We start from the raw sequence: 121896 nt of genomic DNA on the forward strand, positions 1-121896 counted from the left end.
TTGTTGTGCAGACAGTGTTATAGACAGACACACTGGGATTGTAAATTGGATACAAACATTCATTAAAGAAACAGCTGTTCTTTATCACCAAAAAGTTAATTTTATATTGCCTTCATAGTTCTAATTTCCAGTTGCTACACTTTGGGTACCTCCTTTTCACATACCAAAAAATTTGTGAAGATATCTAGTGCACTAATTCCAGGAACAAAGAATCTGATATAGACCCTACAAATTGGTTACTTGTATGACAAGTAGCACTGAATAATTCTAGAGAGAAAATAATCAAAATCTGTTCCAGATAGCTTTGGAAAACAAAGGCCAATGATAAAAACATGTGGTGAGTTCTTTTGCCATTTGTTCACCAGTATCATAATTTCACAATTACAAACTCTCAGTTATAAACCCTTTTAAATAAATACATGTGCACACGTGTAAGCTAAACATAAGTTGCACTGTGAGACATGACATAGCATTACTAGTTGTGCAAACAAGTTGGCTGGTCAAGACAAAGGCAGTAAGTGTGTAAGATAGAAATGTGCGTAGAAAGCTAAAATAAATGTACAGTAATTCAAAAAGGTTCTGGTGTCTTAGCACCAATCTCAGCACCAAGGGAAATTCCCAATATTAAATAACAAAAAGTATTAAAAGCATAAAATGATGAGGTCTTAACATTTGAAGAGACCAAGAACAATGCTTGGCCCTATACTCTTACTTTCTGAAAACACCTGACTTGCATTGCATTCTTGCCAAGGAAGAGTATCCCAGGTACTGTAAATTAAAGTCAGAGGTCACTTAGTGGAGGGGGAAATACTGATCTGAAAAACACCAAGTCCTAAGAGGCCATAAGCTTTCTGAAAAACATCCAAAGTCGGTTTTTCCCCAAGCAAAGGCCATTCTCAAATGGAAGTCCATGATAGGTCCCTTAAAATTCATGATGCTACTAAAACTCATAATTGTATTTCATTATCAGCACGGACAATGTTTTGGAAATAAATAAGTTTTTATTTGCAACCCTCCCCCTTTCCAATCAGAAGCAATCCCAAAATATATACAGCCAAGTCTAGGTACTATCTACAGCAGTGTTTTTCAAACTGTGAGTAGCAAATCAGTTGTGAATCAGGAAATGAATTTAGTGTGTCTGAAGAGCATTTAAATGGGGGTGGGGGGTGTATTAAAGGGTATCACACATTAGTAAAAAGTATTATTTCACAAAACATTTAAAGATTCTATATTCAGACACACACACACATACACACACACACATACTCTAAGTCATAATGTAAAAAGTTATTTTTATTACGACTCAGTCAAAAAAAAGTTTGAAACACACTGGTCAATGCAGACCACCAAAAATAATAAACATGGAGTTTCCACCAAAAAGAATAAACACGGGGATTCTTGGCATTAATGTCAATAAGGGGTTAGTACTGAATGTAAACCAATCTTGTGCTCTGGAATCCAAGGTGAGCTACAGAGTTCTTAATTATAATTTATAAGTTATACTTGTTTTTCCCCTTGCCCTACACTTTTAGGCAGGGGCCTGAGCAGTAGAAGGAAGGGGCAAAATCTTGGGTGCAATTATTTACTTGGTGTGGTATGTTATTTTGAGAAAAGGCATTAAAAAAGTAATTCCCAGATGGTTAATTAAAAGGCTTTCCCTCTACCCTATAAAGTCATACTGTTAGCATAAAAGTGAGTACAAACTTTTAAATTTGTCATTACAATTTTGAGATTATACATGGTCAAAATCAAGGCAGTCCATGATTTTGTCATTGTTGTTTTTGGTTTTGCAAGATATGCAACCAGAGATACACAAGATACAGAAAGAATGAGTAATCTCGTCCTTAACTACTTCATCTTCCTGAAAAGAGTGACAGTCAGAATTATCATACGGAGACCGAATTCACCCTCCCAATCTGTAAAGATGCTAAACAATCATTTTTTAAAAATAAACTATTTAAACACATGACAATGTTCAGCTCTGACTTTCAAGAACCCAACAGTAAGGGCCACTTTAGTTCTGATAAAAGGACTATGTATGACACCCTAAATGTACTTCATCTTGGGTTAGCACTGATTTGGCAGCAGGTTGTTAAAATAAATAAATAAATGTATACTGGGCAGGACGTTAAACACTGGGGTTCTGATCTTTAGCAAAGGCCTATGTCATCTCAGAGCCTATTTCTTCAGGTGTAAAAGAAAAGGGTTAGACTATGATTTATGGGTCCCTTCCTGAAATAACTTTATTTAATTTGAATGCAGCTCTAAGATTCTTATACAGTTTGCTCTGCAACTTTGTCTAATAATTCCTTTAGTAACAACTTTAACTTTTAGTAACTATTTCTGCCAGTTTCATTTTCAACCACCTCTCAAACATTCAAGGTTCCATTAAGCTCACTCAGCCCAGATACTTTAAACACATCAAGTAAAATAAAGCTAATAAAAAACAAAAATTTAAGGCTTTTTTTTTTATTATTATTTCAGCCAAGGAATGATGCATGCTACAGATTAATCTTTACTTTCCCCCACTTGGTTTTTCAAAGAATACCACCATTTCAACCCCCAATGAACATGGCACTTGTTTGTTTCTTCCCCTTCTAATTTATTCCAGGTTTTCAAGTGTTTTCTTCAGTAATGATGCTTTCTCCTGCAGCTCAGGTCTGCTGTCTGTCTCCATAGTAGCTAAAGACTCAATCAGGAGCACTCTGCATTCAGATGTCAAACACTCCCACTGTTTAGATTCTGAATGAAAAAAGAAAGAAGGAAAAAACTCAGACAATCCTTATAGAACAAGCAAGGAAAAAAAGTTAAAACTATTTTTTCTCCATATACACTATCCCCAAAATAAATACAAAGCAACCACTTGATAACAGATCAGTTTATAGTGATCACAGATTCAGTAGGTGTGTCAAAACCTAATCATTGACAATAGCCTGAAAAGCACATCAGGTAGTTTCATCTCCTTTCCCCAGTAATAGTGAAATGAAGAAAAGTGAACTACACTGAAGCAAATTGTGAAGAAGGAAGTACCAAGGCAAGGCACACAGTAGCAAACAAGTCATTTCCACAACACCACAAGGCCACTTTATAAGATGCAGTCAGTAAAAAAAAAATCTTGAAACAAATTTCATAATTGCAAGGTCAGATTGATAAACATGATACTCTGTGACTCTTTTCTCCAAGGAAAGCATCAGAAAACTATACACATAATGAAAATTTTAGAAAATAAGAAAGTATATCAAATCTTAAATTTTGTTTATAAGGTTCTGCCCTTTTCTACCAATGTGGCTCCAAGCAAGTTACTTATTCATCTCTTAGTCTCATATTCCTCATCCAGACTGTATTAGTACGTATCTGGAAAATTGAGAATTTGGTAATATGACTAAGCGCCTTGCTCTTTTATTTCAACAAGGAAAAAAGAGATTATGAGATGTTTAGTGTAATTGAGCCTAAAAGGCCTATCCAATGGAGCCCTGAGAGGTGTTTTAATTGCTAAGCAAAGACAGAAACAGAAGTCAAAGAGCAAATACACAAAGCTGTGAAAAAAAACCACTCCATCTTCTTCATTCTTAATCCATGAAGTTAAAAAAATTAAGAGGAGGGGGCTCCTTTTGAATTAGTAGCAGATACACCCCTGAAGAAATGCTAGCAGTTTTCTTTATTCATTGACACAACAGAACATTAGAAGAAATGTGCTTCTTGATAAAGTTTAAGAAAAAGAAAACAGAAAAAAAAAAAGGTAAGATTAAGAAAACTACTGCTATCAAATTTGACGACTCAGGTAGGTAACTGTTAAAATGTTTTTCTGACTCTACTTTTCAGTGTGTCATTCTGCTGCTTTGTACACATACAGCAAATTCTCCCATGCCACTGTCAACTACTTCCTGTAACCAAGATTAAATTGGGATTCATGATGGAAACAAAAACTTGATTACTTTGGGATAACTATAGCTGAATAATACATTAAAAGTATATGAATTAAAAGATTACCAAATGTAAACATTAAATAAAATTTAATAGTTTTAGCTTTGTACATTATACTTGCATAATGCATGTATATTAATATGTACTTCAGAGTATAGGCTTAGAGTATAAGTAAAAACAGAAAACAAAAAATTTCTAAAAACATATGCCATAAAGTGTCCTGGCTTTCTGGTCCTTCAATCAGAACTAATGGGCACTCACCTTCAAGTTTTTTAAGCAGCAATTCTATCACAGATAAAGCTTCTGTTCTCACAGATGAGTAGGTCTTATTTTCTGAGAAGAAAATCACACAGTTCATAAGGTATGCCTTAAAAATTGAACCTCCCATATTAAATTAGTGTTATTAAAAGAAAGATATTCAGAAATTATAACTCTAGGAAAAGATACATCTGGTTTCTTTTTTTTTAGGAAGCTGAATTATCATCAAATACTTGAAATGTGCGACACGTCCACATTCCTTATTTTGAGAAAACAAAAAACAACAATTGTTGGCCAAATATATCAATCACCACAAAAAATGACAATATTTAAAAGATCCATTTTAGAAGTGGGAGGTTAAAAGACACTCTCTCAAACACACAGTCATCTTCACATCATACCTAAGAACAGTCTCTATGTTTCCATGACCCTCCCTTCATTTTACCAAAGGATACTGCAAGACCCATGTTTAGGCTAAGGCAGGGATGCCTGGAACACTGCAAAGACAAGTTTGTTAGCTGCCAGTTCTTTATTCATAAAAGCATGTTACCTCTAACAACTGCAACTGAAACATGTTTTCTTGGCGTCTACTCTTTGACATGCTATCTGCTTCACAGTAAAACTGTCTACCAAAAAAATTAACACACAACCAATCCCAGGGCAGGGAAGGCATGAGATAAACCTATGACATCTTGTTCTGCTACAAAGTGCAGAAGTGCTACAAAGAATGATGGTGACTTGTCAAAAAGACACAGGAGTCAGCTTGAAGGGACTTCCTGCTAGCCAAATCTGGGACAATTTGAGTAACAAATTAATTAAGAAAAATAACCATAAATCATTTGAAAGGGGAAGGAATCCACAAATCAATACTAATAGATAGCGATAAAGAGAGGAATCTTGCTTACACTAGAATTCCAACTACCAAATCGTGAATGTGGAGAAAGTGCTAGAGTTGGAAAATCATCTTCGTAAACACTGGTTCAGGAAAGAATTATCAATGCATGCTAAATCTACAGAAGAAATTTTGAAGATGAAAAGTATTTGCATGGTCTTCAAGTGTCTTCTCACAGATTGTTTATTAGACACAGTTTTGAAGAGCAACGGATTATCTGAATAGTCTTAAACAGTTTTTTTCCCCACAAGCTACCTTTAGACACAAGGGGAAAAAATATAATAGTAACTACAAAGTAGAGAAAACTGATGTACCTTGATCAGGTAATCAAAATTAACAAGACAAATGAGGACAGATGGACACTGTGAGCCTCTTAATGTGAGCAGGATACATCATTAATGTAGTATCCCAACTGAGAATTCATAACCTGTATCTAATTATCAGTAAACGTCAAACACCAAAAGAGAAACATTCTGTTTTTCAAAAAGGGGAGAGAGGGGAACTTTAGTCTTCAAAATTGTCAATATCATATAAGACAAAGAAAAGCTGAAGAATGTTCTAGATCAAAGGAAACGAAAAAGATAGAACAAAATTCAATAAATGATCCTAGACTGGATTCCCTAACAGAGGGGAGGAGAAAAAAATCCTATAAAGAACATTACTTAGTCAAGCGAACTAACTAGAATATGAACGATATAAAAAATACTGCATCCACATTATACTACCTAGAGCTGACAACTGTACTGTGGTTATGTAAAAGAGTGTACACAAAAGAATTTAGGAATAAAGGGAGTGATGTAAGCAATATACATATCAAGTGGTTCAGAAAAAAATCCACACGTATAGACACCAAATGGCAAAGCAAATGGGACCAAATGTTAACAGAGGATTCTAGGTAAAGCATACACAGCTGCAGTCCCCAAGCTGCATATCACCGCCTGACTCCGCTCCCCCCTACCCCATCCAGCACCTCCCAGTCTGTGGAAAAATTGTCTTCCATGAAACTTAGGAACCAGGCCTCACAGCAGGAGGCGAGCAGCCCCTATCTGTGAAAACTGCCCCCCATAAAACTGGTCGCTGGTGCCAAAAAGGCTGGGGACCGTTGGTATACAAGTATTATTATGTACTACTATTGCAGCTATTTTGTAAGCTTTAAACTATTTCCCAATAAAAAAATTTTGTAAATATTCGTCACAAAGGTTTTTCTGGTCTAAATGATAAAATCCTATTATAGTTCCAGATTAAAATATTCTAGTTTAGAGAAACATATAGATTATTTAAGTAGGAGATTTCTAGAAATTTAGTTCCAGACAAGGTAGGAAATATTTAAAGCTCAGCTCCTTAGCTTCATATAATAATTAGAGCCCAGAACAGCCTGAGCAACATAGCAAGACCCCATCTCTACAAAAAAAATTTTTAAATTTAGCTAGGCATGGTGGTGCACACCTATAATCTAAGCTAGGCCAGGAAGTCGAGGTTACAGTGAGCTATGACCATGCCACTGAACTCCAGCCTGGGAGACAGCAAGACCCTGTCTCTTAAAAAAATAAAAAAATTAGGACTCCTTATCAATTTCAGTTTACTACACTCACCTAAAGAATATGTGATTGATTTACAAGTTTCAAGGAGAATTTCAGCCAAAGCTTCAGGATCTGCATGTTCTTCTTCTAAAAGCATTAACCTATACAAATCAGAAAGCAAGATGCAAATGCTAGTTACTAAGGAAACATTCTAAAACCTTCCTGGTACAAACAATTTCTATCTGCATGTATCACTTTATCATGTCACTTTATCTACCAGATTTAAAATTTATAATAATTCCATTGTATATATAAAAGGCTAGGGGTGTAGACAAAATTTTAAAAACCTGAAAGATGAGCAAATTACCCCTGAAAAAAGGCATTCATTGACTGCAGGACTCCTAGCTGCACTTTCCACGTGCTGAGTTTTAGCCGTTCACACATCAATTTGCACAGCTCCTGACGATAACAACCTGGGAAAAAAGGACCAAGTAGGATAGAGCAGGAGAGAGAGTGTGAAGGAGCAAGAGACAGAGCAAATGAGGGACAGAGAGCAAGAGACAGAGGGACAGAGAGCCAGAGACAGAGGGACAGAGAAGGGAGGAGAAGGGAGAGAAAAGTAGGAAGGAGAGAGAAGAGAAAATAATAAATGCCTTTAATTAATGCCATGAATTTCCAAAAAAACCTTGAGTGTCACTTTTGTATCCAAATTCCCAAACACATTTCCTTGATCAGATACCAACCACCCCCACAAAGGTGCAACATAACTGTTTATAAAATGTTCATTTTCAAAACATCTCATCCTCCCTGGAACTGAGACAGCACTTTAACCACACTCCCCTTCCCCTTTAAAACTTCCTCAATGACAGCCAAAGAAAGCAGAACTCTGGAAGCCAGGAGCTCCTCTCTAGACACTGATAACCTTTTGCAAAGTGTAGGTTTAGCAAGAGTCAACAGTGCTTTATCACAAAACTATTATGCCAACTCAATTTTTATTATAATTATATAATTAATATTATACCAACAAATGAATCAGGAGTAGAAAACTCAACAAAGGAGTTATTTTTAAATGTTGTAGAATTTAGCAGAGCTCAAACAAATGTAAACATGGAGTGAGGAGGTAAAAAGCCAGAATTCTGCACTTGGATTGCTTCATAATAGCTTGAAATTTCCTTCTCTATTTTAGAGAAGCAAAAACCAGAAATTGTACATTGTACATTATAAGATAGCTATAAGAAGCTAATGTATAACAGTTAAATTCTCAAAAAGGCCTTGGCTCTGTGCTCAAAAACTGGCAAATAAATTTACGTTTCCATGTCTTATGTTATAAAATAAACTGCTTTGTATCTGTATCATCTTTTTGATATAATTCTCTTCCTTCTCTACCTAGTAAGAAAAAGTTAATAGTCTTAATGATGTCAAATAAGAGGAATTCCACTATAGCCTCACTTGCAAATTTGTACCTTTTGGGCAATCCTTCCTATAACATAACAAATACATCAATTCATACAAAGAATGACAGAACTCAAAGAAAACCTTAAGTTGGATTTTAGATATATCGAATCACCTATAATCAACAATACTTTTTGTAACATTCAAGAGTATTGAGATTTTCAGTAGGATACACTGTAGGATCAACACAAGGCAAACTTAAATAGCATCACCCCAAGGTTAAGACCCTGTAAAAGAACTCCAAATTAATTGCAACCTACTCCAACAAGGTTTACTGTTTGTATTTAATCCTTTAGAAATACATGTCCCATTATGAACATCTTCTAAACAGTCATGAGTTTCTCAGTGAAACAGAGATTTCACTTGCTTACTGAAGACTTGCTAGGAAGGCCATTAATTTGAGATGAAGAGACCCCACTAATAAATTCTGTATATTTCTCAGAATGGAGCTGTGATCATAAAGAAGAGTAACAGAAATCTATTTATCATCAAAATATCTGCATAAAATATACCATGATTGTTATGGGCTGAATCATGTCCCACAAAATTCATATGTTCAAATCCTAACCAACAGTACCTCAGACTATGTCAGAAGATACAGATTTAAAGAGGTCACATGGGTGGGCCCTAATCTGACAGGTGTCCTTATAAGAAGTGGTGATTAGGATCCAGAGACACAGAAAAAAGAACATGTAAAGACACAGGTTGAAGATGGCCATTCATAAGCTAAGGAAAAAAGTCTCAGAAGAAACCAACACTGCCAACACCTTGATCTTGGACTCCTACCCTCCAGAACTGAGAGAAATAAATTGGTTAAGCCACCCAACCTGTGATAGTGTTTTTACAGCAGTCCTAGTAAAGTAATACAATGATCAATGAGATTATATGCTCATGTAGAAGTAAAATTTCTGTTGGATAATTCTCACAATTAATGAGGCTCTACAAGGAACAATAACTATAATCTGTCATACAGAAAATCTGTTCTCATTAAGTAACTTCTGAGTAGCAGCACTTCTTCAAACGCGGTTTCTGGGGCTTACGTTGAGTCTCCACATTTCGGGGCCAGGCTTTGCCCAGGCTTTCAAAGGCACTCAGCAGAGATTCCAGCTGCAGCTCCTTTTCCTTATCATTCTCATCTTCATTTTTGGTTGCTCGGACCCCAGTGCTTTCAAATGAGTTCTAGGATATAGCAAGAAAAGGAAGGCAAACTTTAATATTTTATTCTTTAAAGTTACAGGTATACTATTAAAGCAATCGGTCATCAGAGCAGGAGATACTAAGCAAGAATTAAATGCTAAATTCTCTACCGTAAGTTTTCCCATTAGTAAGAAGAATTTGTAACAGGACTATTATACCTCTAAATACATTTGGGAAATACTTTAAAGAAAGCTGTAAAAAAAAAAAAGCAAAAAAATAAAAATAAAAAATACTGTATATGTAGTATTTTGAGCAGAACATAAGAAGAGTTGCATTAGAATCAGAGAATTAAAGATGGAAGGAACTTGGCAATAATCTAAATCCAAACTCTTTCTTGATAGACAGAGGCCAAAGGAAGTAACTAGTCCAGCTAGCTGGTGACAAAATCAACAGAAAACACAAGTCTCCTGAATCCATACACTATACCATTATGTGTATGACAGAAATTATATGAACAGTCTTTCTTTCTTACTGAAAGAAAACTGCACGTTAGCAGCAACACAAGAATGCTATTTAAAATAACTCATTTCACAAATAAATAGGTAAACCATACCCCTCTTTCTATGAACCAGAACTCAAACTTTAAAAATGAGCACTCCATTTTCCAAAACCAAATACCTTTTTTTTTTTTAGCCAAAGTCCCCCAGTATATGGCAGAAGCAATCGACATGGTACACTGAGCTCCTTCACCCTAGGACACAGGGGTGGCTTCTGCAGATGCTTGCAAGATAAAGCTTAGTACGACAGAAACTGCTCATTCACTACATAATCTGCTCTCCTCTTCTACCTACCATGGAGGGCAAATGGACATCCAGAATGAAGACTGCCTTTCCTAGCTTCATCTGCTGCCAGATATGGCTAATGTAAGTAAATACTCGCCAATGAGATGAATATAAGTGAAGTGCTGTGTAGCAGTTTCCAGGAACTCTCCATAAGAGAAAACTGACAGGCCCACTGTGACCTTTCATCCCTGCTTCATCTCCTCTGCTATGCCTGCCTGGAACACAAATACACTATGGACCCTGAGGACAATGACCACAGCCTACACATGGCAGTGCTGAGAGCTGTAAAGAGCCAAAATCCCTGAAATCTTCGTGAGGCTCCCAACTACTATGTGATAGACAAACCTCTATCGTGTTTGAGGCCGTGATATTTTGCAATTTTTCTGCTACCTGCAATAAAACTAATACATAAAACATGCAATTAGAGCAGAGGGGAAAAAAAAAAAAAACGCTTTTTTTTTAAAAGTATAAACTAGACCCAAGAGGATATAGGTGGTCATTACCTTCTTAATGAGAGGTATAACAATGTCAGAAAACTCCTGGAATCTGTCTTCTTTGGTGGCCTTCAAGACATCAGCTGCACAGCTGATGGCTATAATCTTGTATTTGAGATTCTCTTTGCAACACTCCTTCAGAACAGCTTGAAGAATCTCATTTGTGCTGGGTTGATTGGGGACAGACTTTTCCAGCTCTGCACTACAGGATCCATACAAAAGCATCAGAACAGTTAATAAAGGCTGCCGCTCAGATTCAGTTGAAGAAATGGCATCTTCATTGAAAGAACATTTACCTGCAAGCTGTCACCACACAGGCAATGGCTTTCAATAGTTCTTCCTAAGGGGTAGAAAGATGAGGGAATACTATTAAGCCCAAACACGCCATTTACACTCTCTACACTATGACTACAATTACCACAGGAATATATGATAACTATGACAACAAAAAGTAACAAGAGTCACCTTATCTTTAATGCACTGTCCTGTTTAATAAACACACCCACCAAGTTTCACTCCAAACCACAGACACAGGATAATTATCTTCATCTCCATTTCACAAAGGCCTAGAGAACCGATTTGATGACGGTCACACAGATAGGAGTGACAACCACAGAATTGGAACTAGGTCTGACTACTAGTCAGGTACTACACTTTACTAGCACTGCATGGGCCACTATTGAAATTTTATAATAATTTACATTGTTGAATATACAGTTGTTGCCACAATCTCATGTTCCCCACTGAGTGTTCATTGTAAGTACCCTACTATAGCCCTTGTGTAAATAATGACTGTTAGTAAACCCAAAAGAAATTGCATCTAAAGGACTTTGTTGAGCTTTTGTACCGAAGACTCTTCGAATTGAATGGCATAGATTCTGTGTATTATATTATTGGTTTTTCTATTTGTAAAAGATGATGACTGTATTAAATACATATTCCTAAACTGGAAAAAAAAATAATGACTGTTAGTAATTCACAGGCCCCACAGATGGGCATCTTCGGGGCCAGGTTTAGAAGCAGCTCATCTTGCTACTCAATTTCACATATGCCCAATCCTGATCTGTTCATGAGGTCAACAGGCATAAAATGGCAACAATGTGGTTTAAGACATTATAACTTGGAAGGCTGAATATGATAAATATATCAATTTCCAGCATTACTGTGCATTACAAGGACATAGGAGTTATACTTTGAGATGAAATATCACAGTAAATCAAGCAAAATTTACCCAAAGCTTCCCAACGGCTAGGAAATCTGGTTAGCAAAAACAATCCATCCAAAGTCATAAAAAAAAAAAAACCAGTTCCTTATTTTTATAGAAAATGAAAGATGAAATTGGAGTCCCTTAAGGAAACCTTAAATTTAACTGGGCATGAATGGTTTCTTTACCTTTCCTGCCCATGTTCTTCCAGCCAGGCCTTGTAACAATGCAGTCAGTATCATTCCCAGATATGGAGGGACTAGAGAACTTGTTTGTTTTGCAATTGATGCCATGGCAATTGCACCCTGGGCTTTCATTTTCCAGGACTGAGACTGTAAAGCCCTCTGGGTAATGGTAATCAACTCCTGCAGGTATAATCGAATGCCACCAAAGGAACCTAGGTTATAAAAAGCAAAATTAAAACAACCTTTAAGTGGAAAGAAAACTTAACTGACTTTTCTATGTCTGAAAAAAGTCAGTGTCCATCAGTCTAATGCAGTGGTTCTCAACTGTTAAAAGACTCCACTCTCTCAAAGTATATGGGGGTGAGGCTTATTCTACAATGGTAGGACTTTTTGAACTTTGATGTGCCTATGGGAGGGTGTCACACAAATGATCATCCATTAATATGTGTCAAGGTAAAAAACACTATTATAAAATAATACGCTAAGGCAACATAAAACCACAATTACACCCTCAACTAAAAATGTAAAGCTCTACTTTGCTTCAAATGAGTTTGTATTCTCTCACATGGGTAGCAGTAAATCAAGAGAAGAGCTCTGGGTGTCAACCTTGAGAACTTAGCAATTTGGACAGGCTTAAAATTAAGTGGGATGCATGCTGTTAAGGTTCTGGGAAAGTAACTACAGAGGAATTTATGAAGAAAGTAAAAAATTCTAGCTGTGGTTCCTAAGAAGCAGGTTTAATTCACAGGTACCATTTACTAACCAGGTACATTTTCCTGCCACACTTCAGTCCATAAGTTACATTCTTCTTTTTCAGATTTCTCCTCATCAGCAATTTCATGCATGCCTAAAAATGCCAAAGGCAAGACTTCTTTGGCATGGTTCTTTAATACATCAGGGCTGTAGCGTCCAATAGCATGAATAGTCAAAGCACAGGAGGTCTTGTAGATGGGCTCTGAAAATGCAGAAGAAATCCAAATCTTTATGATATTTATTTATTATTTTTAAGGGTAACCAATCTAAATAAACTATTACTCAACTTGTATCACAGCAAAACAAATAAATAGGTAAAATCAATTACAAGTATTTCTGACAAAGCACATAAAATCACGGAGGATAAGAATATTTGTTATTTTATTAGTTTGTTAACATTTACATTAAAAATGACAGAAAATAGAGGGGGAAGGTACCTTCTTTCTCCATATACCAGCCACTGAGCTTCTGCAGAAGTTTTTCAGTGCTACTGTCCCGTGAGGTCTGAAAAAGAAACAATCTTAGTCATTCTCTGTAATTATCAGAGTTTTACTTAACTAAATAACAAATTCAACTCACCCGAACTAAATGGCCCATGGCGAATGCACAGGATTTCTGAATCACACTGTTCCGATCTGTCAGGCCACTAAGCAAAGCACTCATAAGTTTACCTATCAGAAATAAAGGGAAAAAAATCTGATATTTGGTTGACTAAATATTCTGCTCTGTTCCCAAAATGAAAACAAACATAATCCTGTAATTAACATCTAATTTACTCCATAGTAGTTTAGATCCCTTGAATGTTGTATTTGTACTATCCATTTGCTTCCCTTTGCCTGATACCAAATTAAAAATTACACTGTGTCTAGAATACCATGGGAAAAGTTGCAAATTGAGAGCCAGGTGCATAAAGTTCATTAATCTGTTTCAGAAGCCAATCTAAGAATAGAAAAATGTAATTTTTCTATAGCTGATGTAAAATTAGCTATAAATGGTGAACAAGTCCTACAGAATGGCAGATACTTTTATTTCCTCATACCACGAAGAAATAAACAAATACTTACAAATAACAGTAAAAACTTGCTAAGCTTGATAAACCCTGCACTTCCTACAGAGAAGGCAATTGGGGGGGGGGGCTTTGAGGGGAGAAAAAGCATACAGCATCCCAAGCATGTCTGAATAATTATCTTACCTTTTAAAATTTTGTACACAAGACACAGCCATGCAAAAATGTCACCACACATCATCTGACAAACTCACCTGAGTAAGGTGTTAGGTCCTGAGGACACTGAGTAGTTAATGACACAATGACACTGGCACAGCCGCCCTATGAGTTACAAAGGCAAAAGTTTAAACTAGATGGTCACAATGTTCTACCAAACCATTTGCTTTAGGAATCAAAAATTTAACAACATAAAATATATGAAGCCTAACAGCCCCTCCAGGATTCAATCTAGGAAAAGGAAAACTCTTATTTCAAACTATAATGGTAATACAAAGATTTTTTTTACAAGACCTACAGTGGGAAGATGGGTGATCTTGAACACCATGAAAAAGAAGATTGGTACAATTTCCTGGGAGAGCAATTTATGTTGTCTTATCCATCACTGTGCTAACATTTCCATTTCTAGAAATTTAACCTAAGGAAATAGCTTCAGATGTGTCCAAAGATAGTCATCACAGCACTTTAATATTAAAAAAAAAAAGAAACTAACAGTAAGTCAGATATTCTTTGCATTAAAATAATGTTACATCCATATAATAGAGTGTCATATAGCCTTTAAAGAAGACATTGTAGGAGATACATGCACAGAAAAAAAACCAGAAGAAACACTCCAAAATATTAACACAGATTAACTCTGCATGCTGAAATTATGGACAATTTTTATTTTTAACTTTCTCCCAATCTATAAATGTTAAGATTTTAAAATACAAGCAAGTGTTAATTTTGTCACAAGAAAAAAAAACGTGAGTTATTTCTTTGAAAAAGGGTACTGGGTGGTATCTGATCCTTGAAAGATCTTGAAAAGGAAGGCATTTTTCAATCCAAATACCTGCTGGCCCACTGTGAGAAATGCTAATCACCACCTCAAACAATAATATCCTGATAACTGGATGAGCATTTCCATGAACTGATAACGAATAAGAACCCAGAAGGCATGTATATGGCAACCAGGGAACAGAAATGATTCCACTAAATAGGTAAGACAATATTTACTGGAACATGTTTAGTTTATTTCCTGAATCAGTAATATGTTTTCAGTTATCAGTGCAACCACAGAAATCAAATGGTTAACATATAATATTAATAATATTAGGTTTTGTGATAAAACATGAATTTTAAACATGACAGCTATTATGTTTTTGTGGCCCAACTAATGAAGATGCATCCTTCCTCTTATGAAAAATACACTACTTACCTTAGTTCCAAGACCTACACCACTTCTGATCAGTTCACACAATCTAGGAACTAGCTCACCCAGCACCGACACATCAAGATATTGCAGGCACTTTTGAAAAAGAATAAATATACAGGTAAAGCTTAGCAAGTAATTGAGTCAGTACCATATCCAATTAAAAAAACTGCCTATGTCAAATATGTAGCCACTGGATTTGACATGAAGTTGAAAACCTTCTGTTTGATTTTGCTCTCATTTCAATATTAAAACCATCATTGTACTACAAACAGAAAAATCATTCATCAGTGATTCAACAAGAAAAACCAAAACAAACAGGCCAAGCATGGAGGCTCATGCCTGTAATCCCAGCACTTTGGGAGGTTGAGGCAGAAGCATTTCTTGAGCCCAGGACTTCGAGACCAGCCTTAGCAACGTAGCCAGAACCCATCTCTACAAAAAATTAGCCAGGTGTAGTGGTGTGAACTTGTGGTCCTAGCTACTCAGGAGGCTGAAGGAGGAGAAGCACCTGAGCCTAGAAGTTCAAGTTTACAGTGAGCTGTGATTGTGCCACTGTAGTCCAGGCTAGGTGACAGAGTAAGACCCTGTCCCTTAAGAAAAAAAAGAAAAGAAAAGAAAAACATCAATTAACTAAAGCAAAAATAATAATTACCCAAGAATAAAGGACTTCTCTAGGCCTACTTTGTCTATCGATCCATGTTTGGAATAAAAAAACCTAGACTAAAATTAATATTCTTCAGTGAGCCTACCCTACCAAACCACCTCTAGTAAGTCAACTTCTTAGATGAATTCTCCTATAATTTGCTGGTCTTTATTTTTGAAAATGCAATGACATATATTCTATGATTAATGAACATAACTAAATGGTATTAATTAGCATTTCCCATTTCTTTCAACTTATTTCCCCCCCAAATAATCCAACTAAGATATAACATTCTTACACCAAATTTTGGTAATAGTCCTCCAGGAGGCATTACAAAATAGCTATTTTCTCCAGCTTTGTGATCAACTTAGTAAGTAGCTCACAATCTTAGTTAGCCACTACAGGGTATACACAGCATAGTGACTTTATCCAGATTCTAATAACTTCAGAAATCAAAACCTCAGAGTGCCAAGCAGGTCTTTACTGCAAATCCCCTCCTGGGACTGAAACAATGTATCAACGATGCTCAATACTCTTCACCTACCTTTTATGTTACCTACTTCATTAAATACCTCCAGCTTATACCTCCCTAATTCCTCCCAAAGATAACTCTCAGGCAGGGGTAAAACTCTGGACCTTTCTAAAAAGACACACCAAAGACATACAGATGTAAATTTATAGAAAGATCTTTTAATATGTTGTTATCCCTTGTAACAGAAATTTGGAATGATTCTAGTATCTGGAAAATTATTCCTTCTAGTATTACAGAAGAAAAAAGAACTAGACTAATAAAAAACTGGAGTCACAATAACTGCTTGACTCATCCCTTAAGTCTCTACTTCATTTAATGCAGCCTGAAGACTTTGAAGAATTACTCTTTTAGGTAAGTAAACAAACTTGCTCATTATTATTCAGACACTCACCATGTTGATTGTTTCCATCATGGGAGAGGATTTGGCAGCACTGAGTCGTGCACTGTCCATGGCAGCCTGAAGAACACAAATTCAAGTCACTTGGACATTCAATAATTAGGAATAACCCACTAATACTCCCATGAAAGGGCTTTACTTCCAAACTAAACAACTTTAAAAAAATAATCTGTAGATATAATGAAGGCAAACATAAGTTTAACTCTAATATCTTTTAATAATTTACTAGGAAAAGCAGCATCTCACTACAGGTAACACACTGAGATAATATAATAGAAATTAACATAGTACAGCTCTGAGCAAGTCATTCTGCCTTGCTGAGCTTCACGTTCTCCATCTACTAAATAAAGGAAAATTTATAAGGTTTTAAACAATTGTGTCTAAGTAGTAAAAAATTTTACATATTTAGTGCTTTACCTTTGTAATGAGCCTTCATATCTACCTACAATGATATCTGAGTCTAATAACTAACTATGCTAAAGTAGAGGTTAATTAAGTAGACGTAATAAAGGAGAAAAGTAAGGCATACAAGAGTGACTTGTCTATGACTACAAAGTTTGGACCAGAACTTATGTCTCCTAATTCTTAGTAAATATCCTATGAGCACCCAGGAAGGAGGCAAGTCTACTGCTAAAAGAGGAAAGCATGATGAATGGAGGAGAAACAGTAACATCAGAAGCAAAGAAAGAAAGTTATCAGAACAGTTTAGGCAAGTTAAAAATCAAACAGCGAACTGAGAAAAAACATTATATATGACAGAAGTTTAATAGTACTAAAAAAAATAACGACAAATGTAAAAAAATTAAAGAGCCAAATAGAAACACAAGCCTGGTATAGAAATACAATTCATAGAAAAAAACATAAATACAATATGAAAAGACAATAGACAACACTAGGAAAAGGAAAGTGCTAGTTAGAACAATGAAATTCTCGCTTATCAGACTGATGTTATTCAATGTTGGCAGAGATATAGACAAAAAAGAACACTCAAAATCTTTGCTATTGCAAAAACTCTCCTATGAAAATTCAAAATCATCTTACCGTAGAATACTATATATGCATTAAAAAGAATGAAATAAGTCTACTATAGACATGACATACTGTTAAAAAAACAAGTTGCAGAACAACATTCACAGTCTCACACTATTTTAAAATTAGTACGTTTGTTTGGTTTTGTAGCCTATGACTACAAAAGAATTTGAAAAAAAGGCACAGGAAACTACTGACTATGGGTACTTCTCAAGGAATGATACTGCGGTGATGGGGAGAGAGGACCCTCCCCAGGGCATGACCTTCTACCCTTCTGTTTTGGTTTAATTTTGCATAATAGATGTTTCATCTGCAATTTTTAAAAAATGACCAATCACAGACTAGGTAACTAGAGTATATCTGAAAAGCAGAAGAATTTTGGACTATGTCAAAATCTAGGTGCAAATTTTCTTTACCTGTAGGGCAGGGGAGTCCACAGAAGGACTCTGAAGGTGTAGACCCAACCCTGAAAAGAATAAACATGTACAAAAAACTGTGTTGAACTAATGTTAACACATTTTTTTGGAAGTGGCAGTTTTCATCTGATTCACAAGACAGTGTATGAGCTAACAACCTCCCTCCACAAAAAAATTAAATACCACATGTGGTCACGGAATGTTCTTGTAACAATATCATTCCAGCCGTGAACTTGGTCTAAGGACACTAGAAGGATTATTCAAATGGACCTCAGTATCTTAATGGGGTTCTTCCCTCATGACAGTTACCAATAAGTCTGTACTATCAACTCACCTTTTCTTGCTCTGTAGCCCGGAGGCTCAAGTAATTGAGAACTTGGGGCTCCAATACACTTAAGGACTCCAACAGAGCTGGGATGAGTTTCGGTGCATGTGGTTTTAACATGGCTCCCGCACTTTTGCTGATCTTCACAAGGGTGTTAATGCTACAAACACACAGAACACAACTCCTGAGTCCTTTTAATAAAACCAAAAAGCAAATCTAACAATGAAGATGTTCTATAGCTTATTACATTCAAGCATATACTCACATGCTTACAGAGCCTGGTCTTGGGCACTATTTTTTTTTTTTTTACTTTTTACTATAGACACTTCAAGCACATATGGAAGTAGAGAGAACCATAAATGAAATTCTATGTATTCTCCATCCAGTTCAACAATTAGCAACATTTGACCAATTCTGTTTCATTTATACCTACTCCATACATACAAGCACACTTTCCCCCCTGCCATTATATTACAGACATGTGCCACATAGCAACATTTTGGCCAAGAATAGACCACATGTACAATGGTGGTTCCCAAAGATATAGAGGCATACCTTAGAGATATTGTGGGTTTCACTTCAGCAAGTCACACAAATTTTTTGGTTTTTTAGCGCATATAATAGTTTTGTTTACACCACTGTGTAGTCTATTAAGTGTGTAATAGCATTATGTCTAAGAATAAAAAAAGGTACATACCTTAATTTAAAAATATTTTAGGCCAGGCATGATGGCTCACTCCTGTAATCCTAGCACTCTGGGAGGCTGAGGTGGGAGGATCGCCTGAACTCAGGAGTTTGAGACCAGCCTGAGCAAGAGGCTCAGGCTCTACTAAACCCCATCTCTACTAAAAATAGAAAAATAAGTTGGGCGTGGTGGCACACACCTGTAATCCCAGCTACTGGGGAGGCTGAAGTAGGAGGATCACTTGAGCCCAGGAGTTTGAGGTTGTAGTGAGCTATGATGATGCCACTGCACTCTAGCTGGGGTGACAGAAACTCTGACTAAAAATAGATACATTTTAATGTTAAAAAATGCTAATGATGATATGAACCTTCGGCAAGTCATAATCTTTTTGCTGGTGGAAGGTCTTGCCTCAGTGCTGATGGCTGCCGACTGATCAAGGTGGTGGATGCTGAAGGTTGGGATGTCTGTGGCAATTTCTTAAAATAAGAAAGGAATGATGTTTGCCACATCAATGGACCCTTCCTTTTACCAAAGATTCTCAGTAGCAAGTGATGCAGTTTGATACCATTTTAACACTATAGAACGTCTTTCAAACTTGGAGTCGATCCTCTCATACCCTTCTGCTGCTTTATCACTCTTTATGGAGTATTCCAAATGCTTTGTTGTCATTTTGAAAAAGTCACAACATCTTTGACAAAAGTAAATACCATCTCAAGAAATCACTTTCTTTGCCCATCCAAAAAAGCAACTCTTCATGCAATCAAGTTCTATCATGAGATTGCAGCAGTTCAGTCACATTTTTGGGCTCCCCTCACAATTCCAGTTCTTTTGCTATTTCCACCAAATCTGCAGTTATATACTTCTTCCACTAAAGTCTTGAGCTCCTCAAAGTCATCCAAGAGGGTTGGAATCAACTTCTTCCCAACTCCTGTTAATGTTGATATTTTGACCTCTTCCCATGAATCAAGAATGTTCTTAATGGCATCTAGAATGTTAAATCCTTTCCAGAAGGTTTTCAACTGACTTTGCACAGATCTGTCAGAGGAATCACTACCTATAGCAGCTCTAGCCTTACAAAATGTATTTCTTAAATAATAAGACTTGAAAGTTGAAATGACTCCTTGATCCATGGGCTGAAGAATTGATGTTGCATTAATGGGCATGAAAACAACATTCATCTTCTTGTACATCTCCAACAGAGCTCTTGCATGACCAGGAGTATTGTTAACAAGCATTAATATTCTGAAAGGAACCTTTTTTTCTTAGCAGTAGTTTTCGACAATGGGCTTAAAATACTCAGTAAACTATGATATAAACAGATGTGCTGTCATCCAGGCTTTGTTGTTCCATTTATAGAGCACAGGTAGAGTAGATTTAGCATAATTCTTAAAGGCCTTAGGATTTTCAGAATAGTAAATGAGCATTGGCTTCAACCTAAAATAACCAGCTGCTTTAGCCAGCTGCATTAACAAAAGAGGCTGGGCATGGTGGCTCACACCTGTAATCCTAGCACTCTAGAAGGCCGAGACGGGCGGACTGCTCGAGGTCAGGAGTTCAAAACCAGCCTGAGCGAGAGCGAGACCCCGTCTCTACTATAAATAGAAAGAAATTAATTGGCCAACTAATATATATAGAAAAAATTAGCCGGGCATGGTGGCACATGCCTGTAGTCCCAGCTACTCGAGAGGCTGAGGCAGCAGGACTGCTTGAGCCCAGGAGTTTGAGGTTGCTGTGAGCTAGGCTGATGCCACAGCACACACTGTAGCCTGGACAACAAAGCAAGACTCTGTCTCAAAAAAAAGAAAAAAAAAAAACACAAGAGAGTCAGCTTGTCCTTTGAAGATTTGAAGCTAGGCATTGACTTCTCTCTAGCTATGAAAGTCCTAGACAGCATCTTTTCCAATATAAGGCTGTTTCATCTACTTAGTGTAGCTATCTTCATCAATTATCTTGGCTAGACCTTCTAGATGACTTGCTATAGCTTCTACAATAGCACTTGCTGTTTCACCTTGCACTTTTATGTTATGGTGATGGTTTCATTCCTTAAACCTTCTAAAAAGATTCTTCCCCCATAAACTACCTAAGTACCACGAAATACTGTTAATATTACTTTGTTCTATTTTTAAGAGTGAAATAAAAATGGAACAGATAAAGTTCCTAGATAGCATTCTAGTTTAAAAACAAAAAAAAAACACAAACTAGAATGTGTGTTTTGATTTTAACTTAAAACAGCCACATATATCTAAAAGTATACATATATTTTTTTAATATTTCATTGTTGCAGATGGTATCTTATCTTAAATACAGTAATCTGTGGAACAGTATTACTAAGTGTTATAACCAGCCAGCAAGCTCCTAAGGACCTGTGGCATAAGAAAATGTGCTTGCTGGAATAAGCAGCTGATGACAATAGAGTAACACAATGTACTCAGAATGCTGGGCAAAAACAAGGTCACATGAGGATGTTTCTGCAAAAACATTCTGATTCACAACTTTTTACAAATGACCCAAGGTCACCTCAATGGATTCTCCTCAGCTTCCTTCTCTATATTTTCAAGAATCCAGCCTTGAAAGAAACACAATTTCTCCTAAATGGCTAGGAACTGAGCAAATTCAATACATTCATTTCATCAACTGATCCACACCTGAGGGCTCGAACTTCCGTCACAGGACTCATCATTCCTTTGTCCAGAAGGCAAGGCAGTAGGACAGCGATGGTTCTCTGGCCAGCTGCTCCTTTGGCAGGGTCACACATTTTGACACAAACCTCACATATAAAGAGCATGGACATTAGTGAAACTGACCTCTCATCCAGTAAGACACTCATCTGACAAAAGACTTTCTACTTCACGTATCCATACAAAAGAGTAAGTGAACCTACTTCCTATGACACTACAGGAAGAGACAGAGGAATGAGATCTGGGATTAAGTTCTAGGTCTGCCAATAACTAAATAGAAAATTTGGAGTAAAAATGCATTTTCCTCTCCAAGCTTTGGTCTTCTATTTTTGAAATGTGGGACAAAACAGTTGAAGATGAAATGTGAAAACATATAAGCACTTTGAAGAATATTTTAAAAATCATCATTATCATGATCAATAATTCGGGGTTGCAGCACAATATAGTAATCAAGAACAATCTGGAATGAGAAACATCTAGAACCTAGTTTTATTAGTTACTAACAAGGTGACCTATGGCAAGGTTTGTGCAACTAGAATGTAAAAGTCCTTGATATATTACAAAATCAAGTTCAACTGTGAGACTACTTAATTTTGAAAAGCTTGCCAACCTCATAGACAGGAAAGGCAGATTTATACAGAAACATAGCAATAGTAAGAGAAAAGGCAGACATTGCTTGATCTAAGTGAGGGGTTCTCAAACTTTTTAAACAGTGGACCAGTTCACTGTCCCTCAGACTGTTGGAGGGCCAAACTATAGTTTAAAAAGAACTACGAACAAATTCTTATGCATACTGCACATATCTTATTTTGAAGTAAAAAACAAACAGGCAAAAACACCCGCATGTGGCCCGTGGGCCATAGTTTGAGGACGCCTGATCTAAGTGAATAACGTGCTCCTCAGGGTCAAGTGAATGTATCATGTTAAGTTCACCATTTAAAGAGACAAGAGGTATACTCTGTTCAAGACACTAGCATTCCAGTGCTATATACAGCACCCACTTTCTCATTCATTATAAGAGTAGTGAACCATAACATGAAGGCAATTACACTGCAGCTAACTGTCATTTCATATGACAAAAAATAAATCATTATTGTCATACTCACATAGAACCCAGCCCCACTCCAGCCCCCAATGAAAGACAGGAGTTTTCACCTTGCTCAGAGTTTTCAGAGCTAGTTCTGCTGCTTTTCGGACAGATTCCTAAAAATGAGAAAAGTGTGACATCATACAAGTTAGAGAGTTTCATTATCAGCTATCCTACAATTTGTAATTTAAGAGCCTCACACCCTACAAAGAATATTGAAAAAAAAAAATCAACGGTTAATGTCAGCTTTAAAAAAAAATGTCTCATTAGGTTCTTTGCCCATCAAGGAACATATTACAATGCCATATTATTAATTTTTAAACATTAGGTGTGATCTATTTGACCTTATTATTCAGCTATTTATTTTCAAACAGCTTGCCAACCTCACAGACATGAAAGGTAGACTTACACATAAACGTAGGAACGGTATGAGAAAAGACAGATGTTGCTTGATAGGGTCAAGTGAAAGTTTTAATGTTAATAAGTTCATCACATTAAGTATAACACCTCGGTAACTAAATGTATTATAAAAGCAAATATATAAAGATGTGAGGATTATGAAAGACTTAAAAATCTCTAGTGGATAAAGAAAAAGGAAAGGCAAAAGTGATGTATCTAATATAATGGTAAGATATCAAAATGCCTTTGATGTAGATTGTCCAGGAAAAATACAGAAGAATTGGTCATATTTTGGGGGGAATGACTAATCTAATTTATGAAACTAATTAAAAGAGAAATACTATGTATTTTTTCAAAACCATTATTTGTCCCTAATCCTATAGCACCATGAGATCGCTACTAAAAAAAGTCAGGCTGTGGCCACTTTTTTTTTCTAATTCAATTCAATTTAGATCTAAGGATACTCAATCCTCACAGACACATTAACACTGAAACTTTGAAGGGAAACTCTTAAAATAGTCTGGATATGGAATTTTGATATATATAACATACATATTTTAACAATTCCAGTTTAAGTTATCCTATAAATAAATGCAGACTTATTTCTACAATACCTTGATATCATCTTGCACTCTAAAAAGTGTTTCCCAAATTTCTGGAAGTTTATTAATGATGTCATCTAAGGGTCTTCCTCTCAATAAATCATTCAAAGCTAAACAGCTGAAAATAAATAGTTTGGTTTCAAATGATCAAGAAAGCTCAATATTTTACTAAGAAACATTTACAGTAAACAAGAATACAGATTCCACCTATAATTTTAGTCCTAATCCCTCTCCTGGACCCTAAGACAGTAATGACTGTTCTCTTGGTGCCACAAATATACCACATATACATGGCATTTACAACTATCAAATGTTTGCTTCTCACAACTATAATACAATTCTTTTGAGATGATACATCATATTTTACTCAACAGTGCACTCCCAGGGCCTAGCACATTCCAATCACATATTAGGAACAGATTAAATATAATTTGTATATATAAATAAATGCTACACTACAAATTCATAACAGTATGTAAACATATCTTGGTGTCAACCAATTTAACAAGTAATCTTGAGCTTCTTTTATTTCATACTTATATAAACTAAGACAACTTAGGAAAACCACTGATCAGAGTTTAAACAATGAAAAATAACTGTCTAACTTAAGCAACTAGGAATATGCTATTTAGTAGTTTTAACTTATTCCTTTTGTACAAAGTATAAAACTTGCACATTTCAAGGAAAAAGATTCAATTTGATTTGATTAGTCTTATATTCCTAAAAATGGTACCTGGATTCTCGTACTCGCCACATATTACTTGTAAGGTTCTTCACCAAATCTTCAAGAATTTCCTTCAAATATTTATCCACCTAATGAAAGCAAAAGGATAAAATGAAAAATGCAAAATCGATTAATAATCAAATTATTCACTCTTAACCACAATAACAATGTTTCTGAATTTAACAATCTAAGTGTCTCTCCTAGGCCTCTCAGCCCACAAATCTCTCCCCACTTTGGTTGCCATAAGCTGCCAGAATGATCATTCTAAAATGCACATTCAATCCTCTTATTTTTCTCAGTGCATGAGAATAAAGCCCAATCACCTGGGCATCACACAAAGCCTGCTGTGACTCATCTGCCCCAAAGGTACCATGTTTGGTCTTACCTCCATTCCTTGGCACATACTATTAATACCTCTACCTACAATAGCCTTCTATGTCCTGCTTGGTTGGTAGTCCCGCAAGATTCAAATTAGCCATCCCTTTCTCAAAGAAGACTGGCCAAGGTTCTCTCCTCTGCGTTCCCATAGTGGGTGAACAGTGAGGAGAACAGAGGAGATAGCTGTTAAGTTCTGTTTTGGACATCTAAAGTTTATGGTATCTTAAAACAGCATCCAAATGAAGATGTCATGCAACACTGAAGCACAAGTCACATCTGGACCAAAAGTATAAGACTGGGAACTATCACAATGAAGATGACATTTATATGCCCTGGAACAGCTACAGTGACAGCTGAGAGAGCAAAAGGTACTCAGAGGCAAGCCCTGAGAAATCTTAATATCTACAAGTAGGACAGCGCATGATGAACAGCCAAATGATAGGGAACCAAGAGAGAAAAGAATACGGTAACTGCTTGCTTCCTTATCTCTCTCCCCAACTAAGTGAATTCCTTAGAGGTGGGACTATGACCCACTGTCCATTGCATCAATAGCACCTATCAGTATTTAGTATTCCATTTGTGTGAATGTGCTATCACTTCCTTAACCATTCACCCTATGGACATTCAGACTGTTTCCATTTTGGAGATTTCCATAAATGTTATCATAGCAGCTTTGATACTGTGAAAGAAGGAAAAAAAGCATGGAATAAAAGAAAGTTATTTGTTTACACAAATAAGTATACAATGTAGAAAGGAAGATGAACACTGGATTTAAATCCTGTGCATGACCTTAGACAAGCTACAGAATTTTCCTAACACGAGTCCACAGATACTTGCCGTGGATTTTTCAGTGACCAATGCATTCCAAATACTTGTCATGGCCTGTCGAATGCCAAGGTTGGGATCAAACTGATAACGATAAAGTCGAGGAACTATCTGAGGCAGAAAAGGAGCCAGCTGTTCTCCAGCTCTGGCAGCAATTACGTTAAAACCAAAAGCAGCACCCTAAAGATAATAATGAGAAGATGAAGTGACTCACATGCATCTGTTGTGGTAAAATATTAACATATTAAATATGTGAGGATCACAAAATTCTTCCTCCCAAACTTGTTCCTAAAGACAGACTGATTTTATTGGGTGTCCCAGCTTTACCGAGCAATAATAGTTGCTATGTGGTGGTTTGTCTCTCTCTAATCAGGCACAGACTTTTACAAAATGCACTGCATATCATTTGCCACTATCTGCCAATGTAGTATATTTGGTTTCTAGGGAAGTAAAAATTAAAAACTGTCCCGTGATAGTAACTTACCTTCCTAGAGTTCCACATTGCATGATGGTTAGCTAAATTCATAAATTTATATACCAAATCTGGCTGACTAAGATCACTTGCCAGAGAACAAAGCTCCTTGTACGTAGAAAGCCCCTGGCTTGGAAACAAAAAAAAAAAAAAAAAAAGAGGAGGCAATAATATATTTCTCTATCCCCAGCCTAATAAAAATTATATCATTAATATTACTAGGACATTTTAAATTACATTTTTCACTCAATTTCTAATACTGAGTTATCTCGTCACCATAAAGGCAGAAAACCAGGTTGGAAAAGAATATAAAAAGTCATCTAATTCAATTATCAACAATTCCTAAGCCCCTTTACACTGCTACTGGTAAACAACCTAAATGTACCTGCAATGCCCATGAAGTGGAGCCCTCACCACCCTGGAAGGCAACTCAATAATCCGTCACTGTGCACAAATCTCTCATAATCACAAAAGAGCCATCTGAAGACATCTGTCTCCCCTAAGTCTTTTCTAGGTTAGACCACCCTAATTCTGATAACTTCCTTGAGTCCTGTTAACTTTCCTCTGCACAAATAATATTTGCTCAAATATCATTTTATGTTACTCTGTGACATAAACCTCTATTTACCAGGTTTAAAATACATACATACAGGCTGGGCACGGTGGCTCACACCTATAATCCTAGCACTCTGGGAGGCTGAGGCGGGCGGATTGCTCAAGGTCAGGAGTTCAAAACCAGCCTGAGTGAGAGCGAGACCCCGTCTCTATTATACTGTAGAAAGAAATTAACTGGCCAACTAATATATACAGAAAAAAATCAGCCGAGCATGGTGGGGCATGCCTGTAGTCCCAGCTACTCGGGAGGCTGAGGCAGCAGGATTGCTTGAGCCCAGGAGTTTGAGGTTGCTGTGAGCTAGGCTGACGCCACGGCACTCACTGTAGCCTGGGCAACAAAGCAAGACTCTGTCTCTAAATAAATAATATAATATAATATAATATATAATATAATATAATATAATATAACATAACATAATATACATACACACACACGTTTAAAGATGTTTACAGTATCTGATTGATGGATTAGGCATACTTACCCGTCTGGTGTTTTGCCAAGGGTTCCCCCTTGAAATACCACCGTCTCTCCAGAAACTTCATGTTTAACTCTAAGCCAAGACAATAATAATTTAAATTAGCAAAGTTTTCATATCAGCATTCAACTAATGGATACAATTCATTTGCAATCTAATAAAACTGAATTCCCTATCAAATGTCTACTATGCAAGATATAAAAGTCAACTACTCCTTTCCATCAGGCTGGGAATTTTGTAAAGTGAGATCTAGAATGAACAAATAGATATAAAAGACATCCCATATAAAGTTACACTGAATTAAATGTCACACATTAAAAACTATCTTTCCTACAAGGAAGGCAACATAAAGCAGCAAACAACCAATTATAAGAATGATTTTCACATACTTTTCAGAGATTAGACTAGGATATGCAAGCTTCTTCTCCACATCTTAATTTTCATTTAGCCAACAGTATTTATGGAATACTTGTAATCCAATGCATTAACTGTCGTGGGACCATTCAAATTTCAAAGTGTGACCTATTGGCATCCTTCTAAAATGAACAGTATACACTGGGAGAATAAACTCCTATCCACAGCATAGCAATCACTGACTTGCAATTTTAAAAAGACATAATAAATAGAAAAATGGAAAGCTAAATTTTCCTTTTTCCATAGCATATTCTCAGTATATGCATATACTTGCCCTACGTGTTCAATTCTAAAATTTTCAAGTTCATTTCTCAAAAAGGAGTGCAGGATGTAACAAAAAAAAATTAAAATAAAAAAATAAAATTTTCAAGTTCACTATACCTTTTGCCAGTCATAAGTGTTTCAACAAGTGTTGAAACCAATTCTTGTTGATCTTGTTCATTGCCTAGTTCATAAACCAACCCAAGGCCTTTTGAGGCAACATCTTGGCTAAGCTCTACAAAAAAAGTCAGACAAAATTATAATACTTTAATAAAAATATGTCTACTGGCTACCAATTCAAAATTTTTTAAAAGTTGTGTTAATATTAACCTAAAATGATATATCAAAGATATAAAAAACAGAATCGATTTGCTTATTTTGTTAGAAACATACTAAATCATCTCAGTGAACACGACACCATACAAGTCACTGTAAATGAGAACTACATTCACAGAAGATCCAATTCACAAACCAAGACAACACTGACGGATCCACACAGTGTCCCTGAACAGTGCAGAATGACAGAATATCCATGGACTGTCAGTCATACACAGAGATAAATAGCCTCACAGGATTTTAATATACCCACATCTAATTTTTCAAAAATGAAAAGTCAATATAAGATGAGCTATGAAACAAAGCTACTATTTAAATGTCTAACATATATACATCCACTTTCTCCTAACTTAAATCAGAGAGGAAAAGTAATCAGACGTAGAAGAAAGCTATTACTTAGTAGAGATATTAATGTTAAAGAAGGCCTCAGCTCCATTTTAAATAGAATGGTGAAGAACATGTTCTAATTTATAAATAAATAAGAATTTGAGTTTCCTGTACCCTAACCAGAAATTATTTGTTTTTTAGCCACTAATGTAATGCTTACCCTTAACATTAATAAACAAGGTTTAATTTTTTTACCACATAGCTCAAAGAGTTTTATTTTCACAAATCCAGACTTTTTTGAAATTTAAAATACAAGTTTAATAAAGTTTAGAAATCTAATATTTGTCAACAACATACCATCATGTTCTGACAGAACTGAAACAAACGCACTTTGAATTTCTTTTAGATGAGACTGAAAGAAGAAAAGAGGCATTAGAATACTGAAACTTTCCCTCTTTGGCAAAGAATCTCGCTCTCAGGGTGTCAGACTCTTAAAGTCTTCTGATTCAAGGCAGTCACAAACAGTGTTGTGCTCTCAGCTGTACAAGTAGACCAAATTACCTGAAGTTGTACCACCAACAGGTACTCTTAACGCATGCAAGCTGACCTCTGCCCCAGTCTGAGCCTCCCCATCCTTAGCAATTCTGACTTTATACCTCCCAAGTTTGGAATCATCTTATAGCCAATATATATCAGGCCATCTTCCTTCACCCCTTCATGTTCAAAATATCTGCTATCGGTTAATGACTCTCACCTTCATATGCTTTCCTACCTACCTTTCACTTATAAAAAGTGTAGTTTCCAACAGAGCTGATCACATACATAGCATGGCTTACCTTCACCTCTTTGTGGGTACTTAGCTTCCTCACAAGGGAAAGGAGCCAGATGCAGGCCGCTTGCCTCACGTGTGGGTTGGGGCTGATGATATGTTTATTTAAAATTACATCCAACACCCATGGAACCACATCATTCACTTTAGCTCCTGGGGAAAAGCAAAGAAAAATAAGAAACAATAAAAATAATTCAATATAGTTTCCTGAAAAGACTAAATTTAAATCACCGTTGACTCAATACAACAATCCTATAACATGCTAAAATCCCAATGACTAAGATGTTTAAATAAGCTGCTGCAGGAATCAATAATGGTTCACTATAGAACCCAGCATAAGCTAAATAACCTGTCAAAGGTACTCAGGTAACTTTAGTTCCCCAGAATGAAAAATCATCCCCACTCTCTCTAGTCTCTGCAATCTTTTTTTCTCTACTAGATCCTTGTCATCTTCCATCTAGAAACTAACAAACAAACCTCTTTTGACTTCGCTTTCTTCAGCTACCATAGTTTTTTCTCCTTTCCTTTGATATTTCCAAGTTTCTCATCGTCAACGCTATGCCATTTTGGCTGGATGACTGTTTGTTGCGGAAAGCTGTCCTGTACACTGCAGGGTTGTCCGGCAGCACCCATCGCCTCTACCCACTAGAGACCTGTAGCACCCTCTCTCCCTGGTGTCCAGATGTTACCAAATGTCCCCTGTGGGGCAAATATCTCATTCCTCCAGTCAAGAAGCACGGTTTTACATTAAAACCCTTCAAAATAGTTGTCTATGTGCACGGTCAAACTCTTTTCTCCTAAGTTTTCTTGAGCCCACTCCAAATCATCCTTTTTCTTTTCTTTTCTTTTCTTCTCCACAAAAATTACTCAAGAAAGTCACCAATTACCTTCCGGTGGCTAAATCCAACTATCTCAACCCTCATCTTAAATGACCTGTTAGCAGGTATGACACAGCTGACTTCCCCACATCAGTCACCCCTTCACAGCTCCTCACTAATCCCATCACTCTAGTTCTCAGATAATCACACAGAACCCCTTTTTTATTTTCCCTTAACCACAACTCTAGCCGCCTAGAGTTCCGCTATCTGGGCGACTACAATTACCAAATTAACAAGACCTTATTTAGATTCCTACAGTGTGCCAGGCCTTACATGCTAGAGATATGAAGATGTCTAAGACCCAGGCCCTAACTGGCTTATAACAAACTAGAACAAATATGAACATAAAAAAGATGGGTAGCATTCAGATGAGAATGACATATAGAACACGTTATGATCAAAATTTAGGTCAAACATTCATCGATATTTTGTTTTCCTTTCCCTAAACAGACAAAAACAGGAGAACCTCATCATTTAATGGACAATTTGAGATTCTTTTGAATGAGTAAAACCACACAGAACCCAATCTTCCAAGAAGAGTCTGAGGCAACACAGAGAAGTCCAGAAGTATAAAGACTAGCACAGATACCTCTCTATTAACCTTTATTTGCATAAGTCACTATGTAAAAACCCACAGACTCAGAAACATGCCTCTCATAGAAGATCCACTCTTCTGTGTGAGCTCTCCCTCCATCGAGCCTCCATTATCACCTCTCACGTGAATCTGGCAGTTTCTACTGCAGGTTTGGTTGTCTTCTTGTTAACAATACCCTGCGCCTTGAGTGTCTTCTTCCTTCTATACAAATTTCTCCTTGCCTTGCTTCATAGGTGTTCAAAGAAAAGCCTCAAAGAGCTGACTCTAATTCAGCTTCCATCAATCCACAGTTCTCCTAATTAGAGTGCAAGCAAAAGTGTGTTTTTCTATTTCCTTTAAAGCTCTTTATGGTGGCTAATTAAATATGTGAACACATTACTGCAGAGTGAAATGTTAACTATAACACTAAGTGCAATAACTAAATTAATGTATTCACGATGGAATACAATTCACAATGGAATTGTTATACCATGAGAACACTAATTTCTTACTTCCCCAACCTCAAAAATACAATATAAAAACTTGGAGATTTTTTCTTTTAAAGATTTTTTTTAATTCTGGTTCAAATAGTGAAATATATTTTCAATTCCAAATTCAAATCAAAGCACAACATATTTGAAATGATAATATCTGTAACATATGGTCAGAAACTACATGCTGCTCCAACTATGTAGTCCTAAAAGCCAGTGCATCTGAACACTGGCAGAAGGCACTGAAGCTTAATTACGTACTAAAGGATTAGGGGACGCACAATTTGGAAACTGCTATACCTCCAATTCTGAAACTGGCTAAATACAACAATCCTCATGAGAAGAGCACAAGCTTGAGGGAAATCCAAAAGCTAACTCCTCTGCTTGCTTGCCAAAGGACAGAAAAAGTTCTCATTAATTTCACGTTCACTCTTCTTTAAGTCAGTTATTTTTCTTGACTGAACCAAATTGGTAGGACAGATGTAAATATTTGAAAAAGAGGAATGTTTGGTTTTGGGTTTTTTTTTTTTGCTTCAAGTGTGATAAAGAAAACAGAAAAAGGTTACTTGATAATTATAAATTAATTAGCCAAATATTTGGTACCAGCAGGAGGAGTGTATTCTTCTTCAGTCACTAGCCAGGCATCTCGGGCAGCCACAGAACTAGTTCCTATTGCAGCGCTGGTAATGGCTTCACCAATAGTGAACTGAAGTTCTATCTGCTTGGCCTGAAATGAAGAAAGCAAAAGGCACGAATAAGAAAACATTTCCCAAAAACATCCATTTCTACAGAAAGGCTGCTTAATATCTTGTTTCTGAGCACACTTTTGTTTCCACTCTTTCCCCAGCTTGCTTTCAGCTAACTTAATGGTTCAAAACTGGGGTAGGATGAGGGAATGGAGAAAGTAAGAATGACTTGAAGATCTTTTTCCAAGTCTGGGCTGCCCTTCTTACCCTCAGAAGAGAACCGCTAAGCAGTGATTTTTAATCTTTGGAAGCACAATATGGTTCTCCCAAGAAGGCATGGCAACCCGTCGTTAAAGACACACAGATCTCAGTGTAAATTCTAGCTCTGTCTCTCACCAGCTACATACCCTTATTTAAACTTCTCTGAACCTCAACAACTTCATAAAATCAACATAATATCATCACCCAAATCATCAGACTGAAGATTAAATGAGGTTAATGTATACAAAACTTATATACAGTACGCCTGATTGTAGTAACTGCACAATAGTAGCTATTATACTAAATAGTAGCTATTATACTACTAAAATTTATTTACACTTATTTAACTCTTCGCACTCGTAAATTATAGGATATCTCCAAGTTACTTGTAAATAGTTCAGGAAAAAATACAGAATAATAAAGCAAATGTAAAACGTTAAAATTTGAGAAATCTGGATAAAGGGTACATAGAAGTTTCTTATACTATTCTTACAACTTGACTATAAGTTTGAAATTGTCTCAAAAGTCAGACGTTAAAACATTTTATACAGTACAAACTCAAATATTTTAAAATTTGATTTAGAAATTTTGACATGCTTCACAAGTATGAGTCACTGATCCACCCTGAAACTGGACCTGCCTTAGTTTCCTTTGGTATTTTTCTGTTTACTATGAATTGAAAGAAATCTAAGAATAGGAGGAATGAGAAAATAATGAAAAACAGACAGCATATGGGGGATATGGGAACAGTGACTCTACAAAAGCATACACAGTTTGACATTCCTGTGCTCAATAAACTAAATGCTCTAGATTTGATGAGGTGTCAAGTGTTAATACCACATGCTTCCCAGTCTCAGGAAAAAAGGATTTAAAGGCTTTAGTCCTACAGCTTCCCAGGTCAAAAGCTTCTCCTGGCAACTTCAAGCTGAGAAAAGGTATTTCAACACAAAGGATCCTTATTAGGGATTCATGTTATGTGCCTGTTTTACCTATATTTCCTTATAGTTAATCACAACATAGTTGGCATTAAAAATAAAAACAAAACTCCACAACTACATTTATGGATGATATTTAGACTTTGCTGTAAATATTCCAGAAATAAAGAGGGTGGTCGGGGGTCAAATAAATAAGAACAGGCACACAGATTTTTTTTCCCCATAATAAAAAGTTAAAAGAGGGAGGAGGTGGAGCAAGATAGCCAAGCAGAACCCTCCCCATCACACCCCCTCCCCTATAGAAACATCAAACATATCCACAAAAGAAAGCATCCTCAGAAGAATGAAAAAATCAGGTGCGAGATCGCAGTACCTACTCTAACAAGAACATGGTTTGAGCATAATAACAAGAATGGAGTAAGAAAGATACATTGCCTACACCACCTCTCCCATAATCCCAGGCAGCACAGCCCAGAGAGAATCTGTGTGCTTGTGGGAGGGATAGGAAAGTGAATGTGGGACTTTGCATTGGAACTCAGTGCCACCCTGTCACAGTGGGACACAGCACAAGGCAAAATGTTACCACTGTCCAAAGAGGGAGCATTTATTTAGACCAGCCCTAGGCCAGAGGGGAATCCACTGCCACAAGCGGGATAAACCTGAGTCCCACCAGCTTTATCACGTGCTGACTAAAGTGGCCTCCGGCCTTGAATAAACATCAGTGGCAATCCAGCAGAAGCTGCTGCAAGCCCTCGGTGAACCACAGGCCTGTGCTGGCCTTGGCGGCCATAGGCTTTGGGTGCAACCAAGCAGCACAATACCAACTGTGGAAGCCACAGGAATGTCCACATCACCCCTCCCCTAACTCCAGGCAGCCCAGCACCGAGAGACTGTTTCCTCCTGGGGCAAAGAGAAGTAAGAGAGCAAGGGACTTTGCCTGGGAACCCAGAAAATTCTTCCTTATCTTCCCTAAGTCCACTGTTGGGAGGGTGTGGGGAATTAGTACCTAAAAGTCTGTAAGACTTGCAGCATGCCTAGGCTTAGGGTCCCTTCCAGTGCTGAGATGGCTGTAGTGACCACATGCTTAGGGAACTCAGTGAATTCCCCTTTGAATTCTTGAAAGGTCCTCTGAAGAAGGACAAGTACAAACAAGGCCAGACTGAAGACTGGAAGAAATACCTAACTCTTCAATACCCAGACATCAACGAAAACTCACAAGTATCAAGAACATTCAAGAAAATAAGACCTAACCAATCAGACTAAATTAGGCACCAGTGACCAACCCTGGAGTGATATAGATATGTAATCTCTCAGGGAATTAAAAATAGCCTTCTAAGGCAGCTCAATGAATTTCAAGAAATGGGATTACCTCAAGCTAAAAAGCTTCTGCACATCAAAGGAAACATTCAACAGAGCAAAGAGACAACTTGTAGAGCAGGAGAAAATATTTATAAACTATCCAAATGACAAGGGATCAATAACTAGAATAAAGAAGGAACGCAACTCAATAACAAAAAAAGCAAGTAATCCAATTTAAAATGGGCAAAAGATCCGAAGAGACATTTCTCAAAGAAGATATACAAATGGCCAATAGGTATATGAAAAATTGCTCAACATCACTAATCATCAGAGAAATGCAAATGAAAACTACAATGAGTGGCTGGGCGCGGTGGCTCACGCCTGTAATCCTAGCACTCTGGGAGGCCGAAGAGGGAGGATTGCTCGAGGTCAGGAGTTCGAAACCAGCCTGAGCAAGAGCGAGACCCCGTCTCTACTATAAATAGAAAGAAATTAATTGGCCAACTAAAAATATATAGAAAAAATTAGCCGGGCATGGTGGTGCATGCCTGTAGTCCTAGCTACTGGGGGGGGAGGGGGGGTCTGAGGCAGAAGGATTGCTTGAGCCCAGAAGTTTGAGGTTGCTGTGAGCTAGGCTGATGCCATGGCACTCACTCTAGCCTGGGCAACAAAGCGAGACTCTGTCTCAAAAAAAAACAAACTACAATGAGATATCATCTCACCCCAGTTAAAATGCCTATTATCAAAAAGACAGAAAATAACACATATTGGCAAGGATACAAAGCAACGGGAATGCTCGCATGCAGTTGCTGAGAATGTAAACTTGTAATGGAAAACAGTATGGAGGTTTCTCAAAAACTAAAAATATGACTACTATATAATCCAGCAATCCCAGTGCTGGGTATACACATCCAAAAGAAAGGAAATAAGTTTATCAAAGAGATATCTACACTCTCATGTTTATTACAGCACTATTCACAATATCTACATCAAAACATGGAATCAACCTAAGTATCCACCAACAGGTGAACAGATACAAATATGTGGTATACGACACAACGGAATAATATTCGACCACAGAAAGAATGAAATCCTGTCACTTACAACATGGATGGAACTGGAGGACATATGTTAACTGAAATAGGCCAGCCACAGAAAGACAAATATCACATGTTCTCACTAATATCTGGAAGCTAAAAAAACTGATCTCAATGAGATAGTGAATAGAACGTTAGTTACCAGAGGCTGAGAAGGGTAGGGGGAGAGGTGGAGGAGGAAAGGGATGAAGAAGATTGGTTAATGGGTACAAAAATACACTTAGATAAAAGGAATAAGTTCTAGTGTTTGGCAGCAGAATAGTGTGACTAATTTTGAAATAGCTAGAAGAGCATATTTGGAATGCTTCCAACATGAAGAAATGATAAATGTTTGAGGTAATGATATCCCCATTACCCTGATTTGATCATTATACACTATATGCTTGTACAGTGTCACATGTACCCTATAAATATGTACAACTATTATGCATCAATTAAAAAAATAAAAAGTTAAAAGAAAAAAAAAACTTTAGCAATTTGTTCTAGTTGACTGTGAAGACATTCCACTTCTATTCTCGCATTTTCATCCATTCTTATCATTTCATCTCTCCACCTTATTCCTGTTTCTAGCATTTTGTGTATTTCTGTATGTCTAAACTCTAAAAATAATGGCATCAAAAGCAAGTTAAGAATCCAGAGAAGCCTTCATTTATTTTTAAAAAACTAGAAGAAACTCACCTCTCTCATGGATTTAAAAAAGAAAAAAGATGAAAAAGTAGACATCATACATTTATCTCTAAGTGGTTACAATGTCAGTGACATCCTGATACAGGGAGAACGTGACATAGGTATAATTTATAATCCAAAATAATTCACTTTAAAAATACTGAATTAAACATCTAGAGGCCTGAATTTTAACATCATTTCTCTCATTCAGCTGCCTCAGCCCTTAGCTTCAACTCTCCTCTCTCCTCCCTCCCCGTCCTTCAAGGGCTAGCAGCAAACTCTGCTTCAAAAAACCTGCATCAACTCTCCCTGGCAAAAATGCACCTTCCCGGCCGGGCGCTGTGGCTCACGCCTGTAATCCTAGCTCTTGGGAGGCCGAGGCGGGCGGATTGCTCAAGGTCAGGAGTTCAAAACCAGCCTGAGCAAGAGCGAGACCCCGTCTCTACTATAAATAGAAAGAAATTAATTGGCCAACTGATATATATATAAAAAATTAGCCGGGCATGGTGGCGCATGCCTGTAGTCCCAGCTACCTGGGAGGCTGAGGCAGGAGGATCACTCGAGCCCAGGAGTTTGAGGTTGCTGTGAGCCAGGCTGACGCCACGGCACTCACTCTAGCCTGGGCAACAAAGTGAGACTCTGTCTCAAAAAAAAAAAAAAAAAAAAAAATGCACCTTCCCTTGTAATTCCACTGCCTTCTATGCAAATGTCCATTCAGTTACTTACTCTACCAATATTTACTAAGGTCCTACCATTACCAATCACACTGCTAGGCACTTGTTTTGTAACAGTGGGCTAAACAGACACTGCCCTCAGTCTAGTGGGCAGTTAGAAACCCATCAATGCTGTGAAAAATATGAGAGTCATGATAGCACAAATAACTAAAGAATCTACCCTAGAGTCTGAAGGGTCAGGGAAGGCTTCTCAAGGAGCACAGCAATCATCTGAGAAAGAAGGAAGTATGGGGCTTTCAAAAGCTCAATGCAATGAAGGCCAAAGAGACTGGTATACGAAAATGTGAGTGAATGTCAAGAATGAAGGCCAGATTAGGCAGGGGCCAAGGGTCAGATCAGGCCATGCTAAGACACTGACCACACTGTATTAGCACTGCCTACTTGCAGGTTTTCCCCACTATTCCAGATATCTAGAGGACAGAACTAAATCATCAGACTTGAGAGCAACTAGTATACCAGCACCCACTCCCCACATCTGGCTGATGGGGTAGGTTTCCCCTTTTACCCCTAATACACTGTGCTTTACTCAAAAATTATGAGAAAAGGTCTTTCCTTCATAGGTGATTTAGTCAATGCTATGCCTAGCACAGTGAAGAGCCCTAAGCTAGCACTCATAATTAAGTATATAGCGAATAAATGAGTAAAAGTTTAATCAAAAATCTTATAGCATGCAAAACTACACCTAAAAAATGCCTTTGCTTGAATAACTGACAATCAGATAGCAATATAAATACCTCCACAGAATCCATCAGACCTTGCAAGAGGAGTTTCTGGTGAGGAAAATCTCCATCCCCAACTGGAAAATATCCCAGTGTTTGGATTGCTCGTTCTTTCATCTGGAAGAAAACAGAATTTTTTTCTTTTAAACAAAGTATATAAGAGCTTTACCACAGAACATTGTTTCCAAAATGAGATGACAGGCAGGAGCACTCTAACTAATGCACCAATGCATAAGCCTTCATAAAAGCATCCAATTTCACAGAAGTATGTCTATAAGACACTGGAGGCAAAAAATACATAAAACTGAGTCCATTGAGGATCCATGGCTGCAAAGAAGAAACAAGAAAGCCTACACCTAGGCTTAACTTTGAAACTATAATGATTAAAAATATAGGTTTCTGGGTCCAGAGGATCTAGGACCACATCACACCTCAACTATTTCAGGAGCCTTTACAGGTGTGCAACCTTAGGCAAGTTCCTTCACTTCACTGTGACTCTATTTCCTCAGGTTATCTTATACGGAGATGACAACTGTGCCAACTTCACTAGCCCTTCCTTTTGCAAATTAATTAATGTATGAAAAGTGCTTAGTACACTCCCTGGCACATTACAAGTGTTTGCCAATGGTTGGCAATTATTAGTTAGTAATAACTAACAAAAATTAAACTATGTGATCTTCTCTCATCTTTATTAAACTTGTAGTAAACTGATATTTCTGCTCATTAAATCATCTTATACCTCCAACACTGAAGTGCTTTTATCATAAAGAATATATTTTAAAGTCTATGAATATACTTAACTAAAACTAAAAAACATAAATATCTTCTCCCTCAGATTACACACACTGCTTACTAATGCCCAGTCTTCTTAAAAACAAACTGCCTTTAGGAGATTAAGATTTAGATTTGGTCTAAAATTGTGAAGATTGTAAAAGTACTTAATATTTTATTATTCACCTTCTGCATGACAAAAAAAGATCTCTTGATGAATCTAATACTTCATTCAAAGTCTTAATAAAGGCCTAAATTAGAATACTGGTTCAAAAGATGTACACGAAGGCTGTACACAAATCATTCCTAACTCAAAAGTAAACATTGAGACTTTCTTCTTATATAATTTAATTGCTCTTTTTGACATTAAATCCTTCTTCCAACTGCAATGCCACCTATCCTCATTATAATTTGGTTTTGCTCATTTATGAACAGAAAGAAATCCAAAAGGAAAGGAAAAAAGAAAGAAACTTGCCTTATTTGTTTCTTTACTGGAGGGTATTCTATTTAGTAAGCTTTCTACAAGATGCAATTTGGTAAAGCCAGATCCCTCACTTGGGATTGGGAGAGGACCATTTCTCCCAATTTCACCCAGAGCTGTACAGGCAGCAATTGCCAGGAGGGGCGATGTACTATCCAAAAATGAGCCTGTAAGCACATTTAGATAAAACAGAGAATGATATACTGTTATCCTTGTGATCCAAAGCAACCAGCAATGTAGTCAAGATTTTTTTAAAAGAAAGCAAAATAAAATCAAAGTCTATAATATCTTCTAGTTGACAATTTGTTAACATTTATTCAGTAATGAGACACCATGGCAACAGAGGAGTATTCTTCTGAATGTATAAATTTTTTCCCATAACAGAATCATTCCTGTTATATGAAAGCATGTAGAAAAAAATATACACAAAAAATAGAGTACTTTCATTGTTATTAAAACTATAGAATTTATTCAGCATCAAGTAAGTTTTTATGGAAAAGCCTGTGCCTTTAAAGTGCAATGTTATAAAAAGAAATACCGTATTAAAATTTAACATAATTCAGAAATTGCAACATCTGAGTCAGCATAAAGATATTAATTACCTATTGTTTCTGTGGCACTCTGAATGAGTTCCTCTTGTTCAGGCAGGAAATCAGCATTTCTCTCTGGGTCTTGTTGCTTCTTTTTAGCCAAATATCTTCCCACTGTGAATCCCAATGCAAGCAAGGAACCGTGCTGTATCTCTGGGCTCTAAATTCAACAACACAATAGTGTATGTCTCTGGCTCTCTCGCACGTGTGCAAGAATATACTGAAATAATTGTTTATTAGAATCAGCTCTCCAATAAAACATAAAGCCAAAAAATCAAGTGAGCACTTGAGGTTCCACTGGATGTTAATGAACCAAGTTTAAGAAACAGCAGAAACCTTAAATTTCTAACACAGAGAATTTTGAGAAGTTAAGCTGAGTCTTGATCCACCTTCAAGATTTATGTTCCTTAATCCCACACCCACTCCAACTCTGGGTAAGGTGACTCACTTACATGCTCCTACAGCACCCACCCTTTCTTCCAGCTTAAAGCACTTATATAAGTACAGTATCATAATTTGCAAGCATAATTTCTCCTTACTGCCAATAAAATACAATGAACAGATCCTATTTCTAATTGCTAAAACCTCTAAATACAAGGCAGCCAATAAACTATTTGAAAGCAAAGTTTGTTTTTTCATGGGCACAATGGTAAGCAGCAATAATATGGAAGAAAAAAGGAAACATTTCTCCCCCCTTCAATACTAACCAGGCCTGACCCTCCCTAGCTTGCAAGATCAGACGAGACTGGGTTTGTTCTGGGTGTTATGGCTGTAGGTTCTAAGCGCCATGCAGTACTAGACATTCTCATGTATTTACTCACCACTGTATTCCCAGCACCTAAAACAGTGCTTAACAGGCACAGCACTCATATTTGTAAAATGAACTGACTGAAGCAATGTATTACCTACCTCATTTAATCTTTACCATAAAAAAAACGTATTTGTTATTTTACAAATGAGAACATAAAAACTAAAAATAGGCTACATTCTTTTGTAAAACCCTATCTCCCACAAAAAAGAACAAAGACAAAACTGATAACATACATGATTGTCCTTTGTAGTCTTTATAAGCTGTTCTATCATTGACTTTAACTCATTTCCCGAAACTGTTGATACCACCACAGAATAAAACAATGCTGCCAGTTCACGCATTTCTTCTTTACTGCTATTCATCAGACTCTGAGTGGTACAGAAAAATAAATATATACGTTATATATAACCATCTTCCTGTTGACAGTATCTAACATTTAAAATTAAAAGAATAAATTATATATTATAATGTTCAATCTATTGGCATCCATGACAAAAAACACAAGCTATTGTTTGAAAACAAAATGAAAGCAATTCAATATACCAAAATCTTAGGTACATTTTCAATTAAAGATACATAAGTAGAAAACACGACAAATTAATACACAGATGATCTAAAACAGAGGCCAGTAAACTTTTCCCATAAAGGGTCAAACAGGCATTGTGGGCCATTCGGTCTCTATTGCAACTACTACATCCTGCCACTGCCCTGCAAAAGCAGCCACAGACAATGTATGTGGAATGGGCGTGGCTATCTTCCAACAGAATGTCATGAATGCTATAATTTTCACATGCCATTAAATGTTAGTTGTCTTTTGATACTTTTTACAAACTTTTAAAAATATAAAAGCCATTCTTAGCTTGCAGGCCACTCAAAAACAGGAGGAGGCCATATATGGCCCTTGGACCACAGTATGACAGCCCTGATCTAAGAGATCAAAGCTCAAAAACTATAAAATCGGCCGGGTGCGGTGGCTCACGCCTGTAATCCTAGCACTCTGGGAGGCCGAGGCGGGCGGATTGCTCAAGGTCAGGAGTTTGAAACCAGCCTGAGCAAGAGCTAGACCCCGTCTCTACTATAAATAGAAACAAACTAATTGGCCAACTAATATATATAGAAAAAATTAGCCGGGCATGGTGGCACATGCCTGTAGTCCCAGCTACTCGGGAGGCTGAGGCAGGAGGATTGCTTTAGCCCAGGAGTTTGAGGTTTCTGTGAGCTAGGCTGATGCCACGGCACTCACTCTAGCCTGGGCAACAAAGCGAGACTCTGTCTCAAAAAAAAAAAACAAAACTATAAAATCATTTTAAAATCAGCAAATATTCATAAAGAATAAAAAGCATTTTTAAACTAGAAGCAATTTCATGAGATCGGATTTTCCAGAAAAGTGCAAAACTCTCACCTCTTGGCAAATTACATTCATATTTTCACACTTAAAGATAAAATCTGTACATTTTATCATAATTCAAGCTGCCATCTTCCAAAAAGAATTATATTACGTAGCAGAAGAGATACACAAAACTGAACAGGCTATACTTGTACTAAAAAAAGTATTCACTGCTTCTCTGAAGTTCAAATTTAACTGAGCATCTTGTATTTTTATTTGCTAATCCTGGCAACCCTTTTGATGTGACCAAGGGACAGAACACCCTCATACATGGCTGGTGGAAATGTAAACTAGTACCACCTGCATGGAGGGTATGGCATTATCTATCAAAACTATAAAAGCACATGTGCTCTGACCTAGTAATTCCACTTCTGAGGAATCCATCTAAAACACATACTCTTCCCCATATGCAAAATGACAGATTATTCATTGCAGCAGAATGGAAGTACTCTAATGACCATTAATAAAGATCTAGAGTAAATTATAGTACATTCATACAATGAAAAATGATGAAGCTGTTAAAGAGGATGCTCTCTCTATAGGTATAGAGGAATAGCTCCAAGTTCTACGGTTAAGTTAAAGGTACAAAATAGCGTGAATAGTATGCTTTTTGTGTAAAAGAAAGGAGAAAAATTAAAAATGCATATTTTTACATGTATATGCATAAGTAAACTCTAGAAAGTATGTCATAAGTCAGTGAAGTGATTCTTATATATGAGGGAGAAAGTTGGGGGGATTTGGATAGGTGGGAGATGGTTGTAGAGAGGAGACATTTTATACATTTTTTAATTTAAACTATAGAAATCTATTGCTTACTTTTTAAAAAAACTTTGGAAACAGAAAAGGAATTATTTTATACTCATATGACTCAATTCATCTCCCACTCTCACCCAGATGGGTCAATGAGATATTAATATATTGACATACATACTTCCTAGTAAGTGTTTGATAATGAGGTGGTTCTCAAAATGAGCTAAAGGCAGAAAAGGTCATAGGAACATTGGTAAGAAAAAGAAATCAAGGGGTTAAAGTATGAAATATACAGGATCAAAGAAAAATATACATGCACAGGACATACCTTTATCCATTCTGTTTTGTCTACAAATTTGGTAGCCAGTTTTTCTGGATACACTGACACAGCTTCCAACAGACAGTACATAACTGGCAAACCTAAGTAAGAATACAGTACCATTTTAAATTTCAAGAAAAGCAATGAACATACAGGGATCACGAAATTCCTTTAATGTATAAGGCTACTGCTTCAGCACACATTCCCTCACAGTTCTACCAAAAAAAACCCCAAATTACACAACCTAAATATAGTATGTACTTCAATACAGCAAATTTATGAATTAGTTATCTATAAAAAGGGAGATCTTGTTCTTCACACACACTTCCAAAGTAAAAATATATTAATATTATCTATTGTCAGTATTTCTTTCTGAAGACAGAATAATTGTATCAAGAATGAATCAGATAAGTTTAGAAAAGAAACACAGACTGATGTTCAGTTACAGAAGTGGAGAGAGAATAATTTTGCTATAAATTCTTAGCTGAGTTTAAAATTAGACTTTTGCTTAAATGCTTTAATGTCTTTCCTCAGTATCACGACTTCCTACCTCCAACTCCTGCTAACAACTGCTGAAGCAGGCCAATGTAAATCTGAACAGGGTTGGTTTCCCCACTCTTATTAGAGGATGATGAAGATGTCGCCTGGCTGCCTGACATTAAAGTCCGTATATAGCGTCCAATGGCTGGGGCGTGATCTTGCATATCAGCCAAACTCTGAGAGGTGGGCACCACCCCCGCGCTGTGAGCTAAGCACATGCGCAGGTATAAAACTATCTAAAAACAAAAGAAAGAGGAATACCAGTTAAGCTTCTCAAAAAGTCAGTGTAGGAGGATACTCTTCAAAGTGACATTTTCCAGTTTTGATTCACCCACCCTCCTTCATAAAGCTATTCCAATCCTCATGGAAGCCCAAAAATATGACTCAATATGTCAACTAAATTAACACAATGGAACAAAACTTATACAATAAGCTTTCACAAATCCAAAGAGTATTTTTAACGGAATTAAAATACAAACTTAACTTTTAAAGTCTGAAAATTACAATGAAACTTATTACTTTTTAAAAGCCATATATATGTGATTAGGCATAAATCTGGGGCAAATGGCCTATTGTTGTATTTCCAATTGCGTTTAATCTCCACTGACACAAGAATTGAGAAAACAGGTTCAAATCATCTACAAGAGAATATGACACTATAAAAACCTCTAATATAAACTGGCTACTAAGGAGTCCTCTGGAAGCTCTTTCCTTGATAGCTAAAATAAGACAGGCAGCAACTCACTGTGAATATTCTTACTCACTCCGAACAAGATTATCTCTTGTAATTTAATTAGTGCAAGTCAATGATCTAGAAAATAGAATTTCTCTTAATAACAGTTATAAATTAATCCTCTCCAATCTTCAAAACTAAATAACCCAAACAACCTCAACAATATGCTGGCTTTAAAACTCAAGTCTAACTTGCTGCAAAATCCCAACAGTAATCACTACAGAGCATCTAGTTCTTTCGCAAAAAGTATCTCACAGAGATAAATATATTTATGGATTCCACTATGAACTAAAATAATACCAATTACCAAATTAACATTTTTTAAATAAACAACCTAGTGAAGAACAATGACACCACAATATGGGTTTACCTAGAACACAAAAAATGACAGACATCTCCTTGGATGTAGCATAATCTTTTAAAACCTTAACAAAAAGCAAATAGAAATATATGAAAGTTCTACCTCTCCAAAAGCTGCCGGGTTAAATGGAAGGACAGTGGTCCCAGTCATGTACTTGACTGGAGTTTTCATTCGATGGGAAGCCTAAGTTAAGAGAGCCCAAAACAAACAATTACTGAAAAAGTGAGCACATGTGCTCCTCCTCAACTGAAAAACAACTGTATTTCTAGCACATGTCCAAGGTTTGCTTCTGTCTTTTTCTAATCAAAACATTTTCCTATTAATTATGCTGATTTTTCATGTCCCTCCCATCCTAAATAACAGTTTGTTGCTTTCCCTGCCCGCAATGTTTTCACTGGCTTGTTTAAAAAAAAATAAACCATTCCAGACATCTACTGACATGGTCGCCCTAGGCCACTACATGCCAGTTATTTTCATTAATAATGGAGGTAGGAGGAAAATAAGAGCACAGAGAATCTCCTGACCACAAACGACTGTGCTATGGAAAACAGAATCATGCTGCTCCATGCTGACCTCCAACTCCCTTAAGGTGCCTACCCAGCAAAAAGCCAGGGTCACCAGCAGAGGTGAAAGGCATGACAGTATCCTCCAGCATATTCAAGGAAAACACTGACGTAAAATGTGAGACAGAGTCAAGGCTGGGGAATCATTATGCCAATGTTCTAATCTACCAGCAAAACACACTCTGAAAAGCAGAGGCTTGCAAAAGCAGATGGGACGTTCTCTTATGATCACAGTGGAAAAAGCATAAACTGCTCCCTGAAGCATCCTTAAACTTATAGTACCCTGAAGAGTACCCTTAAAAATATAAAGAAAATGAATTTTTAAGCATGTCATACTAAGGGGAAAAATTTTTTAACACAGCCAAAATGTTGATAACCATGAAAAGAATTAGAAGTAACTCATATTTAGGCAAAACATACCAATTACATTGAGAATTATGGTTCTCCTTACTTTGTACCACCCTTATTATAAATATTAACATTAACATTGCTAGAAACTTTACTAATTCAACATTTAATGTTTACATTTTTTCACTTAAAAATGGATGTTTATTTTCATCATCCATTATATGATTCAAACAAATTATGTGAAGTTAAATGCCATACCTTTTCTTGGATATAATATACCATTTCTGGGAAAGAAGGCATCTGCTCAGAAGCACTTTCTTTTCTGTTTCGACCAGGAAGACACCGTAATACTCGTTGTGCTTCTCCATGAACTTCTTCTCGTCTTTTAGAAAGATAAATAAGAATAAAAATTAAACTTCACCAATTAAAAAACAATCATTTGAAGAATAAGAACAGTAATCTGGCAGATGGAATTCTGAGAAAATGTCTTAAATATATTCTTGGCTATCTAAAATATTGTCAATAAAACACATTTTAAGAAATTACTTCTTTTTGGAAATTTCATGAGATTTGGAGAGTCATCTGACTTGCATCTTTGAATTTTATCCACAGAAAAAAAACAAACAGGTATTGCAATTCATTATGTAAATATCTATATGTATGCTTTACCCTGCAAGAGGCAAATCATAAACAACTATAATACATACTTTAAAATTCAGTGACTTCCCAGTGTTCTATATACTCCACCCAAACTCTTATACTACTATGGTATTCAGCTACAGTTCTGTACAACTGGTAACTGATAAGTGACATTACTGTGTAAAATGTAAAACCCAACTAATTGCAGACTACCTAGAGATTGACCTCAGCAATAATCTTATTCAGATACTATAAAAAGGATCTTTTAAGTCCTTACTTGCCTCTGAACTATATCTAGTTTTCCTAACAACAAAGAGCTAACAAAACAGAATAAATAAAGCCTCAGAGAAGGGCACAGTGGCATGCACCTGTAGTACCAGCTACTCAGGAGTCTGAGGCAGGAGGATTGCTTATAGCCAGAGTTTGAGGCTGCAATATGCTATGATCATGCCTGTGAAAAGCCACTGCACTCCAGCCTGGGCAACATAGGGAAATCCATCTCTAAAAAATTAAAATAAATAAAGCCTCAAATTGCCAGAGGATTTTCATTTGACTGGGACAGTTTTAACTAAACTACAGAAGAAATTAGTTATGCTTTGAGTTAGTTGAATTAGTTATGCTTTGATTTTGGTTTTTTAAATAAAATTTTTAGCACTTAGAGACAGGCACAGTGGTTAAGGGCTCTGTTTAAAGTCCAACTTCCTGGACTTAAATTCTGGCTCTAACATGAATTGCCATCTTGACTGCCAAGCCACAGTACTGTGTGGCCTGTCATTGGGAAAATAATGCAAAAAAAAGCGAGAAGCACCAGAATCAAGACTAACAATCCAAAGTCACTTTAACCAAATCTAAATGCTCTATATGAGAAGCAACAGCCAAGATCAGAAGTCAAAAGTCAGAGCCTCTCAATAACCTGTGATATCCAATTAAAATACCAAACAAATCAATCAAAGCAAAATACATGCAATTTATAGGAAAGAAAATAAATGGCATCTGAGACATACAGTTGGGCATACAGTTCCAACTAGACTATGGAAACAGTTATCATGTAATTATCCATTTGTTTTTAATGGACCTTAAGTTTATGGGCAAGGCTATTCAAATCATCAAAGGATGTATAATTTTATTTAAACCATTCATCAGTACAGATAGGGCTTTTCACCCTCCAAGGTAAGGCTATCACTGATAACAAAAAAGAAAAGAATATTTAAGAATCTCAGTTATAGGATGCAAAAATTCTAAATATTAGATGTAATAATAGTTTAATATTATGAAATGTATTAGAGTGCTTCCAGGATTTCACAATGTCATTGACTATAAGATATATAACAGATTTGATAAGAGTCATTTTAATATGTATACATATATCTCATTGTAAGTATATGACTTTTAAAGGCATGTCCTAATTTCAGAACCACTTAAACATTTTTAAAAGCGCATTATATACTCTAGAAATGCAGTAATATAATTTATACAAAATTCAATATATATTTCACCTAAAAATCTTACTAGATAAAAAATGATACTCCATCAACATGTGTATGTATGTCACACCATCAACATTAACCTTTTTTCTCCTTACGTAAGACCTGTTTTTAGTGATATAATTATATTCCATATACAATCATGTAATTTACCTTATTTACACTTGACCACTTCATAAGCATTTTTCTATATCATATATTACATAAACATACATGTAAATCATATACATTATATATAGATATACATGTAATATCTATAGTATTATGTAATATATAAGTATATGACAATTCTCTGTCATAACAAAGGCCATACTTTTAACTATTTAATAAATTGCTTCAAAATTTCATAGACCTACATTGCAAACAGAAATTTTAGTAATTTTCAACTAAATTTAAAATGAACCCAAATTCAAATTAATATCCTCTGAAACTTACGGATCTCCTGCAGCCAGTAGGAGCAAATATCTGGAAGGTATATGATCCGAGGGAAACACTGTGCTGGCAAATTTCACAGCAACCTGTCGAACTTGAACCTCAGGCTATTTGACACATAAATACACAGAGACCCCATCAAAAAAAAAAAAAGAAAGAAAACTCAATAACCAGCCATTCATTCCAGTCAAGATGAGTCATTCTAATTATAAACAATTCAAAACTTTGGGTTGATATTTTAATATACATGTCTAAATCAATAAAATCAAGACAGATAATTTATTCAAAATCTTTATGTTGTTTAAAAATATTTTGGATAGTGACATTACTTAAAGAGTACTTTTATGATTTAAGAGGATCCTCCAAGTAAAACAGGAAGACCCACAAAGACCATAGCTAGAGAATGTCTCTGTACATGCCCATCCTCAGCCAAAACCCAGGGCCAGGGTTACTGTGACAGTTTCTGGGCACCACCTCTGCCTCTCTAACTCTCAAACTATCAGTCACATGAGTGAAATTCAGGTATTTTGCAGGGAACACAAACAGAGTTAGTTTACTTGGAATTCACATGAATTTGGAACAAAATACCTCCAATGTTCTCAGATTAGCTCTTCAGTTAAAACTGACTCCAAAGTTTCAACTATATAAATATATTCAATGAATTTAGATTAATAATCTATGAATACAAATTTCAACCAGCAACGAACATAGCTTTAGAATCCTAGTGATCCTGAAGCTTTATCATCATGTACCTTCCCTCAGGTCATTCTTCAAGCATATAACATACATAAGGTAAGAGAGACATTATATACTGTCCTACACATTCTGGTGTTCAGGCTATTTAGCATTCCCTGAGCTACATTAAAGAGTACCATATTAAGGACTAGTCTAAATTATATGATTAGCCTAGAGTTTGGCTGCTTTAAACATAGTCTCTGAAAAGAAATTAGCTTTGGCTTGGTAATATTGTTACATGATTTGATCTACACAAGTAGAACCAGTATCTACAAGCATTTATGTAAGCATCACACTTCCTCTTAAGGTTACCTAAGCAAAGTTTTAGGTATTCTATTCTAATGAGCTTCCAAGGAAGCCTAAACATTTTTGTCCATGACATATGACCATGAACCATGAGCAATGGACATCAGGAGCATCGACAATAAGACTCTCTATGTAGCAAGTTTTCTGAATATATATAATGGCACAATTTAATCATGTCCTATTTCAACAGAAACTAGACACCTTTCAGAACTTTAATAATTCCCTCAATATTAAATATTAAATCATGTCAGTTTAATTTAGGACACACTTTATCTTAATCTCACCCATACTTTTGATATCACTCCCTCTTCTAATCTCCCTCTCTTTCTACTTCCAAAAGAACTGACTAAAGCATATATGTATTTTATTTTGTATATCACATATTATACATACATACGTATATATCTATAAATATTCAAGTCTACAAACTCCCAAGAAACCCAAAGAAAGAGGACAAAAGGAAAAAGAGCAGGTACAATAATACAGGCTTACTTCCTACATACTCATTTTGACATATGGAATTTGTCTTTCATTCTTCTGCCTTTCTCTGACAGTGTTACCTACAGAACTACAGAGGACTACAGTAGACTACAGTCCACTACAGAACCCCAGTGGACTACAGAGCTCAGCTACCAGTTAAGACAAAACACTTCCTACTTAGAGAACATGGCATTAAGAACAGTTTTCCCACATAAAAAGCTTTAAACATAAATATCACTGCCACTACTTCTCTCCTAAAATCAAATTTTCACTTGGAAGAATTAAAAACAGATCATAAACCACAGTCCAAGTGAAAGCAAACAGTCCTCTCAATTATCGAAGACAGTTAAGGAGAAAGCAATTTAAATTTTGTTCTTAAAAATGTGAAATGTGGGCCGGGCGTGGTGGCTCACGCCTGTAATCCTAGCACTCTGGGAGGCCGAGGCAGGTGGATTGCTCGAGGTCAGGAGTTCGAAACCAGCCTGAGCAAGAGCGAGACCCCGTCTCTACTATAAATACAAAGAAATTAATTGGCCAACTAATACATATAGAAAAAATTAGCTGGGCATGGTGGCACATGCCTGTAGTCCCAGCTACTCGGGAGGCTGAGGCAGGAGGATCGCTTGAGCCCAGGAGTTTGAGGTTGCTGTGAGCTAGGCTGCCGCCATGGCACTCACTCTAGCCTGGGCAACAAAGTGAGACTCTGTCTCAAAAAAAAAAAAAAAAAAAAAATGTGAAATGTGTATACCACCAGGTATAATAGCTCACACAGACCTACCTTTATTAAGTACGAAGCAACAAGTGCCTCCATGAGAGTTCGCTGTGCTCCTTCCAAAGTGCTATAAGCTCCAACCATCATAGATAATGCTTCCTGAATAGCAAGTCGAGTCTCAGGCTCTTCCTATACAGATGATAAAAACAGTATTTCCCTCCTTGTTGGGTTTCCAGGAGAGCATCCAAAACAGAAAGCATACACCTCCCAGCTATTTTCCTACCTTACACAGGGCTTCAAAAAGCTGCTGCACAAGAGCTATATCCTTAGTGAATAAATGGGGCATTCGACTGCAAGAGAATATAAGAGTATCATTACTACTGTAATAATAAATTTTCATGAGATGAAAAGGGGAGAAAGTGAAACTAAGCACAAATTTTCTGAACTCACAGTGAGTTCTGAACACAACTGTCACCATCATTAGATTACCTCTCCCAAGAGCCAAATAGTTTTAAAAGTAAACATTTAATTCAATGGTCTAATCCAAAAAAACCCTTAATGTATATATTCTCTAGATATTCCCTCTATAGCATTCCATGCATTCAGTTAACATTTCTGATTTTAACGTGAAAAAAATAAACATTTCTGATTTTAACATGAAAAAAATAGCTAAGACCAAATTATAATTTCAATTAAAGCCTATTGTAATAAGGGACTTTGCTACTTCATGCCAACAGAAAAGGGACAATGTTTGCCAACAACCTTGCACTGACTGTATCAGTTGATCTGGGGTGGCTTTCTTCTGAACCCTGAAGCTTCTTCCCCTGCATGATACAGGACAGCAAGACCTAGTCTATACAGGCCAATACAAAACCTGTGCTGGGGCAGAAGCAACACATGGTGCCACTTAGGATGCTTCACATCTGTCTCCCTGCTTTAAAATATAATGAAGGAAGATGAAACCAGGAGAAACTGGAATGAGGAAATCATACTGAGTAGGAAAAAAAAATCTGTCTCTGGAAACAGGGCTACTCAGAAGTATAAACACTATCAGAAAAGAGAATCACTACAAAAACCTCAATTACTGGGATTATAAAGACTAGTAGAAGTAGCAACAAAAACACTTTAAGGTCAATCAAATGTTTCTAGGGTACCAAAAAAAGAGTAACCCACTATGATACAATATGGTTAAAAATCTCATCACAAGACTCCCATTTAATATGGTAACATACCTTCAAATGTAAATTAAAATGTCTCCTATCTTTTTCCTACTACAAAGAAGACATTTCTAAACAACCTATGACTACTAAATGCATTTCCTTTCAGAATCAAAACAAATGTATTCTCCATCCATTATTAAATGCCACATTAATTATTCTCAGTTTACCAACAGGATATCTCTCACTAAAAAAGAGTTTACTCACCTGGAGAGTTTTCCAACAGCTGAATATGCCATTGACAGTAGTTTAGGGTCCTTGAAATTAAAAAAAAAAAAAAAGGAAAAGGAAAAGAAAGAACAAAAAACAGACAAAACAAAAAATACAGTAAACAGCAAAACCTTTTCGCTGCAATTACATGCATTATTTTACTCCTGGTTAAAACCTAGGTCTCTGCCTAACTGCATGATATTAGCATCTGAACAACAACAACAATATCCAAACCCAGAATCCATCACATTACTAAAAGGGAAAACAAAACAAAACCTTGCATCCATAACTCATTCCAAAAGGGAAATGCAGTAGTCATACAGGAAAGGTTTCTGTTAGCTAGTGTTGAGTGACCTGCAAATGCCAATATTTACCTTCAAGGCATTAGGAAAATAGTTAAACTCAATGGAAAATTCATCACTATTCTAATAGACTAGGATCCTCCCTCTCTTACCAAAATCACAGTAAGTTGTAGTGTGATTTTCTAAAAATGTGCACTATAATAAACAACTTCCTCTCCTATCTTCCACCATAAAAAATTGAGGAGGTCATAGTTACCATGCAAATTATCGAGGTTCCCTCCTCAAGATACAGATAGAGTTTTACAAGGTTTTATGAAAACCCTCAGTCTAACTGATTACTCAGAATACAGTAACAAACTTCTGGCAATTGAAGTTTATACATTTAGCCTAGGATTCACCCTTCCATAGTAAAATGACCACTCTTACAGATTCATCTATTGAAAAGACATGCAGCTATCATCTGGAGGTAAAAGGATTGTGGCCCTGTGGTTATCTGGCCTTTCTAATCTATTTTTAAATATACAGTTTCTCTTCAAAAGCCGCAAGGCATTTTTATTTCTACCAATGACTCCAAAGCATCTATTCATGCCATAAAATAATCTGGAAGGTTCCCCTAGACCTTAACATGCAATCACTGTTCAACAGGAAAAAGAAGCTAGGAGAACAGGCCTACCTACCCCTGAAAACACAGCTGCACAATGAATAAACAGCTTTTCACTAATAATATCTACTAATGCACCTTGCCTGTGCTGAACAATTTATGGGTATTAACTCATTTAAAATTCACAATAATCCAATAAGGTGGCAGTATTATTTTCACTTTTATGATAAAAAACTAAGTTCCAAAGAATTTAAGTAACTCACCAAAGAACAAAACTAGGATTCAAACTCAATTCTCACTTGAAATGATAAGAACTAGGTCTCACTAAACTATTGCAAACATGCATTCATGTTTAACTAAGACTGAGGAAAATAATCCTAACTAAAGTTCTCAAAACCTTACCTTTTTTATTAGCAAATTCTCCTAAATACTGGAGATGCTGAGAGAAATACAGCAGGGAAAATAGGATTAAAAAATCTACAATCCAAGGAATCCTCATCCCACTTAGGTTTAGGAATCAAAAATTTACTGAATGCATGTTTTGACAGAATTTTGAATCAGCAAAATCTCAGCCCCTAAGAATTAGCACTGTTTCCCAATATAAACCAAATCCAAATAGTCTCATGTGGAAATAAATCACAAAATAAATTTCAACTAATTCCTCTAATTCCATTTTTTGCACAGTGCCTAGAAGTAGCATAAAATGCACTTAACTAGAAAAATACTGTTTAAAGAAGTGGTAAAGACCCTCAAGATTGACATCAATTTTTTAACACTTATTTCTAAGAAAAGCAAAAAATGACAGTAATTTCTGAAATTTGCACTACTTCAAGTAAAAATGTTAAGAAACAACGAATGGCAAACTTTAACTACATCAACAAGTAGATCAGAAAGATTTATGGTAGAAAATACTTTAAAATATAAAATGTTGACAAAATTTAAAAGACAAATCACTTACTTCTTTATATTCATTGATCAGCTTAGTGAGGCCATTCAAAAGCATTGGACCTAATGGTTTAATCTTGATTTCTGGACACCTTTTTAAAAAACACACACACACAAAGCAAGGTAAGACTCTTATAATTACGCTATCTTTTCAGATAACTACTTCAAATGATTAGAGACATAACTGAAATAAGGTAAATAATCTATTAAAATCTGAAATTTCTAAATATAAACAAGCATGATTTCTTTCTAGGTAAGATAAGTAAAAAGATATGTTTGAATTATTTGATCATTCTAGCAGCCTGAAAACCTTACAGTTAAAATAGTTTTAAAAAACTTACGTTAAACAAATGTGATGCACAAATTGCAGGGATAATGTTCTTAACTTTGAATTTGTATTTGTACCAAAAAGTCCATCATATACCACCTGTGGGAAAGGAACAAAGTCAAGAACATAAATTAATAAAATAACAATTTACTATTTTCAAATACCAGTCAGAATTCAACTTGTTCCAACTTGTTCTTCAAAATTAATGCAGTTCTTTTTAATACAGACAAACATTATTAGACCAACTTAGAAAGCTAATCAGTAGCTCCTATCAAGACTGTGGAGTAACAAACACAATGGTTCATCTCACAAACAAGTCTGCAAAACCTGTGAGTCTATCACTAGGAAGAAATAAAGAGTACACATTGTAGTGAGCCACCACTCTGGCATTCCATACCACACATGGGACACTAACAAATAAGACCTTTTGGGGAGAATTAAGTTTCTTAATTACATGTAGTCATTCAGAACAAATTATAATAAAAGGTTCAAAGAAAACAACAAAATCAGAACATTCTACAAGTGTGCAATCATGGTAGAGGTGCTCTGTATATTGTGAAATCATATCTAGAAGGCAAAAAGATCATGTAGATGAGTCCTGTGCAGCATCCAGCAAGTTCATATATTAAACATCAACATCAAAAATATCTAAACCCCTCAAATTGCTGCTTTTTATGAGAAAGACTACCCTTACACTTAAAAAAACAAAACAAAAAAATACTCTTGTTCCTAAAACTACCAGCAGTATTTAGATCTTCTTTAACAACAGCATGTGAGCTACAGACTAGTATTGAGTATCTGCTTTATAATCTATATGTCACTATACTAGATATCATGGAATATTAAAAAAAAAAGGCATCACCATTCGATCTTACTAAGATGTACATATATTAAAAATAGGTTGGTCCGAGTGCAGTGGTGTTTATAATTAATTGATCACAACCTATTACAGATTCCTTTGCTCCTTTTCCAGTCCCACTGCTTCACTTGACTAGCCTTAAAAAAAAAAAAAAAAAAAAGGATGTACATATATTAAAAATGATACAGGAGAAAATATAATCAAGTGTCATATTCTTTGAAACAGACTTTTTAGACCATTAATCTGATAGTCATACTACATAGTATAATATGATTAACATAATAGAAGCAGAATGATTAATTTAGAATGCTCATGTTCTCTGGGAAAAATAAAATTTATGGTATACATAAGCGAAGAATTGTTTTGGGTACTTTTATATGTTCAGAACTCAGGTAAGATAAGACATGTCTAGCTAAAGGCATAGGTATCAGGAAAGAAGAGACTCATCTGAATGACCCTTGAAAGATTCTGTGATGTACAAACAGGTAAAGAAAGGGGTAGGGCAAACTATGTAGGAGAATATAATGCCATCATTAGAAATGAGCATATTAAGAATATATGAAAGGAAGAATATTTATCGGGGGTGTTTACAGGGAGTGATGGACATTGAGTTTTATCTTTAAATGTGCTCAATTTTAGCTTCCCAAGTAGCTGGAACTACAGGCGTACATCACCTAATTTTTTTTTTTTTTTTTTTTGTAGAGATGGGAGTCTTGCTATATTGCCCAGGTTGATCTCAAACTCCTGGCGTTTAACTCCTGGCATCAAGCAGTGCTCCCACCTCGGCCTTCCAAAGTGCTGGGATTACAGGTGTGAGCCACTACGCCCAGCCTTAGCAGCATGTTGAAATTCTTATACACTATGTATATGCAGGTATACAAAAGATACAAAGATACAAAGTCAACACACAAAAATTTGTTGCATTTCTATTCTAACAATGAACAATCTGAAAAAAAATTACATATACAATTACATTTACAATAGCACCAAAAAGAATAAAATACTTAGGAATTAACTTAACCAAGGAGGTGAAAAACTTATAGAATGAAAACTATAAAACATTGCTGAAGGCAAATAAAAAAGATATACATAAACAAAAACACATACCATATTAGTAGATTGAAATATTTAATATTGTTAAGACAGCAATACTAAACAAAGCAATCTAAAAATTCAATGCAATTCCTACCAAAATTTCAACTTTTTTTTTTTTTTTTTGCAGAAATAGAAAGGCCCATTCTAAAACTCATATGGAAGCTCAAGGGATCCCAAATAGCCAGAACACTTTTGAAAAAGAAGAACAAAGTTGGAGGACTTACACTTCTTGATTTCAAAAGTTAGTACAAAGCTATTATCAAAACAATACGGTTCTGGCATAAAGACAGACATATAAACCAATGGAATAGAACACAGAGCCAAGATAAACCCTTGCATATATGGCCTTTCATGACTTTGAAAGTGATTACCAACATCATTTAGGGTAAATGGAAACCATATATAATATAGGTTGAAAGTCCCTTATTCAAAATGCCTGGGACCAAAAGTGTTCTGGGTTTCAGATTTTTTTTAGTTTTAGAATGTCTGCATATGCATAATGAGGTATCTTCAGGCTAGGACCCAACTCTAAACACAAAATTCATTTATGTTCCATATAGACCTTACACACATAGCCTCAATGTAATTTTATACAATATTTAATAATTTTGTGCATAAAACAAGGTTTTGAATGCATTTTAACTGCAACCTGTCACATGAAGTAAGGTCTGGAATTTTCCGATTGTGTTGGTTGTCATGTCAGTAAATAAAAAGTTTCAGATTTTGAAGCATTTTGGATTTTTGAATTAGGAGTGTTCACCTGTATATATTCTATGTTTTTTAAAAATCACTCTACAACCAACTTAAGATAGAAAAAAAGAATCTCATTGTAATATATATCAACCTACTTCCTGAGTACTGACATAAAAGTTACAGATAGGCCATTTCTCTCTGGAAAGAACAAATTACCTGAATGTTAGCTGGGAACGTTTCAGCAGCTTGTCTAGAACGCAGGAGATGAGGAACAATCTTTAACTTGACTCTTGTGCTGACAGGGTCTCTTTTCAGCTCTGGCTTCAGAACTGCTCCCTGTTAAAAATATGTTTGATTATAATACAGTATTTCAAAATTTTTCTGAACTGAAAAAGCCAGGAGAACTCATCTAATGTAGTATGGTCTCCCCTTTATACTCTTAAAAATTACTGAAAGACTCTAAAGAGCTTTGGTTTGTATAACATATAAATATTTCTATTAGAAATTAAAACTGAGAAATTTAAAAATATTTATTTATTCACTCAGAAATATTGATACACTCATCTATAAACACATATTTTCATAAAAAATAACTATTTTTCAAGGCAAAATATTGTATGAGGGACTGACACTGCTTTACATTTTTTGCAAATTTCTTCAATGTTCACCTTACTAGAAAAAAGTTGGATTCTTATTTATTCATCTGCATTCAATCTGCTGTAATATGTTCTTTTAGTTGAAGTAGGTAATAAAAACTCTGCTTGCACAGATACGTGGTTAAAAAAGTGAGGATGATTTTAGCTTTTTCAGGTAATTGTGGATGTTCTTTTTTGATACTGTATCAAAACTTAAGAAATGGGCCGGGCACGGTGGCACACGCCTGTAATCCTAGCACTCTGGGAGGCCGGGGCAGGCAAATCGTTCGAGGTCAGGAGTTTGAAACCAGCCTGAGCAAGAGCGAGACCCCGTCTCTACTATAAATAGAAAGAAATTAATTGGTCAACTAATATATATAGAAAAAATTAGCCGGGCATGGTGGCGCATGCCTGTAGTCCCAGCTACTTGAGAGGCTGAGGTAGGAGGATCGCTTGAGCACAGGAGATTGAGGTTGCTGTGAGCTAGGCTGATGCCACGGCACTCAGTCTAGCCTGGGCAACAAAGCGAGACTCTGTCTCAAAAAAACAAAAAAAACCTTAAGAAATGGCCAAGTGTGGTGGCTCACACCTATAATCCTAGCACTCTGGGAGGCCAAGGCAGGAGGATTGCTTGAGGTCAGGAGTTCGAGACCGGTCTGAGCAAGACTGAGACCCCATCTCTACTAAAAATAGAAAAATTAGTTGGGCGTGATGGTGCACACCTGTAGTTCTAGCTACTCAGGAGGCTGAGGCAGAAGGATTACTTAAGCCCAGGAGTTTGAGGTTGCTATGAACCAGGCTAATGCCACGGCACTCTAGCATAGGCAATAGAGTAGACTCTGTCTCTAAAAAAAACACTTGCGAAATAATAATTTCTTATAGGTTAGTTATTAAAAAAAAAAAAAAAAAAAGATTGGCTGCAATTTGGAGTTGAAATCCTATCAATGAACTTTTGCATGCCTGTTATACTAGGTTCCACTGGTCTGTCTTGCATTTTGAATGTGTCCCTTGCCCTTGTACGCTTTTGTAACATCACTGGTCATTTGAAAAATATTGGCTCACTGAGTTTAAGCAATGCGTCACTATACAACACCCAAAAAGAAAGAAAAGCATGTGCTCATATCACCACTAATATCAGAAAAATTCATTAAGTAGTGATGAGCTGGCAAGTCACTGTGGTGAATGAATACAAGCTTCCCAAAATTCTGATTTCTGCTTGAAAGCTCAACTTTTAACATTACCAATAAATCATTTTGATTGTTTTTCTTGCAGTGACAACATCATTTTTTCCCATTAGAGAAAATATCTGCCAGATACCCATTTCAATAACATATAGTCTGCCTGCCTACTCTTCAAGTAAAATCACTTTTACTGCTTCATCAAGGATGCTGTTAAGTAAAAGCTGAGTTTTCTTTTCTTTTCTTTTCTTTTTTACTATGAGTGTACAACAGTAAAGAATAGAATGACTGCTAGTCATCTGTTGACATGGCTTTTGTGGTAGGACCCAAGCATGTACACCATTGCTTCTGTACCATGAGTGCAAATATCAGCACAGTAAAAAAGGCCAACAATCTCTTGCCTTTGCAGACCTCCTAAAAGGTTCTCTCTGGGACCCCAAAAAGATCCCCCACACCTGAGAACCACTAATCTAATCCAATCCCTTCATTTTTTACACAAAGAACATAAGGCCCAGAGAAGTTGTGTGATTAGATAAACCTCTCCTCCACAACACATTCATGTGCTACATGTAAGGTTAAAATCCAGTGGTCCCAATTCTCAATTCATTGTTCTTTCTGTCATACCACACTCAATTTCACCTAACTAGAGCTAACATTATGTTTAAAACAACTATTTATAGTTCAAAAAGCAAGAAAGCAAGCAAGCAAACAACCCTTTTGTGTCTGGCTTTGGACTTAGAATACTTTTAAACACGTTGAACTAAAGAACTTATTAAGCAAAAGTCTTACTTATTCAAAGTGTCCAAAGAACCCATATTTTGTTCTAGATTCTAGACCAGGGGTCTGCAAACTACAGCACGTGGGCCAAATCTAGCCTTCCACCTATTTTGATAAGGCCTGTGAGTTAATCATTTTTACATTTTTAAATGGTTAAAAAAAAATCAGGGAAGTAATATTTTGTAACACCTGAAAATTGTAAGAAATTCAAACATAAATCCACAGAGTTTTACTGGAACACAACCACCCTCATTTGGCTATATGTTGGCTATGGCTACTTTCCTATTGTAACAGAGTTGAGTAGTTGAAGCCTGAGAGACCATAAAGCCTGCAAAGACTAAAATATTTACAGAAAAAAATTTGCTGATCCCTAATAATGTGTCATCATTAGTTAAGCACATGAAGTGAAAATACCAGATCCAGTAAAGTAACAAGAGATTTTCATTCACCTAGACTAGCATGGCTTAAAACTAGTATTTCATATAGCACAAACTCAGCTTAAATTAAAATAACTAGAAAAAAATGTACAAATAGATACAGTTCATGTCACCAAAATGTTTTTTATGCTAATGTAAGAATAAATCAAAACAACCTACCTCTTTTGTCTTCAGAGGTATATCTCCAAGGTATACCTTGTACATCTTATTAATGATAGCAGGATTATTCCAGTCGATTAAGCTATGGAAGGTTTCAACACAGGTTGTTAAAATTACTTTTTTTTCCCACTTCAATGATTTCAAAAACTCATAGCCCCAGGTATTTATTACCAAAGGAAAATGTTACAAACACACAAATGGAATGGGCAATTTGACATTATAGAAGAAAAGGAAAGGAAAGGGATCAAATTCTATCAATGTTCATTTTTACACAACAAAAAAAATACAATCACTTATCTTGATTCAACAGATTATTGCATCCAATGGCCCGATTTGGTACCAGAAAAGAAAACTGGACTTTGTTCCTATAGTGATAGGCTCTTAGGGTCAATGCCACAGAGCAACTCCAACAAAGCAGAGTTATATACAGTTGTTCAAAGAGGCCCAGGGCAGGGTATGATTATTCTGTTTAACTACTTGGAAATTGGAATGTGACAAAAAAATTTTTACCCATGAAATTCAAGCCACATCCTAGGAATCTTGCAAACCATTGTATTTCTCTAATGTCTTGTCACTGTGATTCCCAGTGTCCCTTATCTATCAGCACACACTAGCAGCTGCAGCACCTAATTCTACAGAGCAGTCATGTGGTCATTAGTCACTAAGACTTACTCCTATTTGGGATCCATGGTAAGGTGAATTAGGCTATAAGGTGATTGCCATTTGGCTCTTATCCTCTGCATCAAACCCCACCCAATCATTTTATAAACCTAGCAATAATGCAATCTTCCCTTTCACTTGACTGGTGAGGTTTTACCATACTATCTTCTCTCTGCCTTTTAGCATCGGTTCTGCTTTCAAGCTGTACTTGTGCAAGCACAATTTATCATGCTGGTTTGGCTGCTTTTCTGATCCATCTCTTCTTTCACAGTTTATTGATCTGCCTCTTCTCTGAATATTCACAACCCCACTATCCTCAAAGATATGCTATAATTCTATTTTAGACATTATTCACTTACATCTTTCCTTAGCTGACTGCTACAAACTAATTCTCAAGCTCCACTATTATTTCCCTTCTATCATACTTCAGATTTAGAAATTTTTGACAAACTAAAACCTTAATAGTGGTTAACTATTATAAGAATAATTTTTACTCTTTTTTCTACCTTTCATCTTTCTAACTTTCTAGTTTCAGTTTCTAATTACATGTTTGTTATGAAAATTCATAAATGAATATGATAGAAAATAAAATTCCTTATAATCTGCACCACTTCCCTATTCCTTCTTAATGCAACAACTACTAATATTGGTGTAGCCTGTTCTAGATGTCTTCCCTATGCTTGTAAAATAGGTGGATGGATGCGCATGGCAGGCAGTAGATAAAGAAATAGATAAACAGATAAGGTGCATCACTTGAAGAGATACTTGGTATTATTTTTTGAGAAAATGAGATAATATCTCTATATTCTCAACTCACTTTTTAGGTCTTAACAATATTATTTCATGGAAAAATGCATACATTTGTTTTAACAGACACAATCAAAACTAATTAAAACACTTAAGTATCACATTTGTATTTCCAATCAAATCCATTATAGGGTGTAAAGAATGGTGCCAGTTCAAACACAACATGAAGTTTTAAAGCAAGGTTTTTCTGATACTTCATAATCAAATTCCTTGAAAGGGATACCAGAAAGATTCAGTCATAAAGTAAGGAAGAAATTTAGATGTGGGAGGAATATTAAGTACAATCTAGACAAATCTAAACAATTTCTTATTTTACAGAATCTAAGGCCAGTAAGGTTAAGCAACCTCCCAAATTCATACAATCAGCAAGAGTCATGACCAGAATTAACTCTGTAACCACCTCTTCTTCCTCTATGCCACCTACATGCTCTCTAGTGGTAAGCTGTTCCAAACCACCACTACACACATATATCTCAACAAGCAAACTAAGACACAATGAAGTTAATTTCCTTACTCTGTTACATCTAATTGTATTGGTCTTCTTGGAGAGGGAAAACTTTATAATATATGCAGCCTTTGCAAAGCTTTATGACCTAATTCATGTTCTACTGTCTTCTACCATAGTATTATATAAGCATTAAAATTCAAAAAAGAACTACCTGATGACTTGACTTTTTAAGCTAAATATCCACATTTTTTCAAATTATTCTTTAATCTTTGTACATGTGTTTTATAAAATTCACAATGAGTATATACACTATTTTATATTCTGCTTTATTCATTTGCCATTAATTGGAGGCATTTTACATGTCACTATATTACTATTATAATTACTGTGGCAGATACATATATAATATTCCATAAAGATACAGTAATTCATATAACTACATCTCCACAGTGGAAAACTGAATTTGTTTCCACTTTTGTAACAATTATGAAAAATGATATAATGAACAAATCTATATTGTTTTTCTAAATATCTTTTTCTTCTTCTGAACAATTTCCTTAGGATAAACACCCAGAAGATTTAGATAAAAAGGGGATATTTTTATGATTCATTACTTATTACAAACTGCTTTCTAAAAATTATTTCAATTTACAATACTAATCAAAAGAGTATAAGAATAGCTGCTTTGACAAAAAACTTAAATGGATTTAACAATTGCTATACAAATTCATTTATCAATGGGTATAAACCAATATCCCACTATTTTATTTTCTGTTGATCTCATTTCTTTCTTTTTTTTTTTTTTTTTGAGACAGAGTCTCACTTTGTTGCCCAGGCTAGAGTGAGTGCTGTGGTATCAGCCTAGCTCACAGCAACCTCAATCTCCTGGGCTCAAGTGATCCTCCTGCCTCAGCCTCCCAAGTAGCTGGGACTACAGGCATGCGCCACCATGCCCAGCTAATTTTTTTTTTTTTTTTTTTTTGAGACAGAGTCTCACTTTGTTGTCCAGGTTAGAGTGAGTGCCGTGGCGTCAGCCTAGCTCACAGCAACCTCAAACTCCTGGGCTTGAGTGATCCTTCTGCCTCAGCCTCCCGAGTAGCTGGGACTACAGGCATGTGCCACCATGCCCGGCTAATTTTTTATATATATATCAGTTGGCCAATTAATTTCTTTCTATTTATAGTAGAGACGGGGTCTCGCTCTTGCTCAGGCTGGTTTTGAACTCCTGACCTTGAGCAATCCGCCCGCCTCGGCCTCCCAAGAGCTAGGATTACAGGCGTGAGCCACAGCGCCCGGCCTAATTTTTTTTTTTTTTTTTTTTTGTATATATATTTTTAGTTGGTCAATTAATTTCTTTCTATTTTTAGTAGAGACGGGGTCTTGCTCAGGGTGGTTTCAAACTCCTGACCTCGAGCAATCCGCCCGCCTCGGCCTCCCAGAGTGCTAGGATTACAAGCGTGAGCCACCATGCCCGGCCTGATCTCATTTCTTATACAAAATATTTTTGTATGTTCTCCTGCATGAATTACAATTTACACATGAACCCAATTTTCACTGTATTAGCCATAGTACATATATATATACATTTTTTTTTGAGATAGAATCTGGCTCTGTTGCTCTGGCTAGAGTGCCATAGCATCAGCCTAGCTCACAGCAACCTCAAAGTCCTAGGCTCAAGAGATTCTTCTGCCTCAGCCTCCCGAGTAGCTGGAACTACAGGCATGTGCCACCATGCCCGGCTAATTTTTTGTGTATATATATTTTTAGTTGGTCAATTAATTTCTTTCTATTTTTAGTAGAGATGAGGTCTCGCTCAGGCTAGTTTTGAACTCCCTACCTAGAGCAATCCGCCCTCCTTGGCCTCCCAGAGTGCTAGGATTACAGGTGTGAGCCACCATGCCCAGCCCCATAATACATATATATTCTTTATTTTTATACATACATATTCTTTATTTAAGGCAAAGAGATGTATATTCTTTTATACATATATATTCTTTACTTAAAGCAAGTGCGAGATGGAGGAAAAATCAAAAATGAGTAACTTCTTGAATCTAACATTTTCCCTAACATCAACCCTTTCAGTTCATTTACCAAGCCAATAGTCTCATTTTTTGTGACATTCCTAACCTACTCCAACTTTAAGTTGCATCTCCAGATAGCTTTTCTTCTTTATCTTATACAGAATTCTGCTCTTTAGCAAACTTTATTACAAATTAGGTTATAAGTTGAAAGTATCATTACATAAAACCCTGAAAGAACAACTATGTGCTAATAAGCAAGCTTTCAGAAAGCTAGCCCTTTCAATTTTGAAAGGTTAATAGGGAAGTAGTTACCTTTGCTTGCTTTTCAATTCCAGGTCTGCTGCTGTTGCCACACTGTGGCGTGTGTCACTAGAAGCAATCACCAAGTGGAGAACGGCTTCAAGTTCAGGCACCTGTTCAGCTTCTATGAATTTCACTATGCCCAATTTGCACTGTAGATAAATGAAGGGAGGGACAAAGAATGGTCAGGGAAGCAAAGACTGTCCACCAAAAGTACCATTTAACATATCACTGTGGTCATAAACCAAGGATTAATAGTAACAATAGTAGTAGCTCCTATTTAGGCTTACAGTGTGCCAAGGACTGAACTAAAGTATATATATTCATGATTTCATTTAATCCTCACAATCTATAAGTATTATTAGAACCATTTTTCAGCAAAGGAAACTGAGGCAAGGATTAAGAAATTAATACACATAAGTAAAGAGATGAAGGCAGGATTCAAACCCAAGTCTCTCTGACTCCAAAACTCCTGTAATACAAAGCCCTCCTTACTGAGGTTACACAGCCTCTGTAGAGTAGTGAAACCTTAAAGTCCAAATTTGGGGCCTCCAGGTAAGAAGGTACATTAGGAATAAAGTGCTCCATGGATTTTTATTAGTTCAAAAAAAAACTAAACAACTCACATTCCATAGAGTTTCATTCTATTGTTAACATACTAATTCTTGTCCTCTATATTCTTAAATGCTAAAAACAAAGAATATAATTTCAAATATAATCTATGTTTTTCAATGCAAGTGAAATTCTAATCAAATAGCATTCACTCTACTTGACTGGCTGAAATGAAACACAGACTAAAGAGAGATTTCTACTTAGAACTTCATGTAATATGAAGGAGCTATAAATTTCACTATGAATTTCACTATTTAGGATAAGTATATCTAAAAAGTAAAATTTTATCTTAAAAAAATTTATCTTCACCTTAAAAAATGTTACATAATAGTTCTTATGTAAATGAATTAGAATTGATAGTTTATAATTCTTAATGAGAAAAAACATAATTAAAAAATGTATAACAGATCATAACAAGGCCTGCCTTCCTTCCCTTACTCAACCCAACTTACTTGTAGTAAGAGCTGCAATAGAAAAGACTCAAACATTTATATAGACTTAAAAAGGAAGTTATAGAAGTACACAAAGATATAAACAAAAAATGTGTAAAGAAAACTAAAAATGATAAACGTGTCCATCAATAGGAGACTGGCTAAAAATACTACATACAATTAAATATTATACAAACATTAAAAAGAATGACTTTTTTTAAAAATTTGAAATACTGTTAAATGAAAAACAAACTACAAATATTGTATTATATGATGTGTAAAACTGTATTTGTATATACACACAGCAAGCTGTGGATCAATGACAAACTAGAGTGGCAGTATTCTGGGTGATTTTAAATTTCTCTTCAAACTACTCTTCACTACTTGACTCTTAACATTATCATTAAGTTTATAATTAGAAAAAATAGAAGTTGTTTCATTTGGAAGAAAAAGTGTAAAACAAAGAGATATTTGAAAATTAGAGGAAGGCCAGGAGATGGCTCATGCCTATAATCCCAGCACTTTAGAAGACTGAGGCAGGAGGACTGCTTGAGGCCAGGAGTTTAATGACAAGCCTGGGCAACATAGCAAGACTCCATCTCTAAAAAAAAAAAAAAAAATATTTTTTAATTGGTTGGGTGTGGTGGCACACACCTGTAGTCCTAGCTACTCAGGAGGCTCAGCCAGGAGAATTGCTTGAGCCCAGGAGTTCTACGTTGCAGTGAGCAAACAAGATCCTATGTCTCTACCAAAAAAAAAAAAAATTAGAGGAAAACAGCTTTCAGCCTTGAAACTAAACTGTTCATCTCCACACTAGATTGTGAAATTGACAAAATGCATAGACACCCTTATAATTTAGCAAATAATGATCAACATAAGATTATAATTACACATCAATAATTTTTCTCAAGCATTTACAGCTTTAGCCCTCAGACAGACCTCAGTTCAAAGCCTGGTTTTAGAAGTAAGATCTTGGCGAATCTCAAAACTTTAGTGCCTTTTAGAAAATGGACCTAACAATTTCTATACCTTATTGGGTTGCTGTGAGGATTAAATGAGATAATGTATTCAAAGTACCCAGTATAGTGCCTGTCACATAGATCACATTCAATAAAGAGTAGCTTCTATTACTATTTACCTTTCTTACTTACATAATGATTAAATGAGAAAAAGAAATCTATAAAACATAAAGTAGTAAATCTAATCAATTAAAACCCTCACTGAATAACACATCCTCTAAATTGTGAATAACACGATTGCCCCACTTGCCTTTTTTTCCCTCTCCTGGGAACACTGTTTTTTGATCAATGGTCACTTACATTCCCAAAAAGAAAAGGATCAAATTATTTAGACTGCCATGGAGAGATAAAGGAAGGATTAGAAGACTAACCCATGTTGCTTGAATTCCAAAATAATTACATACTGATCTCATCTGTTCTTCCCTGAGGTGCCTGATGACACAGACACAGTGAGGCACCTTCTCTGTAGAGCACCAGTCATTTTTAAAAGCTGCTCAGAGAACATCTGTGTCCTGTTTAAATCCAGAATAAAATTCTTAATGCCAATTTTTAAATTCCCAGGAAGAAATATAAAAGGGAGTCATGCTTTTCCCCCACATTGTCACTTGTGAAATATAGGGGTTCCTCACTTTATAAAATGTACAGCCCTAAAAAATTGAATAATGTAAGATAAATTATATTTTAACTGTGCCAAAGGAGCTAGATGATTATTAAACCTATAATTAAAAACTAAAATAACAGAAGTTAAACATACTCAGTTTATTAAGTGAGTTGTGTTTCATACTTGAAATATGTAAGCAATATTCAAAAAACTAGAGTGTTTCCCACTCCTCCCTTTCCCTAGGGCTTTAACAAATAACTGACATGAAGAAGAAAATATATTAATCAATTGCTCCTTTCAAATATATCTCATTAGAAAGCCTGAATATAGTGGAATTAGGTCACACATGTTTCATGGACTTCATGGGGGCAAGTGTTCAGGGTCATGTACTGGTATGAGCACGCAATGTGAGATACCTGCTCCAACTGTTCAGGTGTCCAGGGGTTATCACCAATAACTCGTTTAGCTGCATAAAAGCTCATTCCTGGGGGAGGCTGTGGGATTCCAGAACCTCCCCCACTGTTTGAAGAAGAACCCTGTGCTGAAGATGAATTTTGGCGACTCTGGGATTCATTTAACACATATCTAGAAAAGAAATAAAACTTTAACCTTCTATAAAAACACATGCATTTACGTGTACATATGCATATAAAGTGTTCAATTATATAGTGTCCTCCTACAGTATGTTCCTAAAAGAATAAACACTTGAAATTAAAATTTCATCATAAAAAAAACTGAAAGGTATCTTCAGCAAACTAACCAAAGAGCACATCACTCAACCTGATTACAAATGAACAACTATCAACAATTAATATAAAGATTCTGATCACTCTCAATCTATAAACTATTGGTCTATAAGCCATGCTGGATCAACCACAATTTGAGTTTTTAGTTAACAAATACAGAGAAAGGTTTGTTGGCTTGGACTGGGGATGGGGTGGGTAGGAGGGACTATTGTTCTATACCCAAAGCAGAGTATTTTTATAGTCATTCTCATTTCTAAGTTGTAATTCACCTTCAATTCTCCCTGAGCTCTTTATATCCTTACATTAAGAAAACACACTGAAAACCTCCAAACCACCTACCATACAAGCACACAATGCTCCCAAAATGAAAAAAATCAGAAGAGTCCAAAGAGGAAACCTCATGAAAAATAAGAATTAGCTTTTCCCATTATATGTTCAAAGCCCTTTGCAACTTCTTGTTATTATAATCCTGTTTCTTTTTTAGCTTCTATAGAGTAGAAATAAGATCTCTGATAAATTCATTTTGATCCAATTAAACTGATATTCTTCATCTACAAAATGAAATTTTTGATATAAATATTAATTCAAGTTCTTTCAAACTAAAATTCTATGCTAATGAATTCCATTATCATATTGGATATTAAAATAAAATATCCATTATAATAACAGTTCAAGAAAACACTTAGAACTTGAGAGCATAATAAATTATTCCATATTACTTATATGTCATATTCATTCAATTCCTAAATTCATCAAGTGTTTAAAAACCTATTAATGAATCGCTTTAATATTTTTATATAAATGAAACAAGTTGTCATTGTTAAGAAAAATGTGATGAATCATTCACTGGCTTGGGTACTTTATGTTCCTTTTTTTTTTTTTTGAGACAGAGTCTCACTTTGTTGCCCAGGCTAGAGTGAGTGCTGTGGCATCAGCCTACCTCACAGCAACCTCAAACTCCTAGGCTCAAGCAATCCTCCTGCCTCAGCCTCCCGAGTAGCTGGGACTACAGGTATGCACCACCATGCCCAGCTAAGTTTTTCTATATATATTAGTTGACCAATTAATTTCTTTCTATTTATAGTAGAGACGGGGTCTCACTCTTCTCAGGCTGGTTTCGAACTCCTGACCTTGAGCAATCCGCCCGCCTCAGCCTCCCAAAGAGCTAGGATTACAGGCGTGAGCCACCGCACCCGGCCTATGTTCCTAAGTTAAATATGGATTTCAGGGTTTATTTACCAAAGCCATCATCACCTGTCAATTCTGGCTCCCTCCTGATTTAACAAATATAAAAAGAAGTTTTCATTTATTTCCAAGTTATACCAAGCAAGTTTATATTTCCAAGTTTATGCCGAGCAAGACTGGTGGCATTAAGTAAATCAATCAATAAATACTGAACATCTAACACTGTGCAAAACATTATCCCAAGCACAATACAGGAATCTAAGGAGGTGTAAGATTGAGTCTCTGCCATCTGGAATGAGCTGAGGCAATAACACAACACAACACATGTAACAGCCCCTACCATGTTATCAGATGCAAAGAAACCACAGAGAAAAAAGAAATGACATGACAGACATGGTGGGAGCAAGCATGGAGCACCGATGGTCAGGACAACTGAGCTACCAAACTAGACAGGCAGAAGGAGAATAAACTGGAGAGGAAGGTAATCATACAAGATGAACTCTCTTGTTTCTGGATTTAGAGACAGATGATATGGAATCCCACGTGCCAAGTTTATCACATACATATATATTAATATTTGTAATCAGGAAAGAAACACAATGAAAGCAGAATTTTAGAAAAATTTCTCTGGCAGCCAAATAAAATAAACAGGCTAGAAGCAAATCACAACCTGGGCACTATGCCAGAGACCAAAGCTCAATAAAACAGGTCTTGACTACAAGGAGCTCACAATCTATTAGGGAAGATGGGAATGTTAACAATGTAATGAAAACACAAAGCAGCCATACAGGCTGGTGTTTAGTGTTATGATGACATAAAAAATAGTGTGATTATATCTGCCTAGGCCAAGAAATTATGTCAGAGACACACAGTTACTATCTGAGCCAGCGTGGGATGCTTTTTCAAAGCTGTTTTTTATTATTGTTTTCTTTCTGCATTTCTTTCATTCTTTTTTGATGAGGAAGTATTCTAAGCAGAGAAAACTGCATTCTCTTTAAAAATAAAAAGGCAAGGACACATAAAAGTGCATGAAATGCATGGGTGTGTGTAGTGACTGGAAAATAAGAACCCAATGGTTTTAAGGTGTGACACCTGGTAAGATCTGTGTTTTAAAATCAGAAAAGTCTATCTATAGAAGCGAGGAAGGGTTTGAAGAAGAACAGCCAAAGAAAAAGAATTTGTGACAAGAGTTGAAAAGAGCCAAACAAAACTACCTGGTAGCAGTAGGAATGACTCCAAGATAAAACAATTAGGGAACTTATGTTGTGGCAACAAGGAAAAGAAAAGCTAGAGACAATTTATAACTGTATGCCTAGATGGTAAGGAGCATGATCAAAACACTGATGGTAATTTTAAAAGAAAAATCATTTTTATGGGGAAGATTGGTCTCAGCTTGGACAGGCAGAGTCTGAAATCACAACAACAATTTGGCATTATATAAGGCCAATAAGCAGCGGAGCTTCAATTTAGAAGTCAGGGCTGTAGCAAAAAATCAGAGATGCATCTATTTACAAATGAGAGTTGAATCATTTAAGATAGTAGTTAACTCCACACAGTAAAAGCAGTCAAGAATAATGTCCCTTTGTTTTTATTTTTTTAACTCACCCATAAGGCATCAGAAGGACATCTAGCATGAAGTCCAAAAGCAGCTGCACAGTCTTTGGTTTCTCAGCAAGATTAAACGGAGAAGCTGATTTTGATGAGTCAACAGGGTATTTCATGTGAAAAAGGGTTGGTATTAAAAGATGCATTAAGCTGAAAAAACAATTATATTTATTGCAACTACTTAAAAAATATGGTTTTTATACATGCAAATAACAGATAAAACAAAAATTACATAACAAAAATTGGCAATTGTAAGCAAGAGCCATTCATTTTCAACATCACTAATTTACAAAGTCCTAATCTAGGGACAGCCTAGATGTATTTCTAATTGAAAGCTCAGTATATTAAGTGATAACTGGTATTTAGGCGATCTGGCCCATCACTAAAAAGATCTGAAAAAATGTACATAAAATGGGCTCAATGTTGATATCTGAAGTTCCCACAGGAGACTTTATATTAATTAAAGTTCAACTGACAACATGTCCTTTCAACAAAATGTTTCTCTTCCACAATTAGTTAAAATGAAGTTATTCTAAATCTAAAAAATTAAAAATCATATCAATATTTTGAACACAATATTACATTTTCCACTGTGTGAATTTAATTAATGTAGTATCAGTAATTTCTTCTTTCACTAATACTTTTTTTTTTTTGAAACAGGGTCTAGTTCTGACACCTCGAGTATAGTGCCATCATCATAGCTCACTACAATCTCAAACTTCTGGTCTCAAGCAATCCTCCCTGCCTCAGCCTCCCAAGTAGCTGGGACTACACATGTGTACCACCAGGCTGATCTCAAACTCCCAGGCTCCAAGTGCTAGGATTACAGGCATGAGTCACCTTGCCTGGCCTTCACTAACACCTTTTAATATTCTTAAAACACATGAAAACAATTTCAAACAGTGCTTGTGATTATTTATTAATTTTACTTGTAAACTTCTGTATTGCAGTCTTTCTTTTAGAAATGAAGATACTCTAAAAAGTAAACTGACAATATCATTTAACTTCATCTTTCCTCCACAACTTCTGCACTCTTTGTAATGATTCCCACTATGACTGGGGTAGAATACGGAACTTTTGGCTAAGCCCAGAAACAAATGGTGTTATCTAAACCTTTCTATCTCTCCAATCCCCACATTAACACAAACAAATGCTCTATTCCTTAAGAAAACTGCTCTGAAACTTTACATATTTCAAGATAGAAATTTTTTAGGGAAAAAGATTTTTAACACTAATTTTTACAATCATAAAATTAACTGCTTCAAAATAACTGACAAGTATTTAGATTTTTTAAAATATTAATTCTGCATTTTCAATGTTCGCATCAAGAAACTTTATAATAGTATTAATAAAACAATAACTTTGAGGTAGCCCCCAAAATCCAATTATGTATCATCTAAAACAGCTGAAGACTTCCCATTTGCCCGAGTAAAACCAAACATGTGGCCTGTATTTGAAAAGCAGTTGTTGACTCTTGCAGGTGGGAAAGATGATTGAGGAAGCCATACCTATCCTGCTGTGGCTGAGGCTTCCCTTCCATGGCAGTAAGAAGCGTGGGGGCCAGTTCACATTGTTTTTCCACTGGTAGGCGAGGATAGCCCATCTTAACATAAATTATAGTAAAATTCTAATGCAACAAGAGAAAAGTAAGTGAGCGTGAAGGAAATACTCTTATGATTTCAACGAAAACATATGGTTGATAAGGAGTTACGATTACAACAAAGAAATCATAAACATAAATAACCCTTTCTCCACATGTTATCACAACTTGACAGAGTACTGTATCTCATAGGAAGAATTCCCATCCAATTTATTCAAAGTGCTTGCTTTAAGGTAGGCTTCATATGAGGAAGCATGACCCAACCTAAAGCATTCATGTATGCAATTTTTTATCACGGAGAAGAAAAAACAATCATTCAACCTATTTAAACCTACATGCTACACATTGGCATTGGATCGCCCAGTTCATCACATTAATCCTTACAAGCTATGAGAAGACCATGTGCTGACAAATCCTAGGCTGCCATTTCCCAACTGGTCAATTACTAAAACGACCTTAAGTATACTGCAGCACTGTGCGGTTCCTCATTCCAGTAACTCCCCGACTGATGATGAACCAAGGGAAACAGTGCTTTGGGTATGCTTGTACAGGTTGAACATCCCAAATCCAAAAATCTGAAGTTCAAAATGCTCCAAAGTCTGAAACTTTTTGAGTGTCAACATGGCCCTCAAAGGAAATGCTCACTGGATTTGGGATGCTAAATCAGTTCATTATAATGCAAATATTCCAAAATCCAAAATCTGAAACCCTTCTGGTCCCAAGTATTTTGGATAAGGGATACACAACCTCTATTACTATAATCCACATGAATACCACATTTTAAGCAAACCTATAAACGCATGTCTGGATGAACACATAAGATAAAGATTTGCTTTTCCTAAGGATTCTTCACTAAAGTGAATATGGGCTTTGTAAGGTTATTATTTTAAATACTTTCTATTTGGCATTTTTACTGGCACACAGTGTTTTTATTTGCTTAAAGAAACAACATCTGTAATGGAGCTGAACATCCAGAACGGGCACGGTTAAGATGTCTGGACCAGTAAGCAGCTCCAAAAGTTTGTGACTCCGGATGTTAGATAAGATTCAACAACTGCTGCCTTGATGCTAGCACTACAAGGATCAGGAAAGAATATCACCTGTCATCCCACAGCATCAAAATTTTTACATTTAATTTTCATGAAGACAACAATTTAATAGGAATACACCTTACCACATTCAGATGTACTCTACTTTTAAGAAAGGATACCTTTCACAATATACACATCAGAAACACAGATTTTTTTTAATTCAAATCTTTATAACTTTTTGTCATTTTACTCCTTTTCTTCTATTATCCTTTATTCAAGCCTGTGCTATATAACCCTTTTCTTCCCTCTATTCAGATTCATCTCATATAATCTGTTACTAAGAATCAAATCACCCTTTTATATATTAACATACTTGACAAGTCATTTCACCAACATTCCTTTGCCCAATGTAAACAGCCATTCATTACCCTGTTTCTACCACTTTCTTTAAAGTAGTATTTCAACTGGATTGGTACTCAGTAGAAAAAGTGTGTCATTTAAAGAAAAATATCTCATGTTTCATTTAGATGTGGTTTAAGGTGAAATTCTAAGCTTGCCAATACACTGATGATATCTAATGTTATGAAAGAAAACTTGCTATAAGTCAGAAAATATTCCAAGATGATACTCACTGTGACAAAGGAAACTGCAGCAGGGTCCTGGTACTGAACCAAAAGTGTCTCTACTGGGAGCTGAATTTTGGGGCGGCTTTTTATCCGTTTATTCAGATGGACCAGCAGTTCCATTACCTAAAATACAGAGAGACAGGAACTAAAGTTATCAATCATATCTTAAAAACAAATTCATTTCTCAGATATTACTTATTTTAGTGAATAGTAGCTGCTTTGTTCTTTTTTTCTTTTTCAAGACAAAGCCTCACTCTGTTGCCCTGGCTAGAGTGCAGTGGTGTCATCATAGCTCACTGTAACCTCAAACTCCTGAGCTCAAGTAATCCCTCACCTCTGCCTCCCAGAATGCTAAGATTACAGACATGAGCCACTGCACCCGACCCTTTATGTCCTTTAGTTAAACAAAGTTGAGGCCGGGCGAGGTGGCTCACGCCTGTAATCCTAGCACTCTGGGAGGCCAAGGCAGGTGAACTGCTTAAGGTCAGGAGTTCAAAACCAGCCTGAGCAAGAGCAAGACCCCGTCTCTACTATAAATAGAAAGAAATTAATTGGCCAACTAATATATATATATATATATATATATACATATATATATATATATATATATATATAAAATTAGCCGGGCATGGTGGCGCATGCCTGTAGTTCCAGCTACTCAGGAGGCTGAGGCAGGAGGATTGCTTGAGCCCAGGACTTTGAGGTTGCTGTGAGCTAGGCTGACACCACGGCACACACTCTAGCCTGGGCAACAAAGTGAGACTCTGTCTCAAAAAAAAAAAAAAACAAAACAAAATTGAGATCCAGATTGGGCCTGGGCTGAAACAATGTTCCTCAGAAGACCTGAAAACAAATAATGCAACACACCATAAATACCACAAAAAGAGAGAAGTACAAGATACTATGGGTTTGCAGAAAAGAAAGAATCCACCACATGAGGGAGGATTTCAGGGAGGAAATGACAGGAACACTGAGTCCTGACGACCAAATGGATTCCAAGCAGAGAATCAGTTATAAGAATGTATTGGGGCCTAAAAGAACATGGCACACTACATCTGACCAAAGTGTATCATGTTAAGTATTCATAAAAGAAGGGTCAAGGATTCTGGCATAATGCTGAGGCATTTTTACTTCATTCTGAAGGTCACCTGATACTACTAAAGAATAAATAAGCTTCCTCTAAGTGGGAAAAGAACAGAAATAGGAATTAGTAAGTCAACAATTTCTGTGGGTGGAAAAGGAGTTACAGAGGCTTATGTCAAATGGCCTCAATCTTACTACAATAGATTATCTGCTCAGAGAGAAGTAAGAAATTGAGCATTGAGAAATAAGATTTTTAGAAAGCTACATCTAAGAAAGACTCAGAAGTTCAAGATAACTATTCTGCAGGGACAGATTTATACTATTCTCCATCATTTCTGAAATTTGTGCTCTATCCTGGAAGCAAGCACTAAGGAAAGCTGTAGCGATGTTCAACAGCAATAGCAAAAGTTCAAAGAGATCCAGAGCAATAATGAAAGAACTACATTTAAGAATAAAAATAAATCGGCCGGTCGCAGTGGCTCATGCCTGTAATCCTTACACACTGAGAGGCCGAAGATGGAGGATCATTTGAGCTCAGGAGTTCGAGACCAGCCTGAGCAAGAGCAAGACCCCGTCTCTTCTAAAAAGATAGAAAGAAATTAGCTGGAAAACTAAAAATATATAGAAAAAATTAGCCAGGCATGGTGATGTATGCCTGTAGTCCCAGCTACTCGGGAGGCTGAGACAGAAGGATTGCTTGAGCCCAGGAGTTTGAGGTTGCTGTGAGCTAGGCTGATGCCATGGCACTCTTGCCCGAGAAACAGAGCAAGACTCTGCCTAAAAAAAAATTAAATAAATAAATCTATGATGAATGTTTGTTAAATGAATGATAAAAATAATAAATAAAACAGTTAACATTTCTCAAGCAGTTTCTATGCACGCTGCACTTGTGCACAGCACTTTGCACTCCTTATATAACGTGATTCTTGCAACCACTGAGGTGGTCTCGTCATTCTCATTTTATGTATGAGGAAGCAGAGGCTTCAGGAGGTGAAGTAACTTCTCAAAGGATAACTGAGCCAGCTGAGTGAGCCAGCAAGGGGTACAGTCAAGATGTGATTCCAAGGCCGGGCATGGTGGCTCACACCTGTAATCCTAGCACTTTGGGAGGCTGAGGCAGGAGGATCGCTCAAGGTCAGGAGTTCGAGACCAGCCTGAGCAAGAGTGAGACACCTGTCTCTACTAAAAATAGAAATTAACTGGCCAACTAAAAATGAATAGAAAAAAATTAGCCTGGCATGGTGGCACATGCCTGTAGTCCCAGCTACTTGGGAGGCTGAGGCAGAAGGGTTGCTTTAGCCCAGGAGTTTGAGGTTGCTGTGAGCTAGGCTGACGCCATGGCACTCTAGCCTGGGCAACAGAGCCAGACTCTATCTCAAAAAAAAAAAAAGGATGTGATTCCAGAGCCCATTTTTTTAACATTTTCGAACACTAATATATGAACATAAGTCACCTAAAGTGTTTGCCAGTGTGAGACATGATGCCCTTCAGGAACCTAAAAACTTGTATTACCATCCATACTTCATACAAATTTCCTACCTGGCCTGTATCTCTGATACAGCTAGATGACAGGAAAAAAGAATCAGGAGGAACCAGTCTAAAGGAAAGACCCGTCTTCTGACATTCTAATCTAGGCTTATTGCTAGCAGGATTCTATAAAGAATTATTATTGATGGTGATAGAAAATCATGCCCACACAAACGATCTGAATAGACATTTCTCAAAAGAAGACACACAAATGACCAACAGGTTATAAAAAAATACTCAAGGGGGTCTTGGCTTATGTTTCTGACTAAAAAAAAAAAAAAAAAAAAAAGAAAATAAAAAAATACTCAAGGGGGGAAATGGGCATTTATTGAAACCTTAAAATCTGTACCCCCATAATATGCCAAAATAAAAAAAAATTAAAAAATTAAAAAAAAAAATACTCAACATCATTAGTCATCAGAGAAATGCAAATCTAAACTACAATGAATATTATCTCATCCAAATTAAAATGGCTTTTATTAAAAAGACAGGCAATAATGAATGCTGGCGAGGAGGTGGAGAAAGGGGAACTCGTTGTACACTGTTGGTGGGAATGTAAATTAGTGCAAACACTATGGAGAACAGTAAGGAGAGTCCTCAAAAAACTAAAGGTAGAACTACCATATGACCCAGCAATCTCATTGCTCGGTACAAATCCAAAGGAGGGAAATTCTATTAACATATATCAAAAATATCTGCACTCCCATGTTTACTGCAGCACTATCCATAAAAGCCAGGATTTGGAATCAACCTAAGTGTCTATCAATGGATGAACAGACAAAGAAACATACACACAATGGAGTATTACATTGCCACAAAAAATAATCAAATCCCACCATTTGCAACAACATGGATGGAACTGGAGAAAATTATGTTAAGTGAAATAAGCCAAGCACAGAAAGACAAATCTCACGTGTTCTCACTCATATGTGGGAGCTAAATATTAAAACAATTGATCTCATAGAGACAGAGCAGAATGACAGTTACCAGAGGCTAAAAGGGGTAGTGGGGAGTGGAGAATAAAGTGGGAATGGTTATGGGGTACAAAAATATAGTTAGATGGTTAGACAGAATGAACAATATTTGATAGCACCACAAAGTGACTATAATCAACAATAAGTTAGGGTATACTTTAAAATAACTAAAAGAGTAGAATTGGAATATTTCTAACACAAAGAAATGTTAAATGCCTGATGTGATGGATACCCCAATTACCCAGATCTGATGAATTCACATTATACCTGTATAAAAACATCACATGTACACTATAAAGGTATCCAACTATTATATACCATAATTAAAAATAAAGTTTTTTTAAGAAAAAAAATTATGCTTGCAATTACATGCTTTATTTTTTATCATAAGTTTATTTTGATTTTTAAATGGACTAATTACTTTTCTTCTAGCACATTACTTAAATATTAGTCAATTTCCTAAATTTGGTTATACATTATCTAGAATCCTCTATAAACCCAGAAAAATCAAAAAATCATTTGTAGAACTCAAATGATAACATGTCAAAGGTTACTGTGAAGATTAAACAATAAGATGTAAAACAGTCCAAGCACAATACTTGTAACAAGTGTTTCAGCTACAGGATCCCATTTCCCAATTCTAGAAGTTCTCAAACTTACTACATAGCACACCCTTATTCCAACAGATATTTGGTATGCATGAACAAATAAAAATGGTGTTTCATCAGTATAAATATATTAAGTTCAAAAGTATCATATTTATCTTTATTACATCATTTTATTTTATTGCTTTTTAAAATCATAATAGAAAGACACCATTTATTATAATAAATCAAGTGAAAATCTTTTTTTTTTTTTTTGAGACAGAGTCTCACTTTGTTTCCCAGGCTGGAGTGTGTGCCATGGCATCAGCCTAGTTCACAGCAACCTCAAACTCCTGGGCTCAAGCAATCCTCCTGCCTCAGCCTCCGGAGTAGCTGGGACTACAGGCATTGCCACCATGCCCGGCTAATTTTTTCTATATGTATCAGTTGGCCGATTAATTTCTTTCTATTTATAGTGGAAGACAGGGTCTCGCTCTTGCTCAGGCTGGTTTCAAACTCCTGACCTCGAGCAATCCGCCCGCTTCGGCCTCCCAGAGTGCTAGGATTACATGTGTGAGCCACCGCACCCGGCCTCAAGTGAAAATCTTAACACACTTACTGCCATACTAGAAAAAAAAATTTTTCCCCTGGGTCCATGGTGTTTTATTATGAAAATAAAAACTTTAAAACTAAAATGATTCTAATTTAATGAAAACTTTATTTTAAAAAATAATGAATTAATAAATTGTTTTTATGTACATGAGTTATATGCAACTCATGCTGCACTAGAATCAATATTTATACTGCATACCAATTGAGTTGTATGTGACTCACGACATACTTATTGAATTTGTTTCAGAGAATTGAGTTTTCACATGTTTCATGAGGGCCCCGACTCAAAACTAGCGTGAGTTAAATACAACTCACATGGCAGTTAATGTGTTAAGTATTCCTTTTCCCTTGTCCATGGACAGCCCCTGGAAGAATTCAGTGTTAACAGTTTGATGTGGAAAGCGTGAAGAAAAGGAAAGTGAGGAAGGGAGAGGGAAAATAGATTAAGTGATGAAATAGGTTAACAATCACAGTAACTGATTTATATGTTCAAACTTTAAAAATACGTGACCTCTCAATTGTACTAAGAGACATAACCAAAGTAAATAAGATTAAAATTGTAGGCGGGGGGCCAGGTGTGGTGGTTTATGCCTATAATCCCAGCACTTTGGGAGGCCAAGGCAAGAAGAGGATCACGTGAGCCCAGGAGGCTCAGCGAGACCAGCCTGGGCAACAGAGAGAGACTATGTCTCTACCAAAAAAAGAGAAAAATTGTAGGCTGGGGCAAACATTTACCAATCAAACAAAAGGAAAACACTGGTTACAATACTAATTTTCACATAAAACAGGCTTTGGGGAAAAAAATCTTATATGGAATTCAAAAAATTAAAAACTATATAACATACTATAATTACTAATAAAGACCAGATGTTAAGCTTATATATCAAAATGCATCAAGCCAAAACTATTAAAACTAAAAAAAAAAAAAAATCACGGCCGGGCGCGGTGGCTCACGCCTGTAATCCTAGCTCTCTGGGAGGCCGAGGCGGGCGGATTGCTCGAGGTCAGGAGTTCGAAACCAGCCTGAGCAAGAGCGAGACCCCGTCTCTACTATAAATAGAAAGAAATTAATTGGCCAACTAATATATATACAAAAAAAATTAGCCGGGCATGGTGGCGCATGCCTGTAGTCCCAGCTACTTGGGAGGCTGAGGCAAGAGGATTGCTTGAGCCCAGGAGTTTGAGGTTGCTGTGAGCTAGGCTGATGCCAAGGCACTCACTCTAGCCTGGGCAACAAAGTGAAACTCTGTCTCAAAAAAAAAAACAAACAAAAAAAACAAATAATGCTCTTACAAATTAATAATTAAATATAAAATAACCAAACACTGTGTCTCAATGTAACTATGGGGGTATAAACAAAATAGTCATCAAAGAGAAATTCATAAGCTGAAGTCATTTTTGATTTCATACTTTTTAAAAAATAAAACTAAAGAATAAAGCATTTCACATGGTGGCCAAGCTTACATTTTGAAGTTAGAGCCACTTATTTTCTCACATTAGACAAGTTAATCATTCCAAGCCTCAGCTTTATCTGTAAAATGGGGATAATACCTACCTCATATAATCTTGTGAGGATATAAGTCCTTAACACTTTCCTTGACACATAATAACCATTGCTAGATTATTATATAAATTAAAATTTTACACAAGAAAAACATACCAAAAAAAGAAAAGAATTTAAATAAAAATAGAAAAAATAGTTAAAAAGAGTAATCTAAAAGATGGTTTTCCCTTTTAAGAAAGACTAAACCTTTGGTTGTAATAATAAAATTAGAAATAAGAATAGAATTTCTCCATTTAAAAAAATGATGAGAATATTAAGAGTAACAGTATAAAAATTAGGTGAGATGATAGATGTTAGTCTGCTTCACTATAGTAACCATTTTAAATCTTCATCCCATAACATGTTGTAAACCTCAAATATACACAATAAAATCTATTTTTTTAAAAAAAGAATAACAGGGTGAGATGCAGTGGTGCCTATAATCCTAACACTTTGGGAGGCCCAGGCAGAAGGATCACCTGATGCCAAGAGTTCAAGACCGGCCTGGGCAATACCCCCAGGTATAGCAAGACCCCCGTTATCTACCTACAAAAAATTTTTTAAAAAATTAGCCGGGCATGGTGGTGCAAGCCTGTAGTCTCAACTACTCAAGAGGGTGAGCCAGGAGGATCACTGAAGCCTAGGACTTCAAGACTGCAGTGAGCTATGATCAAGTCACTATATTCTAGAAGGGCAACAGAGCAAGACCCTGCCTCAAGAAGAAAAGGAATAATAATATAAGTGAATGATACATGACTGAACATGTATCCAAGGAGATGGATAGAGATGAATACTTTTCTATAAAAAGAAAAAGCACATAGAAACAAAACAAATACTAAAGTAAGTAAATGAGTAAAAACCTACTAAAAATACTCAGGCTGGACCAATGCCAACGTTCCCTCTGTTTGCTCTCCTGGTCTCCACTCCAAGTCCTTCTCCACTCAGCAGCCAGAGTGACCACATCGCTACCATCAATGCCTCTTCAAATCAGTGGCCCTGGAATCCCTGTTTCCTGCTATCACTTTTCCTCTCATGCACTGGGTTCATTGCTGTGGCCTTCTTGAGTTCCCGGAAGACACCAGACTCTGTCCCAGCTACGAACTCCTGCTGAGGGCCTCTTTGTCTGCACTGGTCCCCTCCATTTCTTGGTCTGGCTACTGCCTGCATACCACAAGCCTCCCCTTATGCTCTACACTCAGTCTAAATCAAGTTCCCAAATATATTCTTTGATGGAATTCTTTTCCATTTTAGTATATATCACAAATTATAGCTATGTACTGTTTGTCTGATTGTTTACTACTGGTCTCCCCAATTTCGTGTTGTTCTCATTCACCAATATATTTCCCAACATCTGGCATATAGAAGACACTCAGTAAATATTTGCTAGATGAATAACAAGATTGATAAAGCTAAATAAGTAATCAGAAATCAATTCACGAAAAGCTATCTATGTATCATATCTATCTATTTAAATCTATACAATAGATTATTTAGGCTTTTTATATCTTGCTATCCTTAGGGTAACAGAAAGCCACAAAAGAGTTTTAAATAGAAGAGTAACATGATCAAATATACATCTATCTCAGCAAAGAAAGATTAACAGCAGATATGTCAAATATATGGCAAGAATGCCCATTCCTTCCTGCAAATGTAACAGACACTCTTAAAGTTACTCTTTCTTCATTAAACCCAGTCAGCCCTCAGAATCAGTCAGGGCAGACCTCCAGGAAGTCACTGCCAATAAATTAGATCAGCCCAAGAAATGAAACCTGACAACAGCTCAAAGACCAGAAAGTCTATTATAAATATACTGGAAGAATATTAATGAACTATTTTACAAATCAAGGTGGAAAATGTTCTATGCAGAATAGTTAGGTTAAAAGTAAAAATATCGGCCGGGCGCGGTGGCTCACGCCTGTAATCCTAGCACTTTGGGAGGCCGAGGCGGGCGGATTGCTCAAGGTCAGGAGTTCGAAACCAGCCTGAGCGAGACCCCGTCTCTACCAAAAATAGAAATAAATTAATTGACCAACTAAAAATATATATACAAAAAATTAGCCGGGCATGGTGGCACATGCCTGTAGTCCCAGCTACTCGGGAGGCTGAGGCAGTAGGATCGCTGAGCCCCGGAGATTGAGGTTGCTGTGAGCCAGGCTGACGCCACGGCACTCACTCTAGCCTGGACAACAAAGTGAGACTCTGTCTCCAAAAAAAAAAAAAAAGTAAAAATATCAATGTGACATCCAACTTTTTGTAATAGTACTTTGCAGAATCCTAAAACAGGAGCTACACAACAATATTTTGCTTTTAAAAGTTTTTATTTCCTTTACTTTTAATTAAGGTTATATGCACTGTCAGCCAATGATTAAAAAGTATTTTGACCCATTATCACCTATATTACTGGAATAAAGGGCATGGATTTTAGATCAACTCTCCATACATTCCAGAATAGGTATCTCAATTATATTATTCAGCACTGATGCCAAGTATACAGTTGGTGTTAAATGCAGCTGGGCTAAGCATACAAAAGCTACTTTAAAATCATGAAAGCTAGTACTAGACTTACTCTCCATTTTGAAAGGCCATAAATAGGATCCCAAACCTAGATTTCCACAATGGGAACAGAAAACTCACTTGATAATATATATCCATTTATTGACCATTTAATTAACCCAACTGTCCCAACATGTTTACCTTTTTGCGTACTCCTTCTTGGGTGCTGGAGAGTTTGAGTAAAACAGGAGGAAGAAATTTAGATATAATATTCTGTAATTGTTCATCTGTTTCAGCATGGCCAAGTCGTAAAAAGACCCGTTCAAGCTGATCTATAATATAAAAAGAAAAAAAGAGAATTTAGCAAATCAAACACAACTAATTACTTTTATAGTTTAATCCATTTTTCTGTACTGCAAATCAGTCAGAACTTTAACCATAGCTAGTCCTATACACAGATGATTTGGACATAGCCATGAAACATTAAAAAGGTTCATTATACTACAATATCCTCATCATTTAAACATTTAATCTCTAGAAGGGAGGAAAACAAAACCAAAAATAACAAATTCTCTCCTACATAGTTACTCAGTTTTTCTAAAAGACTTGGATACTAGAAAGGATACAGATTTCTGAAGGAATCTTCCAGACTTAGCAGTACAAGGCAGGAAAACTTTAATCAGATGCTAGAGACATATATCTTTGGTGAAACCATCTTACTGATGAAGTTTCTCCAAAGACAGAATCACTGCCCATTACTGTGTTGTGATTAACTAATTAGAAAGTAAGAGACAAGTTCCCCCTCCAAGAAAGCCACTATGAGAGAAACATGTTAATTGAGACCAGGGGGTGCTCTCAGCAAAACCCAGACTGTGGTAAACTATAAAACAAGCAACCTTATTTCTTCAACCAATACATTACAGGGGCAGTGACAAGGTGGGTTGAGAAGGGAACCTACACAAATGACTATTTTAAGGAATTAGTGTTAAAAAACTTTAGGTGCCATAATGGTATTGTGACTATAGTTATTTTTTAAAGGTTCTTACAGAAATTATCAGTGGCAATTAAGGAGCCTTCTATGGGGCTGGAAATGTTCAGTAACTCAATCTGGGTGATGGCTACATAGATACATACATTTATAAAAATTCACCAAGCTCTACACTTTCATACTTCCTATTATATCTACCATACCTCAATTTCAAAATATATTTAAAGGAATCCTCACGTTTTAATGATAAAAAGTGGTGAAATATATGTAGGCAAAAGAATATACACACTAGGATTTACTTCAAATAAATGGAGGGGGGAGACGCTGGGAAAGGGTCATATAAGTGAAAACAAGATTGGCCACTAATTGATATTGTTCAAGCTCCATGATAGATATTGAGAATTACTCTTGTATTTCTGTATAAAATTTTCCACAATCATTTTCTAAAGAAAGACAGATTGATCCAGAGGGCCAGAAGCCCTAGTAGCAACAAGCAATGAGCACACTCAGCATCCAGAATTGATCATTTTTAAATACCATTTTCTAGTAAAAGGAACCAGGCTTCTTGGGAAAATGGCTGATTCTAGGGCTTGGGCCAGGAAAAAACAAGATGAGCCTGAAGCATCTTTGAGTAGCAGAAAGGAAATGGGACATGGAACATGTCAAGGGAATACAGGAACCAATTTGAAGAGCTCCTAATGGCCAAAGCTGGAAAATTTTTGGAACAAAAGAAATAACACAGTATTGGATTATAAACCAAAGCAATAATCTATCAGAGTCCATACTGATGGAAATAAATAATTGGATGATTAAATAAACTGAGCAAAGAAGCAAATCTTTTCTTAATAGAAGAACTGAAAATAATTTATGTGGATATGTCCCCCTACAGGAGGTGGAGCAATTCCTGCCCCCTCCCTTGAGAGTAGACGAGAGTTAGTGACTGCTTCCAAAGAATAAAATGGGGAAAGGGGAAAAACGTTAACTTTACAGTGGAGAAACCTGAAAAATGCCACTGTAACCCAGTGAAGAAGGTTAACTTCAGTGATATCATATGGATATCATGTATCCGTGATGTGATATAACAAGGAAGGCATTTCACCTTTCTGGTATTCATTTCAAAAATCAACCCTAGTCTAATCATGAGAAAATGACCCCCTCCCCCAAAAAAAAACCAAATTGGTAAATTCTTTAGATACTTGGCCAGTAATCCTCAAAGCTATCAAGAACATGAAAAATAAGAAAAGACTAAAAAACTGCCCCAGATCAGAGGCAGCTGGGAGACATGACAACTACATGGTGCCTAGGATAGGATCTTGGCCAGGGGGAGACAACATTAATAGAAAAACTGGTGAAATCCAAATAAAGTCTCAAATTCAGTTTAAAAAATTAACAAGAAAGAAAAGAAAAAGGTAGGCAGGCATGTGGGTTCTGAGATCACCAGCCCAATGATTCTATTTGATAAATGCTGAATGTTGCTGTGAAAGGAGTTCTTAGGAATGGTGAATTCAACCAAATACCCACAGTATTTGTGGAAGGTGCAGGTGAGGAGCAGCTGCCTTAGTGCCTTACAGATCTAAGGCAGTGGAAAACGCCTGAAAAGCTGAGGTACAGGAACTGAAGAACTGTTCTGTGGACAAAGGCAGAAAAAGTCAAACTCTTCATAACTGACCTAGAAAATTGGTGCCAAAATTTTTAAAAAGGGTGGGGGAAAATATCTAGTCCCTTTCATTGTTCACATAATCACATTTGGGTGCTTCCTATGTACCCCAGTACAGTCCACAGCATTTTTTACTCTCCCTGACTAGAAAGAAAAATATTAACATCCTAAACACAATAAAACTATTTATGATAAGAATGTGGGAAAGGGAAGAAAGGGCATAAACCATTACATGAGGGTCCTTCTAAAGCAGGCTGAGTACATCTGAGGAAGGGGTAAAGCCTTGTACATCCTTTGAGGAGAATCAATTTAATACTGTGATGTCATCTTTAGAGATACATCTATACTTTAAATAAAAGATAATCTTGTTCAAACTTCACAAAAAGGAAGAAATGTCAACATTTGCAGGTGTACCCAACTACTAAATTTTTCAAACTATCAAAGTTAGCAAAATAAAGAGCAAAAACTTAGCACTAGTATGGTCCCCGAATCCTGTTTTTAAAGGCATAGAAAGAATATGAACCCTGTCCTTTATTTTCAGCCCTGGAAACACAGCCTCATGAAAGTGACAAAACAAATTAGACCCAAGACCCAAAAGGGGTTTACTCAGAAACAAGAAGGGATAGAACCAAAAGTTCTGAAAATTCAAATGGAATCTAAAACTCAAGTCCCCCTTTCACTAGACTGCTCCTGTAGAAAGGCCTGCTTGTCAAGGTTGGCCCTTGGCTAGCTTCTAGGTCTAAACTGTTTGTACAAACAATATGGTTTACGCTGAATATCAGAGCTTACCTTCTGGGAGGAATTCTGGTACATTTTAGGCAGAAAGTACCAACATGACCAGCCCCCAATAAAAACCTGGGGCACTGAGTCTCTAATGAACATCCTGGCTAGATAATATTGCACATGTGTTGTCACAGCTCACATCTGGAAGAATTAAGCATTTCCTGAGTGACTCCACTGGGAGAGAACTCTCAGAAACTTGCACCTGGTTTCCTCTAGACTCATTCCATATGGCTTTTCCCTTTGGTGATTCTACTATAATAAATCTTAGCCTACAGTAAAAATATATGTTGAGTCCTGTGAGTCCTTCCGGTCACTGAACCTGGGGGTGGTCCAGGAGACTCCTGACACATATTTATCTATGTTTTCTTCTAATATGCTCATGATTTTGCTTTCTGCATTTAAGTCTTTGATCCATCTGGAATTTTCTTTGGTATATGAAAGGATGTAAGAAACTTAGTCTGCTGTGGAGTTTTTAAATCTTTTTCACTGTGTAATAAAACATATAGAAAAACAAAATATGTATGCACAGTTTAACAAATTATTGTAAGCAATCATGTAACTACTACCCAAATCAAAATAAAATTTATTTTGAAACCTTCAAAATTCCAAAAGATTTGTACTGGACTCACAGAGTTGGAGAGGACTAAAAGATTGTTTAATAAAGCACAGTGAGTTTTAAGGACATCAAAGGTCACAGATGTAATTAGGAGCAGAGCAAGAACTAGGATGAAGTCTTTTGACTAAACATCCTTGTCTACACCATGCAACTGTCTACAACAATGACACTATTTTCTATAGGACACTTAAACTATACATACTACATCTTATACAGGGAGTTCTATGTCAGAGAAATGTCCAAAGGTTTCTAAGAATGTGTCCCATTCAGCAGTATCTATGACAAAATGGAAAAAATACACACATTTAAATGTCAGGAAAAAAACACTACAGAAAGTTCACTACTATGAATAAGAAGCTAACACTAAATATGACAAATTGCAATGCAACCTTTCTCCTCCCTCCTCCCTGCTCATCTAAATTCTCTCCTCCTTCTCTTCTCTCTTTTCCCAATGCCCTTCTACTTTCACCATGAAGCACTCACTCTCCTATCTAGTTCATTCAGTCACTCATTTAAGCATTTACTGAAACCCTACTAGGGTCAGAGCTTGGTGGTCCTGGGCATAAAAAATAATAGAGGAAAGAGGCATGGAGGCTCCCCAGGCTTATCTCACTGCATAAGATAATTACACATAAAAAGAAAATATTAATAACAGAAGGCCTGGGACAGACAGAAGAACAAGACCTTAAATTTAAGGATAGAGGGAGGAGAGTCTGAAAAAGGGAATGATAGGCAACAGACAAAAAGAAAACTGAGTATGGGGTCAGAAGAATTAAGGAAAGAAATTTTCCCAGGAGACAGCAATCAGTTGAAATGATACAAAAAGATGATGCAAGATAAGAAGGGAAAAGAATCCAGTGCTTTCAGCAATAGAGTATTCACACCTGACTTTGGCTTGAGTAGCTTCAATGAAGTGGTGAAGACAAAAGCAGACTGTACAGGACGTGGGGAATTCAGTAAGAGACAACTCTTCAGAAAACTTTAGTTATGTAAAGGAGGAGATTGTTACTTTTCATTGTTTCATCAAGGGAGAGATGTGACCATGTTTAAATAGCAACAGGAAAAAGCCACAAAAGAGACAAATTGAAGAGGGTAGAAAATCCTTCTAATGGAACCCTGAGAATAAGGGAGTGGTCAGGATTCAGCACAGGTTTGAGGAATTACCTTACACAGGACAAAGGCCATCTCTGTCATTTTAACAGGAGGAAAAAAGGAGGGCTAGTGTTTATAAAAATCAATGTTAAAAATTTTATGGAAGGGCCTGGAAGAATTCCCTTCTCATGGCTTCTGCTAGTTGTGTAAAATAAAAGGCAGCGTCTTCTGTTGAGATTTGGAGAGCGGGCAGAGGGCAAGTCAGAGGTTTGATAATAGTAGGAGAAGACTTGCAATAGTCAGGGTGAGGAACAAAAGAAAACTGGCTTGCAAAATAAACTACCATGTAGAGAAAGCATAAATGACTCAACAGAAGTTAGTGAACGTAAATTTATAGGCGCACTAACCCACATAGTCAAACAAATCAAAAATAAATCTTCTACCCTTTCTTCTCCCCGCCCCATGGCATTTACACCAGTGCCTAATGACTGAAAAAATACAACTATATAACGCCAAGGGTTTCCAAATCTTTAGTTACAAATGTAATTTAGGAAAATATCCTGTGTTCAAAAGGTTATTAAGTATGCAATGCCTGATTTCCTTGAGTACTAAGTTTGACAGTTGACATCTCTGACATTTCACTTTGACACTTATTTTATTATTATTGTGAAGGTACATCCTCAGTCTTTTAAACACACGTTTTGGATTATTATCTTTCAAATTTGTTCTCAGAGCAATTTTTGTGAAACCATGGCTAAGTCAAAAATTCATGTTATTTTCAAAGATGAGTTTCATTGTGGAACCTATGCTGCAAAGATAGGTCAAAATATCAATGAAGTGTTTGAGAAGGATGTGGCTAACGAACACACAGTACAATGGGTGAAGAAGTTCCATTCTGGTGATTTTAATCTTGAAAATGAACCATGTGGGCAACCTGAGACCAAAGTAGATAATGATGAGCTAAAAGCTGTGATGGAAGCAAATCCATTTCAACCTATGCATGAATTAGCAACAAGGTCTGATGTTATTATTCCAACAATACTGGACCATTTCAAACAAATCAGCAAAGTAAAGAAGCTGGATAGATGGATTACACATGAATTAAACAAGCATCAGAAGAAAAACCATCTCAAAGATTGCCTGTCTTTGCTGTCGTGACATAAAGACAAACCATTTCTTTTTTTTTTTTTAAGTACTTCCACTACAAAATAATTCATTACAGCACACAGCTTCAGCACAGTACACTCCTATGTACAAGCACAATACTCCTGACTACCCTAACTAGGGGACCCTTTTCTTTCTCCTTGCCTTGCGGACCTCTTCAATCAAATATTGCAGGTATTGGATCTCCTTGGCCAGGGCATTTCCACCTTCTCTTTCAGAGCCTCGTTCTTCTTCTCCAGCTCTTTGCACTGGCCAGCAAGGGCTTCCTGCTCCGCCCTCTTCTTCTGGCGGTATCTAGTGGCCGCAGTCTTGTTTTGCTCCATTTTTTTCAGCTTCTTAACCAGCTTCTCACCCTTTACTTTTGCTGCTACCATCTTCTCTCCAGGACGGCTGTACGGTTTGGGGCGGGCAGAGCACAAAGGACACCTGGAGATGGCAGGCTGTTTGGAGAGCCACTAGCGGTAGAGGGGCTATGCTGGGGAGAGCCCAGATAGGACTTTGGGCTCATACAAACACCACTGTCAGTATCTGAGGTGGTGTCTTCCTCCTTTACACACTGAGGAATCAGGGTAATGTAAGCAGTGGAGTCTGACTTCCTATCTCCTTCAGAGATATCCACTTCACTGCCCAGCTCTAAACTAAAGGAATGATCTGAAGTAGAGGACAGGACCCCTGAGAAAAGGGGAAGAGGTTGCAGGAAGGTGAAAGGGGTAACCTGGTCGGCTTTTGTTAAACCTTCTGGGAGATGGTCAACTGGGTTCACTGTCTGGGGGGGGGGCTCCTTATTAGTCTCCTGGACTAGGGGGGCAAAGAGATCACCCATGTCATCCAACATGGCCAAAAGCTCATCTGGCATGGTTTCCAGGTCATCTAAATTCAACAGGGCATCAAAGTCAAACTCCTTCAAATCCATTTTCTCCAACAATCAATCTGTCCCTGAGAAGGCATCCTCCTGACCATCGTTGGAGGCACTGACCGACCCATCCACAGCCAGCCATCCAGAGGGGACCGCATTAGCTTTGTCGCTGGGGAACCCATGAGGTTTGAAGTGCTCGGTCACCTCCAGGTAATCATCTAAGAGATCTAGACTTTCTTCAGCCCCCAAACCCAACTGGTCGAAGGGGGACATCAAGTCCCCCCCTCAACACCTCACTGCTCAGGAAGCTCATTTTGGTCATGTTGCAGGGCTTTGCTAGAATCTAGGAATGTGCTTAATTGGAAGGTGTCTTTGTCAGTTACAGCAACGCTGCTGCTGGATGCTGTGAGAAGCGCCATGGCCTAAGCCGCTGGGGGTTGCCGCTGCAGACCCTAGTGCTGCCGCCGCCACTGCAAAGGCCAATGCTGCCGCAGGCACTGCTGCCTCTAGTACCCCATGGTGGCCCCGGACCCTGCGGGAGGGGAGGAGGGAAGGCGCACACTGTGGAGGAAACTACATCTACAAGTAGGCGGAACAGAAATCTAGACCATTTCTAAACCATGCTGTTATGTGTATTGAAAATGGATTCTTTTTGACAATCGCAAGTGTTTGGCAGAATAGTTGAATGAAGATGAAACGTGCTGAAACACAGTCCAAAACCAAATACTTATCAAAAAAAGCTAATAGTGTCTGTCTGGGTGGTTCGGTGCTGGTATTATCCACTACAGCTTCACGAAACCTGGCCAATCAATTACAGAGGATGTCTTCTGCAACCAATTGGACGAAATAATGAGGATGCTTGCAATTAAGCAGCCAAGATTGGTCAACAGAGACAGGCCAATCCTCTAGCAAGACAACACTCAACCACATGTCACACAAACAATGCTGCTCAAACTACAGAAGCTCAATTTGGAAACTGTCTGTCATCCACCATAATCACCAGATCTTGCACCAACTGACTACCACTTCTTCTAGGCTTGGACCATTTCTTGCAAGGAAAAATATTCAATTCTCAACACGTGGTGGAAACCACCTTCATGATTTCATCGCCACTTCCTCTCCAGGCTTATTCGCTACTGGCATAAACAAGGTACTAGCTGGACAACTAAAAAAATATATATCAGGCCGGGCGCGGTGGCTCACGCCTGTAATCCTAGCACTCTGGGAGGCCAAGGAGGGCGGATTGCTCGAGGGCAGGAGTTCGAAACCACCCTGAACAAGAGTGAGACCCCGTCTCTACTATAAATAGAAACAAATTAATTGGCCAACTAATATATATAGAAAAAATTAGCCGGGCATGGTGGCGCATGCCTGTAATCCCAGCTACTCGGGAGGCTGAGGCAGTAGGATTGCTTGAGCCCAGGAGATTGAGGTTGCTGTGAGCGAGGCTGACGCCATGGCACTCACTCTAGCCTGGGCAACAAAGCGAGACTGTGTCTCAAAAAAAAAATAAATAAAAAAAAATTAGTCAGGCATGGTGGTGCATGCCTGTAGTCCCAGCTACTCGGGAGGCTGAGGCAAGAGGATCGCTTGAGTCCAGGAGTTTGAGGTTGCTGTGAGCAAGGCTGACGCCACAGCACTCTAGCCAGGGCAACAAAGTGAGACTCTGTGCCAAAAAAAAAGAAAAAAAAAAGAAAAGAAAACCCACAATAAACAAGGTACTATTAAAATGGCAAAGCTGCACGGATAGTTTTGGCACAATACTTTGATTGTACTGCTTCTTACTTGAGATATAATAAACTTTTGATTCAAAATCAGATATTTCATATTTAATGACCTAATATAGTAACAAATTAAGGAGTGTTTCTGTCCAAAGAACTATCTAGATTTTGTGTGCATACACACACATACACATGAAAAACACACATTAAAAAGTATAAAAAGACTCTTTTGCATATATTAGGAGAGCAATTTTAAATGGGCAATTATTCATAAACTGTATATTATTATCATAACCTTGTGAGGCTCAACTAAGGATTTTCTCAACAGCAGTCCCCAACCTTTTTGACACAAGGGACTGGTCTCATGGAAGACAGATGAGGAGGTAGGGAGTAGAGATGGTTTTGGGATGTTCAAGAATATAACATTTACTGTACTTTATTTCAATTATTTTTACATTGTAATATATAATGAAATAATTACACAACTCACCATAATGCAGAATCAGTGGGAGCCCTGAACCTGTTTTCCTGCAACTAGTGTCATCTGAGGGTGACAGGAGACAGTGACACCGAAGTGTGTTGCTTATGTCCAGTCTACTTTGTAATCTCATTTTAGTTGCTGTCACTACAGAAAACCCTGCTTCACTAACATAGGATGTTAGAAATGGAAGCAGGCTTTTCGGAGCTTTTGTGGCAATCTCAGGATATTCCCCCTTGACTTTAATCCAGAACGTATAGAGATTTGAAGTTGTCTCAAACATACTTTTAAGGCCACTGCCATTTGCAATCTCAAGCAGTTGATTCTCTTCTAGCACAGACAGTCAATTCACCTGGCTTATTCGCAAGTAAGGGATCCATTCATTACCAGTTTGGGGGTCTTTTGTGGTTGGGAAGTAATGCTCAACCTCTTTTGAAAGCTGAGATAGGTGATCGTGCACCAACTGGGAGAAAGAAGGCCCTGGCTCAGTCTCTTTCAAAATCTCCGCTAATGTATGACACATGTCAAAAATCCCAATGTTCACTCGTCACTCCCATAATTCCAGCTTGGCTTTGAATGCAGCCACTTTATCTGCCAACTTGAACACAGTTGTTGTTCTCCCCTCAAATGACGGATTGAGTTCATTGAGCAGGCTAAATATGTCACACAAGCAAGTTTTCTGACCCATTCTGTGTCACTGAAACGGGCTGCCAGTGGTGACTGTTTTTCTAAAAGAAATCTCTAGAGCGGCTCTCGGAACTCAAAAACTCTGGCCACTGATCTACCTTTAGAAAGCCACCTGACTTCTGTGTATAAGGTAAGACGTGTATTTTCTATATCCATTTCCTCAGAGCTGTGAGAGCAGACATGAATTAAGGGCATATATTTTAATGGAGTTGATAATTTTAATCACATCCTGTAAAACACCGTTTTTCAGATGACATTTTTCGATGTCTCCTAGAAAGGCTAACCAGCATTTCTCTATGGATGACACAGTGCGTAGACTCACATTCAAAAGCAACCTCCTTGACCTGAGTAGTGAAACCAGAAAGTTGTCCAGTCTTGGCATCAGCTCCATCCATACATATACCAACACAAAATGGCCAATTCAGTTTTCTTGATATGTAATCATTCAAACACTTGAATAGTTCTGCAGCTATGGTGTTGGTTGACAACAAAAGTGCATATCCCCATGCACATCCTCCTGAAAAATATACTGCACAAAAACAAGCATTGTTGCCTTGTTGTCAACATCAGTAGACTCGTCAATGGTGACTCATAAATTTATCTAACAATTGTGCCTCAATATCCTCTGCAATTTCATCAATTAGGCTAGTTATGGTGCTAGCCAAAAGAGGAACATATGCCATCTTTTGAACTGCAGCCTCTCCTAAAAGTTCAGAGCAAATGCCCTTAGCGGCAGGCAGGATCAACTCTTCACCAATAGTAAAGGACTTCTTAGCTTTAGCAATGTGGTTTTCCACTACGAATGATGCTTTCAAGGCAGACACATTTGATAAAGTGCTGGCCTTCAATAATTGCTTCTGTTCTTTGTCTTCATGTTTTTTTCTTTTGAAAAACTCCAAAGGCTTCTCTTTTAATGCAGGGTGTTTGATCTCCATGCAGTGAAGTAGTTTTGAAGGTTTCAGGGTTGTGTTGGATAGCCAGCCACCACACACAAAGCAGGCTTAAAGAATGTGAGTCACCTGTTGCAATAAATCCATAATTTAAGTAGAACTCTTGGTATTTTAAATGTAGCTTTCATTTTGTTGGCAGTCTTAGAGTCTTCCACTGTCTCATCATTGGGTCTTTCCCCCTTTTAAAAGAAGCTCTCCAGCAACATTTGTTCTTTTACTCATTTTTGCTAGGGTTAGTTTGTGGGCTTACCAAAACTGTGATTGAGATAAGTGAGCAGTGTGGGAAGGAGGCCCGGATGGAAGTAGTAAATAAAATAATGGGCGGGCCATGCGCAGACTAAAATAAGTGCAGATTTATGACTTAAAGCCTGCCACCAGATGCAACTGTAGAAGTGAAGTACATCAACTGACTTGCCATTACAAGCCTGCCACCAGATGCAGCTTTACAATTGAAGATGTTCACTTGCCACTATAAAGCCTGCCACTCTTTGATAGGCTTTTGATATGAGTCTGCATGCAAATGATTTACTATGGTCTCTGTGCAGTCAAACCTCTCTGCTCATGATAATCTGTATTTGCAGCCATCCCTCGGTGCTAGCGTCACGGCCTCAGCTCCACCTCAGATCATCAGGCATTGGATTCTCATGAGTGTGCAAGCTGGATCCCTGGCATGGCAGCTTACAGTAGGGTTTGCACTCCTGTGAAAATCTAATGCTGCCGCTGATCTGACAGGGGGCAGAGCTCAGGTGGTGATGTGAGCAGTGGAGAGCAGCTGTAAATACAATACTTCCCTCGCTCACCAGCTGCTCACCTCCTGCTCTGCCACCCAGTTCCTAACAGGCCACGGACCAGTACTGGTCTGCGGTGACCCAGGGGTTGGGGATTGCACATCTATGAGATATAATGGAGCCAATGGACCAACAGCCAGATATAATACTTACTGCTTTTAGTTAACTAAACCTCTCTGAGGTTATTTTCCTTATCTATAAAGAACAGCACAAGACTGCTTCATAAGGATGTTGTGAGGATGAAACATGCATGTGAAACATTACCTAATATGATATACTGCTATCATATTACATATGTAGTTTTTATATTATTGTGTAACAAAGACTTTCAATGACCTCCTGTCCCTGTTCCTGGGAGGTAACCACACCTCTAACTCTATGGAATTTCCCCAGTGATCGGAATGCCCTGTCATTCACAGTGGGCCTCTCAAACCATATCTAATAGCTCATGCTAAGGAGGTAACTCATGGTAGGCCCCCAGAGAGTTTATGCAAAGAAATAACTCAGGATGGGAGCTGATCACACTAGAAAGGTCAACCATATGATTAGAGGGATGCAGCTTTGAGTCAGGTGATAAGGGGAGAGGGCTAGAAACTGAGTCACATGGGCAATGATTCAATCAATCATGCCTGGTTAATGAAAACCCTGGACACCAAAGCTTGGGTGAGCTGGTGAGCTTCCCTGGTCAGCAATAATCTGTGCATACTGTCACACATCAATGTGTTGGGTGAGTTACGTGGGACAAGAGAAGCTTCACGCCTGGAACCCTCCCAGGCCTTGCCCTGCATGTCTCTCCCTTTGGCTGGTTCTAACTTGTATCCTTTTGCTATAAAACTGTGATCATAAATATAGGGCTTTCCTACCAGCACTAACCACACTGACTCCTGAGTTCTAAGTCATTCCAACAAATTACTAAACCTGTGGGAGTCCATGAGGGCCCCCAAATTTGTAGCCAGCTGGTCAGAAGTGAGGGTGGCCCTGAGATTGTCTGAATTTGTGGGTGGTGTCTGAATTGAGCAGAGTCTTGTGGAGGACTGTGCCCTGAACCCGTTAGGTTTGGCTGAATAATTACATAAAATACTTAATATGCTCTATACATATAGTTAGTTATTATCTCCCAGAATATATTATTCCTTTAATTTTACCTCCTTTTTAAAATAAAGTTGACTACTACTACAAAAATAAATAAATTAGGAGTCTATCAAATATTTGAGAACATACATTCCATCAGCTGGGAGCAGAACATGAACTGTACCTAGAAACTCACCTACAGTAGGAATTCTATGCTGGGTATGTTCATATCTCCATTTACTACCAGCAAGGAAAATGTACCCAGGTCAGAAAGCTAAAATCCCATGTGACAATACCTCAGAAACACAAAGGCAATCATATAGAGTCATAACTTAGTACAAAGTCATATTTATATGATTTTAAAGGTTTTTTTTTTTAAATTACTTCCAAAGAGACCACAATGATACAACTTGTGATTATAAATCCTGCTTTGAGAAACAAGAGTCACTTTAAATTACTGCAAACATTGAAGGCATTATTTAAACACCTCCCCACAAAGAAAAATGCCAGGACTTTATGAATTTACTGGTAAATTCTCCTTTATAACTTCTTCCAGAGAACAAAGGATGAGGAGGAAGAGGGGAAACACTTCCCTAACATTGTTTTAAGAGGCCAAAACAGCCCTGATACCAAACAAGGGTATCCCAAGAAAGAAACAGGGAAGCAAATAAATATATTCCACATGAACACAGGCAAATAAATATTTAAATCATAACAAAATAAGTAAAAAAACAGCATTTCAAATCCAGTTATATATAAAAAAGAGTATACATCATGCCAAAATGAGACTTATTACAAGGATGCAAAGTTGGTTTAACATTTAAAATCAGTATAATTAGTTAACCACATTAACAGAATAAGAATCCCAATCATGTGATCATCTCAACATATTTAGAAAAGGCATTTGATCAAATTCACATCCATCCAAGAGCAGTGGCTTGAGCCTGTAATCTCAGTTTAGGAGAATCACCTGAGCCCAGGAATTCAAGGCCAGTCTAGGCAACATGACAAGACTCTATCTCTAAAAAATATTAAAATAAAAATAAATTTAAAAATTTTGTAAATGTGGACAAATAAAATGTTTTACAAATGTGGACATTACTAGAAAAAAATAAAAAGCTGATTTTACAATTTATAAAGAAATGCAAAAGGGCCAAGATTTGCCAAAATGATCCTGAAGATGAAAAATAGCTAGAGGACTTAGATGACCAGATTTCAAGGCTTATGAAAAAGTACAGTAATTAAAAGTGCAGGCCGGGCGCAGTGGCTCAGGCCTGTAATCCCAGCACTCTGGGAGGCTGAAGCGGGTGGATCATTTGAGCTCAGAAGTTGGAGACCAAGCCTGAGCAAGAGCAAGATTCCGTCTCTACTAAAAATTAGAAAGAAATTAAATGGACAACTAAAAATATACATAGAAAATAGCCGGGCATGGGGGCGCCTGCCTGTAGTCCCAGCTATTTGGGAGGCTGAGGCAGAAAAATCACTTGAGTCCAGGAGTTTGAGGTTGCTGTGAGCTAGGCTCACACCATAGCACTCTAGCCTGGGCAACAGAGCAAGAGTCTATCTCAAAAAAAAAAAAAAAAAAGTGCAGTATTATCTACCCAAAGGAAATGAGTGGCATAATAAAGAAAAAAACATGCAGGATGATGCAAAAATAAATAGACCAGTTGAACAAAAATAGAAAATCCATAAAAGAACAACATAGAGGCACCTGATTTACAACAAAGGTGCCACTGCAATGCAGTCAGTAAATGGTTATCTTTTCAATAAACAGTGTTAGATCAATTGTATACAATATGAGAAAATAAAACTTAATCCCCACCTCACATCATACATAAAAGAGAAACAACTCCAGATGGATCATAATCTAAATGTAAAAGGTAAAACAATAAAATTTCTAGAGAAAAAAGGATATTCTCACTACCTTGAGATAGGAAAAGATATCTTAAAACAGGAAGCTAGATAGCATAGCAGACTTTATAAATGTGTAGTTGGAAATAAGCACTGAAGGAGACTTCCATAATCTAACAAGAAGTATCCATGTAAAAGCTACAGCAAATATTATACTTCATACAAAACCAGAAACAAGACAAAAATGTACACTATCACCACTTCTAAGCAAATTGAACCAGAGATTCTAGATAATGCAATATGAAAATAGGAGATACTAAACAGTATCAATATTTACAGATTATATGATATTTATGAGACATAGTATGTAGAAGAAAGTTAATTATGTTGCATACAAGATCAGGGTACAGGAATCAACTGAGATAAATGAGAACAAAGGATCAGACACTGTAGTTTTTAAAAATATATAAGCTACAATGGTAATAACTATAAAGTATCTAGAAATCTAACAAAATATGTCATAGTCCTTTACAGAGAAAATTATAATCTTAACTATAATTCATAAGATTAGATCTAAATTAATGTAGAAGAATAATATTCATGGATTTCTATGTCAGGACAGGTTAGATTAATCTGTGATAATAACCCCAAACTCACCATGGCTTAAAAACAACAAGCATTAGTTCTCACTTAGATTACTCAATCATAGGTCGGGAGGAGGACTCTGCTCACTGCAGTTGGGTTGACAGAGCCAACACCATCTTGGACACTACTGCTGTGCTATATCCCCAACTCTTCTGCTCAGCTCACTGGTGAAACAAATCAATACCTCTCACTCCGTCCCCAAATAAAAGGACACTAAATTCTATTTTGTGCTCAAAAGAGAGAACCAGAAATACCTGGTAAACAGCACTAATGCCCACAAATAACCTCAATATTGCAAAGATAGCAAGCCCTAACAACCAAATATTCTCTACAGACAAAAGAGTTCTTCATGAAAGCTGAAAAATATGGAATATTTCTTTTAATTTAAAGAACCTGGCCGGGCGTGGTGGCTCACGCCTGTAATCCTACCACTCTGGGAGGCTGAGGCGGGCGGATAGCTTGAGGTCAGGAGTTTGAAACCAGCCTGAGCAAGAGTGAGACCCCATCTCTACTATAAATAGAAAGAAATTAATTGGCCAACAAATATATATAGAAAAAATTAGCCAGGCATGGTGGCGCATGCCTGTAGTCCCAGCTACTTGGGAGGCTGAGGCAGCAAGATTGCTTGAGCCCAGGAGTTTGAGGTTGCTGTGAGCTAGGCTGATGCCAGGGCACTCACTCTAGCCTGGGCAACAAAGCGAGAAGAAAGGAAAGGAAAGGGGAAAGGGAGGGGAGGGGAGGGGAGGGAGAACCTGGTTAATATGCTCTGTATCATTTCTATTTTAGTATATGTTCAACTGAAGTCAGTACAAATTCATATAGAATATGAATGGAACAGAATATGGAATAGCAAAGAGCCAAGAATAACTGACAATTTTCAATAGTGAGGTAGGATTGGTCCTACCAGATTTCAAGACTTATTATAAAGCTATGATATCTAAGACTGTGTGTAGTAAAAGCACACAAATGGGCAAATCAATAAATTAAAACAGAGAACACAGAAAGAGAACTGGGAATACATGGAAACTTGAGACTGACAAAAATGGCATTAACAGTCACAGAAGAAAAAAATGGACTATTTGATGAAATATAGAAAAAATGTGTTTACTCATGTAGAAAAAAAATACCAAAAAAAATCATTCACAAAATTAATGACATAAGTGTAAAAAGCATGATTTTAAGGCTTTTAAAAGAAAACTGAGAAAGAAAAATTAAAACTCAAGCACAAAGCATAAAAAACTAATGAACTGCATGTCAGGGCCAAGTGTGGCGGCTCACACCTGTAATCCTAGCACTCTGGAAGGCCAAGGTGGGAGGATCCCTTGAGGTCAGGAGTTAGAGACCAGCCTAGGCAAGTGCAAGACGCCATCTCTACAAAAACAATGGAAAAATTAGCCAGGAGTGGTAGTGCATGCCTGTAGACCCAGCTACTAAGGAGGCTGAGGCAGGAGGATCACTTGAGCCCAGAAGTTTGAGGTTGCAGTGAGCTATGACAACTCTACTGCACTCTAGCCAGGGCAACAGATGGAGACTTTGTCTCAAAAAACAATTAAAAAAAAGAAAACCTGCATGTCAGAAAATAGTAAATTAATCCAATTTTTAATGGAAAAAATATATCAGGGAATTCAGAGAAGAATAAATTCAAATCCTGAATAACACATAAAAGGATCCTCAATCACACTAATCAGATATATGCAAAATTAATACCACAATGAGATGCTATTTCACACCTTTCACATCAGAAAAAATTTTTTTCAAATTTAACAGTACCAAATGTAGGCAAAGACTACAAAAAGTTCACCCTAGATGAGCACACTCTGATATAATCTCTGAAGAACAATTCTGTAGTAAAGTCATCTCTAGTAAAGCTGAGGAAGGTCATATCTATCAACCTAGCAATTCTACCATTCAAAGTAGCCCAATTACAAACTGTCACCAGAGAGCAAAGAGATAAGGAACACTTTTTCCTTCATTGACAAAGTCTTGCTAGGATAATAAATATTAAATAAATTAACAAGGATAGTTCATTTACATTTTGATGCAAGGTCCTTATTTGCAAGAAGTCATTCCATAGTCTTCAGACCATACTTTGTGTAGCACTGTCCTGGGAAAAAACTCTCCCCAGGAAAGACAAACACAAGGACATGTGTATGAAAGTTTTCACAGCAACAAGTTTACTAAAAGCAAAACAACAGAAATAGGCAGGCAACTCACACCTGTAATCCTAGCACTCTAGGAGGCAAAAACGGGCGATCATTTGAGCTCAGGAGTTCAAGACCAGCCTGAGCAAAAGCAAGACCCTGTCTCTACTAAAAAAATTGAAAGAAATTAGCTGGACAACTAAAAAAAAAAAAATATATATATATATATATAAAATTAGCCGGGCATGGTGACGCATGCTGATAGTCCCAGCTACTTGGGAGGCTGAAGCAGAAGGATTGCTTGAGCCCAGGAGTTTGAGGTTGCTGTGAGCAGGCTGATGCCACAGCACTCTAGCCCAGGTAATAGAGTGAGACTCTGTCTTAAAAAATAAAAAACAGAAACAATCTAATTATCAGTCCACAGGAGAAGCAGATAAAGAAATTGTGGCAGGGTCTTACAACAACGGAAATAAACAAGACCTATATGTCACATGGACCAACAGAATTATATCTGAAAAATCTGAGCTCAAACAAAAAAAGTAAGTTTGCAGAATGATATGTACAATATGGTTCCACTTATGGAAAGTTTTTTTTTTTTTTTTTTTTTGAGACAGTCTCACTCTGTCACCCAGGCTAGAGTGCCGTGGCATCAGCCGAGCTCACAGCAACCTCAAACTGCTAGGTTCAAGCAATCCTCTTGCCTCAGCCTTAAGTAGCTGGGACTACAGGCATGCACCACCATACCCTGCTAATTTTTTCTATTTTTAGTAGAGACAGGGTCTCACTCTTGCTCCCATTGGTCTCTAACTCCTGACCTCAATGATCCTGCCGCCTCAGCCTCCCAGAGTGCTAGGATTACAGACTTGAGCCACCACACCCGGCCACAATTACATGAAAGTTTTAAAATGCAAAATATATATATATTGCACGTGATATATACATCACAGTAATGACAACCTCTGGACCAGAAGGGAGAAGAGGAGGTGAGGGAAGATGAGAGGGAAAAAGGGAAGAAAAGAAAAATGAGATGGTAAGGAATAACACACATTGTTTGGATTGTATCTGTAATGTTTCTTTCTTTAAAAAAATAAAACACAAGACCTGAAGCTAATAGCAAAAAACATAACGATTTGACAAAGATGGGTAGGACATACATAAATGTTCATAAGATTACTCTCTATACTTTTCCTCATACTTGATATAGTTCATTATTTTAAGAAGAATATATATGCCATAATAATTTTGTTTTATGATATAAATATACAAAAAGGGAAAAAATACAGTGATTTTTGCTTGACACTTTCATGTACTTTTCAAATAATCTTCAGTGAAAATACATTTCTTTTTTGACTAGAAAAATAGTATACAGAACAAATTTTTTTTGAAGAATCCATGTTTCAAAAATAAGGAAAAAACAGTGAGAGAGAGGAAAGAGAGAGAAAGGGGAGGGGGAGGGGAGAGGGGAATGGAGAGAAGGAAGAGGGAGAGAAAGGGGAGGGGAGAAGAGAGAAAAAGAAATAGGGGAGACACAGAGAGAGAGGGAGGAAACCAGTGAAACACGAGGATTTCATGTCCAAGCTGTCATAGTTGGAACCAAAGCAGCATTTTCAGAAATGGCAGCCCAGAAGCTAAGAAAAGCATAAGAAACTAAATTATAGGAAATTCACAGAACTTGGAAATCTCAGGCTAGGGGATAGGAAAGAGAATGAGCACCTCTGGACTTTGACAATCACTGCAATTAGGAGTTTACCCTGGCTGACATCTAGATTTTGTATATAATACTCAGTATTTTGTGGTAGATCAATCTTGTGATACACAAATTGAACCAGGTACTAACTGGCAAAGTCCCCTTCATTTATTTGGTGCCTAAATACCATTTCAATTCACCAAAAGCCACTATAATATTTGGCAAAATCTAAGTAAGCCCAGCAGGATGCTTCTGTAAGAATTAATGTCTAGAAATTTACTTCTCCATGTTTTTAAATACAGGCTTGCCCCCAACCCCACTCTTTTTAAGGAACTCATTAAATGAAAATGAACTAAAAAGGAGCACATCAAGCAGTCCAGCAGTAAAAACAAATATAATAAATTGGGGATGGGAAGATCTATTCCCAGAAAGAGACAATCCATCATGGTTCTTGTGGGAGTTGCCTCGCTCCAGCCAGGGCAGCCCAAGGGGCAGCAATGAGAACCTTCACAGGTAACAAGGTCCTGAGCAGGAGGTCCCTGCTGATGCAGTCCCTGCTAGTAACTATGCTCCCAGAACTAAGGCAATCAGACAGATCATCTTCCTGTCCCCCCCCCAGTCTGACAGTCTGCCCCATTCCCCCGGGCCCAGGCATATGCCCCAATCTGGAGTCCCTGCCTCTGGATATACTAGTGACTAGGCCCTTTAAGAGTCTTTCTTCCCCTGCCACTTCTGAAGTCCTGGCCTCCCACATATGATGCCAGGATATTTCAAACCTTCTACCAACCCAGCATAACCCCATAACAAGGCTGCCCCTCCTTGCTCACACTAACCCACCCCGGCCCCATCACTGGTCTCTCCTCTGACCACCCACACAGGAAGGGACAGAAGTCACAGGGGTAGCTTGGCAGGGTTGGGCCAGGTGACAAGACGGCAGTCCTCATCTGTACCCTAGACTTCATGAGTAAGTGCCAGACTCCTGACACACAGAGGTCCACAAATATTCCCACCTCCCAAGGAGGCCCTTTCACCCAGAGACTGCAGCTGGCAGACACCCAGTTAGAAATCAGTCTTACAAGGTGATGAGCAGAGGATTACTTCAGCTTACGAAAGCTGACACAGAGGAGATAATACACACAATGCAAGAGATAACATACATGATGCAAAAGTTCAGGCTGCATAAAAGTCAAATGTACAATAGTTAAGATCCAGCCAAAACAGCTAATTACTTAGAAGAACAATGCTCATTTGGATGTGTATGTTCTTTATTTAAGTCACTACCCTAGAATTTGTGGTTTGACCTGCTTGCCTTCGGTTTATCATAATGATACTAACATGTCGATCACAGCCCCAAAAGTTGTAGGAGTTAGAGGATCTATGAGAGAATAAACAATGTCCTCATTTTCCTTCTAAACAATTCTTCCAATCACCCAATTTTCCATTTCTCTACACTCTTAAGGAATAAATATATGTGAAATAGCAAAAGTAAATCAAAATGTATTCTAAAGTTGAATTCTGGTTTATAAAATATTTCATCACTCAAAATTCCACCTAAATGAATTAAGACATCACACACCATCAACAGCAATATACACACCAAAAAACAATAGAATGCACTGGAGAAAGGAGTTAAACTAGTTAAATTAGAAGACAGCACCAAAATGCAATTTTGGATTGAAGCTACAAAATCCCAGGTACTCAATGAACTTGGCACTATGCCAAGTTCTTAACATGCATTATCTTTTTCCATTCTTATAACAATCCTGCAAGATAGGTTTTGTTTTCACCTTATTCTACAAATGAGTCCTTGGCATTAAAGAATTAGAATCTGAATTTACAGAGTTTCAAAGGACCATCCAATATCCTCCAAGAGTGAAACTGACACCATACTCTTGTTTTGCCTTAGAATGAAGTAGAATTAAATGACTTTTTAAAAAATTGCAATCACAATGGCAGAATTAGGAATATCCCATTATCATAGATGTACCTCCATCAATATCTCTTTCACAAATAAAACAAGTAACTTCATGATGATATTCTTTGGAGCAGGCAAAATGATTTTTTGTGGTTGTAGCAGACAATGTTACTTATAAATCATCCCTGTCTTTTCTTTGTGCACACTAAGTAACATCTTTAAGTTTCATTAAATTCTATCTTTTTCTTCTTCCTTGCTAATTTTTTTATCATCACGGAGAATAGAGGTTTCAGGCATATACAAACTAACATGAACTTCATTGATTCTCTCAGGATAGCAGGAAAAGGAAAAAACCCATGAAGATCTTGGAGGAAAATTACTACCTGACAACCTACACATTTTTAAATGCTGCCGCAAAAAAAAAAAAAAAAAAAAGCGCACACATCCTAAGGAACTGAATCTACTAACCTCTACAATCAATGTGATACATGGTTTATCCAATCTTGACAAAAATCCTCTGGATCACCAATGGTTTGTTCATCCACTCGTACATATGCAATTGTATAAAGAATCTATTATTTAGAACACCAAAAAAAATACAATTAAAAGACATACGCACAGCTACCATTTCAAGAAAAAATAAGCATCTTTCATTTCTTGCTAAGATTTTTGATGCTCTGCTTTGCAAATTCAGTACAAAGGAAAAAATTATAATGCTTACCAAATTTAGGAAAGAATAAGGAATGTATCCATAAATAGAATTTATTCAGAACATGCTAATGCTTCAAAAAATACACTGAAGACTAAAACTCCAATACCAATACAACATATATATTATCATATATGTATATGTATATATATAAACATATAAAATCTTACATTATGTTTGGAAGTATCTGAATTATACAATATTTTACAAGAAGAGTGTCAGTGTATATACATGTTATTAGCATATTACTGTAACTGAGAATGGCTAATAGTCATAACCCTGGTAACCTTTGACCTCTCAGAATTCCTTATCTCCTTCCCTGGCTCTTTGTCTTCTCACTCCTAAATAGGCACAGCCCACAGATGGCTGTCCTCTGGACAATCTGTCCATTCCCATAACTGCACCATCATTCCCACACTCTCCCAAGCTTCAGAACCAAAGTTCCCACACACCTGCAATTCATGTGTCAAGCACTATGCCAAGTTCTTAACATGCATTATCTCTTCCCATTCTTATAACAATCCTGCAAGATAGGTTTTGTTTTTATCTTTTTCTACAAATGAGAAAACCAAGGCCCAGAAGTTAGATCCCTTGTTAGAGATCACTTTAACTAAAAATAGGCAGAGCAATAATTCAAAATCCAGCTCTGACTGGATTCCAGAGGTTTTAGCCACTACTCAAGCAGTTTCTCAGGCTGGGCAAGGTTCTTGCCTGTAATCTCAGCACTTTGGGAGGCCAAGGAGGGAGGATCACTTGAGCCCAGAAGATTGAGACCAGCCTGGGCAACACAGGCTATAGAGACCTCATCTCTACAAAAAGTTCTTTAAAAATAGCTGGGTATAGTGGCACCCACCTGTAGTCCCACCTTGGGAAGCTGAGGCAGGAGGATCACTTGAGCCCAGGAGTTCAGGGCTGCAGTAAGCCAAGATCACAACATTGTGCTCCAGCCTGGGTAACAGAGTAAGACCCTCTCAAAAAAAAAAAAAGTCTCCCTAAACAATTCCACACAGGTGCCTCAATAATTCAATCCATTCATTCAGCAAATAATTTATTTGTTGAAAACAAACCTATTCTTTTACTTCCACATCCCTAAATCTGTCTAGAGGCTACACTCTCCACTGCCCTAATTCAGACCCAAAGTTTCATTTAACTTGGCCACTGTGATACCCTCCTAGTTAGTCTTGCCGTTCTTGGTTCTCTGGATCCTTGTAATCAATGTTACACCACTGCCACCTGTTATCCTTATAAAACAGCTCTGCTCATGTTACATCCCAGCGGAAAAGCCTTTAATGGTTCTCTCCTGCCTACAGAACAAAGTCCAAACTGTGTTGGCATTCATAGCACGCTGGTCCCAATCTATCCTCCCAGTGTCATCTGCTATTGCCCCCCTCCACCAAAAATAATAATTTATATAGAGCTTAATTGTTTATACAGTGTATTTTCACATACATTAATCCTAACAACACTATGAGTGTTTCCTGTCATCCCAATTTTATGAGAAAGAAACTGAGACTTGGAAAGGGAAGATAATTTGCTCAAGATCCCAAATCATAAAAGTCACATGGGCCAAGTCTCAAACTACAAAGCTCATCTCCTTGTCCAGTACTTCACAACCATAATACCCCCATTCCCATAATATTAGACTTATTCAGCTTTTTCTGAAAACACACATCATTTACCTACCTCCATGTAGGAGCTCAAGCTATTGTTCTTTTAGCCTGGAATGCTATTCTCATTCCTTGAGGTTTCCAAAGAACCATTAGCTACTTTTCTTATTATGCTTTGTTTTAGTTATTTATATTTATATAGAAATCTGTCTCTACACTGAAGTATAGGCCCTCTGAGGACAGGACCATTAAGTTATTCCCTCAATTTTAAGTCTGCTTATTGAATTGGAAAATGTGTGGGTAAAACAGGCTACATAAGATGGCGAGTATCAAGGCAGTGACTGGCCAAGCCTGAAATAAGAGCTCAGCAATTGGGATCAAACCATCTGAAAACACAGGCAGTGCCTACAATTTTAACATCTATCTTCTGAACAAGTTCAATGACCCAGTGCCAATTATTCTCATTGACACTGACCTTTATTAAATATTACAGTTCACTGTAAGCATAATTCAAAACAATGGGGTAGAAGTGAAAAATTAGAATTAAAGTTAACAAAAATTAGAAATACCATTGTCATGTTCTGTTTTAACTTTGTAATTTAGTTAAGTAACCAAAATAAGAATGTTACAGGTTTGACTTAGCCTTTCTATAAAGATCAGCTCAGCAGCATGTATGCCTATCATTAAAGCAATCATCTCCTTGGGGCTATTTCAGAATGCCCATAGAGTCATGTTCAACTGCACAGCTACACATACAGCAGCCCATTTCTCATTCTCTAAAAGAGCCATTAGGATTCCCAGCACTAGCAGAGGCTCTCACAGATATCTGACATGTTGACTATCTGGCCAACTTTTGCAACTGAACTTTCCCATGGCTATGTCAAATGGTCAAATTGAATAGCATAAGCTTTAAGATTACAGGCTGTGGCTCCCTCATGAGTTGTCTTTATCCCAAAGAAGATCAGATTCTAAGGATGCCCTTATAATTATAAAGCCCAGAATACAAAACCACTAAACACCCGGTCAGGTGAAAAGTCTCAAATGCTTCCTTCCCTTTATCAGAAATCTCTCTACCGGCTGCTGAAATATAACTATAATGTCAACCTTTTCATGAACTGGTAGAATATTAGAAAAAAACCTAGCTAGCCACATGTCCTGCATTGAATTCCATTTCATTTGCAACAGTTATAACCACTCTAAATATAAAGAAAGCAAGCTACAAACTCTAACCTTAAATAATTCACAAACTAGATTTTAGAACTGCCTATAATAGAACTAATTGTTCTCTTTTTTAGCACCTTATCCAAAAATCTAGTATGTTCTGTTCAACAGACATCAGAATACTGCCACATTTCATACACTACAGGAGATTCTTTCTATACACTAGCAAGACATTAAAAAAAAAAAAAAAAAAGAAAAGAAAGCTACCTTAATCTTGTTATAAACCATGTATTCTTCCTTACAGGAAGATAATACAGTAGTCGAGCAGAAATAATAAATTTTCAGAATCAGAGAATCTGAGTTCAAGCCCTAACTCTGTATAATGAAGGTAGCTCTACTACTGAAACAATAAAACAGTACCAAACTGTTGTGAGGCTTCCATTAGTTAATACCTACAAAGCGATTAGAACACATAGTAAGCCCTCAATAACCGTTAGTCCTACTATTATTCTATTACAATCATCTGACTCAAAGTGAGAATTACATGAGATTTGTGCAAGGATAACAAATTCTAACAAATCTCAACCCAAGATCATCCCACCTACCTTTTGGCAACTTTCATGCTCAATGACACTACAAAAAAAAAAAAAAAACAGGAAAGAAAGAGAAAGAGACAGAGAGAGAGAAAAAAGAAAATAAAGAAAGAAAATAAAAGAAAAAGAAACCTAACAGTCAAATTCAATTCTGCCGCCCGCTAGGTGCGGTGGCTCACGCCTGTAATCCTAGCACTCTGGGAGGCCGAGGAGGGCAGATTGCTCGAGGTCAGTTGTTCGAAACCACCCTGAGCGAGAGCGAGACCCCGTCTCTACTATAAATAGAAAGAAATTAATTGGCCAACTAATATATATAGAAAAAACTAGCTGGGCATAGTGGTGCATGCCTGTAGTCCCAGCTACTCGGGAGGCTGAGGCAGCAGGATTGCTTGAGCTCAGGAGTTTGAGGTTGCTGTGAGCTAGGCTGATGCCACAGCACTCACTCTAGCCTGGGCAACAAAGGGAGACTCTGTCTCAAAAAAAAAAAAAAAAAAATTCAATTCTGCTTCTCCTGCAAAGTGTGGTGGCAAATATAACTGAAAGTTGCCACAGATCTAATTTAAATTAATATGACATATATATTACTTATATATAACTTCAAGTGCACAGGTAAAAAATGTTCATTTGAAATCTACAGAAATGCAATGTGACCAGCTACACATCTCTAAATAACAGACCTGGAATCACAGATGATATGATTTGATTATATAATCTGGATAATGCTTTAGTATTATACAATTTTATATATATATATATATATATATCTTTGGTCTTTACATATCTGCTTACATATATTCTTCCTCTTCCTCGATAGTATCATAATTCCTTTGGTGGGCTTTGGTGTCTCTTTTGTACCCAATAACAATGATAAACAACAGTGAAATCACTGGATTAAAGCAACATTTAGCTGAGAATCTAGCCATGCATCTGATTTGAACTTTGCATCAGCATGAACACTCCATGGTACACACAGGTAAAATAGCCTAAAGATGGGTTATGAGTACACACTAGATCCGACACCTGTGGTCCAATTCCAAGTCCACCACTTACTTGCTGTGGGACCCATGGGATCTAAGAAGCCTGTTTCTCACTCCATAAAACTGCAATAATTTTACCTACTTCTTAGGATTATTCTGAGGAATAAAAGAATATATATGAAGCATTTAAAATAATGCTGGTGCTAAAATATTTAGGGGTAAAGTGTTGGTGTCACCAATTTACTTTAAAATGCATTAAAAAATGTACTGAGTACTTAATAGCACTGAACTATACACTTAAAAATATTTAAGATAGCCGGGCGCGGTGGCTCACGCCTGTAATCCTAGCACTCTGGGAGGCTGAGGCGGGCGGATTGCTCGAGGTCAGGAGTTCGAAACCAGCCTGAGCAAGAGCGAGACCCCGTCTCTACTATAAATAGAAAGAAATTAATTGGCCAACTAATATATATATAAAATTAGCCGGGCATGGTGGCGCATGCCTGTAGTCCCAGCTACTCGGGAGGCTGAGGCAGCAGGATTGCTTGAGCCCAGGAGTTTGAGGTTGCTGTGAGCTAGGCTGACGCCACGGCACTCACTCTAGCCTGGGCAACAAGCGAGACTCTGTCTCAAAAAAAAAAAAAAAAAAAATATTTAAGATAGTAAATTTTACATTCTGTGTATTTTACCACAATTTTAAATTAGGTAAAAGCAAAAAATTTTAACAATTTTTAAAAATCAGATTGAAAGATGGATATGATAGTTATTCAACAATGGTAGAATAACAATGGTAGAATCTAGGTGGTAGGTATGTGAATGTTCACTTTCAACTTTTCTGTATGTTTGAGGATATCACAATAAAATGTTAGCTAAGAAAACAATGCTGTCACCCAGTAGTTTGTTATTATCTACTAATCAGAAACAATAGCAAATATTCAGATAATGAGCTCTTTTTTTTTTTTTTGGTGGAATTTAAGAAAGTACCTTTTACCAGCCATCTGCAATTTTATTATAGGCATGCTGAAACTAAAAGAGGTTTAACCTCTTAACTAGTATAGATGTATGTGGCTTCGAGTTAATTTATTCTAAGGTACCAATTGCCAAGTATTTAATCTCTCCTAAAGAAATACAGAAACCAAGTCAACAGGTATGAAATGTGCTTAGTGATTGATGATTTGACCAAACAAAACAATGGAAAGGCAAGGATTAGAATTTATTTGTTCCTAACTTTCCATTAGCTGCTTAAATCAGTAAATTCCCTAACTATCAGCACCTCAAGATACATATCTGAATGTACAGGAGCACACTGCATATACACAAATGCTTCAGCCACTTTAGAATGATATCCAAGTCTTCCTTTAGTTTTTTTCCCCATTCCTACTGGTAATTCAGATTTTAACATGTTTAGTGCTACAACAGCAACTCAGACATCATGCAGTATAGCAATTTAAAAAATCAGACAGCCTCACACTCATCAGGACAGTTACTTCTGAGAATAAGATAACAGGTGTTGGCCAGGATGTGAATAAACTGGAACCTTTCTGTTGGTGGGAATATGAAATGGCAGCCATTGTTGAAAAAAGCACAGTAGTTCCTCAAAATTATTAATATTTTAATTCTATTAAAAATAGAATTACCACATGATCTATCAACTCCATTTCTGGGTATATACCCAAAAGAATTTAAAGTAGGGTCTCAACAAGATATTTGTACACCCATGTTCATAGCAAGCAGCATTATTCACAATAGCTAAAAGGTGGAAGCAACCCAAGTGTCCATAGACAGATGAATGGATAAGAAAATGTACCATATACAGACAAGGGAATATTATTTAGCCTTGAAAAGGAAAGAAATTCTGACACATGCAACAACATGGATGAACTCTGAGAACATTATTTAAATCTTACAAAGGCACAAGAAGACAAATACTATATATTCCATTTATACAAGGTACCTAGAGTAGTCAAAATCATAGAAAGTAGAATGGTGGTTTCTATGGGTTAGGGAGAGGAAAGAATGGGGATTTATTGTTTAATGGATATACAGTTTCAGTTTTGCAAAATTTAAAGAATTCTAGATATGGACGGTGGTAATGAATGCACAACAGTGTGAATGTACTTAATGCCCCTGAACTGTACACTTAAAAGTGGCTGAAATGGTAAATTTTATGCTATGTGTATTTTATCGTAATAAAAAAAGAAAATCAGGGGACTGAACTCATAGGGCCTAGTGGTGCTCCCACTTGGAACTGACAATCTGTTAGCTGACTCTATCTCTAACCACAACATGAGACCTTGTCTACTCACTCTATCCCGCCCTGGCTCACCCTGTTTACTTCAGCTTCAAAAAGAGCAAACAGTACTCCTGCTCCACCAGTTCTGTGTCAAAGCAGCAACGAACTTAATCCCTCTACACCTGACTCCTCTTTAAAACAAGGGTAATTCCTACCTATGTGCCTCACAATGTTGTTATGAGAGCAAAAGTGAGATCATGTATATAAAAGCAGCTTTAAACTAGCAAGCACCAAAGAAACATAAATTATAACTACTTTCATATGGAAATTCAGAAGAGGCTTTATCATAAGCTTTACGAAGCTTGCACACCTCACCCATGCTTCATTCCATTTAAAACCCACATTATCCCCAATAACACCTTTATTGTTTTTGCCATAAACTGAAGGGCAGCTGAGGAAAAAAAAAAAACGCAACCACCCAAAAAGCAATCAGAAATTATCTTACATGTCCTGTGAAAATTGGGTATTTATGACCCCAGCGCGGGGCTGCGGCGCCCCAGGACTACAGTTCCCACAAAGCATCGAGGCGAACCCGGGCGGCGGGCGGGGCGGCCTGGCATTCAGGGTGACCAACGCTCTCCCCGAATATGGATGGCAGTCCCCGGAAAACTGCAGTGTTTGTGGTCGAATGTGCACTGACTCTCCTTTCTGAAGCGCTGTCACCTCGTGGTTTCCCCTGCAGTCACCACGGCACCCCTCTCTGCCCTCCCTGCTCCACCTGAGGGTCACCGCCTATTCGTGACCTTACAGCTGGCTCCTAGGTGTCACAGCAAGACGCCTTCTCCCCCTCCCCATTTCCAGAACTCGCCCAACAGTCGGGACCGGGTGCCATGGCGGGGTCAGACGGGACGGGCAGACACTGCTCGTCACCCGGGGGCTCCGGCTCGTCCGCCAGCCAGGCACCGCGGGTAGGGCGCTGGGCTCCCCCACCCCCGGGCCGGGGCGGATCGCGGGCAGAGGTGGCTCCGCCCGGGGCTCCGGTTTCAATTTCGCAACGTGACGGTGCAAACTTGAGGCCTACAATCGCCGCCGCCGGCGGCCCGCGCCCCGCCCGCCCGCCAGGCCCGAGCGCCCCAGCCCCCCGCACGCCGCGGCCGCCGCCCGCCCACCCAGCCTGCCGGCCCGCGGGCGCGACGCGCCCCAACCCTGCGGCCGGCCCTGGCCGCCGCCCCCGGCCTGCGCGGCTCCGGCTCCGGCTCCGGCTCCGGCTCCGGCTCCGGCTCCGGCTCCGGCTCCGGCTCCCGGCCGCAGGGTCGGCCACGGCACTTACTCAGCTCATCCTGGGAGGCGGAGGCGGCGGCCGCAGCCATGTTGTGCCGGGGAGGGAGTGAAAGAGGGGCGGGAGGGGGAGGACGCGGACGGGGGCTCGCGGCTCGCGGTGCGGCAGCGGCCGGGAGCCGCCTCCGGTCACTCGGCGCGGTCCGCGCTGCGCCCCCGAGGCCCGCCCGGCGCCGCCTGCGTCCTCCGCGTTGCGAGCGTCGCTCTTCGCCGCCCCCCGCAAGCTCGCGACTCCGGCGCTCCCGCTGCCGTGCGCTCTGCGGAGCCGCCGCCGCCCTCTGCGCGGCCGAATCCCCGTGCGCCAGGCCGCGCGGCGGCTCTGCGACTCCGCGCCGCGCTCGCCCAACTCACGCCGGTTTTATATTTAGAAAGAGCTGAGCCATCCTCCCAGCGGCCCCCCCGCCGGGCCTCTCGCGCGCCCGCCCGCCCTCGCTCGCTCGCTCGCGGAGCGTCCTGCCCACCTGTCGCCGCCCGCCCCGCGAGCGCTCCCCGCGCGGACCCGGCACGCGGCGGCCTGCGCGGGCGGCCGGGCCTACCCGCCCGCCGCGCGCGGAGCGGCCTGCCGCGGCCCCGGCGCGGGCCGGACACTTGGGCCTCTGACCTGAGTCCGAGCCGGTCTCCATCCCGGAGATGCTGCGCTCGGCGCCGCAGGGCGGGGGCCGGGGAGCGGGGCGGTTTTCGGGCCGGGCCTCGAGAAGCCGCGCGCTGCAGTCCGCGAGGGGCTCGGCCGAGCTGGCCCGGGCTGCTCCGGCCAGGGAAGATCCTCGAGGCGAGGCCGAAGCTCCTTCTTAAAGGTTTGTGGCTGTCACGTTGGCTGGGCCCGACCTGAAGAAACACGCCCGTCCAGAGGAAGAGACGTGGACTCGGAAAAGTAGAGCCGGGTTCGGAGTCTGCGGGAGGAAGCCCCGCCCTGCGCCTCCCGCCGAACTTCTCGCCGGGGCGCTGACTCAGTCCCGGGCGGGCGAGCCCCGGCGCCGCGAGCGGCCCGCCGCAGGCCGGTGTTGAGGTGTAGGGCGCCGGGGCTCGGGCGCGGGCTACCGAGTGAGGGAGACTCACTGAGCCCCCCGAAAAGTTTCATGAAGCAAGATTTGTAAAGTTCAAATAGAAGTATATATACTTATATTAATATGAGCTATTAAGATTTTGTTCAAATACCTACGTTTTTGACGGTTAACCAGAGTGATTGATTTTCGGTATATGGTTTTAACATTCTGCCTTCAGTTTGTCCGTGAGGTCACGCGCACTCGTAAAATGGAATTCAAATTAAGGGGTTGCATAATTGCTGCGTGTTAAGTGACAGTACTGTCATAACAAATTAGGTACGAGATCAGATCTTCTCTCTCTTTTTTCTTTTGTTGTTGCTATAAGAGGAAGAAAGCAAGATGCTACAATGGATTGAAATTGTATTTATTCCTCAAAGCGGAAATTTATAAAGGTCTAATTGTATTGAAAATTGAATATCTGTTATTCCAGATGTGACACAGGCAAGTACAGGGTACTTACACAACAGCACTGAAGACATTCTTACCTCCTTTGTTGTTTTTGTTATAGAAATTGTGCATGGTCTTTGTCAAAAATGGAAATGATTCGGAAATCATAATCAAAAGTGAAAGTCCTTTCTCTCAGTCGCTCCACCATCCCACTTCTGGGAGGATTACGTTTAACAATTAAAGTGTGCATCCTCCAAGACCTCTCTACACAGTATATGCAGCTTCATAAAAGGTTTTGATAGAGATGGAATTCATAAGATAAAGTTCTGGATCAATGTTTTCCCTCCACACACATTGTTCTATGTAAATTCAGAAAACTACACTACCACCAGCCTTTTCTGTTAATGACTTCATAGCACTTTAAGTTAACCAATCCTTTTTTTCATGGCACTCCTGCTCTTTTGTTTGATATTGCCTCCAAAATAAATGCACAATGAACTATTTACAATGCTAAACTAAAAACAATACAGACTAAAGCACGGTCTCCCCAAACTTCATGCCCACCATCCCCATACATTATCCCTGTTGACAGTTTGTATACAACCTCTCTGCACTATTTGTGACTATATAAAGTGGCTGCACCAAAAACTGGTTTGGGGATCACTGGCTTCCCATAACTCCACATGAATCCTTCAAAAGGCCTCCCCCAAATAAAAATAGAATCTAAGTAAAAAACAATTTGTTAGGCGATTTTAACCTACAAGCGAGGCCATTTAACATACAGTTCCTCCTATGCAGATGATCATAGCTCACTGTGACCTTGAGTTCCTAGGCTCAAGTGATCCTCCTGCCTCAGCCTCTCAAGTAACTGGGACTACAGGTGCACACCACTGTGCCTGGAAAATGTTTTTTGTAAATTTTTTTACAGAGACAGGGGTCTTGCTCTATTGCCCAGGCTAATCTCAAATCTCAAACCCCTGGCCTCAAATGATCCCCCTACCCAGCCTCTCAAAGTCCTTGGGATTATGGGTGTGAGCCACCATTTCTGGCCACCTTTATAATTAGGTTGATTTAAACAGTACTTGGTGGTTGTCTTTTCTCCCAGTCCTCTCAGCTCCCTAACTGAGGTGAGTGGAGGAACATTATCAGGGTGGCTCCTGGAATTATACAGTTTCTCAGGGATACCAGTCCTTTTAGCTCATTCGGGCTGCTCTAACAGAATACCATAGACAGACTAGGTGGCTTATAAACATCAGAAATTTATTTCTCACAGTTCTGAAGGATGGAAAGTCTGAGATCAAGGTGCAGCAAATTTGGTGTCTAGTGAGCCCCCACTTCCTGGTTCATAGACTTCTTACTGTGTCCTTACATAGCAGAAGTGTCAGGGAGTTCTCCAGAGTCTCTTTTATAGGGGCACTAACCCCATGTGGGCAGAACTCTCATGACCTAATCATCTACCAAAGGCCCTACCTCCAAATGCCATCACATTGGGGGGTTAGGATTTCAACATATGAATTTTGGGAGAACACATTCAGTCCATGACATATATATCCAGGAGGTTTTTCTTTTCAGAATAGCAAGTAACTTAAAAAAAAAAAAAAAAAGTCACCCAGTACTCTCCTTTATGTAATAAGAAACATAGTTGATATTTTTGTAACTTGTTAAATCAGTAAGAATGCTAGTAACAGAAGACCCCAAATCAGCTTAACCCTCAAAATAAGACATAAAAATGGTCAACAAATAAATCAAAAAAATGTCCAATATCACTAATCATCAGGAAAATGCAAATCAAAACCACAATGAGATATCACCTCACCCAGTTAAAATGGCTATTATCAAAAGACAGAAAATAACAGATGTTGGCAAGCATTCCAAGAAAGGGGCATTGTTGCTGGGAATGTAATTAGTACAGCTATCATGGAAAACAGTATGGTGCTTCCTTACAAAACTAAAAATTGAACTACCACATGATCCAGCCATCTCACTGCTGAGAGTACACATCCACAAGAAAGGAAATTAGTATATGGAAGAGACGTCTGAACTCCCATGTTTATTGGAGGACTATTCACAATAGCCAAGATATACAATCAACTTAAGTGTCCATCAATGGATGAATGGATAAAGAAAATGGTGTGTGTGTGTGTGTGTGTGTATATATATATATATATATATATATATACACATACACACAATGGAATATTATTCAGCCATAAAAATAGAATAAAATCCTGTTGCAGCAATGTGGATGGAACTGGAGGTCATTACATTAAGTGAAATAAGCCAAGCACAGAAAGATAACTTTGCATGTATGTTCTTACTCATATGTGGGAGCTAAAAAAGCAGATCTCATGTAAGTAGACACTAGAGTAGTGAGTGGTTACCAGAGGCTCGGAAGAGAGAAGGAATGGAGGAAGAAAAGTTGGCTAAAGGGCACAAAAATACAGTTAGATAGAAGGAATAACCTCTAGTATTTGATAGTACAGTAGGGAAATTATTGTTAATAATTTATTGTATATTTCAAAATAGAAGAGAAAAATTGTAATGTTCTTAACAGAAAGAAAAGATAAATGCCTGAGGTTATGGATATCCCAGTTACCTTGACTTGATTATTACACACTGTAAGTATCAAAATATCACATGTACCCCCAAAATATATACAACTATTATATATCAATTTTTAAAATGTAAAACAAAAAGGGCTCACTTCAGCAGCAGATACACTAAAATTGGAACTATACAGAGAAGATTAGCATGGCCCCTGCATATGAAGCATTCCATAATAAATAAATAAAGTTAAAAATAAAAATGTAAAACAAAAAAAATCTTAAACAACAAATAGGATTTACTGAATTATCTAACCCAACTGTGCAAAGGTAAAGGTGATTCAGAGATTTACATCTTCTCTGATTTTCTTAGCTTTACCTTCCTTCATGTGTCAGATTTGTCACCTGGCAGTAGAAAAATGGCTACAGCAGTTCTAGAGATCATATCATTATACCACACTGTGCAGTTGGAGAAAATATCTTTTCTGTTACCTCTCTCTTAAAAGAGAGAAGCTCCTATTCTATAAGCCCAAAGAAAATGTCCCCTCTCTTTTACTGGACTCAATTAAACCATATGTGTATTCCTTGATAAATGTTCTCGGTTTGCTGACTGGCGTAAGTCCACCAGCAGGGGAACTGGGGAATTATTAATGCCTTCATCTGCCACGCACAGGGGAGGGTGGATGCTATGGTCTAAATGTTTGTGCCCCCTTAAAAATCATATGTTGAAACCTAATCACCAAAGTGATGGTATCAGAAGGTGAGGCCTTTGGGATTTGATTGGGTCATGAGAGCTCTACCCTCATGAATGGGATTTGTGCCCTTATAAAAGGAACCCTACAATCCCATTACTGGGCATCTACCCAAAAGATCCAATGACACTCTACAAAAAAGACACCTGCACTCGAATGTTTATAGCAGCACAATTCACAATTGCAAAGCTGTGGAAACAACCCAAGTGCCCATCACTTCACGAGTGGATTAATAAAATGTGGTATATGTATACCATGGGGTACTACTCAGCTATAAGAAACAATGGTGATATAGCACATCTTGTATTTTCCTAGATAGAGCTGGAACCCATTCTACTAAGTGAAGTATCCCAAGAATGGAAAAACAAGCACCACATGTACTCACCAACAAATTGGTATTAACTGATCAGCACCTAAGTGGACACATAGGAATTACATTAATTGGGTATTGGGCAGGTGGGAGGGGGGAGGGGGACGCGTATATACATACATAACAAGTGAGATGTGCACCATGTGGGGGATGGTCACAGTTGAAGCTCAGACTTGGGGCAGGGAGGGCAAGGGCATTATTTGAAACCTTAAAATTTATACCCCCATAATATGCTGAAATAAAAAAAAAAAAAAAGAAACCCTAGAGAGCTAGCTAGTCCCTTTCACCATGTGAGAACAGAATGAGAAGCCCCATCTGTGAGAAAACCAGCCCTCTCCAGACACCAAATCTGCTGGTGCCTTGATTTTGTACTTCTCAGCCTCCAGAACTATGAAAAATAAAATTTCTGTTTTTTAGAAGCTACCCAGTCAGTGGTTTTTTGTTATAGTAGTCCAAATAAACAATGAGAGTGGATACATGAATTAAAGTTGGGATACTACTGATAAAAGGAAGGAGTAAGAGATGCTACATGGCCCAAATAGCAAGTGTCCACTAAAACTAGCATCTTAGCCCTCATCACTATCCATGTTTGTAATCAAACAATAAAACTACAAAATTTGGTTGTTGTCATCTTTTGTTCAGTTCTCATATCTTTGTGAATCTATACTTCAAAAATTCCTTCACTGTCATTTTAATGGAGTTTGGGGAAAGGGAAAAAGTAGTTATCTTCAATCCTCCATCATTCTCCTTTTTTTATCATTATGCATAAAATAATTTTCATCTTCATACCTGAGTATCCAAATCATGAATATTAAACAAGATCCTACATGACCTGGCTCCTGGCTTCTTAATACAATGCTCTCCCTCTTACTCATTCTGCTTCCAACAAACCTGCCTCCTTTCAGTTTCCAATTTCTCCAACTCATTGTTTAATTTTCTAAATGCCTGTCCTTAAACTGTAACAAAACTCCAACACACTCTCAATAAGGTCAAACACATCAATTCCTCCCTCCTGCTCCCTGAAGAGAACCCTCCTGGAACTTTCTGTCTACCTGCTTCAAACTGGACTTGTTGCTCCCTAAATCTGCTGCATGGTTGTCATTCTAGGGTTACCCTTTACCATCACTCTGGCAAGTCCCTCTGAATACTTTGTTTTCCATTGCCTTGGTTTACTCCCACTTTTGTTAGAAATATTCTCTCAGACATGGTTTGGCAAATTTCTGTAAAGGGCTAGAGAGTAAATAGTTTAGGCTTTGTAGACCATGCAGTCTCTGTAACAACTACTCAATTCTGCCCTTATAACATGAGAATAGCCATAGACAATTAATAAAGAAGCATACCTGTGTTCCAATAAAACTTTATTTACAAAAAGAGGCAGTGGGCTGGATTTGGACCAAGGTCCTTAGTTTGCTGATCTCTGTTATAGGAGCTCCCTGAGAAAGGGAGACCAGAATGTAAATGTTGGGGATTTGTATGTCTAAAAATATCTTTAATCTACACTGAAACAGGATGGCTGGGATAGAATTCTTAGTTGGAAATAATTTTCCCTCATAATTCTGAAGGTACTATTCAATTTCTTCTACCTTCTAGTTATTGAGAAGTCCACTGTCATTGTAACGTGATATTTTTCTTATATTTTACCTTTTTTCTCTGTCTTTCAACTTTTAGGATCTCCACTGCCTCACTGTGTCTTGTTTCATTTACACTGCTGGGCACTTAATGGTTCTGTCGATTTCTCAGAAGTTTTCTTGAAATGTTAGTAATAATTTCTTTTCATCTTTCCGAAACTGCTATTATTCAGATGATAGACCTCATAGATTAATAATTAAAAAAAAATTTTTTTTGAGACAGCATCTCACTCTGTTGCCAGGCTGGGATGCAGTAGTACTATCATAGCTCACTGCAACCTCAGACTCTTGGGATCAAGCAATCCTCCTGCCACAGCCTCCCAAGGAACTGGGACTACAGGAGCATGCTATGACACCCAGTGAATTTTTCTATGTTTTTTTTTTTTTTTTTTTTTTTTGTGTGTGTGTGTGGAGACAGGGTCTCTATATGTTGTTCAGGCTGGTCTTGAATTCCTGGCCTCAAGCTATCCTCCCACCTTGACCTCCCAAAGTGCTAGAATTACAGGCATGAGCCACTGTGCCTGGCCTCTATCTTTCATGTTAAATGCTTTCCTCAAATGTTGGATGATCTATCAACTATCCATTCATATTAAAAACTGAGGTATTATAAAGCTAATTGGAATCTCTGGATATAGGGATAAGGTTTATTGACTAATAGTCTTAGAATGCATGGTTTTCCTATTTATATCACTGGGATACTTACAATGTTAGCACTTCTAGGTATTTTTTCTTGGAGCAGTAGGTGTTCCCAGAAAGAAAATCCCCAAACTTTTGCTTGAGAGTCAGTATAAGCATGGCAACCAGGATTCTAGAGGTGGGAGGTAGAGGGGTGCTGGGTGTCTCACAATTAGTTATTAATTCTCCTATTTTCAACAAGGCTTTGGAATCTAATTAGCAGTTACTTTTTTTTTTTAGACAGAGTCTTACTCAGTTGCCCACCGGGCTAGGGTGCCATGGCATCAGCCTAGCTCACAGCAACCTCAAACTCCTGGGCTCAAGCAATCCTTCTGCCTCAGCCTCCTGAGTAGCTGGGACTACAGGCATGTGCCACCATGCCCGGCTAGTTTTTTCTATGTATTTTTAATTGGCCAATTAATTTCTTTCTATTTTTAGTAGAGACAGGGTCTCACTCTTGCTCAGGCTGGTTTCCAACTCCTGACCCTTAGCGATCCTCCCGCCTTGGCCTCCCAGAGTGCTAGGATTACAAGCCTGAGCCACTGAGACCAGCCTAGCAGTTACTTCTAATTCTCCTATGTTAGCTTCTGCCCTCAGGGATGACTTATGTTGAGTGAATTATAACACATTAAATTATTTTTAAAGAATTCATGAGTCCATAATAATATGAAAAATGAAAGTAGGAGTAGAGTCAGAGAAAGCTTTTTTTTTTTTTAAGGCTGGTCAAGTGAAGCAGTGGGAGTAGAGAAGGAACAAAGGAATCTGTAACTGGTTGTGATCAATTAGTTGTAAACACCACTGTACTCGGACCAACATGAGAAAGCTTTTTTATTTAAACAGAAGACTGCTAGATAATAAATATAGAAGGAATGATAGAAATAGAAAAATTAATAATTTTGCAATCTCCAATGTAGTACTTGATTTGAAAAAAGAATATCAATGGCTACTGAGTGAAAGATAACTGAGAAATAAGATAATCAACTAGCCCCAAAATATCACCTCCAGATTATTTACTATTTACAAAGACATTACCTTAGCCAAATGATCTAATTTAGTATCTCCCACAATGGGATAAACTAATATGCTTTTTGATGTGATATAATAGAAATTATATAACATCACCTAGGTAGTATTCTTGCCAATATATTTAACCTGAATATAATCACAAGGAAACAATCAGACAAATCAGTTTATGGGACATTCCACCAAACAGACTGGACTTTTTATTTAATTTTGTTTGTTTGTTTGTTTGTTTGTTTGTTTTGAGACAGAATACTGCTCTGTTGCCCAGGCTAGAGTGCCATGGCATTAGCCTAGCTCACAGCAACCTCCAACTCAGGCTCAAGCAATCCTTCTGCCTCAGCCTCCCGAGTAGCTGGGACTACAGGCATGCACCACCATGCCTGGCTAATTTTTTCTATATATTTTTAGTTGGCAATTAATTTCTTTCTATTTTTAGTAGAGACGGGTCTTGCTCTTGCTCAGGCTGGTCTCAAACTCCTGACCTCAAGAGATCCTCCTGCCTCGGCCTCCCAGAGTGCTAGGATTACAGGCGTGAGCCACCACGCCCAGCCTAGCCTAGCCTCTTTAAAATATCAGTGTTAGTAACCAGTACGATCTGCTCCATCTGGGGGATGGACATGCTTGAAGCTCTGACTCAGCAGAGTGGGGAGGAGGGGCAAGGTAACACACGTAACCTAAACATTTGTACCCCCATAATATGCTGAACTAAATAAAATTCTTAAAAATAAATAAATAAATAAATAAATAATTTTCAAATAGAAAAAAATTTCAGTGTTAGGAAAGACTTTTTTAAAAGTTTGGTTGTGAGAGGGGAGCTCTCTTGATTAAAGACCACTGAAGAGGCATGACAATCAAAGCCTTGACTAGACATTGGATGGTGGGGGGAGGGAGAGGAAACATCTATAAAGACCTTTTTGGAGAAACTGAAGAAATTTGAACCAGACTGTATATTAGATAATAATATTGAATCATTTTAAATGCCTTAAATGTAATAATAATACTTTGCTTATGTCAGAGAATGTGCTTGTTTTTAGATAATACAAACTGAAATGTTTAGAGGATAAATATAACAATGTCAACAACTTAATTTCAATTGTTTCAACAAAAACAAAGTGGGTATATGTGCATGGGTGTGTGTGTGAGAGAGAGAGAGAGAACACAGATCACTAAATGTTATCAAATGGCAAAACCACTTGAAGGGTACTTGAGTATTCCCTGTACTATTCTTTCTACTTTTATGCAGGATTGGAATTTTCAAAATAATGAACATTTTATTTCAAAAATAAAATTAAAAGCTTTATAACCACATTTAGCACTTGCAATTATGAGATTACACTCCCAAGGAATTACCAGAAAACAATTGAATTATTAGGTTACATTTGTTTCCCTCTTTATCTATTGATTTGGTCAAGTGACCAAAATTTTTTTTTTTAATTTTTTTTTTTAATTTTTTCTTTTTAGGCCATATGCTACAGCAGAAAAAGTGACCAAAATTGATTGGTAGCAATTAAAAATA

The 121896-nt window shown here is 37.5% G+C and overlaps 1 protein-coding gene and 2 pseudogenes across 5 annotated transcripts; 1 reads left to right on the forward strand and 2 right to left on the reverse strand.

Annotated features, from left to right (window-relative positions):
- Nucleotides 1-2453: 2453 nt before the first annotated feature.
- Nucleotides 2454-112865, reverse strand: ECPAS (Ecm29 proteasome adaptor and scaffold). 5 transcript variants are annotated; one of them, XM_076008918.1, is made up of 50 exons: nucleotides 112561-112865; nucleotides 103813-103916; nucleotides 82456-82586; nucleotides 73445-73561; nucleotides 71690-71808; nucleotides 70182-70331; nucleotides 67062-67230; nucleotides 63995-64134; nucleotides 59747-59828; nucleotides 56777-56896; nucleotides 53927-54012; nucleotides 53599-53677; nucleotides 51735-51784; nucleotides 50594-50660; nucleotides 50377-50499; nucleotides 48081-48184; nucleotides 45781-45904; nucleotides 44714-44794; nucleotides 43528-43753; nucleotides 42987-43078; nucleotides 40755-40889; nucleotides 39723-39870; nucleotides 39115-39287; nucleotides 37884-37985; nucleotides 32075-32198; nucleotides 29536-29681; nucleotides 29057-29111; nucleotides 28157-28271; nucleotides 27368-27436; nucleotides 26283-26400; nucleotides 25811-25978; nucleotides 24605-24684; nucleotides 23884-23989; nucleotides 22939-22986; nucleotides 21751-21872; nucleotides 18430-18580; nucleotides 16645-16710; nucleotides 15082-15171; nucleotides 13922-13988; nucleotides 13241-13332; nucleotides 13099-13165; nucleotides 12672-12863; nucleotides 11912-12120; nucleotides 10816-10859; nucleotides 10529-10721; nucleotides 9087-9225; nucleotides 6962-7067; nucleotides 6667-6755; nucleotides 4186-4257; nucleotides 2454-2742 (listed from the first exon to the last, which is right to left on the reverse strand). In XM_076008918.1, the coding sequence occupies exons 2-50, from the start codon at nucleotides 103832-103834 to the stop codon at nucleotides 2603-2605; spliced, it is 5508 nt and encodes a 1835-aa protein (XP_075865033.1). In that variant the 5' UTR covers nucleotides 103835-103916; nucleotides 112561-112865; the 3' UTR covers nucleotides 2454-2602. The 5 variants fall into 5 exon arrangements, with proteins under 5 accessions (XP_075865033.1, XP_012592167.3, XP_012592168.3 ...); XM_012736713.3 differs by lacking the exon at nucleotides 112561-112865 and adding an exon at nucleotides 111952-112054; XM_012736714.3 differs by lacking the exon at nucleotides 103813-103916.
- LOC142874303 (cyclic AMP-dependent transcription factor ATF-4 pseudogene) lies at nucleotides 88564-98070 on the reverse strand (annotated as a pseudogene).
- Nucleotides 112866-116089: 3224 nt separating the features above from the next.
- Nucleotides 116090-116187, forward strand: LOC142874672 (uncharacterized; annotated as a pseudogene).
- Nucleotides 116188-121896: the final 5709 nt, after the last annotated feature.

Source organism: Microcebus murinus, chromosome 12 (genome assembly GCF_040939455.1).
Source record: "Microcebus murinus isolate Inina chromosome 12, M.murinus_Inina_mat1.0, whole genome shotgun sequence".
NCBI lineage: Eukaryota > Metazoa > Chordata > Mammalia > Primates > Cheirogaleidae > Microcebus > Microcebus murinus.

Excerpts from the sequence above, each read along its gene's own strand:
- ECPAS (XM_012736712.3), bottom strand. The coding sequence starts at position 111,991 with ATGGCTGCGGCCGCCGCCTCCGCCTCCCAGGATGAGCTGA. Across the intron at positions 54,013-56,776 it reads CGTTCCCAGCTAACATTCAG|GTGGTATATGATGGACTTTT; the intron begins GTAATTTGTTCT and ends CCTTTCCCACAG. Across the intron at positions 45,905-48,080 it reads CTACTGGCTGCAGGAGATCC|ACGAGAAGAAGTTCATGGAG; the intron begins GTAAGTTTCAGA and ends TCTTTCTAAAAG.